Raw genomic sequence first — 144,179 nt, forward strand, 5'->3', positions numbered from 1 at the left:
ATTCATTTCGTAGGACCTCATCCCTTTTTTTACCAATGTTGTTGGTACCAATATGCACCACGACAACTGGATTTTCTCCCTCCCATTTCAGAATGTCCTGCACCATTGAATAGTGGGATGTCACATTTGTAGCATGGGACTAATAATTTATAAGTGATAATTTTGGGAGTCAGTGCTCTCTGCCTGGAGTCTCACTATGTGGGAGCAGGTTTGGAGATGGGACTGAATGTCCAACCTGCATTCATGCCCAGTGAGACTACACACCAGGAGCAGAGCCTGGTCATGTGACCCTGTAGTACCTAGAGTGGGAGGGGCTTGGGTTCCTTTGTGATATCACCTGGAGACAGGTTTCCGCCCCTGGTTACATAGCATCAGTGGGAGTCACTGTGGGAGGAGCTTTACTTGGCAGCTGACACTGCGAGTGAGTTTCGTCCATACAAATAGGGGAAAGGAAACAACAATTTAGTATTAAGGTAAGGTCAATTAAATGTTATTCATTATCAATATATTCACGTTAAATATAATCATAGTCACTAAAATAGTCTGACTGTATTCCAATTACAGATTCTATAATTAATATTAATTTTTATATTAAAATGTTCATGGAGTGAGCAGTTCTCAGGAAGGTGGAGAGAGAGGATTCAAATCATCATCACACTAACTGGGACTGGAGAAATGTCGCTGGATTCACAGAGCAGATCTGGTGGGACCAAGACCCTCAATGTCAAAGATGGGATGAAACAAGAAGCCTCAACAATGATTGTAAAGGTGAGGAACTTTACTGAGGATCCCATCAGTCCAGGATATTGCTGAGGTGAGAGTCTAACCATCTACTGGGAGTTTCTTCGATAGATGCCATAAAGCTCGGCCTTTGATGTGACAACTTGACCCGAGCTTAACCTGTGTGTGAAGCCAGCCAATACCTCACCTGGGAATACTTGTCACTTGTATGTAGAGGGTGTTTTATTTTGTATTCTTACAATGCAGTACCTGAGCTGGTGGGCCCGAAATTCACCGTCCCCAAAGGGGAGTTTGGGCAGTCAATCGAGAAAATCGATGGGCCGCTGCAGTCGGGTAATTTTCCCTCCCCGAGCCATATTCAGCTCGGGGAGGATTTCAGCGGTGTTCACCTCCGCCGGGAAGGGCGCGGTGAAGCCGCTGTAAAGGGAAGTTTCCAGCGGAGAGGGAAGCAGCGTGTAGGCTGCTGAAAAGCCACCAGGACAGCAAACTTCACCGAGGAAACGGTCGGACTTTTCCCGGCAGTGCCCCCGCGAGGTTTTCGATGCGGTGTTCGAACGCGACATCGCTGGGGCCCTTTGGAAGGTAAATAGTTTTATTATTTACTATTGATTTTATTTCATTTTTCAGCATGCATCCGCAGTATTTATCTTTTGAAAACTTTTTTATTATTATTATTGTTTTTACTTCATTTTCCATGGTCCGCAGTATTTATCTCTTGATATAGTTTTATTAATTGTTTTGGTTCCATTAAACCTGCTGAGTGCTGCTCAGAGGTTTTCACATAACTCTGTACTTTTGTATAACTTTCAGGTCTGACTCTTTAGTGGGCTGCAGAGAGCTGCTTGGCAGGGTTCACCCTGAGGATGGGAGGAGTGTTGGGAGGGCGACACCTGGTACACCTGCTCAGAAGTAGGGTGGCACGCAGGAGAAGGCATCGCCGTCAGCACCATGCAGACAGGCAGCGGGCAAGGGAGGGAGCAGCCATGATTCGTTCATTCTGTGCCACACCAGTGTGCCCGCTGTCTTCACCGGCCCGAATCAGGATTGTGGTTGGCTGCTTGGGGACAAGGGATATCCCCTGTGGCTGCTTACTCCTCTGCGGTACCCCAGGACAGTGCCAGAGCCTGCATACAATGACGCTCATTGTGCCACCAGGTGTATCGTCGAGCAGTGCAGAGACATCCTTAAGCAGAGATTCCGGATCCTCTGGTGGCACCGTGCAGTACTCTCAACGAGTCTCCATAATCGTCATCGTCTGCCGCATGCTGCACAAAATGGCCATCATGAGGGGACAGTCGCTGGAGGTCGAGCCAGCAGTACCACCTGAGGAGGAGGAGGATCCCTGTCGCCCCAGAGCTAGGAGGTGAGGACCTATCGCCACCCTGGAAGGGCTGGGTGCAGACTGGCCAGCACCCTCCTAGGAGGGTGCGTCCTCACATATATGGAGGTGCCTGACACCTCCCCTGCAATCTCCCTCCATGCATTATGTACTGGCGGTCTGCCAGGTCTCCCCACATCTGGAAACAGTATTCTTCTTCTGTCCTCCACACCATCCATCAGTGTCTCCAGCTTCATATTAGTGAACCTGTTGGCTCTGTTACAACTCTTGCACCTCTTCCAACCTCCTTCCAACCTCCTTCCCCCCTCAGGGCTTTGCTGCAAACCCTGGCCTTTAAAAAGACCAGGGAGCAGCTGGCATTAGAAACCCTTACCTGCATGCTGAATTTCTCAGTGGTGATAACACTCAGATTAAGACAGCCACACCGCTGAAAAATTCACTTTGGAAGGGTTCATTGGCATTGGAACCATTTGTTCATTTTTGGTGCTGAATATGGGGTGGCCCAGCCACGGAAAAATGTTGGTGCTCATGGCCACAAAAAGGTGGGGGGAGCACCAGCTTTCCAGTGGTACTGAATTTCAGGCCCGGTGTGCTTTAATACACAGTATCAGAGGAGCTGTATGCTGCATTTAATACAGGCTTGATCTGAGTTGGTATATTATGTGAACCAATTTAGACAGAGATTCATTCAGCATCTAACCCGTGTTGTACATGCCCTGGGTGTGTTTGATGGGACACTGTAGAGGGAGCGTTACTCTATCGAACCCGTGCTGTACCTGCCCTGGGAGTGTTTGATGGGGCAGTGTACAGGGAGCGTTACTCTATCAAACCCGTGCTGTACCTGCCCTGGGCGTGTTTGATGGGACAGGGGAAATGGAGCTTTACAATGTATCTAACCCGTGCTGTAAATGCGCTGGGACTATTTGATTGGATAGGGTAGATGTAACTTTATCCTGTGTCTAACCCATGCTGTATCTGGCCTGGGAGTATTTGATGGGATAGTACAGAGGGAGCTTTACTCCATTATTGCCCAGGATGCACCTTCCAATTAATGCTCCGATGATTCCACTCCTTGACACCCCTGAAGATTCCTCCACATATTGCCTCTAATGCCTTTCCTGTTTCAGTGATAGACTTCTTTCAGAGCATAAAGGATGTTGTAATAACCTTGCCTCATCCCAAACACAATTTCCACAAATTGTCTCTCCATGCCATTGCAGGAGAGAGACACAATTTAAAGAGAGTGGAGACATTGGTGCATAAGCAAGAGGTAGACATGGCGGACATTGAATAATAGGACGTCACATTTGGAGGATGCAAGGCTTAATTTAGAAGTGGTAATTTGGGGAATCTCAGTATATGGCAGCAGGTTTGGAGACGGGACTGAATGTACAACCTGCGTTCATGCTCAGTGAGACTGCACACCAGGAGCAGAGCCTGGTCATGTGACCCTGGAGTACCTTGAGTGGGAGGGGCTTGGGCTCCTTTGTGATGTCACCTGGAGACAGGTTTCCGCCCCTGGTTACACAGCATCAGTGGGAGTCACTGTGGGAGGAGCTGCACTTGGCAGCTGACACTGCGAGTGATTTTAGTCCATATAAATAGGGGAAAGGAAAGAACAATTTAATATTGAGGTAAGTGCAACCAAATGTCATTAATTACCAATATATTCACGTTAAAAATAATCATAGTCACTAAAATAGTCCGACTGTATTCCAATTACAGATTCTAGAATGAATATTAATTTTATATTAAAATGTTCTTGGAGTGAACAGTATCTCAGGAATGTGGAGAGAGAGGATTCGAATCATCATCACACGAACTGGGACTGGAGAAATGTCACTGGATTCACAGAGCAGATCTGCTGGGACCAAGACCCTCAATGTCAATGATGGGATAAAACATGAAGCCTCAATAATGATTGTAAAGGTGAGGAACTTTACTGAGGATCCCATCAGTCCAGGATATTGCCAAGGTGAGAGTCTAACCATCCACTGGGAGCTTCTTCGATCGATGCCCTAAGGGTCCGCCTTTGATGCAGCAAATCCAACAGAGCTTAACTCATATGTAAAGCTGGCCCATACCTGGGACTGCATGACATTTACATGTAGCTGGATTTTTATTTTCTATTGATCCCATGCTGTACCTGAGCTGGTGTGCTTCATTGGATAGTGTCAAGGGAGCTGTACGCTGAATTTAATAATTGCTGTGTATCTCAGTTGGCTGTGTTTGATGAACCAATTTAGGGAGAGCTTAACTCGTGCTGTACCTGGCCTGGGATTGTTAGATGGTCATGTGCAGTGGAAGGCTATACTCTGTATCTAACACACGCTATACCAGGTCTGGGAGTGTTTGATTGGACAGTGTAGAGGGAGCTTTACTCTGTTTCTAACCCATGCTCTACTTGGCCTGGGAGTGTTTGATAGGACAGTGTACAGGGAGCTTTACTCTGTACTTAACCTGTGCTCTATCTGTCCTGGGAGTGTTTGATAGGACAGTTAGAGGGAGCTTTACTCTGTATCTAACCTGTGCTGTACCTGTCCTGTGAGTGTTTGATGGGACAGTTTAGAGGGAGTTTTACTCTGCATTTAACTGAGACTGGCTGATACCTTCATTGACTATTTCTGTCATATACCCAGTACTGGCCTGAACTCAGATACATTCCATATACACACAGAGATCAGCATGAGAGCAGAAAAGATCCCAGTCACAGGAGCTGACCCTGGGATGGTGCGACACTACCTCTACAGGTAAATCAGCAACCTCTAGAGAGGAACCCCTGTCCGCGCCCAGCCTGATTTATAATTTTCTTGTGGGTACAGTTGGAATATTGCAGGTGTGTGACATCAAGCCGAAGGAAATTACCATCTTTGACCTCTTCAATTATTTTATTTCAGCTATTCTTTGAAGACCAGGACTGTCCTTCAGATGTCACACATTACCTGACAGTACATTCCCAGTACTGGTCAAGTGACAGGAGAGTGACACCAAAGAGGTAGGACTTGTACAGTGACACTCAGCAACATCCACCTTACCCAGACCTGGTGCTGGGCTGTAGCAGATCGAGAAATGCTGGAGATCCCCTGTGGAGGGAGGCAACGGCAGTTCTGGTGCAAAAGACTTTCAGTCACTCGACGCAAGAGATGGTGACGGAAAGAATCAGGAAATGTAAAGCTTTGAGCAACTGGATTCTGAGCAAATGAGGTTCACCAGAACATGGTGGAATTTTCATTCCAGATACATGTGTCAGAAATATTTGTTGTCCACAATTCATCCTGAATGCTGCAGCTCAAGAGGAGTAACAGTCAATTCCAGACTAACACATATGAGGCCTGTTACACAGAAACATGGAAACATAGAAACATAGAAAATAGGTGCAGGAGCAGGCCATTCTGCCCTTCGAGCCTGCACCACCACTCAATAAGATCATGGCTGATCATTCACCTCAGTATCCCTTTCCTGCTTTCTCTCCATACCTCTTGATCCCTTCAGCCATAAGGGCAATATCCAACTCCCTCCTGAATATATGTCAAGAACTGGCATCAAAAACTCTCTGTGGAAGAGAATTCCACAGGTTAATAACTCCCTGAGTGAAGATGTTTCTCCTCATCTCGGTCCTAAATGGATTACCCCTTATCCTTAGACTGTGTCCCCTGGTTCTGGACTCCCCCAACATCGGGAACATTCTTCCTGCATCTAACCTTTCCAGTACCGTCAGAATTTTATATGCTTCTATGAGATCCCCTCTCATTCTTCTAAACTTCAATGAATACAGGCCCAGTCGATCCAGTCTCTCCTCATATGTCAGTCCTGCCATTCCGGGAATCAGTCTGGTGAACCTTCGCTGCACTCCCTCAATAGCAAGAACAACCTTCCTCAGATTAGGAGACCAAAACTGAACACAATATTCCAGGTGTGGCCTCACCAAGACTGCAGCAAGACCTCCCTACTCTGATACTCAAATCCTCCAGCTATGAAGGCCAACATGCCACTTGCCTTCTTCACCGCCTGCTGCACCTGCATGCCAACCTTCAATGACTGATGTCCCATGACACCCAGGTCTTGTTGCACCTCCCCTTTTCCTAATCTGATGCCATTCAGATAATATTCTGCCTTCATGTTTTTGCCACCAAAGTGGATAATCTCACATTTATCCACATCTGCCATGCATTTGCCCACTCAACTAACCTGTCCAAGTCACCCTGCAGCCTCTTAGCATCCTCCTCACTGCTCACATCATCACCCAGCTTAGTGTCTTCTGCAAACTTGGAGATATTATATCCAATTCCTTCATCTAAATCATTGATGTATAATGTAAATAGCTGGTGTTCCAGCACTGAGCCCTGCGGCACCGCACTAGTCACTGCCTGCCATTCTGAAAAGGACCCGTTCATCCAGACTCTCTGCTTCCTGTCTGCCGGCTAGTTCTCTATCCATGTCAATACATTACCCCCAATACCATGTGCTTTAATTTTGCACACTAATCTTTTGTATGGGATCTTGTCAAATGCCTTTTGAAAGTCCAAATACACCACATCCACTGGTTCTCCCTTGTCCACTCTACCAGTTACATCCTCAAAAAATTCTAGAAGATTGGTCAAGCATGATTTCCCTTTCATAAATCCATGCTGACTAGGACCGATCCTGTCACTGTTTTCCAAATGCGCTGCTATTTCATCTTTAATAATTGATTCCAACATTTTCCCCACTACTGATGTCAGGCTAACCGATCTATAATTTCCTGTTTTCTCTCCCTCCTTTTTTGAAAAGTGGTGTCACATTTGCTACCCTCCAGTCCATAGGAACTGATCCAGAGTTGATAGACTGTTGGAAAATGATCAGCAATGCATCCACTATTTCTAGGGCCACTTCCTTAAGAACATTGGGATGCAATCTATTAGGCCCTGGGGATTTATCGGCCTTCAGTCCCATCAATTTCGCGTACACAATTTCCTGACTAATAAGGATTTCCTTTCGTTCTTCCTTCTCGCTAGACGCTCAGTTTTTCCGGAACATTATTTTTGTCTTCCTTCGTGAAGACAGAACCAAAGTATTTGTTCAATTGGTCTGCCAATTTTTTGTTCCCCATTGTAAATTCCCTTGATTCTGACTGCAAGGAACCTACGTTTGTCTTCACTAATCTTTTTCTCTTCATATATCTATAGAAGCTTTTGCAGTCAGTTTTTATGTTCCCGGCAAGCTTTCTCTCATATTCTATTTTCCCCCTCTGCTGAATTCTATATTTCTCCCAGTCCTCAGGTTTGCTGCTTGTTCTGGCCAATTTATATGCCTCTTCCTTGGATTTAGCACTATCCTTAATTTCCCTTGTTAGCCACGGTTGAGCCACCTTCCCCGTTTTATTTTTACTCCAGACAGGGATGTACAATTGTTGAAGTTCATCGATGTGATCTTTAAATGTTTGCCTATCCACCGGCAACTCTTTAAGTATCATTCGCCAGTCTATTTGAGCCCGAGCCAATTCACGTCTCATACTGTCGAAGTACCCTTTCTTTATGTTCAGGACTCTAGTCTCTGATTTAAATGTTTCACTCTCCATCTTAATAAAGAATTCGACCATATTATGGTCACTCTTCTCCAAGGGGCCTCGTACAACAAGATTGCTAATTAGGGCTTTCTCGTTAGATATCACCCAGTCTAGGATCCCAGCCCTCTAGTTGGTTCCTCGAAATATTCGTCTAGAAAACCATCCATAATACACTCCAGGAAATCCTCCGCCACCGTACTACTATCAGTTTGGTCATCCCAATCTATATGTAGATTAAAGTTGCCCATGATAACTGCTGTACCTTTATTGCATGCATCCCTAATTTGTGGTTGATATTGTCCCCCACCTCACTACTACTGTTTGGTGGTCTGTACACAACTCCCACTCATGTTTTCTGCCCTTTGGTATTCCGCAGCACTACCCATACAGATTCCACATCATCCAAGCTAATGTCCTTCCTTACTATTGCGTTAATTTCCTCTTTAACCAGCAACACTACCCCATCTCCTTTTCTTTTTTGTCTATCCTTCCTGAATGTTGAATACCGCTGGATATTGAGTTCCCAGCCTTGGTCACCCTGGAGCCATGTCTCCGTAATCCAATTATATCATATTCGTTACTAGCTGCCTGTGCAGTTAATTCATCCACCTTATTACGAATACTCCTCGCATTGAGGCACAGAGCCTTCAGGCTTGTCTTTTTCACACACTTTGTCCCTTTAGACTTTTGCTGTAACATGGCCCTTTTTGATTTTTGCCTTGGGTTTCGCTGCCCTCCACTTTTACTTTTCTTCATTCTATCTTTTGCTTCTGCCCCATTTTACTTCCCTCTGTCTACCTGCATAGGTTCACATTCCCCTGCCATATTAACTTAACCCCTCCCCAACAGCACTAGCAAGCACTCCCCCGAGGACATTGGTTCCGGTCCTGCCCAGGTGCAGACCGTCCGGTTTGTACTGGTCCCATCTCCTCCAGAACCGGTTCCAGTGTCCCAGGAATTTGAATCCCTCCCTCCTGCACCACTCCTCAAGCCACGAATTGATCTGAGCTATCCTGCAATTCCTACTCTGACTAGCACGTGGCACTGGTAGCAATCCTGAGATTACTACCTTTGAGGTCCTGCTTTTAAATTTAACTCCTAGCTTCCTAAATTCAGCTTTTCGGACCTCATCCTGTTTTTTTACCTATATCATTGTTACCTATATGCACCACGACAACTGGCTGTTCACCTTCCCCTTCTAAAATGTCCTGCAGCCGCTCCGAGAAATCCTTGACCCTTGCACCAGGGAGGCAACATACCATCCTGGAGTCTCAATTGCGGCCACAGAAACATCTATCTATTCCCCTTACGATAGAATCCCCTACCACTTTAGCTGTCCCACTCATCTTCCTGCCCTCCTGTGTGCAGAGCCACCCATGGTGCCATGAACTTGGCTACTGCTGCCTTCCCCGGATGAGTCATTCCCCGCAACAGTACCCAAAACAGTGTATCTGTTTTGGAGGGAGATGAACGCAGGGGACCCCTGCACTACCTTCCTTCCATTGCTCTGCCTGATGGTCACCCATTCCCTATCTGCCTGAGTAACCTTTGCCTGTAGTGTGACCAACTCACTAAACGTGCTATTCACGACAACCTCAGCATTGCGGATGCCCCAGAGTGAATCCATGCACTGCTCCAGTGCCGCAATGTGGTCTGTCAGGACCTGCAGCAGGATACACTTCCTGCACATGTAGTCATCAGGGACACTGGAAGCGTCCCTGGCTTCCCACGTAGCACAGGAGGAGCATGACATGGGTCTGGGCTCTCCTGCCATGATTTAACCCTGAGATTAACTTAATTTGGCAACAATGTCAAAGGTTACCTACTGATAAGGAAATAAAGAGAAGAAAAAAAAGATTATATACTCACCAATCCACCAGCCAATCACTTACCAGCCTGGCTGTGACGTCACCCTTCGATTTCTTTCTACTTCTTTGTTTACCTTCTGCCCCTGCGTCTGCACCAGCTGGCCTCCTCAAACTCCCACTGCTCCCGAACTCCCAGGTATTGGAAACCAAACAGGACAAAGATAAATAGCACTGACGTATTGATCAATGGTAAGATCTGAATTATAGACAGATTAAATTTGACCCTGCAGGAAGGAAGGAAAAACAGAAGGAAGGAAAGTGCTAATTTGTGATAACGAGGACATTGCCTTCCAACAACCACAACAATCTTCCTTTGTGCTAGATATGACACCATCCAGTAGAGAGGTTTCCCCCTGAGCCCCATTGACTTCAGTTTTACTCGAGCCCCTTGATGCCGCACAAATGTGACTTGATATTGAGGGCAGCCTCTCTCATCGCACTTCTGGAATTCAGCTCGTTTGACCATGTTTGAACCACGGCTGTAATGAGGTCAGGAGCAGAGTTCCTGGCGGAAACCAAAGTGAGCATCAGTGAGCAGGTTAATTGTACGTAAGTGCTGCTTGATGATAGCATTGTCGATGACAGCCCCCATCACTTCACTACGGATTGAGGAATGGCTGATGGGGCGGTAACTGACTGTTGGATTAGCTTGGCTAGAGGTGCGGCTAGTTCTGGAGCAAAGACCTTCAACTGTAAAGCCAAGATGTTGTCATAGCCCATAGCCTTTGCTGTATCCGCTGCGCTCTGCCGTTTCTTGATATCACGTTGAGTGAATCGAATTGGCTGAAGACTGGCATCTGTGATGATGGTGGGACCTCAGGAGGAAGCCAAGATTGGTCATGCACACGGCATTTCTGGCTGTAGATGATTGCGAAGGCTTCAGCCTTGTCTTTTGCACTCACATGCTGTGCCACAGTTGAGAATAGGGATGTTCATGGAGCCTCGTCCTCCCATTAGTTGTTTTATTGTCCTTCATCATTCATGACTGAATGTGGCAGGACTGCAGAGCTTTGATCTGATCCATTGAGTGTGGGATTGCTTAGCTCTGTCTGTAGCCTACTGCCTCCGCTGGTTAGCATGCCTAGAGTCCTGTGTTGTGGCTTCACCAAGTTGGTATCTGATTTTCAGGTACAGCTAGTGCAGCTCCTGGCATGCTCTTCAACACTCCTCATTGAACCAGGATTGGTTTGATGGTAATGGTAGCGTGAAGGTTATGCCAGCCCATGAGGTTATAGATTGTGGTGAAATACAATTCTGTTGCTTCTGATGTCAGCAGCAGAATTGTATTCCACCACAATCCATAACCTCATTGGCTGGCATATCCTTCAGTCTCATGGATACCCAGTTCTGTGCTGCTGAAGTGTTCTTAATCTATCCCTTTTAGCACAATGATAGTGCCAACAATACGATGAATGAGTGTTCTCTCTGTGAAGATGGGACTTCTTCTCCACACGGATTGTGCAGTGGTCACTGCTACCAATACTGTCATGCACAGATGCATCTGCGACGGAAGAAGTGAGGCCGAGATCAAGTAGGATTTTTCCTTGTGTTTGTTCTCTCACCACCCATCGTGAGCCCAGTCTGGCAGCGATGTCCTTCAGGACTCAGCCAGCTCTGTCAACGTTGGTACTACTGAGCCAGTCTTGGTGATGAATATTGAAGATGCCACCCAGAGTACATTCCGTGCCCTAGCAGCCACTGTGAGCTGTAGGATTTGGCCAGTGCCAACATCACTGTGTGTATGGGCCGGAAGGATTTTTGGACTTTTAAAATGGATCTGTACCCTTTTAAAATGGAGATGCACATGGGCTGTGTTTCAAAATTGAGTTTGAACATTTGGACTTTAAAAAGGACTGATAGCAGGAGCTTTCATTTTGAACTTTGTGTGATTTGTGGAAAGACACCTTTTGTCCGGGATGTCTGGATGGACAATGAGGTTTGCAGGCCAATTGTAACACCTCTGGACTCTTTCAGTGAAGGAGCAGTCAAGAACTCAACAAACAGTTTGCACTTCGAGAACTGCTCATCTACAGAAATGGCCTACCATTGTTTTCATCAAGTTGACCAATCCAGGACAGAGACGTCACCAGGAAGACCAACTAGCATCTCTGCGACCATGGTAACCAGGAACTGCCCAGTCAGTTTTGTGTATTATACGGCGTATAAAGATACTGAACTTTGGGGGATTCAGTGCTTACTTTTCTCCACCATCTGGAACGGTGTTCCCCACGTGGCTACGCGTCCGTCAACTCTCCAGGAACGCCCAAAGTGAGTGCTTCGCTGTAACATCTGAATGTAACACTCTAGGCCTCATCGCACGCCTCTATTTGCACGGTTTTGTCTTTAGAGTCGAACGGACCCGGGACCGCATGAATCAACGACAAGGGCTGGTAATTATATCCAGCATACACCTCTGGAAATCCCCAAGACCACCAGTGTGTTTGGCTGCTGAGGAACTGCAGGTGTCCAAGATGCAGGCTCACATGTGTGTGTGTGAGGAGGCTTCCAAGTGTGGGTTCTGACCAAACCAGGAGAGGGGTTTAGTTAGAAGGCTTTCTATTATCTAGACTTAGATTCTAGGAAGGGGGTTGGTTTGGCGTAACTGACAGGCTGGGTATTTGGTCTGAGGTTTTAAGCTAGTGTCCACAGTCACCTACTCTTTAAGCCATAAGCGAGAGGAGTAGGGGTTGTCGTTTTGTGAGTGTAATAAAAGGAATCGATCTTTGACCAACCTGAACCATTGCGTTTTGCCAGAGTCAATTATAATCTATCCATAGTAACTCCTTGTGTCCGAACTTGGGGGTTGTGGGGCTTGTGGTTCGCGGTATAATTCGGAAGACCAACCGGGTGGCATCCGCTCACGGCCGGGTTACACAGTAATCCCGCTGGGGATGCTGCGTATCGGACATAGGAGAAGACCTATCTGACCTTGGTCTCTCTCTGTGTGGGATTACCCGCTAATCAACGGGCTAGGCAGGAACTATTGGCAAAAGCTCCTGCCGTCCAAAGGGAAACAACTCAAACCGGGGAGTTTTAAAGCATGGGTCGACTCAAGGGAGAGTCATAGAGACACGGAGCACACAAAACACCCTGCAGCATTACAAGAAGGACGTGGTTGCACTGGAGAGGGTACAGAGGAGATTTATGAGGATGTTGCCGGGAGTGGAGAACCTTAGCTATGAGGACAGTTTGGATAGGCTGGGTTTGTTTTCCTTGGAACAGAGGAGGCTGAGGGGCGACCACATTGAGGTGTATAAAATTATGAGGGGCCTGGATATAGTAGATAGAAAGGGCCTGTTTCTTTTAGCGGGGCTGTCAACAGCCAGGGGACATTAAATTTAAAGTAATTGGTAGAAGGATTAGAGGGAACTGAGTGGAAATTTCTTCACACAGACGATTTTGGTCGTCTGGAGCTCACTGCTTGAAAGGGTGGTAGAGGCAGAAACCCTCACCACATTGAAAAATACTTGGATGTGCACTTGAAGTGCCGTAACCTGCAGGTGGGCCGAAATGTGCTGTAAACTTCTAGAATCTATGAATCTTTGAGAACCGCCCCCTTTATTATTGGCCTTGCTATGCACTGGCGAAAAAGGTTCTGCTCCCTCTATACCTTTTGCACCAATTCTATCCCAGGTAATATGAGGGTAGTTGAAATTCCCCACTATTACTGCTCCATTGTTTTTGCACTTCTTGTTTGGGGGTCTATAGTACACTTCCAGCAATGTCACTGCCCCTTTTTTGTTCTTCAATTCGATCCATATTGTCTCATTTGATGATCCTTCGTGCATATCATCCCTCATCACAACTGTAATTGTTTCTTTAATCAATATTTTAACCCCCTAGTCTGAATACCCTGTAATCAGGAATGTTGAGCTGCCATTCCTGCCCTTCTTTGAGCCGTTTCTCAGTAATAGCTATAATATAATACTCCCACGTGTCTATCTGTGTCCTCAGCTCATCTGCTTGTTCCCTCGACTCCTTGCATTGAAGTATATACCATTTAGCATGGCCAAACTCCCTTGTTGTCTATTTTCGAGCCTTCATTTTCTCTGACTTCCAAACTCGTTTACTAATTTTCTACCTTCCATTTCCAGCTTTTCTTCTTTTCCTTCTGAATCTACTCTCAGGTTCCCACCCCGCTCTGGGAACAATTCACTGCACAAATGTAGTCGAGGGGACTGCCCTCTCTGGTGGATGTAGTGTCCCTGCACCTTAATACAAACTCACACGAGGCATAGATATCTCAGACACCGTCACTCTGTGACCTTCACCTTTATTGCCAGGACCAAGGAGTGCTGACCCTGGGTGGGATGTCCCCTTTTATACCTGGAAACCCAGGTGAGGAGTGTCTCCCGCAAGTTCATCCCCCTGTGGTCAGGGTGTGCATTTCTAGGGTACAGGTACCGTGTACATGAGTTACAGTTACATGACTATGTCATTGCAAGATGGTTAAATACATGCCATCACCTCCCCCCTTCAGTCTTTTTGTTACAGAGGTTAAGTCTGTCAGGTGGTCATCGCTCTCTCGTGGAGCGACACAGTTGTGGCTCTGGTGGCTGAGCCTTGGCACGCGTCTCTGTCACGTGAGGTGATTCCGGCCTGTCCGGGCTGGTCGCAGGGACTGTGCATGCTGATGGCTGTCTTTGTTGCTCATTGCTAGCAGTGGTGTGGGTGCCATCTCATGCTCTTCTTCAGGTTCCTCCGTGTCTATGCTGAACCTTTTCTTTACTTGCTCCAAGTGTTTGCGGCATATCTGCCCATTGTTTAGTCGGACCACCATGACTCTATTTCCTTCTTTGCCCAATTACGGTGCCCTCAAGTCACTTGGGTCCCAAAGCATGGTTAAGAACAAATACTGGGTCATCTATTTCTATACACCTCCCCCTTGAGTTTCGATTATGGCGCTAGGTTTGGGACTGGTGCTTGCCCTCAACAATGTCTGCCAGGGCTGGGTGAATGAGGGACAGCGCGTCTTTAGCATGCATTTCATGAGGAGTTCCGCTGGCGGGACTCCCATGAGCGAGTGCGTGTGGGACCTGTAGGCCAGCAGGAGGCGCAATAGGCGGTACTGAAGGGAGGGTCCTTGAATGCGTAGCATGCCTGTTTTATGACTTGGACCGCTCGTTCCGCTTGACCATTGGAAGCCGGCTTGAACGGCGCTGTCCGGACGTGTTTGATACCATTGCCCGACATAAACTCCTGGAATTCATGGCTGGTGAAACACGGGCCATTGTTACTGACCAGGCTGTTCAGCAAGCCATGGGTCGCGAAAACCGTAAGCAGACTCTCCACAGTGATGGATGTCATGCACTAGTTCAATATGATGCCCTCGATCCACTTCGAGTATGCATCGACAACGATCAGGAACATTTTCCCCATGAACGGGCCCGCATAGTCTACGTGAATACATGACCATGGTCTGGTGCGCCAGGGCCACGGGCATGTCGTGCACCTGCGAACCCAATGTTCCAGGTCTGAGTCAATCCCTGGCCACCATACATGTGACCGGGCAATGGCCTTCATTAACACGATGCCAGGGTGCTCACTGTGGAGTTCCCTGATGAACGCTTCCCTTCCTTTCTGGGGCATGACTACCTGGCTGCCCCATTGCAGGCAGTCGGCTTGGATGGAGAGCTCATCCATCCGTCTCTGAAATGGTTTGACTTCCTCGGGGCACGCCCTGTGTGCGGGCGCCCAATCCCCAGTCAGGACACATTTCTTTATCATGGATAGGAGGGGGTCCCTGTTAGTCCAGAGTTTGATCTGGCAGGCTGTGATGGGGGTGCCCGCAGTGTCAAAAGCCTCAACGGCCATGAGCATCTCGGTGCTCTGCTCCAACGCCCCCTCGGTGGTGGCCAGTGGGAGCCTGCTGAGCGCGTCAGTGCAATTTTCGGTGCCTGGCCGGTGCTGTATGGTGTCGGCATACGCAGCCAGCGTGAGGGCCCAGCACTGTATGCGAGCTGACGCATTGGCGTTGACAGCCTTGCTGTCGGACAATAAGGATGTTAACGGCTTGTGGTCTGTCTCTAGCTCGAACTTTCTACCAAAAAGGAACTGGTGCATCTTTTTCACACTGTAAACACACGCGAGTGTTTCCTTCTCGACCATGCCGTATCTACGCTCTGCCTGGGAGAGCTACCTGGAGGCGTAAGCCACCGGTTGGAGTCGACTGTCATCGTTACCCTGCTGCAACACACACCCAACCCTGTAGGTTGATGCATCGCATGTTAAGACCAGTTTTTTACAGAGGTCATACAAAGTCAACAGTTTGTTGGAACACAGCAGGTTCCTCGCCTTATTGAAAGCCCATTCTTGACAGTCCCCCGCAAAACCATTCACAACCTTTACGCAGGAGCATGTGTAATGGCTCCAACAATGTGCTTAAGTTCGGCAGAAAGTTCCCAAAATGGTTCAAAAGTCCCATGAATGTTTGCAACTCCTACGTGTTGCCGGGCCTGGGTGCCCAGTGGATCGCCTCCGTTTTTGATTCAGTGGGCCGGATCCTGTCTGAGCCAACCCTCCTGCCCTAAAACTCGACCTCTGGGGCCAAAAACACACACTTGACCTTTTTCAGCCGCAAGCCTACCCGATCCAATCGGCGTAGCACCTCCTCCAGGCTGTGGAGATGTTCTTCGGTGTCTCTACCCATTGTGAGAATGTCGTCTCGGAATACGATTGTTCCAGGAATGGATTTGAGCAAACTTTCCATGTTTCTCTGAAAGATAGCTGCTGCCGAACGAATGCCAAACAGACACCTGTTGTAGACAAATAATCCCTTGTGTGTCGTGATGGTGGTCAGAAGCTTGGATTCTTTAGCCAGTTCCTGAGTCATGTAGGCCGAAGTGAGGTCCAACTTCGTGAACAGCTTGCCACCTGCCAGTGTGGCAAAAAGGTCCTTCACTCTCGGAAGCGGGTATTGGTCTTGCAGCAATACTCGGTTAATGGTGGCTTTGTAGTCGCCACAAATCCTGACCGAGCCATCTGCTTTGAGGATGGGAAGGATGGAACTTGCCTAGTTGCTGAATTCAACGGCTGAAATTAGCCCTCTCTGAGCAGCCTGTCCTGTTCACATTCAAATTTTTCACGCATCGCTCTGGCTTTGTGGTGCACTGGTCTGGCGTCCGGAGTGATGCGTATCACGACTTTAGTGCCCTTGAACGTTCCGACACCGGGTTGAAACAGTGACCCGAATTTTTGCAGGACCTGTGAGCATGAACTTCGCTCCACGGATGAAATGGCGAGCACATCCCCCCATTTCCAATTCATCTCGGCTAGTCAACTCCTCCCCACAAGCGCGGGGCCATTTCCCGGAACGATCCAGAGTGGCAGCCGGTTCTGTAATCCATTATGTGTTACCACCAAATTTGCACTGCCCAGCGCTGGGATGATCTCTTTGGTGTACGTTCATAGCTGCATCTTAATGTGTTCCAGTTTGGGTCTGCTAGCTCTGCGTGGCCATAGACTCTCAATTTATTGGGCGCTCATGAATGACTGGCTTGCTCCTGTATCCAGCTCCATGTGCACCAGGATGCCATTCAGTAAGACATTCATCGTCATGGGTGGCGTTTTGGTGCATGAGCTGTGGACATCAGCCACCTGAACCCGCTGAACTTCAGCATCTATGGCTTTACCCCAGGCCTCATCCTGCATTGCAGACCCCTCGTCGGGTTCCTCTGTCTCAGAGATTAGCCTCACTACTGCCTTTTTGTACATCCTGGCCAAGTGTCCACTGACATTACAAATCCTACAGATATATTGCTGGAACCTGCAGCTTTTCACAGTGTGTCTACCCCTGCACCTCCAGCATGAGCTGAGATTGAGATTGCTGTTAACAAAAGGACTATTACCAGGCATTCCTCTCTGATTGCCCATTTGGCTGTTTCTCAGCACTCTGATGGTGGGTGTTAATGGTCCCATCGTGGGACGCATTATTCCTCGAGATGGCGTGTATTGCCGATCCCCTTTCCATTGTCCTTGTTGCGAGCCCACCCTAGAGCCTGTTGCTGCCTGGGCGGTTTCAAAATGCCCTTGCCTGCCTGCGGGGTCCCGAGCCGCGTTCACCATGTTAACTCCCTGGTCCGTCGCCACTATTTGGACCAGGGCTGCGCGCGTAAATTAGCTTGGTCTCCTCTTCCCCTGCCATAAAGGTATGAGCTATCAGCACCGCCCCTTCTAAAGTCAAGTCCTTAGTCTTTATGAGCTTCCTGAAAATGTCGGCATGATTAATGCCCTTGATGAAAAAGTCCCTTAACATCTCCCACCTGCAGGTATCGGAGAACTTACAGAGACTGGCCAAGCGCCACAGTTCCGCCACGAAGTCCGAGATGTTTTGACCCTCCTGACGCCGGTGAGAGTAGAACCGGTGTCGGGCCATGTGTACACTACTCGCTGGCTTGAGATGCACACTGATCAGCTGGCTGAGCTCTTCAAAGGACTTGTCCGCCGGCTTTTGGGGTGCGAGCAGGTCTTCCATCAACGCATAGGTCTGTGGTCCGCAGCTGGTCAGTAGATGCGCCCTCCGCTTGTCAGCCGCTGTCTCTTCCAGCCAGTCCTTTGTGACAAAGCTCTGCTGGAGTCTTTCCATGAAGTCGTCCCAGTCCTCATCCACACAGTAACATTCCTCTGTGCCACCGGTGGCCATCCACGTGGTTCGGTGAATCCCGTTTTACATCACCAAATGTAGTGTCCTTGCACCTTAATACAAACTCACACGAGGCATAGATATATCAGACACAGTCACTCTGTGACCTTCACCTTTATTGCCAGGACCAAGAAGTGCTGACCCTGGGTGGGACCTCCCCTTTTATTCCTGGAAACCCAGGTGAGGAGTGTCTCCCGTAAGTTCACCCCCTGTGGTCAGGGTGTGCATTTCTAGGGTACAGGTACAGTGTACATGAGTTACAGTTACATGACTATATCATTGCAAGATGGTTAAATACATGACAGTGGACGTAAAAGATCCCGTGGAAGAGTGGAGTTCTCCCTGGTGTCCTGGGCCCAATATTTATTCCTCAATCAACATCATAAAAACACACAGATTATCTGGTCAGTGATCATATTACTGTTTGTGGGAGCTTGCTGTGCACAATTTGGCTGCAGTTTTTCCCTACATTACAATTGTTGGATAATTCCTTCCTTATCCTTCAAACACATTTGCACAGGTAGCGACAGTAATATGATTGATAATTCACTTCACTTATTACCAACCAACACTGCTCTTAAACACTCAAACCAACCAAACATTAATCTTAAGCACACTAGCCATTATTTTGACTTGTTGTGAGTTGCTTGTCCTCTACAGGGAGCCGTACACTCTGCACATTGCGTTCAGGTATTCTTCATAAAGAACACTGTTGCTTCTGTGGGCCTCACGCTGCCATCCTTAAAAAGGAAATGCATTTCACAGATAACTGGTGTGACACTTCTTCCTTCAGCAGTGCCCTTTCTGGCATCTTTAAAAGGGAAATGTACTCCTGCAAAACACTGTGGTGTCATTGCAGGCACCACTTCCGGCACCCTTAAAAGGGAAATTCTTTAATGGGAACAGTACAAAACCTCTAACAATTGTGGAGACCTTGATCATGCAGCGTAAAAGATATAATGAAGCTGGCAAGTAAGTAAGGAGGCGAAGGGAAGGAGAGAGGGGGAGGGGAGAATGAGAGGGGGATGGTGGAGAAAAGATAGGTGGGGAAAAGGAGAGCAGAGGGAGAGAGGGAAAGGGAGAAGGAGAGGGGAAAGGGTAGAAGGATAGAAGGGGAGAAGGAGAGAGAGGAAAGAACAAGCAGAGCAGAAGGAGAGATGGGGAAGGAGAATTAGAGAGGATATTGAAGGAGAGTGAGGAGGGAGGAGAGAGGGAAGGGGAGAGAGGCAAAGGAAGGAGAGAGGAGGGCAGAAGTAGAAGAGGGGAAGGAGAGGGGAACAGAGAAGTAGAGAGATGAGGGAAGATGGAGGGGAGAAGAAAAGAAGAGGGGGAAGGGGAGTAGGAGAGAGAGAGAGAGAGGAGATAAGAACATAAGAAATAAGAGCAGGAATAGGCCATACAGCCCCTCGAGCATGCTCCACCATTCAATAAAATCATGGCTGATCTCATGGACTCAGGTCCACTTTCCTGAGCGCTCCCCATAATCTCTTATTCCCTTATCGGTTAAGAACTGTCTATCTTTGTCTTAAATTTATTCAATGACCCAGCTTCCACAGCTCTCTGAGGCAGCGAATTCCATAGATTTACAACCCTCTGAGAGAAGAAATTCCTCCTCATCTCAGTTTTAAATGGGCGGTCCCTTATTCTAAGATTATGCCCCCTAGCTCTAGTCTCCTTTAACAGTGGAAACATCCTCTTTGCATCCACCTTGTCAAGCCCCCTCATAATCTTATACATTTCGATAAGATCACCTCTCATTCTTCTGAATTCCAATGAGTAGAAGCCCAAACTACTCAACCTTTACTCATAAGTCATCCTCATCCCCAGAATCAATCGAGTGAACCTTCTCTGAACTGCCTCCAAAGCAAGTATATCCTTTCTTAAATATAGAAACCAAAACTGCACGCAGTATTCCAGGTGTGACCTCACCAATACCCTGTATAACTGTAGCAAGACTTCCCTGCTTTTATACTCCATCTCCTTTGCAATAAAAGCCAAGATTCCATTGGCCTTCCTGATCACTTGCTGTACCGGCATACCAACCTTATGTGTTTCATGCACAAGTACCTCCAGGTCCTGCTGTACTGCAGCACTTTGCAATTTTTCTCCATTCAAATAATAACTTGCTCTTCGTTTTTTTTCTGCCAAAGTGCATAACCTCACACTTTCCAACATTATACTCCATCTGACAAATTTTTGCCCACTCACTTAGCCTGTCTATGTCCTTTTGCAGGTTTTTTGTATCCTCCTCACACATTGCTTTTCCTCTCATCTTTGTCTCATCAGCAAACTTGGCTACGTTACACTCAGTCCCTTGGAAGGAGAGAGAGAGAGAGAGAGAGAGAGGGAAGGAATGGGAAAGAAAAAGAGGAGGGATGAAGGGGAGAGGGGAGGGAATGAGAGCAGGAGAGAGGGAAGGGGAAAAGGGGAGAGGAGGGGAGAAGGAGAGAGGAGGGGAGAAGGAGAGAGGAGGGGAGAAGGAGAGAGGAGAGGGGAGGGGAGAAGGAGAGAGGGAAGGGGAGAAGGAGAGGGGAGGGGAGAAGGAGGAAGGAGAGAGGAGGGGAGAAGGAGAGAGGAGAGAGGAGAGAGGGAAGGAGAGAGGAGGGGAGAAGGAGAGGGGAGGGGAGAAGGAGAGGGGAGGGAAGAAGGAGAGAGGGGAGGGGAGAAGGAGAGAGGAGGGGAGAAGGAGAAAGGAGGGGAGAAGGAGAGAGGGGAGGGGAGGAGGAGAGGGGAGGGGAGAAGGAGAGAGGAGGGGAGAAGGAGAGAGGAGGGGAGAAGGAGAGAGGAGGGAGGGGAGGGGAGAAGGAGAGAGGAGGGGAGAAGGAGACAGGCGGGGAGAAGGAGAGAGGGGAGGGGAGAAGGAGAGAGGGGAGGGGAGAAGGAGAGAGGGGAGGGGAGGAGGGGAGAAGAGGATTATTTGCATTGGATAATCTCTGATAAAAACAAAATATTTGCTTATACAGAATTAACATTGTCCATAATCTGTCTCTGATCCGGTCTTCTGAAGAAAAGATCTCATTCTCCGGGATCCCGGGAAACAGCACTGTTTCCAATTGATCTTTTTTGTAAATGATTTGTTTGGGAATTGCTTGAAACCAAACTTCACCCCTGCTCACCCTCACCCCTCTCAACCTACACCCTCCCAACCCACACCTCAAAACCTCAACATCCCCCAACCCCACCCCCTATCCTACACCCCCAAACCACACTCCAACACCCCCAAACCATACTCCAACATCCCCACCCCCCATCCTAAACCCCCCCAAACCACACTCCAACACCCCCCAAACCACACTCCAACACCCCCACCCCCCATCCTACACCCCAACACCTCCCAACCTCAACTCCCCCATCTTACACCCTCAAAACCCATACCCCAACACCCCCCAACTCCCCCATCCTAACCCCCCCAAACCCACACCCCAACATCCCACACACCAACATCCCACACACCTCCACCCCCCACCCTACACCCCCCAAACCCACAACTCAACACCCCACACACCCCCCGCCCCCAACCTACACCACCTCAAACCCACACCTCAACACCCCACATCCTCCTAACACTGACCCCCCCCAACCTGCACCCTTCCAAACCCACTCCAACTCCTCACACCCTCCCAACTTGACCCCCCCATTCCCCAACCTACACCCCCGCAAACTCACACCCCAAACCCCACATCCCCTCCAACACCAACCCCCACTTGACACCATCCCCGACACCTCCCACCCCAAGCAGATGTCCAGCTCAGATATCGTTTCCCGACACAGGTTGATCGTCCGTCTCTCCCAAGCCTGGCACTTTGACTCGGTAGTGCTTCACTGTGCCTCTCTGCTGGGTTTCCCGTCGGCAGTGCAGGTAAACATTGATGGGATGGACATATGTCAAGGTTACCAGGATGATTAATCCGATGTTCAACTGCGTCAAGAGGGACAAAAAAAGGCAAACAGAGAGTTTGTGTTCAGGCAACAACAATCTCAAACCCTTATCATAGAATCATAGAATAGTACAGCACATAAGGTGGCCATTCGGCCCATCGAGTCTGTGCCAGCTCTTTCGAAGAGCAATCCAGTTAGTCCCACTCCCAGCTCTTACCCCATATCCCTGCAATTTTTTCTCATTTTAAGTATTTATCCAATTCCCTTTTGAAAGTTACTTTTGAATCTGTATCCACCACCCTACCAGGCAGTGCATTCCAAATCCTAACCACTTGTGGAAAAAAATGTTTGCTCAGACGCCTCTGGTTCTTTTAGCAATCTGTCCCTCCGGTCCCTTCAGCCACTGGAAACAGTTCCTCTTTATTTACTCTATGTAAACCCTTCAGGTTTTTCAACACTTCTTCAAATCTCCTCTTAGCCTTCTCTGCTCTCAGGAGAAAAACCCCAGCTTTTCCAGATTCTCCAAAATCTCTTCTGCATTCCCCAAGGCCTTCAGGTCTTTCCTAACGTGTGGTGCCCAGAATTGGACGCAGTACTTCAGCTGGGGCCGAACTAGTGTTTTATAAAGGTTTAGCATAACTTCCTGACTTTTGTACTCTATGCCTGTATTTATAAAGACTACTGTCTCTCTCTATCTCACTGTACCCGTGACTGTCTGGCACAGATCACAGGGAGACCCGGACCTCCCAATACTCACATACAAGGGGTCACCGTGCAAGGGTCCCTTGACCAGAATGAAGCAAGGGTACTGGAGCAGATTTACAATTCCCGCAAGAGCCAGTAGCAGTCCATAGACCTTCCCAAAGTGGCGGGGAGGGAACCTGCAGGGAACAAGCAGAGAGAGAGAGGAGGAGGTTCAGAGAATTACATCGGGTCGACAGCACAGAAATAGACCATTTGACCGAACTGGTCCATGCCGGCGTTTATACTCCATTCGAGTCTCCTCCCATCCCTCTTCATCTCACCCCGTCAACATATCCCTCTATTCCTTTCTCCTTCATGTGTTTATCTAGCTTCCCCTTAAATGCATCTCTGCTATTTGGTAGCGAGTTCCACACAGCTTGCTTGTGTGTAAATTGGTTGCCGCGTTTCCTACATTGCACCAGTGACTGCACTCCATAGAAACATAGAAACATAGAAATTAGGTGCAGGAGCAGGCCATTCGGCCCTTCGAGCCTGCTCCGCCATTCAATAAGATCATGGCTGATCATTCAACCTCAGTTTCCTTTTCCTGCTTTCTCTCCAGATCCCTTGATCCCTTTGGCTGTAAGGGCCATATCTAACTCCCTTTTGAATATATCTAATGAACTGGCCTCAACAACTTTCTGTGGTAGATAATTGCACAGGTTAACCACTCTCTGAAGGTCCCAGATTTACCTGTGTGTGTGTGTGTGTGGGGAGTCTGAATGGACTCCTGGTCTCAGGGTTCCAGATTTACCTGTGTGTGTATGTGTGGGGAGTCTGAATGGACTCCTGGTCTCAGGGTTCCAGATTTACCTGTGTGTGTGTGTGTGTGGGGAGTCTGAATGGACTCCTGGTCTCAGGGTTCCAGATTTACCTGTGTGTGTATGTGTGGGGAGTCTGAATGAACTCCTGGTCTCAGGGTCCCAGATTTACCTGTGTGTGTGTGTGTGTGTGTGTGTGTGTGTGTGTGTGGGGGGAGTCTGAATGGACTCCTGGTCTCAGAATACCAGATCTAACAATGAGTATGGGAGTCTGAATGAACTCCTGGGCCCTGAAATTTGGCACCTTAGCGCCGGCAGTTAAGGCCGGTTTGGGTAAGTGGGAAAAAATGGCGGCCGCCTCGCTTCCATCCACTTCCGGCGCGACCCACACTGGTCGCCATCTTGGTGCGAGCGATAACACGGGCGGGACGAGCGTGTGTAGGCCGTGTGCAGAGTCGGCAGATCGTGACGTCAGTCAGCGTGCAATGCTGATTTGATGCATGACCTGCCATTTTTGACATCGCCATCTCAAACAACGACTTCTCCGAAACACGCACAGCTGGACATGTGATCAGCTGCACGATGGACCCCACCAGCGCTATTTAAAGGGAAACATTCAACTTGCATTTGTATAGCGCCTTTCACGACCACTGGACGTCTCAAAGCGCTTTACAGACAATGAAGTACTTTTGAAGTGTAGTCACTGTGGTCAGTTGATTATTTCTCTTGTACTGGCTCTTGCAGTGTTCATATCAATACTGGCTTGTTGGAAAACATTTATAACATTGTTAAAGTATGCAGGGAGTGCTGCTGGACATGGGAAGGCATTGGTTGGAACTGGAAGGCCTCTGAATACACCACTTGCTGCCAGTCAAGGGGGCTCTACCTGTAGTCCCCCTCACACTGCAGCATAACAGGGAGATGGAGCAGTGGCAGCAAAGACAAGCTGCCCACAGTGGGAGGTGGAGGAGGGGGAGAAGGGCTGTCAGCAGAGGCCTTACCCACCAAGGGTCTTCAGGTAAACACTTCTCATCCCTACACCTAAACCAGGAGCAGTGTGTTGGGAGGCTCCATGTCACCAAGGATGTAGTCACAGATTTCTGCCACCTCCTACACCCAGACCTGCAGCCTGAGATCGGGGCGACGACATTGCTGCCAGTGGCCCTCAAGGTGACTTGGCCCTGAATTTTGCCCCAACTGATTCTTCTGGGCTGGAACAGATGTCAGCGCTAACATCTCACAGTTTGCTATCCATTGCTACATCTACTAGGTCACAGAGGCTCTGAACTCCAGTAGAAGGGACTTCACTGTCTTCTCATATAGAAATATAGAAAATAGGTGCAGGAGTAGGTCATTCGGCCCTTCGAGCCTGCACCACTATTCAATAAGATCATGGCTGATCATGCAACTTCAATTCCCCATTCCTGCTTTCTCTCCATACCCATTCATCCCTTTAGCCGTAACAGCCACATCTAACTCCATTTTGAATATATCGAACGAACTGGACACAACAACTTCCTGTGGTAGAGAATTCCACAGGTTCACAACTCTCTGAGTGAAGAAGTTTCTCCTCATCTCAGTCCTAAATGGCTCATCCCTTATCCTTAGACTGTGACCCCTGGTTCTGGACTTCCCCAACATTGGGAACATTCTTCCTGCATCTAACCTGTCCAATCCCATCAGAATTTTATATATTTCGATGAGATCCTCTCTCATTCTTCTACATTCCAGTGAATATAAGCCTAGTCGATCCAGTCTATCTTTATAGGTCAGTCCTGCCATCCCGGGAATCAATCTGGTGAACCTTTGCTGCACTCCCTCAATAGCAAGAATGTCCTTCCTCAGATTAGGGGACCAAAACTGCACACAATACTCAAGGTGTGGTCTCACCAAGGCCCTGTACAATTGCAGTAAGACCTCCCTGCTCCTATACTAAAATCCTCTCGTTATGAAGGTCAGCATGCCATTTGCCTTCTTTACTGCCTGCTGTACCTGTATTGCCTACTTTCAATGACTGATGTATCATGACACCCAGGTCTCGTTGCACCGCCCCTTTTATTAATCTGTCACCATTCCGATAATAATCTGCCTTCCTGTTTTTGCAACCAAAGTGGATAACCTCACACTTATCTACATTATACTGCATCTGCCATGCATTTGCCCATTCACCTAACCTGTCCAAGTCCCCCTGCAGGCTCCTAGCATCCTCCTCGTACCTCACACTGCCACCCAGCTTAGTGTCATCTGCAAACTTGGAGATATTACATTCAATTCCTTTGTCTAAATCATGAATGTATATTGTAACTAGCTGGAGTCCCAGCACTGAATCCTGTGACACCCCAGTAGACACTGCCTGCCATTCTGAAAAGGACCCGTTTATTCCCACTCTTTGCTTCCTGTCTGCCAACCAGTTCTCTATCCACGTCAATACGTTGACCCCAATATCATGTGCCTTAATTTTGTACACTAATCTCTTGTGTGGGACCTTGTCAAAATCTTTTTGAAAGTCCAAATACACCACATCAACTGCGTGAGGCATGTCAATGCTGAGATGTCCCATCACTGCAAAGGCTACCACTCTCTCAATGTACAGTTGGTGTGCGACCATGCCAAACACATCGAGATGGTGAATGCCCGCTATCCTGGCAGCACTGATGATGTCTTCATCCAGTGCCAGTCCGCTGTACCAGGAATCTTCCAGCCACCATGTCGAACCCGAGGATGGCTGTTAGGCAACAAGGGCTATCCGCTCGAACCCCGGTTGATGAATCCCTTCCTCAATCCCACTACTCGTGGCCAGCAATCATATAATGACAGCCATGCTGCCACGAGGAACTTAATCGAGCAGACCTTTGGGGAGCTCAAGCAATGGTTCCGCTTCCTTGACTGCTCCAGTACTCATCGGAGCGGGTGTCCCAACTCGTGGTGGTCTGCTGCATCCTCCAAAACTTGGCCATCATGAGGGCACAGCCCTTTCCACCACGGGTTCTGTGACAACCTCAGGAGGAAGAGGAAGATAAAAAGGGAAATGGGAGGAGTCAGCCTGCAAATCTCTCTTCTGGCTGGGCTGACCGTGAGCACATAATCAGATTCCATTTCCCTGGATTGAAACCCCAGATCCCCGTTGAGCAACACTTCCCCACCTTACCATCCCTCTGTCACGGAACATCACAGCGTCCTCTTGGGCTAAATACCAAAATGAAAATCACCAGAAAAAAAATTCCTGTCATATTTTATGATTAATTCCAATTTACATTAAATGTCAACTAATGACCCTTGTGCATTCCCTTAGTTTCTGTATTTTGTCCTTTGCCTGTCCTAGTGCTCCTACACAGTGCTGCCCCAGTGGCTGCAGCATGGCTGCTGGAAGGATGCTGACTTTCCATGGGGGACACGGCAGATTGCCTTGGAGGATGGCGCTAACAATTAGTGCCTCGGCACTTTTCCCCATGCAGATCGTGACATCAATGAGTGTGCAACGCTCGCTGAGCGCCCGATCTGCAAACTTCAGTAGCACCCCCCGCCATACCGCCTCGCACCGACAGCGACAGCGAGCGGAGGCGTAAACCAGTCAGCTGGTGGCTGGCGGGGCGCTACTTAAAGGGATGTGCTTCCGTTCTAAAGGTCAGTTATGCGGCAAGTGAGCGCGTGATGTATCTGCAGACAGATAAATGCTGCTTAGTCCCCAGAATGTTGTGGGCCATCAAAGGACTTTGTACTTCAGCATATCGCCATTCTGTTGGCATTGGACAGGTTAGATGCAGGAAGAATGTTCCTGATGTTGGCGAAGTCCAGAACCAGGGGTCACAGTCTAAGGATAAGGGGTAAGTCATTTCGAACCAAGATGAGGAGAAACTTCTTCACTCAGTGAATTGTGAACCTGTGGAATTCTCTACCACAGAAAGTTGTTGAGGCCAGTTCATAAATATATTGAAAAGGGAGTTAGATGTGGCACTTACGTCTAAAGGGATCAAGGGGTATGGAGAGAAAGCAGGAATGAAGTCGCATGATCAGCCATGATCATATTGAATGATGGTGTAGGCTCGAAGGGCCGAATGGCCTATTCCTGCGCCAATTTTCTATGTTTCTATGCTTCTGCACTCCCTGATTCATTGAGGGCTGGTGTGCAGACTCTAGTCGCCCTCTCTTCTAATGGCTGGAAGGTGCCTTCACCAATGCTCACTCCCAATTACACCACACCTCATTTTCGTTATCGCTTGAAGCCTAACGCCACTAACCTATGAAATTAGCGCCTGATTTAGCGCTCCCCTGCATTCTTTCAGTGCAGAGACTCAATTTCGCGGGTGTGGAGATTGATTAGCGCCTGGCGCTAAACTTACAACTTTTCTAAAGTTGACGCTCCAGCCGGGGCGCTAATGAATTTCTAGCTCCCTGTCTCACAATCCCAGATGTAACGGTACGCACTTTGGCCCCCGAATGGGGTCTCCCTTCCCTGGATATCATGGGCTGACTTACGTGATGGCGGTGAATGCGGTGTGACTTCCGTACAGGAATGAACTGTTGACCACCTGCAGGATGAAGGTCAGGTACTGGACCTTCAGCACAGGGATAGCGGCACTGATAGAGAACAGGATGCTTTGCGTGACTGTGATAGTGAGCGAGAGCACCGCTGACTTCATGTCAGCCAATCTCTGCGAGACGGTGGAATCTGAGGGGGGACGAGAAAGAGAAAATAAAACACTTAATCTGGGCTCAGCACATCCCAGAATCCCCCTCATACCCCAACCATCCCAGAGAGAGGGAGGGGCTCCCTCATATCACCCGCTGTACCCCAACTGTCCCAGAGAGAGGGGCTCCCCCATACCACCCGCTGTACCCCAACTGACCCAGAGAGAGGGGCTCCCCCCAAATACCCTGTACCCCAACTGTCCCAGATAGAGCGACTCCCCAATATCATCCACTGTACGTTAACTGTCCCAGAGAGAGGGGCTCCCCCAAATCCCCAGTACCCAAACTGTCCCAGAGAGAGAGACTCCTCCAAATCACCCGTACCCAAATTGTCCCAGACAGAGGCTCCTCCCAAATTCCCCATACCCCAACTGTCCCAGAGAGAGAGGCTCCCCGCAAATCCCCCGTACCCCAACTGTCACAGAGAGAGAGAGGCTCCTCCAAATCCGCCATACCCCAACTGTCCCAGAGAGAGGCTCCCCCCAAATCCCCCGTATCCCAACTGTCACAGAGAGAGAGAGGCTCCTCCAAATCCGCCATACCCCAACTGTCCCAGAGAGAGGCTCCCACCAAATCCCCCGTACCCCAACTGTCCCAGAGATAGAGACAGGCTCCCCCAAATCCCCCGTACCCCAACTGTCCCAGAGAGAGGGGCTCCCCCAAATCCCCTGTATCCAAATTATCCCAGAGATAGAGAGGCTCCCTCAAATCCCCTGTACCACAACTGTCCCAGAGAGAGAGGCTCCCCCCAAATACCCCGTACCCCAACTGTCCCAGATAGAGCGACTCCCCAATATCATCCACTGTACGTTAACTATCCCAGAGAGAGGGGCTCCCCCAAATCCCCAGTATCTAAACTGTCCCAGAGAGAGAGAAGCCCCCGCAAATCTCCTGTACCCCAACAGTCCCAGAGAGAGAGACTCCTCCAAATCCCCCATACCCAAATTGTCCCAGACAGAGGCTCCTCCCAAATTCCCCATACCCCAACTGTCACAGAGAGAGGCTCCCCCCAAATCCCCCGTACCCCAACTGTCCCAGAGATAGAGACAGGCTCCCCCAAATCCCCCATATCCCAACTGTCCCAGCGAGAGAGGGGCTCCCCCAAATCCCCCATAGCCCAACCATCCGAGAGATAGTTCGGCAGAGGGATGGGAACCTGAGAACAAATTCAATAGCGAAGGATGTAAAGCTGAAATTTGAAAGCAAGAATGCAGAAAGCGAATCTGTAAGACAGAGGAAACACGGGTTAGTAAGTAGCAATCAAGCAGGTCTTTCCATGTTAGCTGGTCTAAACTTTAATGCAAGGAGTATAGCGAATAGGGCAGATAAGCTGAGAGCACAGGTAGACACTTGTGAGTATGACATTATAGCCATTACAGAGACATGGCTGAAGGAGGGGCAGGTTTGGCAGCTCAATATTCCTGGTTACAGGATTTTTAGAGAGGTCAGAGAGGGGGGTAAAATAGGGGTGGGGTCACAGTATTGATTAAAGAAACTATTCCAGCTGTGAGGAGGGATGATGTGTTCGAGGGATCATCAAATGAGGCCATATGGGTTGAACTGAAAAATATAAACGGGGCAATCACACTGGGCATGTATTTTAGACTACCAAACAGTGGGAGGGAGATAGAAGAGCAAATATGTAGGCAGATTTCTGTAAAGTCTAAAAACCATAGGGCAGAAATAATAGGATATTTCAACTATCCAAAATTGATTGGGACAAATATAGTGTGATGTGTATAGAGGGTGTGGAATTACTAAAATGCATTCAAAAGAACTTTTTTAGTCAGTATGTAACAAGCCCAACACGGGAGGGGGCGGTTCTGGATTTAGTTTTGGGGAATGAAGCTGGGCAGGTGGAAGGGGTATTAATGGGAGAGCACTTGGGTGCCAGTAGCCATAATTCAGTCAGATTCATGGTAGTTATGGATAATGACAAGGATAGACCAGGAATAAAAGTCCACATTTGAGAAAAAGCTAACTTTGCTAAGTTGATAGATGAATTGGCCACAGTGGCCTGGAAACAGCTACTTGAAGGTAAATCCATGTCAGAAAAGTGGGAGGCATTCAAGGAGGAGATCCGGAAAGCTCAGGCCAAACATGTGCCATTAAAGAAAAAGGGTGCGTGTAACAATTCTAGAGCCCTCAGGATGTCTAGGGACTTACAGGGGAGGATAAGGAAAAAAAGGGAAGATTAAATACTATAGAATCTCAGGAGGAATGTAGAAAGTTCAGAGGTAAATTGAAAAATGATATTATGAATTCTAAGAGAGAGCATGAAAAATTCTTGGCAAGTAAAATCAAGGAAAAGCCAAAGATGTTCTATAAATATATTGAGCAAGAGGATAACTAAAGAAAGGGTCGGGCCTATTAGAGACAATGGGCCCAAATTTCCCCAGCTGCCTAGAGCGGTGTAGTTAGCCATGGTACGCCGACTTTGTGGGACAAAAAACGCGGCGAAAATTTACATTTTAATTTGGCCGCTCCTTCATCGTTCTGGTCCAGTGGCGTGGCGCTGCAGAGCCTGCGGCAGGGGCGGGGGGGGGGGCGGAGCTTCTACCATGCATGCTCAGCGCAGCCGGCATGGGAGCGGGGCTTGGGCCAGCGTCTCCTCATGTGCCAACAGGGAGACGCATGTCCGTTTCAGCGTGCGCGCATGCGCAATGGAGCAGGAAGCTGGGCAATCGGCCAATTAAAGGGACAGCGTGCTCAGTGCCTCAGCATCATTGGCAATGGACCATATATAAAGGTAAGGTGTGAATAGTGATTTTTGGGTGGCTGAGGGAGTGGAAAGGACTGCTGCATAGGTGGAAGAAAGGTGAGAACTGTGATTTTTCAAGTGTAAGTCCAATACACCAATGACGTAAGAGTGTGCAACAAGAACAAAGAATTTCCTCCATGAGGAAGTGGAGAAACTAGTCACTGTCATTGAGGACAAATGGCTGGAGCTGGATATCAGTAAGAGTGGTCTCACAAAAGTTCCACCCAAAGAAATGAGAAGACGATGGAACCTAGTTGCAGAAGAATACTCCGCAGGAGTGAATACCGCAAGATCTGAAAGCCAGTGCAAAAAGAAATGGCAGGACGTTGGTCAAGTAGTGAGTATAAGTAATATCTTCACCTTTAAATGTAATTGCAATTGTAAACGTGACCATCTGTAAATGTCCCACCATCAAAAGTGCACCATGTGTGAAATGTTGTATTTTCATCTTTGCAGAAGAAATTGGCCCACAACAAAAGGAAAAGACTTAGAACAGGAGGAGGACCGTCAAATCTGCACCAACTATCACCCCTGGAACAAAGGGTAGCTGCCCTGCTGAGTCGCACCTGCAGAAAAAGAATCAGCTGTGCACAAGCTGGACCCACACGCGAGGGTGAGGGTGAGTCATTAAAATCATTGTCACCCTTCAAATCAACCTGCTGACTGGCCTGATACGCATAAGACTATTCATGCCACCCATCCTGCCCCCTCCTGTGTTGCTCAGCATTTGACTGTTCTGTTGTATTTTACAGAAGAAGAAGACAATCCTGAACATCCTGAAGATCCACCAGAAGATCCAGATGTGTGCTCTCCAGACCAAGGCAGGTGGGGGGAGGAGCGGTCCATGGAAATGTGTTCACGGGAGAATGCTGATCGTGATATGGATCAGTCCATAGTACAGGGCAGCACACTGCCAGAAACCTCCATGAGCTCCACGGCGACATTCCATGGTTTCACACCTTCCGAGGTTGCGGGTCCCAGTGGCGGTGGTGAAATGCATGTTGGAACACCCAGTGCTCCACCGTCCCAGCCTGCGCCTCACACTGGAGTGGTGTCACTAGGCAGACCCATGGCGAGGGGAAGGAGAAGCCGACCAGTCTCTCCTGAGATCTAGCCTTCATCAGAAGTTAATCAGGTTATGTCATTGGGTAAGTAGACCAATGATCTTACAAGATCACTCGTGGCGACCGTCAGTGGGGTGTGTGATGAGGTAGCGATACTGTCAGGAGAAATATCAGCACTGAGACGGAAACTGAGGGCAGGCATTTCAGAGGGTGTGCAAACGATGGCAGATGTCATGAGGGAACTAGCTGCTACAATAAGGGCACAAAGGCCAGATACTCAAATGCCACTCCCATTTCAATTCACGCACCAGCCACCGGTGAGACACAAGTCGGGCCTCCAATCCCCCCCACCACCATCACCGACCCTATGAGGAAATGCACTTTCCCCGAGATGTGGGTGAGGGATGGATGCCACCTTTCTTTGCTGTTATTGCTATTGTTGCTGTTGTTGTTGAAGTGCATTGTAAACTTTCCAATAAAATATATTTTGCATTAAGACTGAATCATGTTCCATTATCACCACACAACATTTAGGAACAACTGTAAAAGAAAAACAAACCCTCACCTCTACAGTCTGCCTGCTGCCCCTCGCCCCAGCTGAAGGGCTAGCCGAAGCGTTCTGCAGTCAGCAAGGCAGGACTGCTCTATTTTCAGTAACTGATTTGTCTTTCCTTTATTTTTGATGATGTTGTGAAGAGGTTGTGCTGAAGATATCATGATGTTGTGCTGATGCTGTGAAGGTATTTGGTGCTTTAGAATCCTCTAACTCACCTGCCCCCACCCCCCCCCCACGCCCTCACCCCCATCTCGAGCTACCTGTGCTGATTTCTTATATGGACGTAAGGTTTTCTGTGCCTACAAAAGTGGCCACATACACTGGCCTAAGTTAGTTTGGAGTAACTCTTAGCTGGCCAAATTTGCTTCTATGGCCAAAAGAGGTGGAAGTGGCTGATAACGCCCCCTTTTGGAGAAAAAAAACTAAACTAATAAAAAACCTAACTAACTGACTTACACTGGAGCAGGTTAAATGGGGAAATTTGCGATTTTTATGTTACTTCAAAAAAAACTACTTGCACCAAAAAAAGCGGGGCATCTCCTGGGGAAATTTGAGCCTCATGAAGGTAATCTGTGTGTGGAGGTGAAAGATGTTGGTATGGTTCTTAATAAATACTTTGTGTCTGTTTTCACAAAGGAAAGGGGCAATGCCGATACTGCTATCGAGGAGGAGTGTGAAATTCTGGCTGAATTAAACATTGTGAGAGAGAAGGTATTAAGGGGTTTAGCAGCTTTGAAAGTGGATAAATCCCCAGGCCTGGATGAAACGCATCCCAGGCTGTTGAGCGAAGCAAAAGAGGAAATAGCAGAGTCCTTGACCATCATTTTCCAATCCTCTTTGGATTCAGGCATGGTGCCGGAGGACTGCTAATATGGTACCCTTGTTTAAGAAGGGAGAAAGGGATAGGCCGGATAATTACAGGCCTGTTAGCCTAACCTCAGTGGTGGGAAAATTATTGGAAAGAATCCTGAAGGACAGATTAAATCTACATTTAGAAAGGCAAGGATTACTCAGGGACAGTCAGCATGGATTTGTTAAGGGAAGATCGTGTTTGACTAATCTGTTTGAATTTTTTGAGGAGGTAACCAGGAAGGTCGATGAGGGTAGTGCGTATGACATAGTGTATAAGGACTTTCGTAAAGCTTTTGATAAGGTTCCACACGGCAGACTGGTCACAAAGGTAAAATCACATGGGATCCAGGGCAAAGTGGCAAGTTGGATCCAAAATTGGCTTAAAGGTTGGAAGCAAATGGTTGATGGATCTTTTTGTGATTGGAAGGATGTTTCCAGTGGAGTTCCGCAGGGCTCAGTACTGGGTCTCTTGCTTTTTGTGGTACACATTAATGATCTAGATTTGAATATACGATTAAGAAGTTTGCAGATGACAAAAAAATTGGCTGTGTGGTTGATACTAAAGAGGAAAGTCATGGACTGCAGGAGGATATCAATCTATTGGTCGGATGAGCAGAACAGTGGAAAATGGAATTTAATTTAGAAAAGTGTGAGATAATGCACTTGGGGAGGGCTAATAATGAAAGGGCATACACATTAATCGGAAGGCCATTTAGAAATGTAAATGAACATAGGCACTTAGAGTGCTTGTCCACAGATCCCTGAAAGTAGCAGGCCAGGTGGATAAGGTCGTTAAAAAGGCATACGGAATGCTTGTCTTTCGCTGCCGAGGCATAGAATACAGGAGCAGGGAGGTTATGCTTAAATTGTATAATACCCTGGTTAGGCTACAGCTGGAGTACTGTGTGCAGTTCTGGTCGCTGTATTATAGGAAGGACCTGATTGTAACGGGAGATGGTGCAGAAGAGATTTACAAGGATGCTGCGTGAAATGGATAAACTTAGCTATGAGGACAGATTGGATAGGTTGGGTTTCTTCTCATTGGAACAGAGGAGGCTGAGAGAAGACCTCATTGAGGTGTATGACACTTTGAGGGGCCTGGATATAGTGGATAGCAAGGGCCTCTTTCCCTTGGTGGAAGTGTTAATTACAAGGAGCATAGGTTTAAGGTGGTTGGTGAAAGGTTGAGAGGGGATTTGAGGGGAAGCTTCTTCACGGAGTGGATTGTGGAGGTCTGGAACTCACTGCCTGGAAAGATTGTAGAGGCAGAAACCCTCACCAGATTTAAAAGGTGTTTGGATGGGCACTTGAGGTGGAGGTTATGGACCTAGATCTGGTAAGTGGGATTAGACTGGATAACCTCTGTTGGCTGGCGCAGATACGATGGTAAGTACTTCAGGGAATTGAATACGGCCAGAATGATCTCCTGGACTAGTTTCGATCACGTGGATGGGTCGGAGAGGAATTTTCCCAGATTTTCTTTCCCCAATTGGCCTGGGTTTTTAATCTGTTTTTTTACCTCTCCCAGGAGATCGCATGCCTCCAGGTGGGGTGGAGTGAAAAATGTTATGACGCATGGAATATTGCAGTTTTGTGGGGCGGGCTGGTTGGGCCGGATGCTATTTACCTTTCGCCATTGATTATTGTTCATAGGTTTATATATAACCTTCAGGGCTGCTGACCGAGGGCCGTGTGGCTCTTTGTCGGCCGGCGCGGACACGGTGAGCCGAGATGGCTTCCTTCTGCGCTGCAAATTACTATGTTTCTATGTTTCTACATCATTGAATGATGAGATTAATAATGAATTAAGTACATTTAAAATTAAAAAAGAGGCTATATTTGTGATATATTCAGAGAGCACAGCACACACAGCTCCTAACATGGAGGCAGCTCTCTCGGAAGTCCCCGGAAACTGCCGAGTTCTGTTTAATGATTAACTATGCACTTGCAGTACACAATACGTCCACATCCACAGTGTGGAGCTACAAACATTACAAGCTTACAGATATTATACTTCTCCCTCCTAAATGAAGAAGCCATCACAACAACCATCATACATAACTTTCATGTTTATACATAACACAGGATATAAACTTATTTTTTTTCCATATTTACAAATTTAACTTCACCACTTGTTTTCTGTTTCGAAGAGGATACCTTCACTTTCAAACAAAACATTCCAAACATGGTGTCGAATCTAAACTCATTCGAGGCACATCCTGAGGAACATTTTCCCCCACAGAATGTCCTTGATTTTCATTTGAACTCACTCTAACTTCAGGCTCTTTGTTTTCCTGACTCGGACTCAGATTTTCATTCTGATTCTCTTCTGGATTTGTTTCCAGTACATTGAATTTAGGATTTGCTACTGGTGTATCAAAACTGTCTGATGAGTCAGAAATAATTGAATCATTCCCACCTTCAACTCCTTCCATGTCTGTAGGTAAATATGATCAATATGAACAAACCAAACCTGTCCATTATCAAACATCTTTATCAAATATGTGCGAGGACCACATATCTTCACCACTCTTCCTGGTAACCTCTTTAACCATTTATGGTGATGGTTCTTCACTCTCCCCTTCTGCCTTAATTTCACAATTCTCTCTTTTACTCTACCTTTATCATGATTCTCTTTCTGTCTTAATTGTGTCTCTTCTACGGACTGTGCCAAATTTGGCTTTAACAACGAGAATCTGGTTCGTGGCTGTCATTTGAGAAACAACTCTGCTGGTGTTCTACCAGTAGTTGTATGAGGAGTATTTCGATATGTAATCAAACCATTAGCCAATTTATGATCCAATGTTGTTTCCTTGGATTAGGATCTAACATTTGTTTTATGAGGGCACGTGTTATAATTTGTACATTGCGTGCTGTTGCACCATTCAAAGCAGGATGGTATGGTGGAACCTTGGTATGTTTCACACCATTTTTGTTCGTGAATTGTGCAAATTCTTCTGAACGAAATTGTGGTCCATTATCCGAAACAATTTCTTCAGGGAGGCCAAATGCAGAAAATAATTTTCGCAAAATATACTAGGTTTTACTTGTTGTTATTTTCCACATTGGAAACACCTCAACCCACTTCGAATGGCTATAATTCACAATGAACAATTGTCCTTCTAACTCAGCAAAATCAATATGTAGCGTTTGCCACACCCTGGGAGGCCATTTCCATGGCTGTAATGGTACTGGTGGTGGTTGCTTGCTTACCGATTGACATGTTGTACACTGCCTCACGATGTACTCTATACCTTTATCAAGACCTGGCCACCATAAATAACTGCGTGCAAAAATCTTGGTCAAGCACATTCCGAGGTGCTGGTCATGGAGGTCTCCTAATAATTTGGAACTGAATTTATTTGGTATAACCACTCTTGCACCCCACATGATACAATCTTTATCGACTGATAATTCATTCCTACGAATGGAGAATGGATGTGTATCTTTGGCTGTTACCTGGTTTGGCCATCCATTTGCAATATACTCATACACCTTTGACATCACTGGGTCACGTTTGGTTGCTCTAGCAATCTCTTCAGCTGTGACTGGCAGTTCATCAATGTATGAAAAATAAAAAACTTCTTCCCTATCGGGTGTAACTTGTGATGGGGAAGACAATCTAGACATTGCATCAGCATTACTGTGATCAACTGATCGTCTGTATTCAATATCATATGTATATGCTGACAAAGTCAAAGCCCATCTCTGCATTCGGGCTGCAGCTAAGGTTGGAACTGGGGACTTTGGATGGAGGATTGCTGTTAGGGATTATGGTCCGTAACGATGGTAAGCTTACGACCATTCAAGTATTTGTGAAACTTCTTGACCCCAAAAATTAATGCCAAAGCTTCACCTTCAATTTGCGCATAATTACTCTCATTGGCACTGAGAGTGCGTGAAGCAAAAGCAATTGGTCTCTCCTCCCCACTACTTAATACATGAGAGATTATTGCCCCAAATCCATACGGAGAGGCATCACATGCTAGCTTAATCTCCTCAGATATGTCATAGTGAACTAACATGGTGCTCTCTACCAATTTGCTTTTACACTTCTTGAATGCTGTATTGCATTCTTTTGGCCACTTCCAATGGGCCTGTTTTTTCAAAAGTAGCCAAATTTGGTATGAACTTCCCATAATAGTTCCAAAGACACAAGAATGAACGAAGTTCAGTGACATTCCTGAGAGTGTATTCATTTCTAATTGCATCCAATTTTTCCATGGTTGGATGTAAACCATCTTTGTCTACTCTGTACCCTAAGTACTCCACTGAGTTTTTAAATAACTCACACTTACGAGCAGACACTCGTACTCTGTGCTTCTCTAGCCATTTGAGGACTTCATTCAATATGTTATTATGAATTTGCCTATTTGGTGCTGAAATTAGTATGTCATCCAAATAACATACTACCCCTTCAATACCTTGAAAAATCTGGTTCATCACACCTTGGAATATGGCAGGGCCGGAAGACACTCCAAACCGTAGCCTATTGAATTGATATAGGCCTAGATGAGTATTTATAGTCAAACATGAATTGGACTCCTCATCTAGTTCAAGCTGTAAGTAGGCATTCGTAAGATCCAGTTTTGAGAAGATTTAACCACCTGTCAGTGTTGTGAACAAATCTTCTATATTCGGCAATGTATTGGGGACATTACCCTCTAGAACCTGGTTTATGGTTTCTTTATAATCACCACACAATCTTACCTTGCCATCGGACTTAGGTACAACAACAATGGGTGTAGCCGAATTACATCGATCTATCTTACAAATAATGTTCTCAGTCTCTAGTTTTTTGATTTCTTGCTCAACTTTCTCCTTGAGTGCTTATGTTATGGAACGTGGCTTGTAGTAAACCGATCTAGCGTCCTTCTGTACCCTGACACGCGACTTGAAACTTTGGATCGGACTGCTCATTTCGCAGAACACCTTCGGATACTGCTTGATAACCTCTTCCGTTGATGAAAATCTCGCTTCCACACAGAAAATCTTCCCCCAATCCAGCTTCAGTGAGCTCAACCAATTTCTTCCTCGTAAGGCAGACTTGTCTCCTTTCACTACTATTAGAGGCAAGTTCTGAAATTAATCTTTATATTTCACCGGTATGGTGATACGACCTACCACAGGAATTTTCTCTCCCGAGTAACCTTGCAGCTCTATCTTGGATTTCTCCAGTTGGAAATCACGCAATTTGTCGCGGTACAGTGACTCCGGTACAACACTCACGGATGCACCCGTGTCAATTTCCATTGGTATCTTGAATCCCGCAACAGCTATGTGGATTTTGATGCTTTCTGAATCGCTGTCCATTAACCTCGTGCTCCTGATGACGTGTAACTCTAACATCTCCTCATCCTGTTGCTGTTCTTCCATGCTGTGTAGTCTCTTTGGATTTCTACTCATAGCTTTGAACGCTGGACTCATAGCTTTAAAAGCTGGTTTACCCTTCAGTCGGCGTGCCTTCGCAAGATGCCCAGTCTTCCTGCAGAAGAAACACTCTGCCTTCACGTATGGGCAACTTTGAGCAATGTGTTATCCCAAGCACCTATCGCATGACTTCGACGCTCTGGTAGAATTTCCAGTTTCTGAGACTTTCGGCCATGCCCGTCTTTTACTTTGAACCTGCAGGTGATTTACCTCAGTTGACTGACAACCGTAATCATTATTTAATTCTCAGGAATATTGTTCGGCCATGCTCTCAAAAGTCAAGTCATCTGTTGTCAATAACTTCCTTCTGATCGCATCATTTTTCACCCCACAAACAAAACGGTCCCATAATGCTCGGTTTTGAAAGTGTCCAAAATTACAGTGCATCGATAGCTTTTTTAATGCTATGATGTAATCACTGATACTTTCATCAGCCTTTTGACTCCGAATCCCAAAACGATAGCTTTCAGCAATTTCTAACGGTTTGGGGTTATAGTGCTGCTCCAGCTTCGTTAAAATCTCTTTAAGCATTGTGTCTTTTGGCTCGTTAAGCACAAGCAGATTTACAAGGGTTTCGTATAATGCTGGACCTGCCTTGGATAAGAAGATCGCCCTCTTACGTTCCAACACAGCCTGGTTCTGGACTGCATTGTCTGGAACTTCGATTATGTTATTTGCAGTGAAATACATTTCTAGCTGATCCACGTACGCTTTAAAATGTTTCCGGTCGTGTCTATACTCACACAAAGATCCCAATACACCTGCCATTTTAATCTTTAGCTGTTCACACCATGTGCTGTATTTTACCTCGGATTTTGTAGCTTTTTTCCAAAGACAGAAACTTCCAAAGTCTCTCTGTCGGCTGGCTGAATCCTTCATTAAGGAAAATTAAGCATTAAATCATCCGAAAAATCCCATCTCAGTTGCCAAATGTGATATATTCACAGAGCACAACACACACAGCTCCTAACATGGAGGCAGCTCTCTCGGAAGACCCCGGAAACTGCTTAATGATTAACTATGCACTTGCAGTACACAATACGTCCACATCCACAGTGTGGAGCTACAAACATTACAAGCTTACAGACATTACAATATTAAAAAATAAAAAGTAAAAAAACATATCCAAGACAGTTTTAAAGCTAATCGGCGTTTTACAATTAAAAAAAACGAAAGAATCTTTAACTCACCTTTCTTTGCAGAGTACTCACCGACCGGGCTGAAAAAGCAGCTTTCTGTGGTCAGTTCCCTCAGCGATCTGGATGGGCTTCCATTGAGGCCAAACTTAGGCCCGGGCACTTCGCTCGGCGGTGCACACAGGTTTTGATCCCAGCGGTCATGTCGCGATCTGGGCGGTCCCATTCAAAAGGTAAGTGGCAAACTTTCGCCGGGCGGTTTCTCTCATAAAAAACGCCCCAAAAATACGGCGAAAGTCTCCCCCTTAAAGTTTCTATAGAGAGGCTCCCCAAATCCCCCGTACCCCTACTATCCCAGAGAGAGAGGCTCCCCAAATCCCCCGTACCCCAACTGTCCCAGAGATAGAGACTCCCCCAAATCCCCCGTACCCCAACTGTCCCAGAGATAGAGACTCCCCCAAATCCCCCGTACCCCAACCATCCTAGAGATAGAGAGGCTCCCTCCAAATCCCCCATACCCCAACCATCCCAGAGAGAGAGAGAGGCTCCCCCAAATCCCCCTACCCCAACTGTCCCAGAGAGAGAGGCTCCCCCAAATCCCCCGTACCCCAACTGTTCCAGAGGTAGAGTGGCTGCCCCCAAATCGCCCGTACCCCAACTGTCCCAGAGATAGAGAGACTCCCCCACATCCCCCGTACCCAAACTGTCCCAGAGAGCGAGAGACTCCCCCAAATCCCCCGTACCCCAACTGTTCCAGTAATAGAGAGGCTCTCCCAAATCGCCCGTACCCAAACTGTCCCAGAGAGCGAGAGACTCCCCCAAATCCCCATACCCCAACTGTCCGAAAGACAGAGTCACAGGAGCCCTTCATCTCCAATTGTCTGGGGCTGAATTTGATCCCTGGCCCCAGAGATCAGAGGTCTGTGTACCTGGGACAGGTGTGTGTTCACAGCTGGATTACCTGAGACTGGGATCGACTGTGTGTTCACAGCTGGATTACCTGAGACTGGGATCGACTGTGTGTTCACAGCTGGATTACCTGAGACTGGGATCGACTGTGTGTTCACAGCTGAGACATTATCAGAAGGTTGGGCTCTGCCTTTGTGCCGGTCCATGATTAGCCCATTCCAGGGGGCGCAGAAAATACCACACAATCGTGTGAAGGCAAACGCATTTGTAAACCTGCTGACTGAAGAGAGAGAGAGAGGGACAGAGAGAGAGAGACATAGAGAAAGAGATAGAGATAGAGAGAGAGAGGCACATGGAAAAAGAGAGAGAAAGAGACAGAGAGAGAGAGAGAAATACAGAGAACAGAATCAGAAAGAGAGAGATAGTGTGACAGAGACAAGGACAGAGAGTGAAACATAGAGACAGAGAAAGAGAGAGAGCGATAGGCAGAGAGTGGCAGAGACAGAAAAAGATATAGCGAGAGACAGAGTTACAGAGACTAAGGCAGAGAGAGAAACATAGAGAGAACAGAGACAGAACGAGACAGAGAGTGTAACAGAGACAAGGACAGAGAGAGAGGCAGAGAGAGACAGAGAGAGATACAGAGGGAGACAGAGACAGACAGAGAGACACAGAGAGACAGAGACAAAGACGGAGACCAGAGACAGACAAAGACATAGAGAGAGACAGAGAGAGAGAGAGGCAGGGAGTCAGTGAGAGAGAGGCAGGGAGAGAGTGAGAGAGGTAAAGAGGGAGAAACAGACAGAGGCAGATAGTTAGAATCAAACAACATTTTGCTGCTTTTTGGCTCAATATTTTGTGATTTTTTTCCTGAGGTGTAGTTTGGGATGAGTCCCACACATGAGGGAGTGGGATTTAGAATGGTGAAGCCCAATCCTGCTCTCCCACAGATAGACACACAACTTGGGATGTGAGTTTTAGTGTTGATTGGGATACAAGTCTCGGTGCGGATTGGGATACAAGGTGCGGATTGGGATTCGAGTCTCAATGCGGAGTGGACTACGAGGTGCGGATTGGGATACAAGTCACGGTATGCATTGGGATTCGAGTCTCAGTGTGCATTGGGATTCGAGTCTCGATGCGGATTGGGATACGAGGTGTGGATTGGAATACAAGGTGTGGATTGGGATACGAGGTGCGGATTGGAATACAAGGTGTGGATTGGGATATGACATGCAGATTGGGATACGAGAGGAAAATCGACAGACAAGGAGACACCCAATGACATCACAGAGGTTGGAGCCCACGTGATGACATCAAAGAGGTTGGCGCCCACGCGATGACATCACAGAGATTGGCGCCCACACGATGACATCACAGGGGTTGGTGCCCATGCGATGACATCACAGGGGTTTTTGCCCACGCGATGACAGTTGGCGCCCACGTGATGACATCATGGGTTGGAGCCCACGCGATGACATCACAAAGGTTGACGCCCATGCAATGACATCACAGGGATTGGCGCACACACGATGATATCACAGGGGTTGTGTAGGCCTCTCCAGCTCTGTGTGTGTGGGGCTCAGTACCACACAGGCTGTGAGATTAGCTAACTGAGCACAGGTCGGGGATGGAGCCTGGGCCTTTACTGCTCTGTGCCTCAGAGAGGGAGAGAGAGAAGAGAGAGCGAGAGACAGGTGACCCTGCTCCTCACACCCCATCTGCTCCCTGGACACCTCACCTCACTGAGATGTGATCGGGCTGGGAGTGAACAAAGGCTCATTCATCAACTTCTCTCCCCTTTCCCTCTCTCTCTCCCGACTCGTTCTCCCCACCTCTCCCCAATCTCCACTCCCTCATTCTCTCTTCCCCCATTTAACTCTCCCTCCGCTCTCCCTCTTCCCCTCCCTCGCCACTCACCCTCTGTCTCTCCCTCGTCCCTTTCTCTCTCTCCTCTCTCCTTTCCCTCTCCCTTCCTCTCTCTCCCCCTCTCATTGCTCTCTCATCCATCTCCTCTCTCCCTCCTTCTCTCTCCCTCCCTTCCATCTCCCGCTCGACCTCCAGATTTCTCTCCTCCTCCATCTCTCTCTCTCTCTGCCCTCCCTCCATCTCCCCTCTCTCTCCCCTACCTCTCTCTCCCCTCTCTCTCTCCCATTCCCTTACTCCCTCTCTCTGTCCCTCCCCCTCTCCCCTCTCTCCACCCTCCCTGTCTCCACCTCTCTCTCTCTCTCCCACTCTGTCCCTCCCTCACTCTTCCCCCTCTCTCTCTCTCTCTCCTCCTCTGTCTCCCCTCTCTTTCTATCCTCCTCTCCCCTCTCTCCCTGTCTCTCCCCGCACTCTCCCCCATGACTATCCCCCTCACCCCTCCCCCTCTCTCCCTCTATCACTCTTCACCTTGTTCCCCTTCTTTACTCTCCCCCCCCTCACTCCCCCTCACTCTCTCTCTCCCCCTCTCTCTCTCTCCCCCTTTCTCCCTCACCATCTCTCTCCCTCTCCCCTTCTACCCCTCTCCCCTCTCTATAATCAGCGAGTGACCTCTGCCCCTTACCTTGTCTGGAGTCACCGCTGGCGAGCAGGCTGAGCATGGGGTTCAGGGTGCCGATGAACAGGTTGAGTCGGAGCTGCATGATGGAGAGCCAAAGCATGTGAGTGAGGAAGAGCTTGGAGAAGATGCAGCTCCTGAAGGAGGGAATCTCCTCCTCATTCCCTTCTGCCTCCGAGTTTGTAGTGGGAGGGGAGGAGAAACAAAGAGTTAAACGGAGCAAGAATTAGCCAAGGAAAAATGTATCGCAGTCTTCAGACATTTCCAGAACAATTTCGACCAGGGCGGCCTACTGGAAATCCTCGCCCTTTCCCACCCTAACTTACAGCACAGAAGGAGGCCAATCGGCCCATCCTACCTGTGCTGGCACTTTGAAAGATTCCATTCAATTAGTTCCACTTCCCCTCTGCTCTGTCCCCATAGCCCTGCAAATGGAGTTCCCCTTCAAGTATTTATCTCATTCCCCTTTTGAACGTTATTATTGAATCTACTTCCACCGTCCTTTCACGCAATGCATTCCGGATCACAACGACTCGCAGTGTAAAAATAAATTATCCTCATCTTCCCTCTGGTTCTTTTGCCGATTATCTTAAACCTGTGCCCTCTGGTTACCCATCTCCTGCCTGTGGAAACAGTTTCTCTCTATTTACTCGATCAAAACCCTTCAGGACTTTGAATATCTCCATCAAATCTCCCCTTAACCTTCTCTGCTGTAAGGAGAACAATCCCAGCTTTTCCAGTCTCCACATAACTGAAGTCCCTCATCCCGGGAACCCTTCTGGTAAATCTCTCCTTAACCTTCTCTCAGGCCTTGTCATCCTTCCTAAAGTGTGGGGCCCAGGATTGGCCACAATACTCCAGCTGAGCCCTAACCAGTGGTTCATGAAGGTTTAGCAATAACTTCCTTGCTTTTGAACTCTCTGGCCGAGAAATTCCTCTCGGGCTGAAATGGACCTGAATTCCAGGGTCTGCGTGTAACGGGGGGCCGGTCCGATACCGCCATTGTGCAACACCAGCAGAGATGGATTTCTCGGCCTATGCCTCCACAAATAAAACAAAGGAGCCTACATGGAAAAGAGGGGGAGAGAGAAGGGGAAATGGAGAGACAAGGGGAAAGGGAAAAATGGGAAGGGGAAGGGGAAAGGGTGATCGGGGAAAAGGAAAGAGGGAAGGGGAGAATGGGAAGGGGTGAGGGGAAAAGGAAAGGGTGTAATCAAAAAGGGGAAGGGAGAAATGCAGAAGGGGAAAAGGGAGTGGGAAAGAGGGAAAATGTGTGAGGGGAAAGAAAGAGCGGAAGGGGAAAGGGAGAGGAAAGGAGAGGGTAAAGTGGGAAGGTGTAAGGGAGAAGGGTGAAGAGGGGAGAGGAATGGAGTAGAGAGGGAGAGGAGTGGGTGAGGGAGGAGCTGGAGTGGGGGAGAGGGGTACAGGAAGGTTGGAAGGGAGAGTGAGAAGAGAGGGGGAGAGAGGGGGAGGGAGGGGATTGGGAGAGGGAAGAGATAATGTGACAGGGAGGGAAGATGGAGAGAGAAGGGGAATGGGGAAGGTGAGGAGGAGGGGTAGAGGGATAGGGGAGGTGGGCGCGGAGGGGGAAGATGTTCTCACCTCTTGGTCCAAGCAACCGGGGATTCAAACCATCAATTATCTCCATCTCTTCGTGACTCTCGCCCCTGTCTCCCTCTGTTACTTTCCTTCTCTTCCCCGTGTCTCCTTTTATCTCTTCCCTTGTCTCGCTCCTATCTCCATCCATCCCTCCGTAAGGCTTCCGCTGGCTCTCAGTCCCTTCCTCGCAGGAGAAGGTTTTCAATTCAAACTTCGCACAAATCATCCTGTCCGAAAAAGCAAGAAATTCCTTGTTAAATACAGCATCTAATTCTTTCAATTAACACCCACCCCGGGGTATCTGTTATTCTAAATATAAACCATCTGAACCCATTGATTAGATTCCAGCCTGCAACACTCTGGAGTATCTGTTGTGCGATATATAAACACCCGCAAACCCCGCAATTAGATTCCAGCCTTTAACTTACTCCTGGTTATCTGTTATTTTATTTACAAACTTTTCAAACCCCTCGATTAGATTCCAGCTTGTAATTCACTCCCAGAATTTCTGTTATTCTACATATAAATGAACATCGATTAGATTCTAGCCTGTTAAACTCCGGGGTATCTGTTATGCTCTATATAAACAACCTCAAATTCCTCAATTAGATTCCAGTTTGTAATTCACATCCTCACCACCACCATTGATGCTCTCGTCCCTGTTGAAACAACGGAGTAGCTATTTGTACTAAGTCTCCCTTCTGCACATGTGTCTCCCAATGCAAGAGTTAGGAAAATATCACCGGCTCCGCCCCTCCCCCAGTGCAATTCCTACTCCACGATGGTATGTTGCCTCCCTGGTGCAAGGGTCAAGGATGTCTCGGAGCGGGTGCAGGACATTTTGACGAGGGAGTGTGAACATACAGTTGTCATGGTGCATATAGGTACCAATGATATAGGTAAAAACAGGATGAGGTCCTGCAAGACGAATTTAGGGAGCTAGGAGCTAAATTAAAAAGTAGGACCTCAAAAGTAGTAATTTCAGGATTGCTACCAGTGCCACATGCTAGTCAGAGTAGGAATTGCAGGATAGTTCTGGTGAATACGTAGCTTGAGGAGTGGTGCAGAAGGGAGGGATTCAAATTCCTGGTACATTGGAACTGGTTCTGGGGGATGTGGGACCAGTACAAACTGGACGGTCTGCACCGAGGCAGGACTGGAACCAATGTCCGAGGGGGAGTGTTTGCTAGTGCTGTTGTGGAGGGGTTAAACTAATATTGCAGGTGAATGGGAACCTATATAGGGAGACAGAGGGAAGTAGAATGGGGGCAGAAGCAAAAGATAGAAAGAAGAAAAGTAAAAGTGGAGCACAGAGAAACCCAAGGCAAAAAGCAAAAAGGACCACATTACAGCAAAATCCTAAAGGGGCAAAGGGTGTTAAAAAGACAAGCCTGAAGGGTCTGTGCCTCAATGCGAGGATTATTCGGAATAAGGTGGATGAATTAAATGCGCAGATTGCAGTTAACGGAGATGATGTAATTGGCATCACGGAGACATGGCTCCAGGTGACCAAGGCTGGGAACTCAACATCCAGGGGTATTCAACATTTAGGAAGGATAGACAGAAAGGAAAAGTAGGTGAGGTGACGTTGCTGGTTAAAGAGGAAATTAATGCAATAGTAAGGAAGGACATTAGCTTGGATGATATGGAATCTGTATGGGTGGAGCTATGGAATACCAAAGGGCAGAAACCGCTAGTGGGAGTTGTGTACAGATCACCAAATAGTAGTAATGATGATGCGGACAGCATCAAACAAGAAATTAGGGATGTGTGCAATAAAGATACAGCAGTTATCATGGGCGACTTTAATCTACATATTGACTGGACTAATCAAACTGGTAGCAATACGTTGGAGGAGGATTTCCTGGAGTGTATTAGGGATGGTTTTCTGGACCAATATATCAAGGAACCAACTAGAGGGCCGGCCATCCGAGGCTGGGTGATGTGTAATGAGAAAGGACTAATTAATTGTTGTGTGAGGCCCCTTGAGGAAGAGTGACCATAATATGGTAGAATTCTTTATTAAGATGGAGAGTGACACAGTTAATTCAGAGACAAGGGTCCTGAACTTGGGGAAAGATAACTTCAATGGTATGAGATGTGAATTGGCTAGAATAGACTGGCCAGTGATACTTAAAAGGTTGACGGTGGACAGGCAATGGCAAACATTTAAAGATCACATGGATGAACTGCAAAAATTGTACATCCCTGTCTGGAGTAAAAATAAAACGGGGAAGGTAGCTCAACCGTGGCTAACAAGGGAAATTCAGGATAGTGTTAAATCCAAGGAAGAGGAATATAAATTGTCCAGAAAAAACAGCATACCTGAGGACTGGGAGAATTTTGGAATACAGCAGAGGAGGACAAAGGGTTTAATTAGGAAGGGAAAATAGAGTATGAGGGGAAGCTTGCTGGGAACATAAAAACTTACTGCAAAAGCTTCTATAGACATGTGAAGAGAAAAAAATTAATGAAAACAAACATAGGTCCCTTGTAGCCAGGTTCAGCTGAATTTTTATTGGCGAACAAAGAAATGTCAGACCAGTTAAACAAATACTTTGGTTCTGTTTTCATGAAGGAAGACACAACTAACCTTCCGGAAATACTAGAGGACCGAGGGTCTCGTGAGGAGGAGGAACTGAAGGATATCCTTATAAAGCGGGAAATTGTGTAAGGGAAATTGATGGGATTCAAGGCTCATAAATCCCCGGGGCCAGATAGTCTGCATCCATGAGTATTTAAGGAAGTGGCCATAGAAATAGTGGATGCATTGGTGATCATTTTCCAACTGTCTATCGACTCTGGATCAGTACCTTTGGACTTGAGGGTAACTATTGTAACGTCTTTGTTTAAAAACGGAGGGAGAGAGAAAACGGGTAATTATAGACCAGTTAGCCTGACATCAGTAGTGGGGAAAATGTTGGAACGAATTATTAAAGATAAAATAGCAGCACATTTGGAAAGCAGTGACAGGATCGGTCCAAGTCAGCATGGATTTATGAAAGGGAAAACATGCTTGACAAATCTTCTGGAATTTTTTGAGGTTGCAACTCGCAGAGTGGACAAAGGGGAACCAGTGGATGTGGTGTATTTGGACTTTCAAAAGGCTTTTGACAAGGTCTCACACGAGAGATTGGTGTGCAAAATCAAAGCTCATGGTATTGGGGGTAATGTACTGACGTGGATAGAGAAGTGGTTGGCAGACAGGAAGCAGAGAGTCGGAATGGCAGGCAGTGACTAGTGGAGTGCCGCAGGGCTCAGTGCTGGGATACCAGCTCTTTACAACATACATTAATGATTTAGATGAATGAATTGAGTGTAGTATCTCCAAGTTTGCAGATGACACTAAACTGGGTGGCGGTGTGAGCTGTGAGGAGAATGCTAAAAGGCTGCAGGGTGATTGGACAGGTTAGGGGAGTGGGCAAAGGCATGGCAGAAGCAGTACAATGTGGATAAATGTGATCTTATCCAATTTGCAGGCAAAAACACGAAGGCAGAATATTATCTGAATGGCGGCAAATTAGGAAAGGCGGAGGTGCAACGAGGCCTTGGTGTCATGGTTCATCAGTCATTGAAAGTTGGCATGCAGGTACAGCAGGCCGTGAAGAAGGCAAATGGTATGTTGGCCTTTAGAGCTTGGGAATTTGAGTATAGGAGCAGGGAGGTCTTACTGCATTTGTACAGGACCTTGGTGAGGTCTCACCTGGAATATTGTTTTCAGCTTTGGTCTCCTAATCTGTGGAAGGACGTTCTTGCTATTGAGGGAGTGCAGCAAATATTCACCAGACTGATTCCCAGGATGGCGGAACTGACACATGAGGAGAGATTGCATCAACTGGGTGTTTATACACTGGAGTTTAGAAGGAAGAGAGGGGATCTCATAGAAACTTATAAGATTCTGATGGGACTGGACAGGTTAGATGCGGGAAGAATGTTCCCGATGATGGGGAAGTCCAGAACCAGGGTACACAGTCTTAGGATAAGGGGTAGGCCATTTAGAACTGAGATGAGGAGAAACTTCTTCACTCAGACAGTTGTTAACCTGTGGAATTCCCTACCGCAGAGAGTTGTTGATACCAGTTCATTGGATATATTCAAAAGGGAGTTAAATATGACCCTTTCGGCTAAAGCGATCAAGAGGTATGGAGAGAAAGCAGGAAAGGGATACTAAGGGAATGATCAGCCATGATCTTATTAAATGGCGGCGCAGGCTCGAAGGGCCGACTGACCTACTCCTGCACCTATTTTCTCTGTTTCTAAGTCTCTTAGCCTTTTCTGCGCATGTGTCCAACACCACGTTACAGCCGAACGCATCCGCCGAGCCTCCGAACCCCCTGCTCACTGAGCCCTGGTTCTTCCAAGCCCCTGGTGCCTGCAAGCTCGGTGCGAGTGTTACAAGGGATATCGTTCGGTGGTTGAAATCAATAAGTCACGACACTGTCACTATTGACTTCATACCCAATAAATCCCTTAACAATCTGCTCACAATGCCCCACCTATGGGGGCAGTGGGGGGGGGGGGGCGTTGGACAATGTGGGGGTATGGTCTTGCGCTGGGGTAAGCAACTTCGGCTGGAACTTGGCAGTGGGAGGTAGCACATGTGCTGGGGCAAGAGTCTTCAGCTGGCGGAGGGATGCACTTGCGCTGGGTCAGGGCTTCAGCTGTGGGAGGAAGCACATGTGCTGGGGTAAGGGTCTTCAGTTGGCAGAGGCAGCACTTACGCTGGGGCAAGGGACTTCGGTTGGAACTTGGAGACTTTTGGGGAGATCAATCCTCAGTGGCTTCTGAACTCAAAATGGATCGAATTACAAATTGGAAAGTCACTCAGAACTTGGGCTAGATGGTTCCAATTACACATTCCAAAGAAACTTCAGGCTGTGGCTTATCCTCCAAGGGGACCAATCAGCAATAGATCATGTGAAAATGGAGAGCCAATTAGAGAAACGGCTGATTTTCAGTTAGGACAAATAGACACAGCTATAAAACAATTATTCTCACCCTGGCCGTTCCCCGTGGTACAGACTTGATCTTCGCTCCCTTAAGTCCAAGGGACGTAGACTTGAACAGACGTGGCAGACAACTGGTTTAACCATTCACCGCCAGATCTGGCTGGACCAGATAAAGCATAATCGTGTCCTGCTCTCATCTGCTAAAATTGCTCACGATTCCAGAATCTTCTGAAATGTAAAGCTAAACCCCGGCTTCTATTCTCCACTGCTAACTGTCTTTTTAAAGCCTTCTTCCCAGTCTCCACCTCCACCTCTGACAATAAGTGTGAGGAGCTCATGGACTTCTTTGTCTCTAAGATTGAGACCATCCATTCAGCCGCCTCTGCCTTTCCTTCCCCTAGCCCAGTGGGCCAAACTTCCTCTAAGGATCCCTCCTGTCCTCACATCTTTCTCCAGTTTCTCTCCAATCTCTCCTCATGACCACTCTGAGCTCATCCTGTCCATGAGACCCACTTCCTGCTCCCTTGACCCTATTCCCACCAAACTGCTGACCACCCAACTTCCTTTTCTGTCTCCCATGTTAGCTGACATTGTTAACGGTTCTCTCTCCTCAGGTACTGTCCCCCTCTCCCTCAAATCTGCCGTCACCACCCCTCTCCTCAAAAAAACAATCCTTGACCCCACTGTGCTTCCAAGCTACCACCCCATCGCCAACCTCCCTTTCCTCGCCAAAGTTCTTGAACATGTTGTCGCCTCCCAACTCCGTGCCCATCTTTCCCTCAATTCCATGTTTAAATCCCTCCAATCCAGTATCCACGACTACCACATTACCGAAACGTCTCTCATCAAAGTCACAAATTACATCCCTGCTCCTCCTTCCTGACTTGTCTTCAGCCTTTGACACATTTGACCAATCTATCCTTCTCCAACGCCTCTCCATCGTCGTCCAGCTGGGTGGGCCTGCACTTGCTTGGTTCCATTCTTATCTATCTAATGGTAGCCAAAGAATCACCTGCAATGGCTTCTCTTCCCGCCCTTGCATAGTTACCTCTGGTGTCCTCTAAGGATCTATCCTTGGCCCCCTCCTATTTCTCATCTACATGTTACCCTTTGGCGACATCATCTGAAAACACAGCCACAGTTTCACATGTACACTGATGAAACCCAGCTCTACCTCACTAACCTTCTCTCGACCCCTCCACAGTCTCTAAATTGTCAGACTGCTTGTCCAACATCCAGTTCTGGATGAGCAGAAATTATCTCCAATTAAATATTGGGAAGACCAAAGCCATTGTTTTTAGTACCTGCCACAAACTCCGTTCCCTAGCCATTAACTCCATTCCTCTCCCCTTCCTCTGTCTGAGGCTGAATCACACTGTTTACAACCTTGGTGTCATATTTGACCCTGAAATGAGCTTTCGACCACATATCCACAGCATAACTAAAATTAACAATTTCCACCTCCGTAACATCGCCTGTCTCCGGCTTTGCCGCAGCTCATCCATGCCTTTGTTACCTCTAGGCTTGATTATTCCAATGCACTCCTGGCTGGTCTCCTACATTCTATCCTACGTATACTAGAGGTGACCCAAATCTCGGCTGCCAGTGTCCTAACTCGCACCAAGTCCCGCTCACCCATCACCGCTGTGCTCGCTGACCAACATTGGCTCCCAGTTAAGCAATGCCTTGATTTTAAAATTCTCATCCTTGTTTCAAATCCTTCCATGGCACTCGCCCCTCCCTATCTCTTTAATCTCCTTCAGCCCCACAACCCCCCGAGATATCTGCGCTCCACTAATTCTCTTCTCTTTGAGCATCCCTGATTATAATCGCTCAGCCATGCCTTCTGTTGTCTAGATCCTAAGCTCTGGAACTCCCTGCCTAAACCTCTCCGCTTCTCTACCTCTCTTTACTCCTTCAAGTTTCTCTTTAAAACCTACCTTGTTGCCTGCCCTAATTTCAATAAGTTCATGGCTGATCTGATCATGGGCTCAGCTCCACTTCGCTGCCTGCTCCACATAACCCTTTAGTCCCTTATTAATCAAAAATCTGTCTATCTCCACCTGAAATAAATTCAATGACCCAGCCTCCACAGCTCTCTGGGGCAGAGAATTCCATAGATTTACAATCCTCTGAGAGTAGAAATGCCTCCACATCTCAGTTTTAAATGGGCGGCCCCTTATTCTGAGACTATGTCCCCTAGTTTTAGTTTCTCCTATGAGTGGAAATATCCTCTCTGCATCCACCTTGTCGAGCCCCCTCATTACCTTATATGTTTCGATAAGATCACCTCTTATTCTTCTGAACTCCAACATGTATAGGCCCGACCCCTATCTTAATAAGTCAACCCCCTCATTTCCGGAATCAAGCTAGTGAACCTTCTCTGAACAGCCTCCAATGCAAGTATATCCTTCCTTAAATAAGGAGACCAAAACTATACGCAATACTTCAAGTGTGGCCTCACCAATATCCTGTACAGTTATCGCAGGACTTCTCTGCTTTTATACTTCATCCCCCTTGCAATAAAGGCCAACATTCCATATGCCTTCCTGATTACCATTGCGAGCTGCTCCAAGGATTTTGAAATGTGCACCTAGGTGACGTCATCAAACCCTGGTTGCCGTTTTGGAGCATTGGCAGGAACATCGGCAGAGCCCAGGTACAGAGGAGTGGGAAGGTCGGGGCAGATGAGTGGCGAGTGTTTGTGGCGAGATGCGGTGAATGTTTATGGCGGAGGAGCAGTGAGAGATTATGGCGGAGGTGCGACAGATGAGGGTACGGGGCCCAGAAGAGCCGAGGCGATATGTGTGCGCTCGGTCCGTGCAGCGGAGCAGGTCTCCAGTCGTCTTGGTTACTCCTTGCAACTGGACCAAGACCTAGCTCTGTCAAACCCGTGTGGTGGCTGGTGTGCAACGGTCACCACATATTAAAAAAATTCATGCACAGGCATCTTCCACCCCCTCAATTGGAGTTCAGGACTGGAACATCGGGTCCTTCATCGAAACACCTGTGGACTCATGGAAGCAAGTCATTCTCGTTCGAGGGACTGCCTATGATGATGGTGACTTGGTGTACCTGCATACTAACTTTTTGTGTTTCATGCACAAGGACCCCAGGTCCATCTGAACTGCAGCACTTTATAATTTTTCTCCAATTAAATTATAATTGGCTTTTCTATTTTTTCTGCCAAAATAGATAACCTCACATTTTCCCACGTTATATTACATCTGCCAAATTTTTGCTCACTCACTTAGCCTGTCTGTATTCCTTTGCAGATTTTTTGTGTACTCCTCACCATTTGCTTTCCCACCCATCTTTGTATAATCAGCAAATTGGCTACATTACATTTGGTCCATTCATCCAAGTCATTAATATAGATTGTAAATAGTTGAGGACCCAGCACTGATCCCTGCGGCACCCCATTAGTCATTGTTTACCAATCAGAAAATGACCCATTTATCCTGACTCTCTGCTTTCTGTTAGTTAGCCAATCCTCCATCCATGCTAATATATTACCCCCAACCCCGTGAACTTTTGTCTTGCGCAGTAACCTTTTATGTGGCACCTTATCGAATGCCTTCTGGAAATCCAAATGCATCACATCCAGTGGTTCCTCCTTATCCACCCTGCTCGTTACATCCTCACAAAGAATTCCAGCATGATTTATCTTTAATAAAACCATGCTGACTCTGCTTGATTGAATCATGCTTCTCCAAATGTCCTGCTACTGCTTCCTTAATAATGGATTCTAGCATTTTCCCAATGACAGATGTTAGACTAACTCTTCTATAGTTTCCTGCTTTTTGTCTGCCTCCTTTTTTAAATAGGGGCGTTACATTCGCATTTTTACAATCCGCTGGGACCGCCCCAGAAGGCAGGGAATTTTGGTAGATTACAACCAATGCATCCACTATCTCTGCAGCCACTTCTTTTAATACCCTAGGATGTAAGCCATCAGGTCCAGGGGACTTGTCAGCCTTTAGTCCCATTATTTTACCGAGTACTACTTCATTAGTGATTGTGATTGTATTAAGTTCCTCCATCGCTATAGCCCCTTAATTATCCACGATTGGGATGTTTTTAATGTCTTCTACCATGAAGACTGAAGCAAAATATTTGTTCAATGTCTCTGGCATTTTCCTGTTCTCCATTATTAATTCCCCAGTCTCACCTCTAGGGGACCAACATTTACTTTAGCCACTCTTCCTTTTTATGTACCTGTAGAAACTCTTACTGTCTGTTTTTATATTTTGTGCGAGTTAATTTTCATAATCTATCATCCCTCGCTTTATCAATGTTTTAGTCGTTCTTTGCTGGCTTTTAAAAGTGGACTGACATATGAGGAGAGACTGGATCAACTGGGCCTTTATTCACTGGAGTTTAGAAAGATGAGAGGGGATCTCATAGAAATGTATAAGATTCTGACGGGACTGGAAAGGTTAGATGCGGGAAGAATGTTCTCGGTGTTGGCGAAATCCAGAACAAGGGGACATAGTCTTAGGATAAGGGGTAGGCCATTTAGGACTGAGATGAGGAGGAACTTCTTCACTCAGTGAGTTGTTAACCTGTGGAATTTCCTGCCGCAGAGAGTTGTTGATGCGGCTAAAGAGATCAAGGGGTATGGAGAGAAAGCAGGAAAGGGGTACTGAAGTTGCATGATCAGACATGATCTTATTGAATGGCAGTGCAGGCTCGAAGGGCCGAATGGCCAACTCCTGCACCTATTTTCTATGTTTCTATGTTTCCAATCCTCTGGCCTCCCACTAGTCTTGGCCACATTGTATGCCCTTGTTTTCAATTTGATGCCACTGCTCATCAACCGTCCTACACTTTAATCTATGTTCCCAGTCCACTTGAGCCAACTCTGCCCTCATACCTTTGTAGTCTCCTTGATTTAAGATCAAAACCCTAGTTTGAGAACTAACTTTCTCACCCTCCAACTGAATTTGAAATTCAACCATGTTATGGTCACTCATTCCTAAAGGATCATTTATTAATCCTGTCTTGTTACACAGTACCAGATCGAAGATAGCCTGCTCCTTGGTTGGTTCTGCACTGTACTGTTGAGGGAAACTATCCCGGATACACTCTATGAACTCTTCCTCAAGGCTACCCTCAACAATTTGCCTTGTCCAATCAATATGAACGTTAAAATTGTCCATGATTATTGCCGTTCCTTTATTACAAGCCTCCATTATTTCTTGATTTATACTCCATCCAACAGTGTAGCTACTGTTAGGGGGCCAATAGACTACACCCACCAGCGACTTTTTCCCCTTATTATTCTTTATCTCCGCCCAAACTGATTTAGCATCTTGATCATCTGAACCAATATCGTTTCTCACTAACACACTGTTCTCATCTTTTATTAACAGTGCTACCCCACCTCCTTTTCCTTTCTGTCTGTCCTTCCCAATTGTCAAATATCCCTGAATATTCAGTTCCCAGTCCTGGTCACCTTACAACTGTAATATAGTTGCAGCAATTTTCTGTATTATATTTCTGGATTCGGGACGTCGGATTGTCTCCGAAATCCAGAAATACCTGAAACTCGGCCAAGGGGTGTCTGGATTTGGAACGTCGGATTTTCTTCTCCGAAATCCGGAAAAACCCGAAAACCAGAATGGCCTCGGTGACGAGGTTTCCGGATTCGGGACGTTGTACCTGTATTCTATATATAAACCACACCGAGCACCTTGATTAGATCCCAGCCTATAACTCACTCCCAGGTATTTGTTATTCTATATAATCCCCCAAACCCCTGGATTAGATTCCATGCTGTAACTCACTCTGCCTGCCCTCCTTACCCATAGCTGTACTCCTCAGGCAGGGGATAGGGAATGTGTGTGCGGGGGAGCAGGAGGCAGGTACGCACGATGTGCAAGCAGCTCAGGCAGCTGATGAACAGGAACATGGGCCTCAGGGAGAAGCCAGCCTCGTACAACACCTACAGGGAGAAAGGGTGGGACGCAATAAAACAAGAGGTGACCATTAACAGCAGATCTCGCCTGACACCACTCCGCACTCTCCCCTTTATCTCAACCCCCTCACCCCACTTTATCTCTCCCCCCACACCCCCCTTTATCTCTCGCCCCTCATTCCCCCTTTATCTCTCCCCTATCCCACCCCACACCCTCCCTGATCTCACTCCGCACCTCCCCTTTCTCTCTCCCACACCCCTCACTCCGCACCCTCCCCTCTCTCTCTCCTACACCACTAACCCAGCACCCTTTCCGATCTCACACTGCCCCCTTCCCTCTCTTTCTCCGTGTGCCCCCTCTCTCTCTCTCTCTCTCTCCACCTCTCTCTCCCTCTTTGCCCCCTTTCTTTCTCTTCTCCTCTCTCTCTCTACAGCCAGAACTCTCTCCTCTGCCTCTCCCCTCTCCCCCAGACAGAGGGAGTGAAGGGCTCCTCTCTCTGATGGATAACACTGGGTGGGGTCAGTAGGTCAGGCCCTGACCTTTCACCCTCTGGTCCTCTGAGCTGGATGTTAAGCCAGGCAGTGAGTACAGTTTGAATCCATCTGTTTTTATAAGCTAGTTTGCGACCTGCACCTCTCACCTTGACCAGCAGAAACACGCCAGATGAGGTACTGAAGGCTCCGTTGTACAGTGTGATAACTGTGGATCGTTTGTTCCCAAATAAGTTTCCAACCTGGGGATCAGACACAACAAAAACAGTCACTGGAGCTCTATGTGCCCTTGAAGCCGCTCCCAAACAGATCCATCGTTAGCTGGGCCACACACAGCAGCAAGGGCCCAGGCTTCATGCCCGGCCTGTGCTGAGTCAGCTGATCACAGTCGGTGTGGTACAGAGCCCCACACACACACACACACACACACACAGCAGGAAAAGGCCCAGGCTCCATCCTGTGATCTTTATGTGTCATACCCTATTACGCCAGCAGATGGCACCACACAGCCTCCATTCAGATTGGAATGTGAGTTTTATTTATACAAAAGATGCCGAGGTCTAGAAATTGGATATGGCCTGAAAACGGGCGGTGTCATGGGCCAGTGCAATTTGGCTGCAGCAATTCAAAGTGGTGCAGGTAGCAGGCAAAATTTGTGCTGCCTGCTCATTTACATGATTGGAGAGGTGATCTCAGCAGTAAACGCACTGCTGGTTGGCTTAGTGCTCAACAAGTGGGTCAATATCGGGCGCAGTCTCATGGCCAGTAATGTTTGGCCTGGTCTCTCTCCATTACTTAAAGGGGAGGTGCGATGATGCAGCAGCACCTCATTGTAAGTGAAGTTGGAGACATGGCTCAGCAACAACACGGAGAATGAGCCCGAGGGTCTTGCGGCATTGGTAGTGGCACAGGAGAGAAGGTGGGTTCCTGTTCCCGCAGGGTGGCAGGAAGCCATTAAAACCCACTGGCAAGAGGTAGCTGCGTACGTCACGGCCAACAGTGCCATGCCACGGAACTGGATCCAGTGCCGATAAAAGTTTAATGACCTCACACGGAAGGTCAAGGGGAGTGAAGGCTTCAGCAAATGTCACATCCCACCATCTGCACCACAAGCCTCACAGTGCTCAATACACCACACCCCATCACTCACCTACCAACAATCTCGACCGTTCACCACTCATACCTCACATTCAGAGCTTCACTTCACACTCACAACCGTACCATGGCTGCAAAACTCACATCCACATATCACACCTTGCAGGCACTGACAGCTATTCAACTATGGCAGGCACATCACCCAAACACATTGCACCACACTCAATCACTCACACATTCCACCCAAAGACACTGCACCACACTCACTCACTCACACACTCCACCCAAACACACTGCACCACACTCACTCACTCACACACTCCACCCAAACACATTGCACCACACTCACTCACTCACACATTCCACCCAAAGACACTGCACCACACTCACTCACTCACACACTCCACCCAAACACACTGCACCACACTGACTCACTCACACACTCCACCCAAACACATTGCACCACACTCACTCACTCACACTCCACCCAAACACACTGCACCACACTCACTCACTCACACTCCACCCAAACACACTGCACCACACTCACTCACTCACACTCCACCCAAACACACTGCACCACACTCACTCACTCACACTCCACCTAAACACACTGCACCACACTCACTCACTCACACACTCCACCTAAACACACTGCACCACACTGACTCACTCACACACTCCACCCAAACACACTGCACCACACTCACTCACTCACACACTCCACCTAAACACACTGCACCACACTCACTCACACACTCCACCTAAACACACTGCACCACACTCACTCACTCACACTCCACCCAAACACACTGCACCACACTGACTCACTCACACACTCCACCCAAACACACTGCACCACACTCACTCACACACACGCCACCTAAACACACTGCACCACAATCACTCACTCACTCACACTCCACTGAAACACACTGCACCACACTCACTCACTCACACACTCCACCTAAACATACTGCACCACACTCACTCACTCACACACTCCACCCAAACACACTGCACCACACTCACTCACTCACACTCCACTGAAACACACTGCACCACACTCACTCACTCACACACTCCACCTAAAAACACTGCACCACACTCACTCACTCACACACTCCACCCAAACACACTGCACCACACTCACTCACTCACACACACTCCACTGAAACACACTGCACCACACTCACTCACTCACACACTCCATCCAAACACACTGCACCACACTCACTCACTCACACTCCATCCAAACACACTGCACCACACTCACTCACTCACACACTCCACTGAAACACACTGCACCACACTCACTCACTCACACACTCCATCCAAACACACTGCACCACACTCACTCACTCACACACACTCCACTGAAACACACTGCACCACACTCACTCACTCACACACTCCATCCAAACACACTGCACCACACTCACTCACTCACACACTCCACTGAAACACACTGCACCACAATCACTCACTCACACACTCCACCCAAACACACTGCACCACACTCACTCACTCACACACACTCCACTGAAACACACTGCACCACACTCACTCACTCACACACTCCACCTAAACACACTGCACCACACTGACTCACTCACACACTCCACCTAAACACACTGCACCACACTCACTCACTCACACACTCCACCCAAACACACTGCACCACACTCACTCACTCACACACTCCACCTAAACACACTGCACCACACTCACTTACTCACACACCCCACCCAAACACACTGCACCACACTCACTCACTCACACACTCCACTGAAACACACTGCACCACAATCACTCACTCACACACTCCACCTAAACACACTGCACCACACTGACTCACTCACACACTCCACCCAAACACACTGCACCACACTCACTCACTCACACACGCCACCCAAACACACTGCACCACACTGACTCACTCACACACTCCACTGAAACACACTGCACCACACTCACTCACTCACACTCCACCCAAACACACTGCACCACACTCACTCACTCACACACTCCACCCAAACACACTGCACCACACTCACTCACTCACACACTCCACCTAAACACACTGCACCACACTCACTCACTCACACACTCCACCCAAACACACTGCACCACACTCACTCACTCACACACTCCACCCAAACACACTGCACCACACTCGCTCACTCACACACTCAACTGAAACACACTGCACCACACTCACTCACTCACACACTCCACTGAAACACACTGCACCACAATCACTCACTCACACACTCCACCCAAACACACTGCACCACACTCACTCACTCACACACTCCACCCAAACACACTGCACCACACTCACTCACTCACACACTCCACCCAAACACACTGCACCACACTCACTCTTCCACACACTCACCCAAACACACTGCACCACACTCACTCACTCACACACTCCACTGAAACACACTGCACCACACTCACTCTTCCACACACTCCACCCAAACACACTGCACCACACTCACTCACTCACACACTCCACTGAAACACACTGCACCATACTCACTCACTCACACACTCCATCCAAACACACTGCACCACACTCACTCACTCACACACTCCACCCAAACACACTGCACAACACTCACTCACTCACACACTCCACCCAAACACACTGCACCACAATCACTCACTCACACACTCCACCCAAACACACTGCACCACACTCACTCACTCACACACTCCATCCAAACACACTGCACCACACTGACCCACTCACACACTCCACCCAAACACACTGCACCACACTCACTCACTCACACACTCCATCCAAACACACTGCACCACAGGTAAGAATCGGAGGAAACATCGACAGCATCAGCGTAAACATTTTGGACTTAAGTTTTGGACATTGCTTTTCCATATTTTCTGTTACTGCAGAAGAGCAGATAGAGGATTGGGATAAGTCCAGACATGTTCCACAGGAATCCACATCAGGTGGGCGGGGATGGGTCAATGGCTGAAATCGTAGGAAGGTGAATGATGCAGGACCCTTTGTCATGTAATGGGAACCCATCAGTGAGAGATCAGGTAAACTGGTCAGTGCTCAAGCCATCGAAATGACTGAGAGCCCCGGAGCGCGGGAACCTTACGTCAAAGTAAGCCATTTGGCCACCCAGACGATGGAGCCTTTATCCCCAGGAAGAGCCCAGTAACAAAGGTACAGGTCGAAGAGCTGATTCATTGCTGTTGGTTGGACTGCCTCAGGCAAAGGACTGGTTTTTGGTGCGAGAATTCAGAAGTATTTTTCGGGTATAAGAGACAGCAGTTTGCAGCCATCTCTCTCTCTCTCCTAAGAAACATAGAAAATAGAAACATAGAAAATAGGTGCAGGAGTAGGCCATTCAGCCCTTCTAGCCTACACCGCCATTCAATGAGTTCATGGCTGAACATGAAACTTTAGTACCCCCTTCCTGCTTTCTCGCCATACCCCTTGATCCCCCGAGTAGTAAGGACTTCATCTAACTCCCTTTTGAATATATTTAGTGAATTGGCCTCAAATACTTTTTGTGGTAGAGAATTCCACAGGTTCACCACTCTCTGGGTGAAGAAGTTTCTCCTCATCTCGGTCCTAAATGGCTTACCCCTTATCCTTAGACTGTGAGCCCTGGTTCTGGACTTCCCCAACATTGGGAACATTCTTCCTGCATCCAACCTGTCCAAACCCGTCAGAATTTTAAACGTTTCTATGAGATCCCCTCTCATTCTTCTGAGCTCCAGTGAATACAAGCCCAGTTGATCCAGTCTTTCTTGATAGGTCAGTCCCACCATCCCGGTAAACAGTCTGGTGAATCTTCGTTGCACTCCCTCAATAGCAAGAATGTCCTTCCTCAAGTTAGGAGACCAAAACTGCACACAATACTCCAGGTGTGGCCTCACCAAGGCCCTGTACAACTGGAGCAACACCTCCCTGCCCCTATACTCAAATCCCCTCGCGATGAAGGCCAACATGCCATTTGCTTTCTTAACCGCCTGCTGTACCTGCATGCCATGTACCATGACACCCAGGTCTCGTTGCTTTCCTTTTCTAATCTGTCACGATTCAGATAATAGTCTGTCTCTCTGTTTTTACCACCAAAGTGGATAACCTCACATTTATCCACATTATACATCATCTGCCATGCATTTGCCGACTCACCTAACCTATCCAAGTCACTCTGCAGCCTCATAGCATCCTCCTCGCAGCTCACACTGCCACCCAACTTAGTGTCATTCGTAAATTTGGAGATACTACATTTAATCCCTTCATCTAAATCATTAATGTACAGTGTAAACAGCTGGGGCCCCAGCACAGAACCTTGCGTTACCCCACTAGTCACTGCCTGCCATTCTGAAAAGTACCCATTTACTCCGACTCTTTGCTTCCTGTCTGACAACCAGTTCTCAATTCACGTCAGCACACTACCCCCAATCCCATGTGCTTAAATGTTGCACATTAATCTCCTGTGTGGGACCTTGTCGAAAGCCTTCTGAAAGTCCAAATACACCACATCAACTGGTTCTCCTTTGTCCACTTTACTGGAAACATCCTCAAAAAATTCCAGAAGATTTGTCAAGCATGATCTCCCTTTCACAAATCCATGCTGACTTGGACCTATTATTTCACCATTTTCCAAATGCGCTGCTATGACATCCTTAATAATTGATTCCATCATTTTACTCACTACTGAGGTCAGGCTGACCGGTCTATAATTCCTTGCTTTCTCTCTCCCTCCTTTTTTAAAAAGTGGGGTTACATTGGCTACCCTCCACTCGATAGAAACTGATCCAGAGTCAATGGAATGTTGGAAAATGACTGTCAATGCATCCGCTATTTCCAAGGCCACCTCCTTAAGTACTCTGGGATGCAGTCCATCAGGGCCTGGGGATTTATCGGCCTTCAATCTCATCAATTTCCCCAACACAATTTCCCGACTAATAAAGATTTCCCTCAGTTCCTCCTCCTTATGAGACCATCTGACCCTTTTTATATCCGGAAGGTTGTTTGTGTCCTCCTTCGTGAATACTGAACTAAAGTACTTGTTCAATTGGTCTGCCATTTCTTTGTTCCCCGATATGACTTCCCCTGATTCTGACTGCAGGGGACCTACGTTTGTTTTTACTAACCTTTTTCTCTTTACATACCTATAGAAACTTTTGCAATCCACCTTAATGTTCCCTGCAAGCTTCTTCTCGTACTCCATTTTCCCAGCCCAAATCAAACCCTTTGCCCTCCTCTGCTGAGTTCTAAATTTCTCCCAGTCCCCAGGTTCGCTGCTATTTCTGGACAATTTGTATGCCACTTCCTTGGCTTTAATACTATCCCTAATTTCCCTAGATAGCCACGGTTGAGCCACCTTCCCTTTTTTATTTTTACGCCAGACAGGAATGTACAATTGTTGTAATTCATCCATGCAGTCTCTAAATATCTGCCATTGCCCATCCACAGTCAACCCCTTAAGTATCATTCGCCAATCTATCTTAGCCAATTCACGCCTCATACCTTCAAAGTTACCCATCTTTAAGTTCTGGACCATGGTCTCTGAATTAACTGTTTCATTCTCCATCCTAATGTAGAATTCCACCATATTATGGTCACTCTTCCCCAAGGGGCCTCGCACAATGAGATTGCTAATTAATCCTCTCTCATTACACAACACCCAGTCTAAGATGGCCTCCCCGCCAGTTGGTTGCTCGACATATTGGTCTAGAAAACCATCCCTTATGCACTCCAGGAAATCCTCCTCCACCGTATTGCTTGCAGTTTGGCTAGCCCAATCTATGTGCATATTAAAGTCACCCATTATAACTGCTGCACCTTTATTGCATGCACTCCTAATTTCCTGTTTGATGCCCTCCCCAACATCACTACTACTGTTTGGAGGTCTGTACACAACTCCCACTAACGTTTTTTGCCCTTTAGTGTTCTGTAGCTCTACCCATATAGATTCCACATCATCCAAGCTAATGTCTTTCCTAACTATTGCATTAATCTCCTCTTTAACCAGCAATGCTACCCCACCTCCTTTTCCTTTTATTCTATCCTTCCTGAATGTTGAATAACCCTGGATGTTGAGTTCCCAGCCCTGGTCATCCTGGAGCCATGTCTCCGTAATCCCAATCACATCATATTTGTTAACATCTATTTGCACAGTTAATTCAACCACCTTATTGCGGATACTCCTTGCATTAAGACACAAAGCCTTCAGGCTTGCTTTCTTAACACCCTTTGTCCCTCAGTACTGCCCCTCTGACAGTGCAGCACTCCCTCAGTACTGCCCCTCTGACAGTGCAGCACTCTCTCAGTACTGCCCCTCTGGCAGTGCAGCACTCCCTCAGTACTGCCCCTCTGACAGTGCAGCACTCTCTCAGTACTGCCCCTCTGACAATGCAGCAATCTCTCAGTACTGCCCCTCTGACAGTGCAGCACTCTCTCAGTACTGCCCCCTGACAGTGCAGCACTCTCTCAGTACTGCCCCTCTGACAGTGCAGCACTCCCTCAGTACTGCCCCTCTGACAGTACAGCACTCTCTCCGTACTGCTCCTCTGACAGTACAGCACTCTCTCAGTACTGCCCCTCTGGCAGTGCAGCACTCCCTCAGTACTGCCCCTCTGACAGTGCAGCACTCCCTCAGTACTGCCCCTCTGACAGTGCAGCACTCTCTCAGTACACTTGATGCTCTATCACACACAATCCTACATTACCTGAATGTTTGTTATGAAAAAACACCTTCCTCCCACTGCCATCAGACAGAGTGCAGGGAACAACAGTGTTGCTGAAGCTGCAACAGAGGGAGAGAGGGAGTGTGAGAAAGAGAGAAAGAACTTTCATTTATACAGTGCCTTTCACCACCTTAGGATGTCCCAAAATCTTCACAGCCAATTAATTACTTTATCTTAACATTATTGTAATGTAGGAAATCCAGCAGTCAATTTATGCCCAGCAAGCTCCCACAAACAGCAACCTGATAAATGACCAGATCTGCTGGGTTTTTTAGTGTGATGTTGGTTGATGGATAAATATTGGGCGCCCTTCTTCTACTCAATGGAAAAAGAGGGAGGGGTTCCGTTAGCAGCTCTTGGGGCCACTGGCCAGCGACAGATCCCTCGCCTCGTATCAGAAGGGCATCAGTGCCGAGGCCCGTATCTACTATGGGGCTCTGTTCTCTGCGGATCCGTCCTATCGAGGTTGCTCGCATTATTTTGTGCGAGGACCTGCTGAAGGTCAGCCCGAAGGGTGGTGAGCAGCTCGATGCCCCGCTAAGCCTGGGGGAGCTGGCCGGTGCCCTCAGCCAGTTCGAGGGGCAAGTCCCCAGGGCTGGACGGTCAGACCGTGGAGTTCTGGGATGTTCTGGGGTGGGGGTGGGCGACTACCTGTGAGTCCTGGGGAAAGTCTGGAGGCCGGGGTGATATTCCTCTCTCAGTGCAGGGCAGTCATCATCCCGCTGCCCAAGAGTGAAAATCTGCCCCTACTGAAGATCTGGTGCCTGGTCTCCCTCCTTAGCACGAACGACAAGTCTTTGCTTGCCTTGGCACCATGCTGGCCCAAATGATCCACCCCGACCAGTCCTACACAGATCAGGGCCGGACCATCCACAACAGCATCCATCTGTTTCGGGACCTGGTCCACCATTCCCAGAGGACTGGTCTGTCGGTGGCATTCCTTTCCCTGGATCAACAGGATGGATCACGAGTGCCTCTTCAGGATACATTCAGCTCATGCGCACATTCAGATTCAGGACACATTTTTTTAACTCGAACTGACTTGCGTGGAGTGTCTGATTAAGGTCAACGGGTCTTTGACAGCGTCCCTTGGCTTCGGGATATGGGACCGTCAGGAATGCCCCTTGTCTGGCCAGTTCCATGCTTTCTGTCTGGAGACTTTCCTGCATCTTTTGCGGAAGATGTTTACGGGACGGTCTCTCCAAGGGCCGGGCGTGGAGGTCGTGCTCTCGGCTTACGTCGCTGACGTGCTCCTCATGGTCACGGATGCCGTTGTCTTGCGGAGGTTGCGCGAGTGCCAGCGGGTCTAATCTGCCGCGTTCTCTGTGAGGATCAACTGGGAGAAATGTTCCGCACTCCTGGTCAGTCAGTGGTGGGAGGAGCTCAGAAATTATACCTGGAGTACAACTCATCTCCTCAACCTGGGAGTTTACCTTCACCCTGCTGAGGAAGCCTGGCTGGCAAACTGGCAAGTGCTGGAGGCTAAAGTCACTGCTCACCGAGGGCGCTGGACAGGACTGCTCCAAGTGCTGTCCTACAGGGGTAGGGCGCTGGTCATAAACCAACTGATGGCCGCTATGTTGTGATACTGATTGGTCACTTTGATACATCCCCCGCCCCTCCCCCGAATCTGTTGCTGTCATGTATTCAACCAGCATTGTAACCCATGTATAAACTGACCTAAGTTGTACACCGTGAGAACACTGACCACTAGATGGGAGACATTCCTAACCTGGACCTTCAGGTATAAAAGGGGAAGCTCCACCCACCTTCAGCACTTGAGTGCTAAGGAATAAAGGACAGGTCACAGACTGACCTTCTCTCAAGCATGGGCCTCGTGTGCATTTATACTGTGTAGTAAGGACGTATCAATGGCGACAAGAAACTGGGATTTAAACCACGCGAGCATGGCCACTAGCAGAACAGACGTGAGATACTGTGTTAAGGAATGGTTGGGACAGAGATTCAACATTGTTAAAGCAGCACACAGTTCTCCAGGCAGACAAGGGCAGTCAGGCATGCCCCAACATGTAGTCGAACCCAGAGGGGGAGTTCGACAGAGACAATGGCAAGCTGAACAGCGATTCACGCCAATGCGGCCAGTAATGGGGCCATCAACACCTGTTAATGGTGCACTCAAGGACAATAACAGGGGCAGTCAGGGACGATCGACTGGCAAGGGACCTTTTGTTTCAAACCGCAACTCATGCTGGAGGCGTGGAGGCATACATTCAGCCGGATTTTGCAGAGATGAGTAAAATACCTGCAGAAATTGCAGAAATGGACACTGGGGGAAATCGCTGGAAGCTGAAGTTCAGCGAGTTCATGTGGAGCATGTATACAGTTCTTACACCAGGACGCCACCGATAATGATGAAAGTGCTCCTCAATGGCATCCCAATATCAATGGAGTTAGACACGGGTGCCAACCAGTCCCTGATGGGTATCAAACAGTTCAAAAAGTTGTGGGCATCCAAGGCCAGGAGGCCAAAATTATCACCGATTGACGCACAGCTACGGACTTACACAAAGCAGATCATTCCGGTGCTGGGCAGCGCCACGGTAGTCGTGAGCCACAAAGATTCGGAGAACAGGTTGCCACTCTGGATTGTCCCAGGGGACGGTCCCGCACTACTGGGGAGGAGTTGGCTTGCTGTCATGAACTGGAAATGGGCGATGTCAATGCAATTTCCTCTGTGGAGCGAGTATCATGCTCACAGGTCCTGGACAAATTTGACTCATTATTTCAACCCGGCATTGGCACTTTCATGGGGGCCAAGGTAGTGATTTACATAAACCCGGACGCCAGGCCAGTACACCACAAGGCCAGAGCGGTGCCGTACGTGATGCGGGAAAAGATAGAAGGCGAATTGGACCGCCTGTTGAGGGAAGGCATCATCTCACCAGTCAAATTCAGTGACTGGGCGAGCCCAATTGTGCCGGTGCTCAAGGCAGATGGGTCAGTCAGGATATGTGGCGATTACAAGGCCACCATCAATCGGGTGTCACTCCAAGACCAGTACCCGCTACCGAGAGCGGAGGACCTCTTTGCGACGCTATCCGGGGCAAACTTTTTTCAAAATTGGACCTGACCTCAACTTACATGACCCAGGAGCTGGCGAGTGAGTCGAAGAAGCTGACCACCATCACGACACACAAGAGGTTGTTTGAGTACAACAAATGTCCGTTCGGGATTCGCTCGGCCGTCGCGATCTTCCAACGAAATATGGAAAGCCTCCTCAAGTCGATTCCAGGGACGGTGGTTTTTCAGGACAACATACTCATTACGGGTTACAATACGGAAGAACACCATTTCACAGGCGCAAGAATGAACTCTCGATTCAGGCCGATTGCCTACTGTGGGGAAACCGCGTAGTCATGCCCCAGATGGGTAGAGAGGTGTTCATCAGAGAACTCCACAATGGGCACCCGGGCATTGTCACAATGAAGACAATTGCCAGGTCACACGTTTGGTGGCCAGGGATAGATGCAGATCTGGAACTTTGTGTTCGCAGGTGCAACACGTGTGCCCAGCTGGGCCATGCGCCCAGGGAAGCCCCCCTTAGCCCTTGGCCATGGCCCGCCAAGCCTTGGTCACGCATCCATGTGGACTACGCAGGTCCTTTCATGGGGAAAATGTTTTTGGTTGTAGCAGACGCCGACTCCAAATGGATTGAGTGTGACATTTTAAATTCAAGCACATCCTCTGCCACGGTAGAAAGTCTACGGGCAATGTTTGCCACCCACGGTCTACCGGACATCTTGGTCAGTGACAGTGGCCCGTGCTTCACAAGCACTGAATTCCAGGACTTCATGGTAGGCAATGGAATTAACCATGTTAGAACGGCACCGTTCAAGCCGGCCTCAAACGGCCAGGCAGAACGAGCAGTGCAGATAATCAAACAGGGGATGCTCAGATTCCAAGGGGATTCCCTACAAACCCACTTATCACGCCTCCTGTTGGCCTATAGAACCCGACCACACTCGCCCCCAGGGGTTCCACCCGCTGAGCTACTAATGAAAAGGATGCTCAAAAACCGATTATCCCTTATACACACCACCATGAAAGAAATTGTCGAGAGCAGGCGCCAGTCACAATATCACTACCATGACAAGAATGCGAGGGCGCGATGTATTGATGTAAATGATCCTGATTTTGTCCTCAACTACGCTGCAGGACCCAAATGGCTCGCAGGCACTGTGGTTGCCAAAGAGGGAAATAGGATTCTGGTAGTTAAACTTACCAATGGACAAATCTGCCGCAAACCTGTGATCCCAATAAGACTTTGGGGGGTGGCGGAGGTGATGTCATGTATTCAACCAGCATTGTAACCCATGTATAAACTGACCTAAGTTGCACACCGTGAGAACACTGACCACTAGGTGGGAGACACTCCTAACCTGGACTTTCAGGTATAAAAGGGGAAGCTCCACCCACCTTTATCACTTGAGTGCTAAGGAATAAAGGACAGGTCACAGACTGACTTTCTCTCAAGCATGGGCCTCGTGTGCATTTATACTGTGTAGTAAGGACGTATCAGTCGCCAAGATTCAGAAGATGCTTGTTGACTTCAGGATCAAAGGGAAGCATTGGGTCTGTGCCATGTTATCAGTCTCCTGCTTAGAGAGGGCAGTCAGGCGTTGGTGTGGGTGTGTACCCAGGCTGCGACCTTCCGTCTTCAGACCCTGTAGAGATATCTGTACGTCAGGGATCTTCCCAAATGGTGTGCGCTGGCGACGTATTTCTTCCGCTAGCTGCACGGACTCAATTATAGCACTCAGCTATTGCCAATAAATCTGGGGTGTGGCTGGGCCTCCTTGCAGGAGCTGCCTGTCTTTTACCATGTAATGATCAGGATCTGCAATGCTGTCACCTCCAGCCGGAGTTCTCCCCCGTCAGGAGTGACAGCTATACTCCGGGAGCTGCTGCTCAGGAATCCGTGCCTCCACGTCCGCGTGTCACGTGGCTGGCAGAGGGAAAGACACTGGCTGGCAAGATGACCAGAGTCAGGAGCCTATTGGATAAAGGAGGAGCGGGCTGGATGTTCCATGAAGATTTGGCACAGCGCATGTCGTGGCACAGTATCTGGTCCATGGCCAAAGCCATCGAGACGCTAAAAGAGGCACTTTGCCCTGACTCCACGAGGTGTGTCGAGGAGGCTCAAGTGTGTGGACTGATCCCGTCCATGTTTTCTCATCGGCACCAGGGCTCGAATCCTCCCTCGGGATCCGGCGCCTCACAGCTTGAACCGTCTCTTGGAGATCCCTGCCGTCCTTTTCCACTCTGCACGGAGGGGTTTCCTGTACGGGCTACTCTTGCACACTCTCCACTTTGTCTTCCTCGTCTGCCGTCCGGACACGCCTTGGCGGGCCATCTTGCTATCGGGAGGAGGCGGGGCTCCCCAGTGGAGGTCACTCCACGTGGGACTCCTCCCCTTTTCTATTGGGGAGATGGAACCAGCCATCAAACACTGAACTCAACATGGAAAAAGTGTCAGTAACTAAGGACTGGTGCTCTATCCTTCCCTCTATCCAACTTTTATAATGCTGATAGAGTTAGATGAGGAAGGATGGGAGGAGGCTGGAGTGGAGCACAAAAGCCGGCATGGACTGATTGGGCTGAATGGCCTGTATCTGTGCTGTATATTCTACGTAATTCTATGCAGTATTGAAGGACCATGTGTGGGACCTCACTGGGTTCTGACAGGGGGAGGGGCTAGACTTACCAGCAGTGGAGAAGGCGATGATCAGAGTAGCGGTGGTGTGGAGGAATCTGTGGAGATAAAAATCAGAGCTTAGTTTAAACTCCTTTGTCCCCACATTCACCTCCCCTTCCCCTGAAAGGAATGAGCTCCCAGTTATCCAACGTCTCTCACCACCTCAGGATGACCCAAAGCGCTTCACAGCCAATGAAGTACTTGATAAACAGACCCAGAGTACAAAAGCAAGAAGTTATTGCTAAATCCTTCATAAACCACTGGTTAGGCCTCAGCTGGAGCCTTGTGTTCAATTCTGGGCACCGCACTTTAGGAAGGATGTCAAGGCACTAGAGGGCGCAGGGGGGATTTACCAGAATGGTACCAGGGATGAGAGACTTCTGTTATTTGGAGAGACTGGAGAAGCTGGGGTTGTTCTCCTTAGAGCAGAGAAGGTTAAAAGGATAATTGATAGAGATGTTCAAAATGATGACCGGTTTTGATCGAATAAATAAGGAGGAACTGTTTCCAATGGAAGGAGGGTCAGGAACCAGAGGACACAGATTTAAGGTCATTAGGCAAAGGAGAGGTGCAACAAGACCTGGGTGTCATGGTACATCAGTCATTGAAGGTTGGCATGCAGGTACAGCAGGATGGTTAAGAAAGCAAATGGCATGTTGGCCTTCATAGCGAGGGGATTTGAGTACAGGGGCAGGGAGGTGTTACTACAGTTGTACAGGGCCTTGGTGAGGCCACACCTGGAGTATTGTATACAGTTTTGGTCTCCTAACTTGAGGAAGGACATTCTTGCTATTGAGGGAGTGCAGCGAAGGTTCACCAGACTGATTCCCGGGATGGCGGGACTGACATATCAAGAACGACTGGATCAACTGGGCTTGTATTCACTGGAGTTCAGAAGAATGAGAGGGGATCTCATAGAAACGTTTAAAATTCTGATGGGTTTCGACAGATTAGATGCAGGAAGAATGTTCCCAATGTTAGGGAAGACCAAAACCAGGGCTCACAGTCTCAGGATAAGGGGTAAGCCATTTAGGACCGAGATGAGGAGAAACTTCTTCACCCATAGAGTGGTGAACCTGTGGAATTCTCTACCACAGAAAGTTGTTGAGGCCAATTCACTAAATATATTCAAAAAGGAGTTCGATGTCGTCCTTACTATTCAGGGGATCAAGGGGTATGGCAAGAAAGCAGGAATAGGGTACTGAAGTTGCCTTTTCAGCCATGAACTCATTGAATGGCGGTGCAGGCTTGAAGGGCCGAAGGGCCTACTCCTGCACCTATTTTCTATGTTTCTATGTTTCTGAGAGGGGCAGTACTGAGGGAGTGCTGCACTGTGGGAGAGGCAGTACTGAGGGAGTGCTGCACTGTGGGAGAGGCAGTACTGAGGGTTCGCTGCACTGTGGGAGGGGCAGTATTGAGGGAGTGCTGCACTGAGGGAGTGCTGCACAGTAGGAGGGGCAGTATTGAGGGAGTGCTGCACTGAGGGAGTGCTGCACAGTAGGAGGGGCAGTACTGAAGGAGTGCTGTACTGTGGGAGGAGCAGTACTGAGGGAGCGCTGCACTATGGGAGTGGCAGTACTGAGGAAGAGCTGCACTGTTAAAGATGCCCTCTTTCAAATAAAAAGCTAAACCAATGTCCCTTCCGCCCTCCGAAGTGGACATAGCTGGTACTGGAAGAACAGGGCAATTCTCCCCGGAATCCTGTGGCCAATATTTATCCCTCACGCACATCACTAAAAATACAGTTGGTGTCTGGTCATATTGCATTTCTCTCTGTGGGATCTTGCTGTGCATAAATTGACTGCCACGTTTCCTACATTAGAACAGTGACTACACTTCAAAAGAACTTCATTGGTTTTAAAGTGTTTTGGGACATGCTGAGGTGGTGAAAGTATATAGTTCAGTCATAAATTGCTCCAATAAATGCACACAGTGTTTTTTGGATTTATTCGGGGAACTATTCTCAGAGTTTACACTGACAACAAATCAAAACAGCAATCAAACTGTATCTCGATTTGGTCTCTCTTCAATCTTCTCTGCTCGAAAGAGAACAACCCCAGTTTCTTCAATCTCTCCACATGACTGAAGTTCCTCATTCCCGGTAAACCTCCTCTGTACCTCTGATATCTTCTTTGTGACATCACAAACACACGGACGACAAGAACATGATGCTTTTATAATATACATCAGCAGTTGTATTTACACAGTAGTCCACTAGGGGGAGCTACATTATACTTCTCCCCCCTTAATGAGTAATTAATCATAACAAAATAATCATCATACATAACTTGCATGGTTATACACATCAAAGATATTCGGGCCAAAATTTACCCCCGCCCGAAACATGGCATACACAGCACGTTTCTATGGTTTTTACCGCCATGGTGAGTGAGGTCGCCTCTTGAGCAAAATTCTGCTCTTTGTTTTTTTCACTCGGATCCGGAAGTTGCACTTAATGGGGGCGGATATGCGGCGGTGACAAGACTAGAGGGGGGAAGTTGCGGGGGCCGGGGGCTGTGGAGTGGTCCCGGTGATGAGGTCAGCACAATGCCGCATCACCACGGCTCTCCCCTTCACTTAAAGGTGAGAGCCTGCGCGATGAGGATACCTTCGCTCTCCAAACTTGGTGTTGCAGTTAGACTCATTCTAGGCTGAGCCTGAGGAGAGTTTTTCTTCAAGAGATGCCCTTGATCTACATTTGAACTCTGTACAACTTCAGACTGTCTGCCTGCCTGACTCAGACTTAAATTCTGACTTTCTCTTGGACTTGTTTCCAGTACATCAGATGTAGGATTTGCTATTGGTACTCTACTTATAACAAGACTATCTGACTCATCAGAAATAATCGAATCATTTCAACTTTCAGCTCCTTCAATATGAACAAACCTAACATTTCCATCATCAAATATGTGCGAGGACCATATATCTTTAATATTCCTGGTAACCACTTTAACCATTTATGGTGATGGTTCTTCACTCTAACCTTCTGATTCAATATTACACATCACTCTCTTACTCTACCTCTTTCATGATTCTCTTTCTGTCTTAATTGTTTCTCTTCTACTGACTGTGTCAAGTCATATCAACCTCTAACAAACCTAAAGCCCAGAAGAGGGCAAGTACTTACATGGCCAGGACATGGGTTACCATGGTACCAAAGTGGTCAAACAGTAAACCACTGGGAAAGGCCACAAAGTTGATGGTGCAGGAGGCGAGGGTGAAGATGAGGGTGAAGCGCTCATCCTGCCAATCACAGTCCACTGAGAGAGAGAAAGAAAGGACGAGAAAGTGAGTGAGACAGACAGAGAAAGAGCATCGATTTCTACAGCGCCTTTCACCAACTCAAGCCGTCCCAACTGAAGTCCTTTTGAAGTGTAGTTACTGTTGCAATGTAGAAAACATGGCAGCCAATTTTCACACAGCAAGCCCACACAAACAGCAACGTGATTAATGACCAGATCATCTGTTTTTTTGTGATATTGGTTGTGGGATAAATATTGTCCCTATCCCTTGGGCAGAACTGCCCCTGCTCTTCTTCCAATAGTGGCTGTGGGAACTTTTCTTCAAATAAGAGGGCAGACTGGGGCCTTGGTTTAATGTCTCATATGAAAGACGGACCCTCCAACAGTCTGGTGTTCCCTCAGTAATGACTTTCCGACAGTGTGGCCTTCCCTCAGAACTGCCCCTCCAACAGTGTGGCTGTCCTGCAGTATTGTCCCTCTGACAGTGTCGCACTCCCTCAGTACTGCCCCTCTGACAGTGTGGCACTCCCTCAGTAATGCCCCTCCGACAATGTGGCACTCCCACAGTACTGGCCCTCCAACAGTGCGGTGCTCCCTCAATCCTACCCCTCCTATTGACCCTATGCCAATTTGCTTGTGGCTCAGGAAATAATGCAGTGATTACTACCTTTGTGGTTTTGCTTTTCAATTTAGTCCCTAGATGTTCAAACTCTCTCAGCAGAACCTCTTTCTTAGTCCTACCTATGTCATTGGTACCTACATGTACCACGGCAACTGGATGCTCCCCCTCCCACTCCAAGTTCTTCTCCGGCCTGGCGGAGGAGATGTCCTTTACCCTGGCACCGGGTAGGCACCATCGCCTTCGGGATGCACACTCTCGGCTGCAGAGAACCCGATCTATCTCCCTAACTATACTGTCCCCTTCTCCAACCACCTGCCTCTTTACTCCCCGCACTTGAATGGCTTTCTGCACCATGGTACCTTGGTCAATCTGCTTGTCCACCCCGCAGTCTGCACACTTATCCACAAGTGTTGCAAGAACCTAAAATCTATTGGACAAGTGCAGGGACTGAGGCTCCTGCAATACTACCTCCTGGATCCCCTTACCTGCTTCACTCGCAGTCACATGCTCCAGTCCCTGACCATGTGTCAATTCTAAAGTATTTAATCTAGAGGGTGTGGCTGCCTCCTGGAGCAACTGGTCCAAGTAACTTTCTCCCTCTCTCATGTCTCGCAATGTCTGCAGCTCGGACTCCAGCTCCTCAACCCGGAGCCGCAGACACTTACCGCAGATGTAGTCGCCCTCGACCAAAACTTCTAGAACCTCACACATATTGCAGCAGCAACACATCTTCTGTTTTCCCATTATTTTATTTAATTAATTAGTTTAGCGTTAATCAAGTATTTACCCTATATAGTTTATCAAATTAGTTAAACAAGTAAAGGTCAGTTTTTAGTATTTAGTTATATGCTATATATTAATTTAAAAGAAAAACTTAGCCCACAATCACAACCAATCACTTACCTGCATTACCTGTGATGTCACACACAGGGTTCTCCTCACCCGGAGCCATGCGATCTCCTGGGAGAGGCATTAACCAGAAAAAAACCCAGGCCAATTGCGGAAAAATCTGGGAAAATTCCTCTCCGATCCAACCAGGTGATCAAAACTAGTCCAGGAGATTACACTGGCTGTATGCTGATGGTATGTTGCCTCCCGAGTGCAAGGGTCAAGGATGTCTCAGAATGGCTGCAGGGCATTTTCGAGAGGGAGGGTGAACAGCCAGTTGTCGTACTGCATATAGGTACCAAAGATATGGGTAAAAAACTGGATGAGGGCCTACAAGCTGATTTTAAGGAGCTAGTTTAAAAAGTGGGACCTCAAAGGTAGTAATCTCAGGATTGCTACCAGTGCCACATGCTAGTCAGAGTAGGAATTGCAGGATAGCTGAGATAAATTGCAGGATAGCTCAGGAATGGTGCAGAAGGGAAGGATTTAAATTCCTGGGACATTGGAACCGGTTCTGCGGGTGGTGAGACCTGTACAAACTGGACGGTCTGCACCTGGGCAGAACCGGAACCAATGTCCTAGGAGGAGTGTTTTCTAGTGCTGTTGGGGAGGGGTTAAACTAATATGGCAGGGGGATGGGAAACTAGGCAGGGAGACAGAGGGAAATAGAATGGGGGCAGAAGCAAAAGATAGAAAGAAGAAAAGTAAAAGAAAAAGTGGAGGGCAGAGAAACCTAAGGCAAAAATCAAAAAGGGCCACATTGCAGCAAAATTTTAAAGGGGCAAAGTGTGTTAAAAGGACAAGCCTGAAGGCTCTGTGCCTCAATGCGAGACGTATTTGTAATAAGGTGGAGGAATTAACTGCGCAGGCAGTAAAGTGTGTTAAAAATGAATATGATATAATTGGTATCATGGAGACATGGCTCCAGGGTGACCAAGGCTGGGAGCTCAACATCCAGGGGTATTCAACATTCAGGAACGATATACAGAAAGGAAAAGGAGGTGGGGTAGCATTGCTGGTTAAAGAGGAAATTAACGCAATAGTAAGGAAGAGCATTAGCTTGGATGATGTGGAATCTGTATGGGTGGAGCTGACCAAACTGGTGGCAATACGGTGAGGAGGATTTCCTGGAGTGTATTAGGGATGGTTTTCTAGACCAATATGTCGACGAACCAACTGGAGGGCTGGCCATCCTAGATGGGTGATGTGTAATGAGAAAGGACTAATTAGTAATCTTCTTGTGCGAGGCCCCTTGGGGAAGAGTGACCATAATATGGCAGAATTATTTATTAAGATGGAGAGTGACACAGTTAATTCAGAGACTAGGGTTCTGAACTTAAGGAAAGGTAACTTCGATGGTATGAGACGTGAATTGGCTAGAATAGACTGGCGAATTATATTTAAAGGATTGACGGTGGATAGGCAATGTCAAACATTTAAAGATCACATGGATGAACTTCAACAATTGAACATCGTTGTCTGGAGTAAAATTAAAATGGGGAAGCTGGCTCAACCATGGCTAACAAGGGAAATGAAGGATCGTGTTAAATCCAAGAAAGAGGCATATAAATTGGCTATATAAAGCAGCAAACCTGAGGACCACAAGGAATTTAAAATTCAGCAGAGGAGGACAAAGGCTTTAATCAGGAGGGGGAAAAGAGAGTATGAGAGGAACCTTGCTGGGAACATAAAAACTAATTGCAAAGCTTCTATAGATATATGAAGAGATTAAGATTAGTGAAGACAACCGTAGGTCCCTTGCAGTCAGAATCAGCTGAATTTATAATGGGGAACAAAGAAATGGCAGACCAGTTGAACAAATACTTTGCTTCTGTCTTCACGAAGGAAGACACAAATAACCTTTCGGAAATACTAGGGGACCGAGGGTCTAGTCAGAAGGAGGAACTGAAGAAAATCCTTATTAGGCTGGAAATTGTGTTTGCAAAATTGATGGGATTGAAGGCTGAAAAATCCCCAGGGCCTGGTAATCTGCATCCCAGAGTACTTAAGGAAGTAGTCCTAGAAATAGTGGATGCACTTGTAATCATTTTCCAACAGTCTATCGACTCTGGATCAGTTCCCATGGACTGGAGGGTAGCTAATGTAACACCACTTTTTAAAAAAGGAGGGAGAGAGAAAACGGGGAATTATACACCAGTTAGACTGACATCAGTAGTGGGGAAAATGATGGAATCAATTATTAAAGAAGAAATAGCAGCGCATTTGGAAAGCAGTGACACGATCGGTCCAAGTCAGCATGGATTTGTAAAAGGGAAATCATGCTAGACAAATCTTCTGGAATTTTTTGAGGATGTAACTAGTAGAGTGGACAAGGGAGAACCAATGGATGCGGTGTATTTGGACTTTCAAAGGCTTTTGACAAGGTCCCACACAAGAGATTGATGTGCAAAATTAAAGCAGATGGTATTGGGAGTAATGTACAGACGTGGATAGAGAACTGGTTGGCAGACAGGAAGCAGAGAGTCTGGATAAATGGGTCCTTTTCAGAATGGCAGGCAGTGACTAATAGGGTGCTGCAGGGCTCAGTGCTGTGACCCCAGCTATTTACAATATACATTAATTATTTCGATGAAGGAATTGAGTATAATATCTCCACGTTTGCAGATGACTCTAAGCTGGGTGGTGGTGAGAGCTGTGAGGAGGATGCTCAGAGGCTGCAGGGTGACTTGGACAGGTTAGGTGATTAGGCAAATGCATGGCAGATGCAGTATAATGTGGATAAATGTGAGGTTATCCACTTTGGTGGCAAAAACACGAAGGCAGAATATTATCTGAATGGCGGTAGATTAGGAAAAGGGGAGGTGCAACGAGACCTGGGTGTCATGGTATATCAGTCATAGAAAGTTGGCATGCAGGTACAGCAGGCGGTGAAGAAGGCAAATGGTATGTTGGCCTTCATAGCTAGGGGATTTGAGTATAGGAGAAGAAAGGTCTTACTGTAGTTATACAGGGCCTTGGTTAGACCTCACCTAGAATATTGTGTTCAGTTTTGGTCTCCTAACCCCGAGGAAGGACATTCTTGCTATTGAAGGAGTGCAGCAAAGGTTCACCAGACTAATTCCCAGGATGGCAGGACTGACATATGAAGGGAGACTGGATCGTCGGGGCCTGTATTCACTGGAGTTTAGAAGAATGAGAGGGGATCTCATAGAAACATTTAAAATTGATGGGACTGGACAGATTTGATGCACTAAGAATGTTCCCAATGTTGGGGAAGTCCAGAACCAGGGGACACAGTCTAATGATAAGGGGTAGGCCATTTAGGACTGAGATGAGGAGAAGCTTCTTCACTCGGAGAGTTGTTAACCTGTGGAATTCCTAACGCAGAGAGTTGTTGATGTCAGTTCATTGGATATATTCAAGAGGGAGTTAGATTTGGCTCTTACAGCTAAGGGGACCAAGGGATAGGGAGAGAAAGCAGGAAAGGGGTACTGAGGTGAATGATCAGCCATGATCTCATTGAATGGTGGTGCAGGCTCGAAGGGCCGAATGGCCTCCTCCTGCACCTATTTTTCTATGTTTCTATGTCTGCTGTGGCTTTTATTCCCACCCTCGGGCCTCGGTCTGCTCCGGCTCAGGTACGTCGCCGCTCTGCGGAAAAAGTTAGGAAAAACAAGGCAAAGCAAAACCTCCCGCCCCCACTTCACCAGACTCTCCCACTTACCAAACCCTGTTTTCCCACTCTGAGCTGCTGCACTCCGAGCTAACAGCACGTGCCCTCGATTTTTAAATTGCTTGTGGCTCACCACTGGTCAGCTGCTCAAAAACCGGTTTTAACTAGTTTTAACTAACTGGCTATTTAGCAAACTACTGGAGAGCTAGCTAGCTAGTTTGTCTCTACCTCAGCCTGAAAGAATGCTAAATATTTAACTGTTAATCTTACTGAGAGGCGACTAGCAATTGCCACCAGCCTCCAAACCCTTGAGACTCTCCCACTCACCAAACTCGGTTTTCCCACTCTGAGCTGCTGCACAGATGCAAAGTATTCATTATATATCTTACCGACATCTTCTGCCTCTACACACAGATTTCATTGACGGTCTCTAAGAGGCCCCACTCTTTCTCTAGTTATTCTCTTGCTCTTAATATATCTATAAAACATCTTTGGCTTTTCCCTGATTTTACTGCCAACATTCTTTCATTCTCTCTCTCTGACTTCCTGATATCTTTTTTAATTCTTATACTCCGCTAGAGTTTCTGCAGTGTTGAGTTCTCCGTATCTGTCATAAGCTTCCCTTTTTTTTAATCTTACTCGATATGTCCCCCGACATCAGAGGGCTCTAGATTTGTTAGCCCCACCCTTTTATTAGTGGAACATACTTGCTCTGTACCCTCAGGATCTCCTCCTTGAATGACTCCCACTACTCTGACACTGATTTCCCATCAAGTAGCCAGTTCCAGTCCATTTTGGCCCAATCCCATCTCAGCTCAGCAAAATTGGCTTTTCCCCAGTTGAGAACTTTTTTCACTGGTCCCCCTTTTTCCTTTTCCATAACTACCCTAAATCTTACTGAATTATGGTCACTAGCACCAAAATGCTCTCCCACTGATACCCCTTCCACCTGCCCCTCTTCATTCCCCAAAACTAACCCTTCCTTGTTGGGTTTGTTAAGTACTGGCAAAATAATTTTTCCTGAATGCATTTTAGGAATTCCGCACCTTCTGTACCATTCACACTACCTTTTTCCAAGTTAATATGGGCATAGTTGAAATCCCCCACTATTACAGCTCGATAGATTTTGCACTTTGCAGCAATTTGCCCACATATTTGTTCTTCTATCTCACTCTGACTGCTTGGGGGTCTATAGTACACTCCCAATATTGTGATCGCCACTTTTTTATTCTTTAATTCAACCCATATGGCCTTGTTTGATGACTCCTCTAACATATCATCCCTTCTCACAGATGTGATTGTTTCTTTAATCAATACTGTGACACCCGCTCCTGTTTTACCCCCCTCTCTATCCCGTCTGAAAATCCTGTAACCAGGAAAGTTCAGCTGCCATACCTATCCTTCTGTCAGCCACGTCTCAGTAATAGCTATAATATCATACTGCCAAGTGTCAATCTGTGCTCTCAGCTCATCTGCCTTATTTCCTATACTCCTTACATTGAAGTATATCACATTTCATATTGCCAAACTACCCTTTTGTCTATTTTTCAGCCCTTGTTTCATCTATCTTCCAAATTCACTTTCTACTTCTACTACTCTGCTGCCCAATTCCAGCTTTACTTCTCTTCCCCACTGAATCTATTCTCCAGTTCCCATCCCCCTGCCAAGCTAATTTAAACCCTCCCCAATAAGAATAGCAAAACCTCCCATGAGGATATTGGTCGTGGGTATATTGAGGAGCAACCTGTCCGGCTTGGACAGGTCCCATCTCCCCCAGAAACAGTCCCAATGCCTCAGGAATCTAAAGCCCTCCCGCATGTACCATCTCTCCAGCCACGTATTCATCTTCTCTATCCCCCTATTTCTGTACTCACTAGCACGTGGCTCCGGGAGTAACACGGAGATTGCTACCTTTGAGATCTTGCTTTTTAATCTTTCTCCTAGCTCCCTAAACTCTGCCTGCAGGACCTCACCCCTTTTTCTACCTATGTCATTCTCTTTACTTATCTCTTCCTATTTACATACCTCTATAGAAATGGTTACAATCTGTTTTTATGTCTCTTCCTAATTTACTCCCATATTCTTTTTCTCTTTCCAGATCAATTTCTTGGTCCTTCTTTGCTGAATTCTAAAATCCTCCTAATCCTCAGGCTTATTAGTCTTTTTGGCACCATGAAAAGCCTCTTCATTCGATCTAATACTAGTTTTAACATCTCTTGTTAGCCACGTTTGACCAGTTTTCCTGTGAGGTTTTTGTGTCTTAAAGGAATGTATATTTGTTGTAAATGATGTATTAGATCTTTAAATGCTAGCCATTACTGGTCTACCATCATACCTGTTAATGTAGTTTCCCAATCTACCTTAGCCAAGTCACCCCTCATACCGACATAGTTTGCTCTGTCCCTCTCTCCCTGTCACTCTTTTTCACTGTCCCTCTCTCGATCTGTCATCCCTTTCTCTCTCTCAGTTTCTCTCTCTCTCTGTCTCTCTCTTTGTCCCTCTCCCTCGCTCTCTCTGTTCCTCTTTCTCTCTGTCCCTCTCTGTCACCCCTGTCTCTCTCTTTCCCTCTCTCTCTTTCTCTGTCTCTCTCTCTTTTTCTCTGTCTCTCTCTTTGTCCCTCTCCCTCACTCTCTCTCCCCCTCTCTCTCTGTTTCTCTCTCTCTCTGTCCCTCTCCCTCCATCACTCTCTTTCGCGCTCTCTCTCTGTCCCTCTCTCTCTGTCACTCCTTACTCTCTCTCTCTCTGTCCCTCTCTCATTCTCTGTCCCTCTCTCTCTCTTTCTCTGTCTATCTGTCTCTCTCTCTGTCCCGCTCGCTCTTTCTCTCTGTTCCTCTCGTTCTCTGTCCCTCTCTCTCTGTCACCACTTTCTCTCTCTCTCTGTCCCTCTCTCTCTCTCTCTCTTTCTCTCTCTCAGTGTCTCTCTCTCTCCCTCACTCTCTCTCTGTCCCTCTCTCTGTCACCCATTTCTCTCTCTCTCTCTCTCTCTGTTTCCCTCTCTCTCTCTCTCTGTGTCTCTCTCTCTCTCTCTGTCTCTCTGTTTGTCTCTCTCTGGCCCTCTCTCTCCCTCACTCTCTCTGTCCCTCTCTCAATCTCTGTCCCTCTCTCTCTCTCTTTCTCTGTATTTCTGTCTCTCTCTGTCCCTCTCGCTCACTCTCTCTCCTCCTCTCTCTCTGTCCCTCTCTCTCTGTCACCCCTTTCTCTCTCTCTCTGTCTCTCTCTCTCGTTCTCTGTCACTCTCTCTCTCTGTTGCCCTCTCTCTCTGTCCCTCTCTCTCTGTCCCTCTCTCTTTCTGTCCCTCTATCTCCCTCCCTTCGGACACTTACTGGTGCCATTCCAAACTCAGTCACTCTCTCTCCCTCTTTCTCTTCCCCCCCTCCCTTCTCTCATCCCGCAGATACTCACTGGTGCCATTCCTCGCGCCGGGGTCGCTGGAGTTATGCAGTGGGACACAGAGGTCGGAGAAATATTCCTCCTTCTTCAGTACGAAGACGAGGGAAGCCCAGCCGAAGATCACGCCCGTGAAGCTGATGCACTCGAAGAGCCCGGTGGCAAAGGTCAAATACCGCTTGGCCTTCTTGTTCAACGGTGCCATTGACCCCGAGTCTTGTAAATTGCCCTTTTATAACCTGGGAGGTTCCTGATCCAGTGCCTGAAAGAAAGAGCTCCCATTTCTACAGTGCCTTTCACCACCTCAGGACATCCCAATCGCTGTACAGTCAATGACCTACTTTTTGAAGTGTAGTCATTGTTGTAATGAAGGAAATGCCGCAGCCAATTTGCACACAGCAAGAACCCACAAACAGCAATGTGATCAATGACCAGATAATCTGTTTATATTGATGTTGGTTAAGGGATAAATATTGGGTCCCAGGACACGGGAGAAACCTCATTCCCTGATCTTCTTCCAATAATGGCCATAGGTTCTATTATGTCCTCCCCAGGGATAGATGGAACTTTGGTTTAAAATCACGAAAGACAGCGTATCCTACAGTGCAGTGCTCCCTCAGTACTGACCCTCTGACAGTGCAGTGCTCCCTCAGTACTGACCCTCTGACAGTGCAGTGCTCCCTCAGTACTGACCCTACAACAGTGCAGTGCTCCCTCAGTACTGACCCTACAACAGTGCAGTGTCCCTCAGTACTGACCCTACAACAGTGCAGTGCTCCCTCAGTACTCACCCTCCGACAGTGCAGTGCTCCCTCAGTACTGACCCTCTGACAGTGCAGTGCTCCCTCAGTACTGACCCTCTGATAGTGCAGTGCTCCCTCAGTACTGACCCTACAACAGTGCAGTGCTCCCTCAGTACTGACCCTACAACAGTGCAGCATCCCTCAGTACTGACCCTACAACAGTGCAATGTTCCCTCAGTACTCACCCTCCGACAGTGCAGTGCTCCCTCAGAACTGACCCTCCGACAGTGCAGCGTCCCTCAGTACTGACCCTCTGACAGTGCAGTGCTCCCTCAGTACTGACCCTACAACAGTGCAGCGTCCCTCAGTACTGACACTCTGACAGTGCAGTGCTCCCTCAGTACTGACCCTACAACAGTGCAGCGTCCCTCAGTACTGACCCTCTGACAGTGCAGCGTCCTTCAGTACTCATCCTCCGACAGTGCAGTGCTCCCTCAGTACTGACCCTACAACAGTGCAGCGTCCCTCAGTACTGACCCTCTGACAGTGCAGTGCTCCCTCAGTACTGACCCTACAACAGTGCAGTGCACCCTCAGTACTGACCTACAACAGTGCAGTGCTCCCTCAGCACTGACCCTACAACAGTGCAGTGCTCCCTCAGTACTGACCCTACAACAGTGCAGTGCTCCCTCAGTACTGACCCTACAACAGTGCAGCGTCCCTCAGTACTGACCCTACAACAGTGCAGTGCTCCCTCAGTACTGACCCTACAACAGTGCAGTGCTCCCTCAGTACTGACCCTGCAACAATGCAGTGTTCCCTCAGTACTGAACCTACAACAGTGCAGTGCTCCCTCAGTACTGACCCTACAACAGTGCAGTGCTCCCTCAGTAATGACCCTCCGATAGTGCAGCGTTCCCTCAGTACTGACCCTACAACAGTGCAGTGCTCCCTCAGTACCTACCCTCCGAAAGTGCAGCACTCCCTCAGTAATGACCCTCCGACAGGGAAGAGCTCCCTCAGTACTGACCCTCCGACACGGCAGCGCTCGATCAGTACTGACCTTCCGACAGGGCAATTCTCCTTCAGTACTGACCCTCCAAAGTGCAGCGTTCCCTCACTACTGAGCCTCCGACAGGACAGCGTTCACTCAGTACTGACTCTCCCAGTATTGTCTCACCTTCATGAGACGTCAGACGTTGGTTACACTCCGAAAGGAATGCGGAGAATCCTGTTCAGTGATTCTCAATTTTACCCAGGGAGGGGTGAGAATGAGGAACTCATGATTGAGGTGAGATACAAAAAGGGGAAGCTGGATAATCACAAGTGTGAGAAAGCAATTGAAGGATAAGTTGACAGGGTGAGATGAAGTGTGGTGGGAGAAGGCCCGTGTGGAGCATAAACACTGGCATGGACCTTTTGGGCCCAATGGCTATTTTCTGTGCTGTAAATATTTTGTTACACTTGCGGAAAACTCTTCCTCATTCATCTATAATTTGCTGACTACTTCCGTAAAATCTAAAATGCAAATTATACAGCCCTCAAAATCAAAACAAAAATAAATGTGGTGAGATAAGAAGAAATTATGGTAGATAATAATTGTTGTGTATTCAATAACTGTTAGACTGAGTGCTGTTTAACTCCAAGAGGTATGTCCTTGGCTCTGCTTTAGTAAGGCCCAAAATGAATAATATATAAAATGACTGGCCTTTTATACTTGGGCTGCACACATATGCGTGCAGCCCAATGGCCTCCAACAGTGACGCCATCTAGTGGCTAATGATCCTGAAAGTACATACATGACAATACCCACCTCTGAGATATTAACACAGTCTTTTATAAATTGAGATGGTCCGGTGTTTTACCCTCTCGGGTTGACCATCTCAGTTCAACTCCAGCCTTGGGTGAGTGTTCAGAGTCTGTTGTGACTGGTGGCTGGGTGGCTGACCTGATGGTAGTGGCAATGGCCATGTCAGGGATTGAAAGTCTATTTTCATTGAACATGTCAGTGATTGAAAGTCCTGATTCACTGATGACCACTGAGTGCTCTGATGACTGGGGGTAGGTTGGTTGGTCATTGATTGTCTCTTCCTCCGACTGTTCCAGTTCGTCTGTGTGCCGCAGCTTTGTCTGATCCATATGATTCCCGCATGTTTGGCAATTTTTGAGCTTGACAATAAATACTCTGTTGCCCTCCTTGGCCAGGACAGTACCAGCGATCCACTTGGGACCCTGACCATAATTCAGAACATATACAGGATCATTTACAGAAATATCGCGTGACACAGCAGTGCGATCGTGATACCTGTGCTGACTTTATCTTCTATATTCAACATAATCATTCAAGTCAGGGTGTACAAGAGATAGCTTGGTCTTAAGACCTCTCTTCACCATTAGTTCAGCCGGTGAGACCCCGGTAAGCGTGTGTGGTCTTGTCCTGTAACTAAGCAGTATGCATGATAGGTGGGTCTGCAGTGACCCTTGGGTTACTTGCTTCATACTCTGCTTTATGATTTGGACAGCACGTTCTGCTTGTCCATTGGATGCAGGTTTGAACGGTGCTGACTTTACATGTTTGATACCATTGAGTTTCATAAACTCTTGAAAATCCTGACTGGTGAAGCACGATCCGTTGTCGCTAACAACCATGTCAGGCAGACCATGTGTCGCAAGCATGACACTGACATTCTCAATGGCAGCTGTGGATGTACTGGATGGCATGATTATACACTCTATCCACTTCGAATATGCATCCACCACAATTAAAAACATCTTCTCCAGGAATGGACCTGCAAAGTCGATGTGGATCCTGGACCATGGTTTGGACGGTCACGACCACAGACTCAGCGGTGGTTCTGCTGGTGCTTTGCTGAGCTGCATGCAAGTGTTGCACTGATGCACACATGATTCCAGCTCAGAGTCAATTCCTAGCCACCATTCATGAGACCTGGCGATGGCTTTCATCATTACAATGCCGGGATGTGTGCTATGTAGCTCACGCACAAATTTCTCTCTCCCTTTCTTGGGCATAACAACACGACTGAATAGACAGTTCATCTTTACGACCAATGTAAGGTTTGGTCTCCTCGCACATTTGCTTGGGTATGGCAGACCAATCAACTTTGAGGATGCAACTCTTCACCACCGATAAAATCAGGTCATGGATGGTCCAGATCTTAGCTTGTTGAGCCGTGACAGGGAATCCTTCACTCTCAAAAGCATCCATAACTAACAATAGGTCCGCCAGTTGTGGTGTTTCCACCTCCGGTGTGGGCAACGGCAGATGGCTCAAAATATCGGCACAATTCTCGGTGCCAGGTCTATGGCGAATGACATAATCGTAAGCGGATAATGTCAGCGTCCACCTCTGGATGCACGATGGAGCATTGGTATTGATACCTTTGTTTTCAGAGAACAGTGAAATGAGCAGCTTGTGATCTGTCTCCAGTACAAGCCAAAGACCAAACAGGTACTGATGTATCTTTTTAACCCCATACACACAGGCTAGTGCTTCTTTCTCTACTATACTGTAGGCTCTTTCCACTTTAGACAAACTTTTTGAAGCATACACGACTGGTTGAAGTTTACCCAACTCATTAGCTTGTTGGAGTACGCAACCAATTCCATATGACGAAACATCGCAGGCCAATACTAAATGTTTACATGGGTCATAATGTACCAACAGCTTGTTAGAGCAAAGCAGATTAGTGGCTTTCTCAAAAGCTCTGTCTTGAGACACATCCCACAACCAGTTGTCGCCTTTTTTTAGCAGCATGTGCAGTGGTTCTAATACGGTGCTCAATTTAGGTAGGAAGTTATCGAAGTAGTTGAGTCGATCCAGGGAAGAACGCAGCTCCGTCACATTCTGCGGCCTGGGTGCATTCTTGATGGCTTTGGTTTTTGCGTCCGTGGGCCTGATGCCGTCAGCAGCAATTTTCCTCCCCAGGAATTCAACCTCTGGTGCCATGAAGACGCACTTCGAGCGTTTCAGTCTGAGTCCCACTTTGTCCAGACGATGTAGAACCTCTTCCAGGTTGTTCAGAAGCTCCTCGGAGTCACGACCTGTGATCAGGATGTCATCTTGGAACACGACGGTTCTGGGAACAGACTTCAGTAGACTCTCCATGTTCCTCTGAAATATGGCTGCAGCCGAGCGAATTCCACCTGTGATAAATAAACTGTCCTTTATGCGTGTTAATGCATGGAAGTCTCTTTGACTTCTCGACCAGCTCCTGTGTCAAGTAGGCCAACATCAAGTCCAGTTTGGTAAACGACTTCCCCCCCGGCTAGCATTGCAAACAAGTCATCAGCCTTCGGTAATGGGTACTGATCCTGTTTCGAAACCCTGTTGATCGTAGCCTTGTAGTCTCCACAGATTCTGACTGTGCCATCACTTTTCAGCACAGGAACAATGGAGCTGGCCTATTCATTAAATTCAACCAGTGATATGATCCCTTCATGCTGGAGTCTGTCCAGTTCGATTTCGACCTGCTCCCTCATCATATATGGAATTGCCGAGCTTTATGATGGATGGGTCTTGCATCCAAGTCCACGTGGATCTGTACCTTGGCTCCCGTGAAGTTGCCGATGCCTGGTTCGAACAGTGAGGGGAACTTTTTCAATATTTGGGCACATGTATCTTCCTCCGACGACAATGCCTTGACGTCATTCCAGTCACATCATATTTTTTCAAGCCAGTTCCTGCCGAACAGCATTGGGCCGTTGCTTGGGATAATCCACAGCAGTAACTCATGAACCGCACTGTCATACGACACTTTAAATGTGGCACTGCCAATCATCGTTATGAGTTCTTTGGTGTACGTGCGCAACTTGGTAGTGACTGGAATCAGCCTGGGCCTCACAGCCTTAATGTCCCACAGCTTGTTGAATGCCCTCTGGCTCATTATCGATCGACTCGCACTCATGTCCAGTTCCATCGATACCAGTACCCCATTAAATTTCATGTTGATCATTATTGGTTTGCTCTTCGTTAGAAATGAGTACAGTCCATACACTTCCTCCTCTGGTATCATGGATTGCATATCTGGATCCGCACTTCTGACCATCATCCTCCACATGGTGTGTTGCAGCACGCTTGCTCATCTGCAGACACTTGCCCCACTCTCAGACAACCTTTGCAACTATATTGCTTAAATCAGCACTGCTGGTGCCGGTGATTTCCCCCACAATGCCAACACGGAGAAATCAGATTCATTCCCGCTGGCGGACTTTGGGCAGCCACAGGTTTCACATACGCAGTCAGGTAGGCCCTGCCATGTGTCGTTCTGCCGAACGCCGAATCAATCATATTTACAGTACTTCCTGAGTTTCGATTTTTCACTGATATCTGCTTTAGACTTCTATCCGTCGTCATGCATGACTGAGCGAACATGATGGCCCTATTCAAGTCCAACGTCTCCACCGCCAGTAGCTAACGCAGGATCACCTCGTGGTTCATGCCGACTACAAAGAAGTCCCACAGCATGTCTGCCAACACAGCCCCGAACTTACACGGTCTCGCTAGATGTCACAGGTCAGCAACAAATTCTGCCGCATTCTGGCCCTCTGAGCGAACGTGTGTTTAAATCTGTATCTCGAGATGATGATGCCTTTGTCTGGCTTAAGGTGGTCCTGTACCAGTGTACACAATTCTTCATATGTCTTCTCTGTTGGACTCACAAACAGGAGTAGATTCTTTATCAGACCATAAATTGTTGAACCGCAAACCACGAGGAACACCACCTGGCGCCAATCTGCGTCGCCGACCTCCTCCATTTTGTTGGCCATGAAGAACTGGCTCAAACAGCTCACAAAGTCTGCTCAATCTTCTCCTTCCACAAATCACTCCAACAATCCAATTGTGCTCATTTTTGCATACAAAGGTTCTTGTTGCCTCATCGCCAAATGTTGTGTATGCAGTAACTGTTAGACTGAGTACTGTTTAACTCCAAGAGGTATAACCTTGGCTCTGCTTTATTAAGGCCCAAAGTGACTAATATACAACAGTGCCACCATCTAGTGCTACTGATCCCAAAGTACAGCCATGACAATAATCTATGCAGAAGAATGTAATATCAGTGATGTGCCAAGAAAGTCCATCTGAAAACGTTGCCAAGTCTCCTGCAACATTGTTGGAAAGAATTCCATGGGCTCGATTGTACTTTCTGAAAATGATTATTCGCCCATGGGAGGAAAATCATAAGAACATAAGAATTAGGAGCAGGAGTAGGCCATTCGGCCCCTCGAGCCTGCTCCGCCATTCAATAAGATCATGGCTGATCTTCTAGATCAACTCCACTTTCTTACACTATCCATATATCCCTTGATTCCTTAATATTCAAATATCTATCAATCTCCGTCTTGAATACACTCAACTACTGAGCCTCCATCGCCCTCAGGGGTAGAGAATTCCAAAGATTTACCACCGTCGGAGTGAAGAGATTTCTCCTCATCTCAGTCCGAAATGGCCAACCCCTTACTCTGAGACAGTGACCCCTGTTTCTAGACTCCCCAGCCAGGGGAAACATCCTCCCTGCATCTACCCTGTCAAGTCCTGCAATCATTTTTTATGTTTCAATGAGATCCCCTCTCATTCTTCTAATCTCTAGAGAATATACACCTAGTCTATTCAATCTCTCCCCACAGGACAATCCCCCCATCCCTGGAATCAGTCTGGTAAACCACTGTTACACTCCCTCTCTGGCAAGTATATACTTCCTTAGGTAAGGAGATCAAGGGGCAAAATTGTTCTCCGACTGAAAGGGTTCGCACTCACCAATCTTAAAGTAGAGCGAAATTCAGTTCTTTGATTTTTTTTCTGGTCGGGGCGATGTTTGGGGCAGCTGCGGGGCGGAAGTACACTTGGAGCAGAGCGGACATCACTCAAAGTCATCAGTGTTGTGTTGATGCGTCATAACATCCCTCCCCTCAGTTAAAGGGGAAGACCGCTGTGAGCTCTGTACTTAGTTTAATTTGGTCCACTGGGACACCAGGGAGGGTTTGGCCGGGCCAGCCGCCCGGTACCCAAGAGGGTTGCCGGGCTGTCTGCTGGAGGCGCGGCCAAACCCGTGGCCGCCATTGTCGGGCCGAACTTGTAATCGGCCGACAATTGAAATAAAATGGCGGCAGCGGCAGAGCGACCTCCCCTTTAAGGACGGACGCACTGCCCAGCCACACTCAGCTTCCTGCAGGAGAACGCTGTCGGGGGCATCGAGCAACGGCCGATCCGCTCCTGCGGGCAATTTCCCGCCGGGCAATTTCCCACGCGGGGTGGAAAAGGGTTGCCGCCGGTGGGTGGGGTTTGGAGCGGACCAACACCGCTGGTAAACAAATGGAGGGCAATTTCATAAATGTTGGTGAGTCCTCGCTCACGAGGCAATGAGTCCTGACTGTCCCCCTGCTGCCTCTTTAATGTGGTCACGTCTCTTAAAGAAAAAGGGGCAATTTCAGCCCCAAAACTGTACACAATGCTCCAGGTACCATCTCACCAGGGCCCTATATAATTGTAGTAAGATGTCTGGCCAACATACCATTTGCTTTCTTAATTGCTTCCTGTATCTGCAAGTGAACTTTCAGTGATCCGTGTCCAAGGACACCCAGCTCCCTCTGAACACCAATCTCTCACCAGTTAAAAAATACTCTACTTTTCTATTTTTCCAACCGAAGTGGATAATTTTGTGTTTTACCACAATCGTGACAAATGTACTGCCCTTCAACACTTGATTTCTTTCTCTCCTCTCTTTCTCTCTCCCTCGCTCCCTCCCTTTGTCTCTCCCTCACTTTCTTTTTCTCTCTCTCTCACTACCCATATCACTTTTGTTGAAATACAGAACATTTGATGGAGCTATAGAAAACATGAACGAGACGGTAAAAATAAAAGACAGCTCATTGATGCTGAAAGATACAGGGACCCGCAGATAAAAATATTTGTCATATTACCTTTGCAAAACTTCCTTAAAGTTCAAATAAATTCCCTTCCCAAAATAGTGATATTCCAAACTCCAACCACCCATATCAGTGCGTGATTCAGCACCGCCCGTTCATTGCTGCACTGACGCAGAGACAGTACTGAGGGAGTGCTGCACTGTCAGAGGGGCAGTACTGAGGGAGTGCTGCACTGTCAGAGGGGCAGTACTGAGGGAGTGCTGCACTGTCAGAGGGGCAGTACTGAGGGAGTGCTGCACTGTCAGAGCGACAGTACTGAGGGAGTGCTGCACTGTCAGAGGGGCAGTACTGAGGGAGTGCTGCACTGTCGGAGGGGCAGTACTGAGGGAGTGCTGCACTGTCGGAGGGGCAATACTGAGGGAGTGCTGCACTGTCGGAGGGGCAATACTGAGGGAGCACTGCACTGTCGGAAGGGAAGTACTGAGGGAGCGCTGCACTGTTGGAGTGACAGTACTGAGGGAGCACTGCATTGTTGGAGGAGGCAGGACTGAGGGTGTGCTGCACTGTCAGAGGGGCAGTACTGAGGGAGTGCTGCACTGTCGGAGGGGCAGTACTGAGGGAGTGCTGCACTGTCGGAGGGGCAGTACTGAGGGAGTGCTGCACTGTCGGAGGGGCAGTACTGAGGGAGTGCTGCACTGTCGGAGGGGCCGTACTGAGGGAGTGCTGCACTGTCAGAGGGGCAGTACTGAGGGAGTGCTGCACTGTCGGAGGGGCAGTACTGAGGGAGTGCTGCACTGTCGGAGGGGCAATACTGAGGGAGCACTGCACTGTCGGAAGGGAAGTACTGAGGGAGCGCTGCACTGTTGGAGTGACAGTACTGAGGGAGCACTGCATTGTTGGAGGAGGCAGGACTGAGGGTGTGCTGCACTGTCGGAGGGGCAGTACTGAGGGAGTGCTGCACTGTCGGAGGGGCAGTACTGAGGGAGTGCTGCACTGTCGGAGGGGCCGTACTGAGGGAGTGCTGCACTGTCAGAGGGGCAGTACTGAGGGAGTGCTGCACTGTCGGAAGGGAAGTACTGAGGGAGCGCTGCACTGTTGGAGTGACAGTACTGAGGGAGCACTGCATTGTTGGAGGAGGCAGGACTGAGGGTATGCTGCACTGTCTCCCTCTCCCTCTCGCTTCTTCCTTCTCTCTCTCCCTTCCTCTCCCTTAAGACAAGATAGAGGCAGAGAGGTTGTTTCCACTGGTCGGGGAGACTAGAACTAGGGGGCACAGCCTCAAAATACGGGGGAGCCAATTTAAAACTGAGTTGAGAAGGTATTTCTTCTCCCAGAGGGTTTTGAATCTGTGGAATTCTCTGCCCAAGGAAGCAGTTGAGGCTAGCTCAGTGAATGTAATCAAATCACAGATAGAAAGATTTTTAACCAATAAGGGAATTAAGGGTTATGGGGAACGGGCGGGTAAGTGGAGCTGAGTCCACGGCCAGATCAGTCATGATCTTGTTGAATGGCGGAGCAGGCTCGAGGGGCTAGATGGTCTACTCCTGTTCCTAATTCTTACGTTCTTATGTTCTATATGTCCTCATGCGTGATTTCTCTCTCCCTCCCTCCCTCCTTTGATCGCTCCCACTCTCACTCTTGCACTTTTTCCTTGCGTTCGTTCTCGCTCTCCCTCACCGCCTCCCGACACCGCCGCCCCCCGCCCCACCCCGGACACTCTCTGGTGCCATTATTCGCTTTGAGGTTGCTGGAGTTGTGCAGTGGGATACAGAGGTTGGAGAAATATTCATCCTTCTTCAGTATGAAGACAAGCCCAGCCAAAGATCACGCCCGTGAAGCTGATACACTCGAAGAGCACAGTGGTGGCAAAGATCAAATGCCGCTTAACCCTCTCATTCAGCGGTCTCATTCACCCTGAGTCCACAGTGATTCACGCCTGTGTGCTTTCCTTCTCCTTCCAATATTAGGCTTAAGCTAATCCATTCTCCTGTCGGAAACCAGCCACTCTATTAACACTGTCATCTCCACACCTTTAACTGGTGCTCACCCAGGGACACCAATGTTAGCGGGTCGAGGAGGAGGCGCGGTGAGTCTGGAGGCCTATAAAAGGCCCAACACTCGGAGAGCGGCAGCGTGGATGAGGATCCAGTTGGAGCAGGGAGAGAACTGCAAAAAATATTAGAAAGAAATCGAAGGGTGACGTAATAGCCAAGGGGGTAAGTGACTGGCTGGTGAGCAGTTTTTCTTCTTTTTCTTTTCTTTTATCAATAGGTAACCTTTATCATTGTTGCCAAATTATGTTAATTTAAGGGTTAAGTTATGGCAGGAGAGCCCAGACACATGTCATGCTCCTCCTGTGCTATATGGGAACTCAGGGACGCTTCCAGCGTCCATGACAACAACATGTGCAGGAAGTGTATCCAGCTGCAGCTCCTGACAGACAGTATTGCGGCACTGGAGCTGCGCATGGATTCACTCTGAAGCAGCCGCGATGCTGAGGATATCGTGAATAGCATGTTTAGTGAGTTGGTTACACCGTAGACAAAGGTTACAAAGACAGAGAGAGAATGGGTGACCACAGGAAGGGCAGTGGAAGGAAGGTAGTGAAGGGGTCCCCTGTGCTCATCAACCTGCAAAACAGATACACCATTTTGTGTACTGTTGTAGAGCATAACTCATCAGGGGAGGGCAGCATCAGCCAAGTTCATGGCACCATGGGTGACTCTGCTGCACAGGAGGGCAGCAAATAGAGTGGGAGAGCTATAGTGGTAGGGGATTCTATTGTAAGGCGTATAGATAGGCGTTTCTGTGGCCACAATCGAGACTCCAGGATGGTATGTTGCCTCCCTGGTGCAAGGGTCAAGGATGTCTCAGAGCGGTTGCAGGACATTTTGGAGGGGGAGGGTGAACAGCCAGTTGTCATGGTGCATATAGGTACCGACGATATAGGTAAAAAAATGGGATGAGGTCCTGCAAGCTGAATTTAGGCAGCTAGGAATTAAATTAAAAAGCAGGACCTCAAAGGTAGTAATCTCTGGATTGCTACCAGTGCCACGTGCTAGTCAGATTAGGAATTGCAGGATAGCTAAGATGAATATGTGGCTTGAGCAGTGGTGCAGGAGGGTGGGATTCAAATTCCTGGGACATTGGAACCGGTTCTAGGGGAGATGGGACCAGTACAAACTGGACGGTCTGCACCTGGGCAGGACCGGAACATATGTCCTTGGGGGAGTGTTTACTAGTGCTGTTGGGGAGGGGTTAAACTAATATGGCAGGGGGGTGGGAACCTAGGCAGGGAGACAGAGGGAAATAAAATGGAGTCAGAAGCAAAAGATAGAAAGAAGAAAAGTAAAAGTGAAGGGCAGAATTACAGCAAAATTCTAAAGGGACAAAGTGTGTTAAAAAAAACAAGCCTGAAGGCTCTGTGCCTCAATGCGAGGAGTATTCTTAACAAGGTGGATGAATTACCTGCACAGGCAGCTATTAACGAATATCATATAATTGGCATCACGGAGACATGGCTCCAGGGTGACCAAGGCTGGGAACTCAACATCCAGGGGTATTCAACATTCAGGAAGGATAGACAGAAAGGAAAAGGAGATGGGGTAGCATTGCTGGTTAAAGAGGAAATTAGCGCAATAGTAAGAAAGGATATTAGCTTGGATGATATGGAATCTGTATGGGTAGAGCTGCAGAATACCAAAGGGCAGAAAACGCTAGTGGGAGTTGTGTACAGACTACCAAACAGTAGTAGGGAGGTTGGGGGCAACATCAAACAAGAAAGTAGTGATGCGTGCAATAAAGGTACAGTAGTTATCATGGGCGATTTTAATCTACATGTAGATTGGACTAACCAAACTGATAACAATACGGTGGAGGAGGATTTACTGGAGTGTATTAGGAATGATTTTCTCGACCAATATGTCGAGGAACTAACTAGCAAGGACTAATTAGCAATCTTGTTGTGCGAGATCCCTTGGGGAAGAGTGACTATAATATGGTAGAATTCTTTATTAAGATGGAGAGTGACACAGTTAATTCAGAGACTAGCGTCCAGAACTTCAGGAAAGGTAATGTTCATGGTATGAGACAGGAATTGGCGAGATTAGACTTAGGAATGATACTTAAAGGGTTGATGGTGGATAGGCAATGGCAGGCATTTAAATATCATATGGATGCATTTCAATAATTGTACATCTCTCTCTGGAGTAAAAATAAAACTGGGAAGGTGGCTCAACTGTGGATAACAAGGGAAATTAGGGATAGTGTGAAATGCAAGGAAGAGGCATATAAATTGGCAAGAAAAAGCAGCAAACCTGAGGACTGGGAGAAATTTAGAATCCAGCAGAGGAGGACAATTGTTTAATTAGGAGGGGAAAAATAGAGTATGAGAGGAAGCTTGCAGGGAACATAAAAACTGACTGCAAAACCTTCTATAGATATGTGAAGAGAAAGAGATTAGTGAAGATAAACATAGATCCCTTACAGTCAGAATCAGGTGAATTTATAATGGGGAACAGAAAAATGGCAGACCAATTGAACAAATACTTTGGCTCTGTCTTCACGAAGGAAGACACAATTAACCTTCTGGAAATACTAGGGGACAGAGGATCTAGCGAGAAGAACTGAAGGAAATCCTTATTAGTCAGGATATTGTCTTCGGGAAATTGATGGGATTGAACGCCGATAATTCGCCAGGGCCTGATAGTCTGCATCCCAGAGTACTTAAAGAAGGGGCCCTAGAAATAGTGGATGCATTGATGGTCATTTTCCGACAGGCTATCGAATCTGGATCAGTACCTATGGACTGCTGGGTAGCTAATGTAACACCTCTTTTTAAAAAAGGAGGGAGAGAGAAAACGGGGAATTATACACTGGTTAGCGTTACATCGGTACTGAGGAAAATGTTGGAATCAATTATTAAAGATGAAATAGCAGTGCATTTGGAAAGCAGTGATATGATCAGTCCAAGTCAGCATGGATTTATGAAAGGTAAATCATGCGTGACAAATCTTTTAGAATTTTTTGAGGATGTAACTAGTAGATTGGACAAGGGAGAACCAGTGGATGTGGTGTACTTGGAATTTCAAAAGGCTTTTAACAAGGTCCCACACAAGAGATTGTTGTGCAAAATTAAATCACATGGCATTGGGGGTAATGTACAGACGCGGATAGAGAACTGGTTGGCAGACAGGAAGCAGAGAGTCGGGATAAATGGTTACATTTCAGAATGGCAGGCAGTGACTAGTGGAGTGTTGCAGGGTTCAGTGCTGGGACCCCAGCTATTTACAATATGCATCAATGATTTGGATGAAGGAATTGAGTGTATTATCTTCAAGTTTGCAGATGACACTAAGCTGGATGGTGGTGTGAGCTGTGAGGGGGATGCTAAGGGGCTGCAAGGTGACTTGGTCAGGTTACGTGAGTGGGCAAATGTATGGCAGATGCAGTATAATGTGGATAAATGTGAGGTTATCCACTTTGTTGGCAAAAACGTGAAGGCAGAATATTATCTAAATGGCGGCAGATTAGGAAAAGGAGAGGTGCAACGAGACACGGGTGTCATGGTAAATCAGTCATTGAAAGTTGGCAAGCAGGTACAGCAGGCGGTGAAGAAGGCAAATGGCATGTTGGCCTTCATAGCTAGGGGATTTGTGTATAGGGGCAGGGAGGTGTTGCTACAGTTGTACAGGGCCTTGGTGAGGCCACACCTGGAGTACTGTGTACAGTGTTGGTCTCCTAACCTGAGGAAGGACATTCTTGCTATTGAGGGTGTGCAGCGAAGGTTCTTCAGACTGATTCCCGGGATGGCGGGACTGACCTATCAAAAAAGACTGGATCAACTGGGCTTGTATTCACTGGAGTTCAGAAGAATGAGAGGGGACCTCATAGAAACGTTTAAAATTCTGACGGGGTTAGACAGGTTAGATGCAGGAAGAATGTTCCCAATGTTGGGGAAGTCCAGAACCAGGGGACACAGTCTAAGAATAAGGGGAAAGCCATTTAGGACCGAGATGAGGAGGAATTTCTTCACCCAGAGAGTGGTGAACCTGTGGAATTCTCTACCACAGAAAGTTGTTGAGGCCAATTCACTAAATATATTCAAAAAGGAGTTCGATGAAGTCCTTACTACTAGGGGAATCAAGAGGTATGGTGAGAAAGCAGGAATGGGGTACTAAAGTTGCATGTTCAGCCAAGAACTCATTGAATGGCGGTGCAGGCTAGAAGGGCCGAATGGCCTACTCCTGCACCTATTTTCTATGTTTCTATGTTTCTATAATTAGAGAAAGAGTGGGGCCTATTAGAGACCATAAAGGAAATCTATGTGTAGAGGCAGAAGATGTGGGGATGGTTCTTAATGAATACTTTGCATCTGTTTTCACAAAGGAGAGGGGTGATGCAGACTTTCCAATGAGGGAGGAGGAGTGTGAAATATTAGATAAGATAAACATAGTGAGAGAGGAAGTATTGCAGGGCTTAGCAGCTTTGAAAGTGTATAAATCCCTAGGCCCAGATGAAATGTAGCCCAGGCTGTTGAGAAGCAAAAGAGGAAATAGCAGACGTTCTGACCATCATTTTCCAGTCCTCTTTGGCTACACGTGTGGAGCCAGAGGACTGGAGGACTTCTAATGTTGTACCTTTGTTTAAAAAGGGAGAAAGGGATAGACCGAGTAATTACAGGCCAGTCAGTGGTGGGAAATGTATTGGAAAATATCCTGAGGGACAGGATAAATCTTCATTTGGAAAGATATGGATTAATCAAGGATATTCAGCATAGATTTGTTAAGAGAAGGTCCTGTCTGACGAACTTGATTGAATTTTTCGAGGAGATAACAAGGAGGGTTGATGAGCGCAGTGCATATGATGTAGTGTATATGGATTGTAGCAAAGCTTTTGATAAGGTCCCACATGGCAGACTCGTCATGAAAGTAAAAGCCCATGGGATCCAGGGCAAAGTGGCAAGTTCAATCCAAAATTGGCTTAGAGGCAGGAAGCAAAGGGTAATGGTTGATGGGTGCTTTTTTGACTGGAAGGCTGTATCCAGTAGCATTCCACAGGGCTCAATGCTGGGTTCCTTGCTTTTTGTGATATATATCAACGACTTGGAATAGAATGTTGGGGGTATGATTAAGAAGTTGACAGATGACACTAAAATAAGCTGTGTGGTTGATAATGAAGAAGAAAGCTGCAGACTGCAGGAAGATAAGAATATACTGGTCAGGTGGGCAGAACAGTGGCTTTGGGTACTGTTGAGGGGTTGACTCATCAGGGGAGGGCAGCAGCAGCCAAGTTCATGGCACTGTGGCTGGCTCTGCTGCACAGGAGGGCAGGAAAAAGAGTGGGAGAGCGATAGTGATAGGGGATTCAATTGTAAGGGGAATAGATAGGTGATTCTGCGGCCGCAACCGAGACTCCAGGATGGTATGTTGCCTCCCTGGTGCAAGGGTCATGGATGTCTCGTAGCGGGTGCAGGACATTCTGAAAAGGAAGGGTGGACAGCCAGTTGTCGTGGTGCACATTGGTACCAACGATATAGGTAAAAAATGGGATGAGGTCCTACAAGATGAATTTAAGGAACTAGGAGCTAAATTAAAAAGTAGGACATCAAAAGTAGTAATCTCGGGATTGCTACCAGTGCCACGCGCTAGTCAGAGTAGGAATCGCAGGATAGCTTGAGCAGTAGTGCAGCAGGGAGGGATTCAAATTCTTGGGGCATTGGAACCGGTTCTGGGGGAGGTGGGACCAGTACAAACCGGATGGTCTGCACCTCGGCAGGACCGGCACCAATGTCCAAGCAGGAATGTTTGCTAGTGCTGTTGGGGAGGATTTAAACTGATATGGCAGGGGGATGGGAACCAATGCAGGGAGACAGAGGGAAACAAATTGGAGACAGAAGCAAAAGACAGAAAGGAGATGAGTAAAAGTGGAGGGCAGAGAAACCCAAGGCAAAAAACAAGAAGGGCCACTTTGCAGTAAAATTCTAAAGAGTCTAAGTGTGTTAAAAAGGCAAGCCTGAAGGCTCTGTGCCTCAATGCGAGGAGTATTCGGAATAAGTTGGACGAATTAACTGTGCAGATAGCAGTTAACGGATACGATGTGGTTGGCATCACGGAGACATGGCTCCAGGGTGACCAAGGCTGGGAACTAAACATCCAAGGGTACTCAACATTTAGGAAGGATAGACAGAAAGGAAAAGGAGGCGGGGTGGCATTGCTGGTTAAAGAGGAAATTAAGGCAATTGTAAGGAAAGACATTAGCTTGGATGATGTGGAATCGGTATGGGTGGAGCAACGGAATACCAAGGGGCAGAAAACGCTAGTGGGAGTTGTGTACAGACCTCCAAACAGTAGTAGTGATGTTGGGGAGGGCATCAAACAGGAAATTAGGGGTGCATGCAAAAAAGTGCAGCAGTTATCATGGTTGACTTTAACTCAGCAGAGGAGGACGAAGGGTTTGATTAGGGCAGGGAAAATAGAGTACGAGAGGAAGCTTGCAGGGAACATTAAAATGGACTGCAAAAGCTTCTATAGATATGTAAAGAGAAAAAGGTTAGTAAAGACAAATGTAGGTCCCCTGCAGTCAGAATCAGGGGATGTCATAACTGGGAACAAAGAAATGGCAGACCAATTGAACAAGTACTTTGGTTCGTTATTCACTAAAGAGGACATAAAAGGGGTCAAAGGGTCTAGTCAGAAGGAGGAACTGAGGGTTATCCTTATTAGTTGGGAAATTATGTTGGGGAAATTGATGGGACTGAAGACCCATAAATTCCCAGGGCCTGATGGTCTGCATCCCAGAGTACTTAAAGAGATGGCGTTGGAAATAGCGCTTTCATTGACAATCATTTTCCAACAATCCACAGACTCTGGATCAGTTCCTATCAAGTGGAGGGTAGCCAATGTAAGCCCACTTTTTGAAAAAGGAGGGAGAGAGAAACCAGGGAATTATAGACCGGTCAGCCTGACATCGGTAGTGGGTAAAACGATGGAATCAATTATTAAGGATGTCATAGCAGCTCATTTGGAAAGAGGTGACATGATAGGTGCAAGTCAGCATGGATTTGTGAAAGGGAAATCATGCTTGACAAATCTTCTGGAATTTTTTGAGGATGTTTCCAGTAGAGTGGACAAGGGAGAACCAGTTGATGTGGTGTATTTGGACTTTCAGAAGGCTTTCGACAAGGTCCCACACAAGAGATTAATGTGCAAAGTTAAAGCACATGGGATTGGGGTTAGTGTACTGACGTGGATTGAGAACTGGTTGGCAGACAGGAAGCAAAGAGTAGGAGTAAATGGGTACTTTTCAGAATGGCAGTCAGTGACTAGTGGGGTAACGCAAGGTTCTGTGCTGGGGCCCCAACTGTTTACATTGTACATTAATAATTTAGACGAGGGGATTAAATGTAGTATCTCCAATTTGTGGATGACTCTAAGTTGTGTGGCAGTGTGAGCTGCGAGGACGATGCTATGAGGCTGCAGAGTGACTTGGATAGGTTAGGTGAGTGGGAAAATGCATGGCAGATGAAGTATAATGTAGATAATGTGAGGTTATCAACTTTGGTGGTAAAAACAAAGAGCCAGACTATTATCTGAATTGTGACAGATTAGGAAAAGGGGAGGTGCAACGAGACCTGGGTGTCATGGTACATCTGTCATTGAAGGTTGGCATGCAGGTACAGCAGGCGCTTAAGAAAGCAAATGGCATGTTGGCCTTCATAGCAAGGGGATTTGTGTACAGGGGCAGGGAGGTGTTACTACAGTTGTACAGGGCCTTGGTGAGGCCACACCTGGAGTATTGGTCTCTTATCTTGAGGAAGGACGTTGTTGCTTTTGAGGGAGTGCATCGAAGGTTCACCAGACTGATTCCCGGGATGGCGGAACTAACATATCAAGAAAGACTGGATCAAGGTACCTGTGGTGTGTTATGATGACAGCATGAATATGGTTGTTAAGCTCATATTAATGTCAGAATGGTGTCCCCGGCTCATCACGGGATCTGGTCCGGTGAAAAAATTAAAAAACCGGGAAGGGAGCGGGCTGGTGAGAAAAAGCCAGGAAGGGAAGGGAAGGGGCTGGTGAGAAAAGGCCAGGACTGGATGCTAGAAATTTAAATAAAGACAGAATGCTGGAAATACTCAGCAGGTCAGGCAACATCTCGACCTGAAACACTAACTCTGTTTCTCTCTCCATCGATGCTGCCTGACCTGTTGAATATTTGGAGCATTTATTTTCTTATCCGAGGTATTCATTTACCATCCAAAGCCTTGCGAGCATCTAGTCGCACTCCCTTCACACTTTAACAACATTTGAAATGTATTGCACCAAACAGCAACTTCAATAAAATACAAAGAAACACTGCAATAACTGAAATCGCACTTACCTGAAAGCCATGTGTGTCCCTTTAAGAAGTGCTCACAGCAGCAGTGCAGTTCTTCAATACGTGGTTAATACAGGGTGTTGTGGCATGCCTCGAGTTCAAAATTACAGTCTTGCATCAATCAGGTGTTGCACTCCGATCTGCCCATTTGAATTTGAGAGATGAATGCCCGCCCCTGCAGATGGAGAATTAGTTAAACTATGTTTATGATCCTTGGTCGTATGACTTGTGAACTCATAAGCATTACAGGGAATTCATTCTTTAAGGTGGATAAGAGCAAAAAAGGATTGAATGATTGAATGTGATTCAGGTACCTGTGGTGTGTTATGATGACAGCGTGAATATGGTTGTTAAGCTCATAATAATGTCAGAATGGTGTCCCCAGTAATAAGAGATTTAAGGAAAACTTTTGTGCTTTAATGAAAAGAGTTTGGACATTTTAAATTAAAGAGACTGGTATGGATTTATCTTGATGGACATTTACATTCTACCACTGTTGAAATACACAATTTTTAAAAAAGTGGATAAAAAGCAGCTTTGGAGAATTGCAAAGTTACAATTTGAACAGTTAATACACGTTTTTAATTTGACTTGTTCTTGTTCACTCCTGCCCAGCTTCAGGGATATTCACAGCCATGGCAGCAAGAGGCTCACGAAACAATCACCGAGATATTACCAGCAACCAAATTGGTAATATTGAGCTACCACGACCAACGATTTCAAAACCAAAGTTAACTCGATGAAAACCCGAAGACTCGCAAGCTGTTTCCACTCGACAAGCTATCCCTGAGCTACCAACGGATAAAACATTATCGAAAAGAACTTTAAAACCTACTGCTGAAGGAAGAAAGTGGGTAATTAACTCCTTACTTCTATTTGCCACATTGGATTGCTGAATGTAAAGACAGGCTGTATTTGGTTTTTAAGTATCAGCTCGAAGCGACACCGTGATGCTCACTACTGCAAAAGTTCTTGTTGAACAAGTTCTTTCGAGGTGGGGAGTTCAAGGTGATCGATAGTGATAATGGAACGTGACTTGTGGGCTTGGTCATGAACGGAATAAATAGGCAGACAGGAGACATTATGTCAGAACAACAAAGACTACAAAGAACAATTGATCTCAAAGGCAATTACATGTTGTATGATTGGAGATTTTTAATTAATCAGATCATAAAGGGGTTCAATGATTGGTTCCCAAATTTTATATTCAGCCAACAAATGAAAATCTGGAAATCAACTGGGAATATGGTTTGTTGTAAGGGGCGAAGATTCCAATTGGTGTATGATGCCACTGCAAGATTCCAAAATTTGTGGAACCGCCCCCCAGTGTTTGGACTCATTGAAAAGGAAATTCGATTTGGGTCTATTAAGCAGAAAGTTTGGGATCCTAAAATGCTTATGGAAGAAATCTACGAGTTTTAACCAAGTTTGGGATTTTTAAGGTGAATGTTGGGTCTGTGAGAAAAGGGCTGCAAGAAAAGGGGTGGGTTCAACCTCTAAAAGGCCAGTTTGGATATTGGAGCTAATCAAGCTGTCTGGGGACATTTGAGTGAATTAAATTGTCTGGGGAACTGTTTTACCCTCAAAACCTGCCCCTAGAAGACATTTACATTTCAACAATCGACCCAAGGAAGTACATTTTCAAATCCAAGCACAAAACCCATCCAACACATCATAATGCTTATCACTTGTCCGGTCTGCATAGAAAGCTGGGACCCAGGCAGGAAGCTCAACACCAGAAACTAACTTTAACAATTGTGACTCGAAACCCACAGATAATTCCAGCAATTGACACATTTTCAATCCAGTTACCAGTAACGAGCCCACCAAAACTTAAACAAAGAACCAAGGTTGATTTGGCGCGCAGATAAGGAAGCCTCTATGGGTATAATTGAGGCCTGTTTTACAGTCAGGACTATACTTTGCTTCTACACCAGCTTTGTATGCTTCAGACCTGGCAGACTTCAAGATCAGCACATCAGCTTCATTAACCCGATTCCTCAGAACATCAAGCAAGACAGTATCGCCAGTGACCAGGACACCAAGCACGCCATGGCAGCAAGAGGCTCACGAAGCAATCACAGAGATATTACCAGCAACCAAATTGGTAATATTGAGCCACCGTGACCAACGATTTCAAAACCAAAGTTAACTCGATGAAAACCCGAAGACTCGCAAGCTGTTTCCACTCTACAAGCTATCCCTGAGCTACCAACGGGTAAAACATTACCTAAAAGAACTTTAAAACCTACTGCTGAAGGAAGAAAGTGGGTACTTACCCCATAGAGGTAATACGCGCCGTACCACCCAACTGAGGAACATGCAGCAAGAAGTCCCCTCCTACGTTCGGGGTACGGCTAGCAGAATCGACCAAATCCAACGAACCCTGAAACCGCGTCCCTTTACCAACTGTCAAGAAAGGATTGGTGAGCATTGTCCCTGAAGCCCCAGAGCCTAACTTAGTTAGATAGGGGAATTGGGAGGTGGGAGGTGTTGTACTGCTGTGTATTCTCTTGTGTTTTAGTAAAGGATTCCCCATTACAGTGATAAGTTTTCTCTCATTTAACGTGATAAGTTTTCTCAGTTTTAATAAAAGGTGTATTCATTCTTCTTGAATAAAAACCATACATTTCTTTGTACAAAATGATTGTCTGCTGCACTTTATCACATCCTGATTAATAAATCCAAGCTCGAGAACCAGGGAGTGGGAGCGACTCGCAATCGCTGTGGGTCAGGAAGGCAAGCTGACAGACCCACCACCCCCCACAATGGCGAGCCAGGTAGGAGCATGGTCAAAAGGGTGCGATGCAGTAGACACTGTTTTTGAGGAAAGAAGCAAAATGGAAGAGACAATTTCCTCTTACATATTCAAGTAAGTCAGTATAACAAGGAAATGGGTTCTGAACCTATTGTGCGCTGAGCGTCCTCTGGACGCTGCAGCCAAATGGACTGAGAGTAAGGACCGTAAGCGCTCTGTGGAGAAAGCAATATGGTTAGTCTGCTTACACCGATAGATCCAGCAATTGGACAAGAAAGTCCGAGTTGAGAAGGAATTTCTTCTCCCAGAGGGTTGTGAATCTGTGGAATTCTCTGCCCAAAGAAGCAGTTGAGGCTAGCTCATTGAATGTATTCAAATCACAGATAGATAGATTTTTAACCAATAAGGGAATTAAGGGTTACGGGGAGAGGGCGGGTAAGTGGAGCTGAGTCCACGGCCAGATCAGCCATGATCTTATTGAATGGCGGAGCAGGCTCGACGGACTAGATGGCCTACTCCTGTTCCTAATTCTTATGTTCTTATGTTCTTATGTAAGTCGAGTCACTGGAGGCAGACCTCAGGGAGTCCGAGGAACACTCGAGTGCCAGAGCTATCATGGGGATGAGTCTGGGTCACAGAGGTGACATCGATCCCAGAGGGTACACTATGCAGTAGCTTCGTGTCATCTTAAACCTTACAGAAGTACACTTACCTACATGGTACCCGAAGGAAATGGAGCAGCTATACCAGGCCCCACTCAGAGAAATGTTGAAGAAATTTTACGAGTTAGATTTCGGCAACGTAGACAAAGCAGATCTATACACCCTATGCGCTGGGAACACTATGGGCATGGGGAGACAAAGGAGGGGAACCTGGAACAACATTTTTACTGCATATAATACAGGATCATCTGTGATAAATAGCATGAACAATATAGAACTGCAAACGCAAATAAATGATCGAAAAAAAACAACTACAGAAGGTCCTAAGGGAAGAGATAGTGGTAGGCTCAGAACTACATGAGCATCAGGTTATGACGGTCCATTTAAAGGAGATTATTGCTGAGCTGGAAAGACAGTAAATGCACTTATACGGGAGGATAGGAATGCCTCAGATCAGGCTACGAGGAATGAGGTGTGTGTGCTGTACGGGGCATGGTTATTGGGCAAGGGCCGTAACAAGCTGGAGGATTTAAAGCAAGATTTGGTCCCCTCCTGCAACAAGCAACTAGCAGCTCTCCACCCCCTTAATTCTCTAAACCCGTGTCAGCTCCATCTAGCTTCTGAAACCTACCCTGTCCCAGTGGATTGTAGGCGTTCCAATCACACTATCATGGGAATAGTAGTGAGGATGCCAGTCATGGGTGGGACAGCCCGACCCGCACCATTATACAGGGTGGAGAACATTGGGGTCATTCAAGGGAGTGCACATGTTTATTTCACAGCGGTCCCACTCTATGTCATAAAGTGGGAGCACGCTATGACAGGTACTGACATCTCCGGGTGCCGGAGCCGGGGTGCACACATAATACTGTGCCCCCAGCACTTGAATGCCTATTCCAAGCCACAGTGCGGGTTTAAAGCTGCTGGTGCACAGCCTATCAACTGTACCATGGAGGTAATGACACAAGACCAGGTCCCTCCACAGGTAGCATACATAGGGGGTGGGACATATTGTGTCACCACAAGTGCGCCTCACTACCAACATGGACAACACTTCTGGTGTCCGGTAAGTAACAGCAGTTTCTGCTTTAAACCTGAGGCAGAAGTTCAAGTGGCCCAGGAACGGATTGTCCCCATTCCTGAACCCTCCACTGTTCACCTCACTGTGAGTGAAAACATCACAAACCTGCAGGATTGTGTTACACATTTTGATTACGAAATCCCCCCTCTACCCAAACATCTTCCCGCCCTACTGAAAGCTGTAGAAGTATCACGGAAACATTTCTATACTCAAGAACAAAAAACAGTTGAGATAGGGGGCAAGATTTTGGAGATCACAGTTCCACCCTGGTGGGATATTTTCAGAATGTAGAGGGCCCTGCCGGAATTAGAATAGCTTCCCACATTTTAGTTATCTGCCAGCTCGCGATTACTCTTTATCTATGGTGTACTACCTGCAGGGTGAGAGGCAGAGGTCGCCGGTCCCGGCACCAGAGGGTGCTGGACGAGCCCAAGCTGAACTTGAGGATTGTATCATGGAGGGAAACACAAAATATGATAGGACACTGCAGAAAAATCACAATCACCCAGTGAGGTCCGGTTTAGATTCCACCTGCTGTAAAACACAGAGGTCAAGTGTTAAAAAGTTTGAACTTGGTGTGTTTTACTGTGTATTTTTATAAATTGGAGTCATGGAGGGGCGTTGGACCCCCTCTATGCTGTAATGTAACTTATGACTGAATTTACCTATAAACAGCAATACATTTCAGAGGGGAATATACGTTTGGGTTTAGCTAGGTATGTTACAGGGGAATGTTGGCTCTCAGGAATCAGGAATTTTGCTCACTCAGCATGACACTCGAGCATGTAGAGTGTCACAGGGGGGACTGTAAGTTTTCTCAAAATTCAAAGATTCCCCCATGCTTGAAGAAACCCTCAGGAAGGATCATTTTTGGACTCTTTTAAAATAAACTTTGGGATTTTAAAAGGTGCATGTTGGGTCTGTGAGGAAACGGCTGCAAGACCAGGGGTGTGTTCAAACTCTGTAATGCCAGTTTGGATATTGGAGCTAATCAAGCTGTCTGGGGATATTGGAGCTAATCAAATTGGCTGGGGAACTGTTTACCCTCAAACCTGCCCCCTAGAAGACATTAACATTTCAACAATCGACCCAAGGAAGTACAGTTTCAGTACAAGCACAGAACCCAAACAACTCATGCATAATGCTAATCACCTTTCCGGCCTGCATAGAAAGCTCGGACCCAGGCAGACAACTCGACACCAAAAACTAACTTTAACAATTGTGACTCGAAACCAAAAGATAATTTCAACAATTAACACATTTTTAATTGAGTTACCATTAACGGGTCCACCAAAATTAACGAGCCCGCCAAAACTTAAACAGAGAACCGGGCTTGATTTGGCGCACAGATTAGGAGGCCTCTCAAAGTATAATTGAGGTCCGGTTTTACGGTCAGTAGGTTACCACAGATCTTCACAGCCAAGGCAGAAGAAGTCAGTCTTCAGTGACCCCAGACATCATCGGACACATCACAGCAACAAGAGCCTCACGAAACTATCAACAAACCATTACCAACAACCAACTTGGTAATATTGAGCCACCGCAACCGACAGATTTCGACCAGAACCAACTCGGAAGAAAACCGGAGATTCAAAAGTTTTCCAATCTACAATCTGTTCCTGACCTACAAACAGGCAAAACTTTACCTAAAGTAACCCGAAACCCTACCTCTGCAAGAGAAAAGTGGGTACTTACCCCATAGATCCAAAATGTGCCCTACCGCATCGGCGGACACACCCCAACTGATGAAAACACAGCCAGATGTCCTCTACTAAGTTCGGGGTACAGCAAGCAGAACCAACAAAACCCAGTGAACCCCGAAACCGTGAAACAGCCCTAATTATCAAAGGAAGGATTAGTGAGCATTATCCCTGTTGCCCTAGAGTCTAATTTAGCTAGATATAAGGAGTGGGAGGTGGGAGGTGTTCTTCTGCTCTATCTCTTCTTGTGTGTGTATTAAAGTGTTCCCTATTTTGAGATTGTAAGATTTTGACAATACATTAAATATTGTATTTTTCTTTCTTGAATAAAATCAAAGTTTCTTGCACCAAAACCAGTTGTCTTCTGCACTTTGTCACATCCCTAAATAAATCCAAAGTCTAGAATCGAGGGAGTGGGAGCAATTTGAACCGCTCAGAAGATCAGAAGTGAACCTGACCCCCACACCACCCCCGACAAAATTGGTTCCAGCATTTCATAATTTCTTTGGGTGGAACCTTTATGTGACTTGTGCTGGTGTCCAGCTTCAGCCATCTGTTCTCAATCACAGTAACTAGTGTCTCTGCTTCTTCCTGCAAGAAATTCTTGGTCCTTGTACTGCGTTGCATCTTGTACTGCTCCAGCTGTGATTTTCCCAATGCTCTTATACAGCAGTCCTTCTCACACACACAACTGGCTCTTTAAAAATGGCCAATTGCCAAATCCGAGCTGTACTGAGCATGTGCGTCCATTGGAACGAACGTCAAAAATGTAACTTTTTTTTCTGTGCATGCGCAGAAGATGCAGCTTTGTTTTTTGGCACAGACGGCAGGCTCCACACCCCAAGGTAACTGGACACGCTGCATGGTGCCAAATTCCAATTATACATCGTGCAAACTTTGGCAAAATATTTCTGCCGCATTTCCGGCCGAGAAAAACAGGAGTAACTCTGGCAATATGCCAGAAAACGGTGCCTCAATGCGAGGGGTATTCGTAATAAGGTGGACGAATTAACTGTGCAGATATCAGTTAACGGATATGATGTAATTGGCATCACGGAGACATGGCTCCAGGGTGTCCAAGGCTGGGAACTCAACATCCAGGGGTATTCAACATTCAGGAAGGATAGACAGAAAGGAAAAGGAGATGGGATGGCGTTGCTGGTTAAAGAGGAAATTAATGCAATAGTAAGGAAGGACATTAGCTTGGCTGATGTGGAATCGGTATGGGTGGAGCTGCAGAATACCAAAGGGCAGAAAACGCTAGTGGGAGTTGTGTACAGACCACCAAAGTAGTAGTGAGGTTGGGGACAGCATCAAACAAGAAATTAGGGATGCGTGCAATAAAGGTACAGCAGTTATCATGGGCAACTTTAATATACATATTGATTGGGCTAAACAAACGGGTAGCAATACGATGGGGGAGGATTTCCTGCAGTGTATTAGGGATAGGTTCCGAGACCAATATGTCGAGAAACCAACTAGAGGGCTGGCCATCCTAGACTGGGTGATGTGTAATGAGAAAGGACTAATTAACAATCTTGTTGTGCGAGGCCCCTTGGGGAAGAGCAACCATAATATGGTAGAATTCTTTATTGAGATGAAGAGTGACACAGTTAATTCAGAGACTAGGGTCCTGAACTTAAGGAAAGATAACTTTGATGGTATGAGGCATGAATTGGCTAGACCAGTTAAACAAATACTTTGGTTCTGTCTTCAAGAAGGAAGACACAAATAATCTTCCGGAAATACTAGGGGACCGAGGGTCTAGTGAGAAGGAGGAACTGAAAGAAATCCTTATTAGGCAGGAAATTGTGTTCGGGAAATTGATGGGATTGAAGGCCGATAAATCCCTGGGGCCTGATAGTCTGCATCCCAGAGTACTTAAGGAAGTAGCCCTAGAAATAGTGGATGCATTGGTGATCATTTTCCAACAGTCTATCGACTCTGGATTGGTTCCATTGGACTGGAGGGTAGCTAATGTAACACCACTTTTTAAGAAAGGAGGGAGAGAGAAAACAAGTAATTATAGACCGGTTAGCCTGACATCAGTAGTGGGGAATAGGTTGGAATCAATTATTAAGATGAAATAGCAGCACATTTGGAAAGCAGTGATGGGATTGGTCCAAGTCAGCATGGATTTATGAAAGGGAAATCATGCTTGACAAATCTTCTAGAATTTTTTGAGGATGTAACTGGTAGAGGGGACAAGGCAGTACCAGTGGATGTGGTGTATTTGGACTTTCAAAAGGCCTTTGACAAGGTCCCACACAAGAGATTGGTGTGCAAAATCAAATCGCATGATATTGGGGGTAATGTACTGACATGGAGAGAGAACTGGTTGGCAGACAGGAAGCAGAGATTCGGGATAAATGGGTCCTTTTCAGAACGGCAGGCAGTGACTAGTGGGGTGCTGCAGGGCTCAGTGCTGGGACCCCAACTATTTATAATATACATTAATGATTTGGATGAAGGAATTGAGTGTAATATCTCCAAGTTTGCAGATGACATTAAGCTGGGAGGTGGTGTGAGCTGTGAGTAGGACGCAAAAAGGCTGCAGGGTGATTTGGACAGGTGAGATGAGTGGGCAACGCATGGCAGATGCAGTATAATGTGGATAAATGTGAGGTTATCCACTTTTGGTGGGAAAATCACGAAGGCAGAATATTATCTGAATGTTGGCAGATTAGGAAAAGGGGAGGTGCAACGAGACCTGGGTGTCATGGTACATCAATCATTGAAAGTTGGCATGCAGGTACAGCAGGCAGTAAAGAAGGCAAATGGTATGTTGGCCTTCATAGCTAACGTTTTGAATATAGGAGCAGGGAAGTCTTACTGCAGTTGTACAGGGCCTTGGTGAGGCCACACCTGGAATATTGTGTTCAGTTTTGGTCTCCTAATCTGAGGAAGGACATTCTTGCTATTGAGGGAGTGCAGCAAACATTCACCAGACTGATTGCCAGGATGGCAGGACTGACATATGAGGAGAGACTGGATCGACTGGGCCTGTATTCACTGGAGTTTAGCAGGATGAGAGGGGATCTCATAGAAACATATAAAATTCTGACGGGACTGGACAGGATAGATGCAGGAAGAATGTTCCTGATGTTGGGGAAGTCCAGGACTAGGGGACACAGTCTAAGGATAAGGGGTAAGCCATTTAGGACTGAGATGAGGAGAAACTTCTTCACTCAGAGAGTTGTTAACCTGTGGAATTCCCTACCGCAGAGAGTTGTTGATGCCAGTTGACTGGATATATTCAAGAGGGAGTTAGATATGGCCTTTATGATTAAAGTGATCAAGAGGTATGGAGAGAAAGCAGGAAAGGGGTACTGAGGTGAATGATCAGCCATAGTAAAAGGGAGGGAGAGAGAAAGAAAGGGGGGAAGAGCAAAAGTGGGTAATTATATACCGGTGAGCCTGACAATAGTGGTGGGGAAAATGTTGGAATCAATTATTAAGGATGAAATAGCAGTGCATTTGGAAAGCAGTGACAGGATCTGTCCAAGTCAGCATGGATTTATGAAAGGGAAATCATGCTTGACAAATCTTCTCAAATTTTTTGAGGATGTAACTAGTAGAGTGGTCAAGGGAAAACCAGTGGATGTGGTGTATTTGGACTTTCAAAAGGCTTTTGACAAGGTCCCACACAAGAAAATGGTGTGCAAAATCAAAGCACATGGTAATGGGGGTAATATACTGATGTGGATAGAGAACTGGTTGGCAGACAGGAAGCAGAGAGTTAGGATAAACGGGTCCTTTTCAGAATAGCAGGCAGTGACTAGTGGAGAGCTGCAGGCTCAGTGCTGGGACCCCAGCTATTTACAATGTACATTATGACTTAGATGAAGGAATTGAGTATAATATCTCCAAGTTTGCAGATGACACTAAACTGGGTGGTGGTGTGAGCTGTGAGGAGGACGCTAAGAGGCTGTGGAGTGACTTATTCAAGAGGGAGTTAGATATGGCCCATACGGCTAAGGGGATCAAAGGGTATGGAGAGAAAGCAGGAAAGGGTACTGAGGGAATGATCAGCCATGATCATATTGAATGATGGTGCAGTCTCGAAGGGCCGAATGGCCTACTCCTGCACCTATTTTCTATGTTTCTATGTTTCTATAATCTTAGTGAATGGTGGTGCAGGCTCTAAGGGCCAAATGGCCTACTCCTGCAACTATTTTCTATGTTTCTATGTTTCTAAAACGTGTCTTGTAAAGATGACTCAAGCTGCTCAAGTTAATGAAATAGTTTCCTGAACTTTACCCAGGGTGGTTATAACACAGAAGGAGTCCATGTGTCCTGTGAAATCAGTGACAAAATCAAGAAAGATTTTCTGGTGTTGTATTCAAAAAATAATGTATAGGATTTGGTTAAATGTAAAAAACAAATAATTTATTAAACGTTTGTACAGTACAGCTGTACTTAACTTAACTTTTAACTTTAATAACTTTAATACCTTTTCAATGAAGAAACAACAAACCAACAAACAAGCCATCTCTCCTCCCCCTTAGCGCTGTGCACCACTCCTGCCCTTGTTGTTGCCTCTACCCTGTCCCATGCCCGTTTTTTCAGGCTTCCTCTCCCCCCCCGACACCCCACTCGCACCCCCCACCCCCACCATTCCCGACCCCGAGGTTTTTTCTGTTTACTTTCCGACAGCGTGATTGTTGTTGGTGGGCTCTGACAGGGACAGAGCTGGCTGACGTCATTGTGGAAGGGCCGGGTTCCTCTTCGCACTCTTCTTCAGCCTGTGGACCAACCCCTAACTTTGGTCTGGGAGTTAGAATGTTAGTGGTCGCAATGACAGTCTGGGTGTGCCCCCTTATTGCTGCTACTACCTCTGACATCCCCTCCCTCATCTGTCCCAACAGTGTTGCTACCTCTAATGACAGTCCCACAATTTCTCCCCTCACCCGACCCATTCCTCCAGCCAGTGTTGCTACTTCAAATGCTAGTCCCGCTAATTCTCCCCTCACCCGACCCATTCCTCCAGCCAGTGTTGCTACTTCAATTGCTAGTCCCGCTAATTCTCCCCTCACCCGACCCATTCCTCCAGCCAGTGTTGCTACTTCAAGTGCTAGTCCTGCTAATTCTACCCTCACCCCATCCATGATGTGCAGAAGCAATCTCGTTCGCTCTCCCCACTCATCCCCACAAGCTGTCCTATGGTCCCTGCATCCTCTATTTCAGGTTCAGCTCTCCCTCCCGCCCTCCTCTGCCGTCTCTCAGGTGTGGTTTGCTTCGACACACTGTGACCCGCAGCCTCAAACAGTATACTTTGAAATGTCGTGTCGGTTGATTCGCTCAGGAAAGAACTTGGAATCCTCGAGGGGTTCACCAGCTCCAGTTCCAGTGTAACCATCTCAGTATCGGGGTCTTCCTGCCGCCCTTCATTCTCCTGATGTATATAAGAACATAAGAAATAGGAGCAGGAGAAGGTCATATGGCCCATCGAGCCTGCTCCACCATTTAATACGATCATGGCTGATCCGATCATGGAATCAGGTCCATTTCCCTGCCTGCTCTCCATAACCCCTTATTCCCTTATTGTTTAAGAAACTGTCTATTTCTGTCTTAAATTTATTCAATGTCCCAGCTTCCACCGCTCTCTGAGGCAGTGAATTCCACAGATCCACAAACCTCTGAGAGAAGAAATTTTTCCTCATCTCAGTTTTAAATGGGCAACCCCTTATTCTAAGATTATGCCCTCTAGTTCTTGTCTCCCCTGTCAGTGGAAACATCCTCTCTGCATCCACCTTGTCAAGCTCCCTCATAATCTTATACTTTTCGATAAGATCACCTCTCATTCTCCTGAATTCCAATGAATAGAGGCCCAATCTACTCAACCTTTCCTCATAAGTCAACCTCCTCATCCCCGGGATGAACCTAGTGAACCTTCTCTGAAATGCCTCCACAGCAAGTATACCCTTTCTTAAATATGGAGACCAAAACTGCACGCAGTATTCCAGGTGTGGCCTCACCAATACCCTGTACAACTGCAGCAAGACTTCCCTGATTTTATACTCCATCCCCTTTGCAATAAAGGCCAAGATTCCATTGGCCTTCCTGATCACTTGCTGTACCGGCATACTATCGTTTTATGTTTCATGCACAAGTACCCTCAGGTCCCACTGTACTGCAGCACTTTGCAATCTTTCTCCATTTAAATAATAACTTGCTCTTTGATTTTTTCTTCTGCGAAAGTGCATGACCTCACACTTTCCAACATTATACTCAATCTGCCAACGTTTTGCCCACTCACTAGGATGAACGATATCTGGACTGACAGCTTCCTGATCATGCTCTTCTACTTCAGGTGCATCTTCTGTCTCTTCCTGATGCTCAACATCTGCAAAACATAACAGAGCAGATGTTTGGTTAGCAGCAGGGGAGGAAGCGGAAGTGTAGCCAGCCCAGTCAGTACTTAACATTTAGCCAACCCAGACTGTGCAATTTGCAGGGCTTACCCTCTCTTGGTAACCTGGACCCAGCTTCCACGTTGGTTGCTGATCGTCTCCTGTGGGGTTTAATCAGATCAGCGATCCTCTGTCGCACGGCTTTAGTTGCAGCATACTTGCCGGACCTCCTCCAGTTTTTGACCGTTCTCGGATGATCTGTGACACCATCTTTTGCAAAGATGAAAATAGAACATTTTAAGAGAGGGTCTTGCTGCACATACATACACACATTAGTCACATTTACAAATGTTATTGCAGTGCATAAATATAAATTTAAATCAATTTAAATAAAAATATTAATTATTGCCACTCCAAGGTTCAAGGACATGCCACTTCCTTTTGAGCTGTGCGCGGCTTCTCGGGGTAATGGGCAATGCATTAACTCGACTGCAACTTGGTTCAATCTGCAAATCCACCTCTGCCAGCAGTGGGTTCCCACTGGTGATCCAGACCAGGTAGACCCGTCTCATGCAGAAAGTGATTTTTTTCCCCAGCGCATGCACAGTGATTTTTCAGCGCACACCACAAGCTCCGCCCCCAGAATTGTCATAGGGTAGCATGGTGCTAAAAATAACGTCTGCTTTGTGGAAAGTGCGAGTTTTTACACAAACGGGGGGAAAAAAATGTACGGTGTCGTATGTGGGCGCCAGAAATTGTGAATGTGGAAAATCGAGGCCAAAGTGCCTTTACAGCACTGCTTGTGGGCCAGGAGGAGCAGGAATGCTTCACCCCATCTCCACAAGCCCCCCCTCATCAGACCCAGCTCCAATACAAAGACCCTCGAGTTGGAGATCTGACCGCCCTGGATCGACCCACCAGGATTGGATCACCCGCTCCTCGGGGTCAGGGATCAGACCGCCCTGGATCAGATACTTCCCACTCCCCGGGGTCAGGGGTCAGACCGCCCCGGATCAGATACTTCCCACTCCCCGGGGATAGGGAGCGGACCGCCCCGGATCAGATACTTCCCACTCCCCGGGGTCAGGGAGCGGACCGCCCTGGATCGACCTCCGAGGATCGGATCACTTTAACATACCACATTCATTTACTTTCCAGTATACCTTCCTAGAACAGATTCATATACTTCCCTGAAACAGTGAAGTATTTCCCAGAGCATTTTCTGTACTCAGAACCCATTCAACATAATTCAAATGTGGCACTCGCTACCACAAGGACTGGTTTTGGGGAATAGCATTGATGCATTTCAGGGGAAGCTATACAAACACATGAGGGAGAAAGGAGTTGATGGTTATGCTGACAGGGGTAGGTGAATCATCATCATCATCATAGGCAGTCCCTCGGAGTAGATGACTCTAAAAGCGAGGTCTCAGGTGACTGAGGAGTCCAATGCAGGACCTACAGTCTCTGTCACAGGTGGGGCAGATAGTGGTTGAAGGAAAGAATGGGTGGGGAGCCTGGATTGATGCATGCTCCTTCCGCTGTTTACGCTTGTTTTCTGCTTGTTCTCAGCAGTGGGACTCGAGGTGCACAGTATCCTCCCGGATGCTCTTCCTCCACTTTGGGTGGTCTTGGGTCAGGGATTCCTGGGAGTCAGTGGGGATGTTGCACTTTGTCAAGAAGGCTTTGAGGATGTCCTTGAAATGTTTTCTCCGCCCACCTCTGGGCTTGCCTGCTGTGTCAAAGATCCACGTAGAGCACTTGCTTTGGGAGTCTCCTGTCAGGCTTGTGGACGATGTGGCCCACCCAACAGAGCTGATTGTGCGTGGTCAGTGCTTCGATGCTGGGGATGTTGGCCTGAACGAGAAATTTGACGTTGGTGCATTTGTTGAGTAGGGCTGAGAGGAGGATAAACACTGGCATAGACCTATTGGACTGAATGGCATGATCCTGTGCTGTCCATGTTATGTAATTCTATGTCATGAATACAAACCTGTACTACTGGGGAATTTATCAGCCTTACAGTGTGAGAGCTGGAATCATTAAACAATATAGCTGCCCCGGGTGTTCAGACTTCCCTGGAGCCGACACTCAGAGAGTTCATGATTTCTAAATCCATCACAATGCTGGAACGAAGAAACAATTCCAGGATCAATTAGTTGCTGTTTTTTTTTAAGTTTTGTGTTCCTGTCTAATGTATTAAAAACATTTTCAGAAAACATTATAAAATGATCTGAACTCGCTGCTTCGACTACAGATCCACCTGAAGATGCTGAGAGTCATTCAGTCCGTTCAACAGTGATCGGAGTGGGCACCTAGATTACAGGTCATTGCTTAACTCTGTCTGTCCTAATCCAGCTTCTAAATGGGGAACAGGAGCAGATCATGAAATGGCTGATTTCGGTCATGAAGTTTAGTGCCTTGAGCCCTCAGGCACCATTGAATTCAAAGTAAATATAGCCACTGTTTGCTGCCTTGTTTGTGCCAGCTCATTTTACTTTTGTCACGAAGAGACAGAAAGATATTTTGTCAGAGCTCATTTGATAATCACGATTGGTTTTGTATCTTGTCGAAACATTTGAGTTGTGTTTTACAGAGGGCATAAAAACATGCTTTAAGAAATATTAAAATCTATCTTCTGTTCCAAAAATTAACTTCAAAATTATTGATAAATACATTCCTGCTTGTCCATTAAAGTAGAGGCTAGATACAGTCCCATCAGTAAATTATCTCAGCAATAATTCCCGTAATTAGTGATGTGTATCAGGAAACGGAATTTTACTCTCTCCGAAATAATGTCCCGTTGTTTGCAAGGCTTTCTGGCATCATACACCAATCGGAATCGTTGACCCTTACACCAAACCATATTCCCAGTTGATTTCCAGATTTTCATTTGTTGGCCTAATATAAAATTTGGGAACCAATCATTGAACCCCGTTTTGATCTGATTAATTAAAAACCTCTAATCATAAAACATGTAATTGCCTTTGAGATCAGTTGTTCCTTATTATGTTTTTTGTTCTGATACAACATTTCTTGACCGCCTATTTATTCTGTTCAAGACCGAGCCCACAAGTCACGCTCCATTATCACTGTCTATCACCTTGAACTCCCCACCGCGAAAGAACTTGCTGAACAAGAACTTTTGCAGGAGTGAGCATCACGGTATCGCTTCGAGCTGATACTTAAAAACCAAATACAGCCTGTCTTTACTTTCAGCAATCCAATGTAGCAAATAGAAGTAAGAAATTGATTACTTGTTCACTGTGAAAACCCCTGAAGCTGGGCAGGAGTGAAATTAAAAACGTGTATTAACTGTTCAAATTGTAACTTTGTAATTCTCCAAAGCTGCTTTTTATCCAATTTTTTAAAAATTGTGTATTTCAACAGTGGTAGAATGTAAATGTCCGTCAAGATAAATCCACACCAGTCTCTTTAATTTAAAATGTCCAAACTCTTTTCATTAAAGCACAAAAGCTTTCCTTAAATCTCTTATTACTGGGGACACCATTCTGTCATTAATATGAGCTTAACAACCATATTCACGCTGTCATCATAACACACCACAGGTACCTTAATCACACTCAATTATTCAATCCTTATTTGCTCTTATCCACCTTAAAGTATGAATTCCCTATAATGGTTATGAGTTTACAAGTCATACATGTCATACAGTTTACAGCCCAAGGAACATCAACATAGTTTAAGTAACTCTTGATCTGTAGTGGCGGGCATCGCCAGCATTCATCTCTCAAATTCAAAAGGGTAGATCGGAGTGCAACACCTGATTGATGCAAGACTGTGATTTTGAACTCGAGGCATGCCACAACACCCTGTATTAACCACGTATTGAAGAACTGCAGTGCTACTGTGAGCACTTCTTAAAGGGACACACATGGCTTTCTAGTAAGTGCGATTTCAGATTATGGAGTGTTTCTTTGAATTTTATTCAAGTTGCTGTTTGGTGCAATACATTTAAAATGTTGTTAAAGTGTGAAGGGAGTGTGACTTAATGCTCGCAAAGCTTTGAATGGTAAATGAAGGGCTCGGATAAGAAAATAAATGCTCCAAATACTCAACAGGTCAGGCAGCATCTGTGGAGAGAGAAACAGAGTTAGTGTTTAGAAACATAGAAACATCGAAAATAGATGCAGGAGTAGGCCATTCAGCCCTTCGAGCCTGCACCGCCATTCAATGAGTTCATGGCTGAACATGCAACCTCAGTACCCCATTCCTGCTTTCTCGTCATACCCCTTGATCCCCCTAGTAGTAAGGACTATATCTAACTCCTTTTTGAATATATTTAGTGAATTGGCCTCAACAACTTTCTGTGGTAGAGAATTCCACAGTTTTCACCACTCTCTGGGTGAAGAAGTTTCTCCTCATCTCAGTCCTAAATGGCTCGAGATGTTGCCTGACCTGCTGAGTATTTCCAGCATTCTGTCTTTATTTCAATTTCCAGCTTCCCTTACTGGCTTTTTCTCACCAGTCCCTTCCCTTCCATTCCTGGCCTATTCTCACCAGCCCCTTCCCTTTCTGGCCTATTCTCACCAGCCCCTTCTCTTCCTGGCCTATTCTCACCAGCCCCTTCCCTTCCTGGCCTATTCTCATCAGCCCCTTCCATTCCCTTTCTGGCCTTTTCTCACCAGCCCCTTCCCTTCCTGGCTTTTTAATTTTTTCACCGAACCAGATCCCGTGATGAGCCGGCAGTGTGCAAGCGCAGAATGCTTCCGGTTCGTTGCGCTGTTCTTGCAAAATAGATTAAAACTCAAAACAAGAGCGAATTAATCAGGAATCGCTCGACTTACCCCATTAACCAATCCATATGTGCTGCACCTCCTGTGGCCTCCAATATATGTGTGTTTATATATTTATACATATTTTAAAAACTCTCCTTCAAAGATAAGCAGATATTTAAATCTCGTTCCGTTTGCAAAAGCGAAAGCTGCACAGTTGTACTTGGTATTTTAAAAAAACAATTCTGAGGTGAATTAACAACCTGGAGGGATCGGCGGCTCCGATCCGTCATTTAATCGGGGAGGGTGAGAAAGCAAGGGATACATGCTTACACCATGCGCAGCTTGTACATCAGAAGATATTGTGGGATGAGTGGGAAGTGGAACATGAGAAAGAGGATATCAGGATGCAAGCATCTTGTATTTATTCAGGCCCATTGCTGGCCAAGGGCTCAGCCATTCCCCTGCCAAAAATGGCCACGTTGTCTCCTCCAAGGGGTAAGGTGAAGCTAAGAATGTGAGGGGTCCCTCATGTTTGGTGGAGATTACTGGTCAGTGAGAGATGGGGAGCTGAGTTGGAGTGAGGGGTGGGGGAGTCGTGCATTGAGCAGTGCGTGAGGCAAGTGGTGCAGTTGGCAGGAGACGGTTTTTGAAAATGCATTCACTAACCTTGATCACTGGTCTGACGTCATAGAATCATAGAATGATCACAGCACAGAAATAGGCCATTCAGCCCATCGAGCCGGTGCTGGCTCCCTGCAGGAGCACTTCAGCTAGTCCCACTCCCACACCCTTTCTCCGTAGTCCTGCAATTTCTTTTCCTTCGGGTTCTTATCCAATTCCCTTTTGAAAGCCATGATTGAGTCTGTCTCCACCACCATTTCAGGCAGTGCATTCCAGATCCTAACTACTCGCTGCAAAAAAAGGTTTTTCCTCAAATCGCCTTTGGTTCTTTTGCCAATCACCTTAAATCTGTGTCCTCTGGTTCTCAACTCTTTCACCAATGGGAACAGTATGTACTATGTCTAGACCCATCATGATTTTGAATACCTCTATCAGATCTCCTCTCAACTTTCTCTGCTGTAAAGAGAACAACCTTAGCTTTTCCAGTCTATCCACGGAACTAAGTTCCTCATCCCTGGAACCATTCTCGTAAATCTGTTCTGCAGCCTCTCTAAGGCATTCACATCCTTCCAAAAATGTGCTGCCCAAAATTAGACACAGTACTCCAGTTGAAGTCGAACCAGTGTTTTATAATGTTCATCATAACTTCCTTGAGTCATAGAAACATAGAAACTTACAGCAGGAAGTAGGCCATTTTGGCCAATCGTGTCCGCGCCGGCTGATGAAGAGCTATCCAGACTAATCCCACTTTCCAGCTCTTTGTCCGTAGCCCTGTAGGTCACGGCACTTTAAGTGCACCTCGAAGTATTTTTTTAATGTGTTGAGACTTTCTGCCTCTACCACTCTTTCAGGCAGTGCGTTCCAGACCCCTACCACCCTCTGGGTGAAGAGATTATCCCTCTTATTTCCGAGAACATAAGAACATAAGAACATAAAAACATAAGAAATAGGACCATTAGTCAGCCATTTAGCCCATCGAGCCTGCTCCGCCATTCAATAAGATCATGGCTGATCTGATCATGGACTCAGCTCCACTTCCCTGCCTGCTTCCCATAATCCTTTACTCCCTTATCGCTGAAAAATCTGTCTATCTCCGCCTTAAATATATTCAATGACACAGCCTCCACAGCTCTCTGGGGCAGAAAATTCCATAGATTTACAACTCTCAGAGAAGAAATTTCTCCTCATCTCAGTTTTAAATGGGCAGCCCCTTATTCTGAGATTATGTCCCCTAGTTTTAGTTTCCCCTATGTGTGAAAATATCCTCTCTGCATCCAACTTGTCGAGCCCCCTCATTATCGTGTATGTTTCAATAAGATCACCTCATTCTGCTGAACTCCAATGTGTGTAGGCCCAACCTACTCAACTTATCATCATAAGCCAACCCCCTTATCTCCGGAATGAACCTACTGAACCTTCTCTCAACAGCCTCCAATGCAAGTATATCCTTCCTTAAATACGGAGACCAAAACTGTACGCATTACTCCAGGTGTGGCCTCACCAATACCATGTACAGTTGTAGGAGGACTTCTCTGCTTTTATACTCTATCCTCCTTGCAATAAAGGCCAACATTCCATTTGCCTTCCTGATTATTTGCTGTACCTGCATACTAACTTTTTGTGTTTCATGCACAAGGAACCCCAAGTCTCTCTGTACTGCAGCACTTTGCAATTTTTCTCCATTTATTTACATTTGCTTTTCTATTATTTCTGCCAAAGTGGATAATCTCACATTTTCCCACATTATACTCCATCTGCCAAATTGTTGCCCACTCACTTAGCCTGTCTATATCCCTTTGCAGATTTTTTGTGTCCTCCCTACAAATTGCTTTCCCACCCGTCTTTGTATCATCAGCAAACTTGGTTACATTACAGTCGGCCCCTTCATCCAAGTCATTAATATAGATTGTAAATTATAGAGGCCCCAGCACCGATCCCTGCGGCACCCCACTAGTTATTGTTTGTCAACTGGAAAATGATCCATTTATCCCGACTCTCTGCTTTCCGTTAGTTAGCCAATCCTCTATCCATGCTGATATATTACCCCAACCCCATGAGCTTTTATCTTATGCAGTAACCTCTTATGTGGCACCTTATCGAATGCCTTCTGGAAATCCAAATACACCACATCCACTGGTTCGCCCTTATCCACCCTGCTCATTTCATCCTCACAGAACTCCAACAAATTTGTCAAATATGATTTGCCTTTCATACAATCATGCTTTTCCAAATGTCCTGATACTGCTTCCTTAATAATGGAGTCCAGCATTTTCCCAACGACTGATTTTAGGCTAACTGGTCTATAGTTTCCTGCTTTCCTCCTCTGAACCTCCACACAATTACTTTAAACCTATGCCCTCTGGTTGTTGACCCCTCTGCCAAGGGAATCAGGTCCTTCCTATCCACTCTATCCAGGCCCCTCATAATTTTATACACATCAATCAGGTCTCTGCTCAGCCTACCCTGTTCCAAAGAAAACAGATCCAGCATCTCCAATCTTTCCTCACAGCCAAAATTCTCCAGTACTGACAACATTCTGGTTAATCTTCTCTGCACCCTTTCCAGTGAAATCACATCTTTCCTGTAATGTGGTGGCCAGAACTGCACACGGTACTCCAGCTGTGGCCTAACCAGTTATTGCAACCCCTCCTTGCTCTTATATTCCATGCCTCAACTTATAAAGGCAAGTATTCCATATGCCTTCTTAACCACCTTATCTACCTGGTCTGCTACCTTCAGGGATCTGTGGACCTGCACTCCATGTTCCCTATGTTCTTCTACATTTCTCAATGTTGTACCATTTAATATATTTCCCCTTTCCTTAATTAGCCCTCCTCAAATGCATTGCCTCACACTTATCTGGATTGAATTCCATTTGCCACTGTTCTGCCCACCTGACCAGTGTATTGATATCTTCCTGCCGTCGTCAGCTTTCTTCTTCATTATCAACCATACAGCTTATTTTAGTTTCATCTGCAAACTTCTTAATCATACCCCCAACATTCCATTCCAAACCATTGATATATACCACAAAAAGCAAGGGACCCAGACATGAGCCCTGCGGAACGCTGCTGAATACAGCCTTCTAGTCAAAAAAGCACCCATCAACCATTACCCTTTGCTTCCTGCCTCAAAGCCAATTTTGGATCGAACTTGCCACTTTGCCCTGGATCCCATGAGCTTTTAGTTTCATGACCAGTCTGCCATGCGGGACCTTATCAAAAGCTTTGCTAAAATCCATATACACTACATCATATGCACTGCCCTCATCGACCCGACTGGTTATCTCCTCCAAAAATTCAATCAAGTTTGTCAGACACGACCTTCTCTTCACAAATCCATGCTGAATGTCCTTGATTAATCCATATCTTTCCAAATGAAGATTTATCCTGTCCCTCAGGATTTTTTCCAATAATTTTCCCACCACTGACTGGCATGTAATTACTCAGTCTATCTCTTTCTCCCTTTTTAAACAAAGGTACAACATTAGCAGTCCTCCAGTCCTCTGGCTCCACAGCTGTTGCCAGAGAGGACTGGAAAATGATGGTCAGAGTCTCTGCTATTTCCTCTTTTGCTTCTCAACAGCCTGGGATACATTTAATCCGGGTTGGGGATGTATACACTTTCAAAGCTGCTAAGCCCTGCAACACTTCCTCTCCCACTAGGTTTAACTCAGCTAATATTTCACACCCCTCCTCCCTCATTGGAAAGTCTGCATCGCCCCTCTCCTTTGTGAAAACAGATGCACAGTGTTCATTAAGAACCATCCCCACATCTTCTGCATCGACACACAGATTTCCTTTATGTTCTCTAATAGGCCCCACTCTTTCTTTAGTTATCCTCTTGCTCTTAATGTATTTATAAACCATCTTTGGATTTTCCCTGATTTTACTTGCCAACATTCTTTCATGCTCTCTCTTTACTTTCCTGATATATTTTTGAATTTCACCCCTGCACTTCTTATACTCCGCTAGAGTTTCTGCAGTATTGATTTCTCGCTATCTGTCATAAGTTTCCTTGCTTTTCTTTATCTTACCATACATGTCCCTTGACATCAAGAGGACTCTAGATTTGTTAGCCCCACCCTCTTTTTGTTTAGGAGAACATACTTGCTCTCTACCCTCAGGATATCCTCCTTGAATGCCTCCCATTGCTCTGACACTGATTTACCATCAAGTAGCCATTTCCAGTCCACTTTGGCCAAATCCCATCTCAGCTCAGCAAAATTGGCTTTAACCCAATTGAGAACTTTTATTTCTGGACCACCTTTGTCCTTTTCCATAACTGCCCTAAATCTTACTGAATTATGATCACTGGCACTAAAATGCTCTCCCGCTGATAGCCCTTCCACCTGCCTCTCTTCATTCCCCAAAACTAAGTCCAGAACTGCCCTTCCCTTGTTGGGCTTGTTACATACTGGCTAAAGAATTTCTCCTGAATGCATTTTAGGAATTCTGCACCTTCTGTACCATTCACACTACTTTTTTCCCGGTTAATATTCGGGTAGTTGAAATCCCCCACTATTACAGCTCTATAGTTTTTGCACTTTGCAGCCATTTGCCCACATATTTGTTCTTTTATCTCCCTCTGACTGTTTGGGGGTCCATAGTATACTCCCAGTAGTGTGATCACCCCTTTTTTGTTCGTCAATTCTACACATATGGTCTCATTTGATGACCCCTCTAACATATCATTCCTTCTCACAGATGTAATTGTTTCTTTAATTAATATTGCCTTTTTTTATCCCCCTCTCTATCCCAGCTGAAAACCCTGTAACAGGAATGTTGAGCTGCCATACCTGCCATTCTTTCAGCCATGTCTCAGTAATAGCTATAATATCGTACTCCCAAGTGTCAATCTTTGCTCTCAGGACATCTGCTTTATTCCCTATACTCCTTGCACTGAAGTATATAACATTTACTGGTGCCTAACTCACTTGTTGTCTATTTTCCAGCCCTTGTTTCCTCTGTCTTTCAAATTTACTTTCTGCTTTTCTGTGATTTTATCATAACAACTTTATTACAATGACTCATTTGTCCTTCCGTTTATAATAAATGATATGCAAATAATAAAACCTGGTTCCCAGGCTCCGACTATCTCCGACAACACTCTCTGATCTCAGAGAAAAACACAAGTCCTGGGTTGATCAGCTCCCATCCTCCTGGTTCTATTCTTATACTGTAATACAACCTTGGCCTGTGCTTACGCAATATGTAGGTTGTACGCTTGGTCGAGGCTGCAGCTTCTAATCTTTTCACACTTTGCCCCTATGCTACAAGCTTTGTTTATAGTACAGTAAGTGGTTAGGCCAAACCTTCCTCCTGTTCCCTCGTCCTGTTGTTCATGTCTGGAGTCAAGATTAAGTTCCATTCTCTCACATTTGCTCCATGATGAAAAATGCTAAAAGAAAGAGATGCTGGAATAGATTGACTTTTTAAATGAAGGACTGCAGCTCAGCACCACCTTCTCAAGGGCAATTAGAGATGGGCAACACCCACATTCCAGGAATTAATTAAAAAATATACATTTCATAAAATTAGAAGATCAAATCTGTCACTGTAATAAAGCTTGTTATTCTGAAAACCACAGGTGTGTGAAGCATTAACAGAGTTACTGTGGTCAGACTAACAACCGTTTGTTGTGAAGGTAACCACGGAGAAACTCACTAACATTGGTGTCCCTGGTTGGGCACCAGTTAAAGGTATGGAGATAACAGTGTTGATAGATTGGCTGGTTTCCCACAGGAGAAGGGATTAGCTTAAGCCTAATATAGGAAGGGGAAGGAAAGCACACGGGCGTGAATCACTCGTGGACTTTGGGTGAATGGGCCCACTGAATGAGAGGATTAAGCGGTATTTGACCTTAGCCACCACTGTGCTCTTCGAGTGTATCAACTTCACGGTCGTGATCTTTGGCTGGGCTTGTCTTCATACTGAAGAAGGATGAATATTTCTCCAATGTCTGTATCCCACTGCACAACTCCAGCAACCCAAAGCGAGGGATGGCACCAGAGAGTGTCCAGGGAGGGGGTGCGGTGGGGGAGTGAGGGAGAGCGAGAACGAACGCAAGGAAAAAGTGCAAGAGTGAGAGTGGGAGCGATCAACAGATGGAGGGAGGGAGAGAGAGAGAGAGAGAGAGAAATCAAGCATGAGGACAAGCGAGATGAAGAGAGAGAGAGAAGGAAGAAGCGAGAGGGAGAGGGACAGAGAGGAAGGGAGAGGGATAAAGGGAGAGAGTGCAGCACTCCCTCAGTACTGTCCCACCAACAGTGAAGCGCTCCCTCAGTACTGTCCCACCAACAGTGCAGCACTCCCTCAGTTCTGTCCCACCAACAGTGCAGCGCTTCCTCAGTACTGCCCCTCTGACAGTGCAGCACTCCTTCAGTACTGCCCATCTGACAGTGCAGCGCTCCCTCAGTACTGCCCCTCTGACTGTGCAGCGCTCCCTCAGTACAGCACCGCCGACAGTGGAACTCTCCCTCAGTACTGCCCCTCCGACTGTGCAGTTCTCCCTCAGTGCTGCCCCTCTGACAGTGCAGCACTCCCTCAGTACTGCCCCTCCGACAGTGCAGCACTCCCTCAGTACTGCCTCTGCATCAGTGCAGCAATGAACGGGCGGTTATATGGACGGTTGGGGTTGGAATATCACTATTTTGGGAAGGGAATTTATTTGAACCTTAAGGAAGTTTTGCAAAAGTAATATGACAAATATTTTCATCTGTGGGGCCCAGTAGCTTTCAGCATTAATGAGCTGTGTTATATTTTTATCGTCTCTCGTTCATGTTTTCGATAGCTCCACCGAATGTTCTGTATTTCAGCAAAAGTGATATGGGTAGTGAGAGAGAGAGAGAAAAAGAAAGTGAGGGAGAGACAAAGGGAGGGAGAGAGTGAGAGAGAAAGAAAGGAGAGAGAAAGTAAGACAGTATTGAATGGCAGTACATTTGCCACAATTGTGGTGATATGCAAAATTATCCACTTTGGTAGGAAAAATAGAAAAGCAGAGTATTTTTTAAATGGTGAGAGATTGAGAAATGTTGGTGTTCAGAGGGACCTGGGTCTCCTTGTACACGGATCACAGAGAGTTCACCTGCAGGTACAGGAAGCAATTAAAAAAGCAAATGGTATGTTGGCTAGACATCTTACTACAATTATATAGGGCCCTGGTGAGACGGCACCTGGAGCATTGTGTACAGTTTTAATTGTCAACAATTGGACATCCCTGTCTGGAGTAAAAGTAAAATGGGGAAGGTGGCTCAACCGTGGCAACAAGGGAAATTAAGGATTGTATTAAATCCAAGGAAGAGGCATATAAATTGGCCAGGTAAAGCAGCAAACCTGATGACTGGGAGAAATTTAGAATTCAGAAGAGGAGGACAAAGGGTTTAATTAGGAGGGGGAAAATAGAGTATGAGAGGAAGCTTGCTGGCAACATAGAAAATGACTGCAAAAGATTCTATAGATATGTGAAGAGAAAAAGATTAGTGAAGACAAACGTTGGTCCCTTGCAGTCAGATTCAGGTGAATTTATAATGGGGAACAAAGAAATGGCAGACCAGTTGAACAAATACTTTGGTTCTGTCTTCACAAAGTAAGACACAAATAACCTTCCAGAAATACTAGGGGACCGAGGGTCTAGAGAGAAGAAGGAACTGAAGGGAATCCTTATTCGGTGGGGAATTGTGTTGGGGAAATTGATGGGATTGAACACCGATAAATCACCGGGGCCTAATAGTCTGCATCCGAGAGTACTTAAGGAAGTGGCCCGAGAAATAGTGGATGCATTGTTGATCATTTTCCAACAATCTATCGACTCTGGATCAGTTCCTATGGATTGGAGGGTAGCTAACATAACATCACTTTTTTAAAAAGTAGTGAGAGAAAACGGGGAATTATAGATCGGTTAGCCTGACATCAGTAGTGGGGAAAATGTTGGAAACAATTATTAAAGATGAAATAGAAGCGCATTTAGAAAGCAGCGACAGGATCGGTCCAAGTTGGCATGGATTTATGAAAGGGAAATCATGCTTGACAAATGTTCTAGAATTTTTTGAGGATGTAACTAGTAGAGTGGACAAAGGAGAACCAGTGGATGTAGTGTATTTGGACTTTCAAAAGGCTTTTGACAAGGTCCTGACAAGAAATTGGTGTGCAAAATTAAAGCACATGGTATTGGGGGTAATGTACTGACGTGGATAGAGAACTCGTTGGCAGACAGGAAGCAGACAGTCGGGATAAACGGGTTCTTTTCAGAATGGCAGGCAATAACTAGTGGGGTGCTGCAGGGCTCAGTACTGGGACCCCAGCTATTTACAATATACATCAATGATTTTAGATGGAGGAATTGAGTGTAATATCTCCAAGTTTGGAGATGACACTAAGATGGGTGGCGGTGTGAGCTGTGAGGAGGATGCTAAGAGGCTGCAGGGTGACTTGGACAGGTTAGGTGAGTGGGCAAATGCATAGCAGATGTAGTATAATGTGGATAAATGTGAGGTTATCCAATTTGGTGGCAAAAACACGAAGGCAGAATATTATCTGTATGGCAGCAGATTCGGAAAAGGGGAGGTGCAACGAGACCTGGGTGTCATGGTACATCAATCATTGAAAGTGGGCATGCAGGTACAGCAGGCGGTGAAGAAGGCAAATGGTATGTTGGCCTTCATAGATAGGGGATTTGAGTATAGGAGCAGGGAGGTCTTACTGTAGTTGTGCAGGGCCTTGGTGAGGCCTCACCTGGAATATTTTGTTCAGTTTTGGTCTCCTAATCTGAGGAAGGACCTTCTTGCTATTGAGGGAGTGCAGCGAAGGCTCCCAGACTGATTCCCTGGATGGCAGGACTGACATATGAGGAGAGATTGGATAAACTGGGTCTGTATTCACTGGAGTTTAGAAGGATGAGAGGGGATCTCATAGAAATATATAAAATTCTGACGGGACTGGACAGGTTAGATGCAGGAAGAATGTTCCCGATGTTGGGGATGTCCAGAACCAGGGGACACAGTCGAAGGATAAGGGGTCGGCCATTTAGGACTAAGATAAGGAGAAACTTCTGCACTCAGAGAGTTGTTAACCTGTGGAATTCCCTACCGCAGAGAATTGTTGATGCCAGTTCATTGGATATTTTCAAGAGGGAGTTAGATATGGCTCTTCGGTCTGAAGAGAATAAGGGGTATGGAGAGAAAGCAAGAAAGGGCTACTGAGGTGAATGATCAGCCATGATCTTATTGAATGGTGGTGTAGGCTCGAAGGTCCGAATGGCCTACTCCTGCATCTACTTTCCATGTTTCTATGTTTTGGGGCTGAAATTGTCCCTTTTCTTTGAGACATGATCACATTGAAGAGGCGGCCGTGGGTCAGTAAGGACTCACCGCCTCGTGGGCAAGGATTCAACTACATTTATGAAATTGCCCTCCATTTGTTTACCAGCGGTGTTGGTCCACTCCAAACCCCACCCACCGGCAGCAACCCTTTTCCACCCCACGTGGGTAATTGCCCGGCGGGAAATTGTCCGCAGGAGCGGATCGGTCATCGCTCGATGCCCCCGACAGCGTTCTACTCCAGGAAGCTGAGTGTGGCTGGGCAGTGCGTCCACCCTTAAAGGGGAGGGCGTTCTGCCACTGCCGCCATTTTATTTCAATTGTCGGCCGATTACAAGTTCGGCCCGACAATGGCAGCCACGGGTTTGGCCGGGCCTCCAGCAGGCATCCCGGCAACCCTCTTGGGTACCGGGCGGCTGGCCCGGCCAGAACCCTCCCTGGTGGCCCAATGGGCCAAATTAAACTTAGTGCAGAGCTCACAGCGGCCTTCCCCTTTAACTGAAGGGGAGGGACGTTGTGACGCATCAACACAACACTGATGACTTTGAGTGATGTCCGCTCTGCTCCAAGTGTACTTCCGCCCCGCAGCTGCCCCAAAAACCACCCCAACCAGAAAAAAAATCAAAGAACTGAATTTCGTTCGACTTCAAGATCAGTGAGTGCGAACCCTTTCGGTCGGAGGACAATTTTGCCCCCTGGATCTCCTTACTGAAGGAAGTATATATTTCCCTTAGAGGGAGTGCAACAATGGTTTACCAGACTGACTCCTGGGATGGGGGGATTGTCCTATGCAGAGAGATTGAGTACGCTCGACCTATATTCTCGAGAAGAATGAAAGGGGATTTCATTGAAACATAAAAAATTATTGCAGGACTTGACAGGGTAGATGCAGGGAGCATGTTTCCCCTGGTTGGGGAGTCTAGAAACAGGGGTCACCGTCTCAGAGTAACGGGTTGGCCATTTTGGACTGAGATGAGGAGAAATCTCTTCACTCCGAGGGTGGTAAATCTTTGGAATTCTCTACCCCAGAGGGCTATGGAGGCTCAGTAGTTGAGTATATTCAAGACCGAGGTTGATAGATATTTGAATATTCAGGGAATCAAGGGATATGTGGATAGTGTAGGAAGGTAGAATATCAGCCATGATCTTAGACATAGACATAGACATAGAAAATAGGTGCAGGAGTAGGCCACTCGGCCCTTCTAGCCTGCACCGCCATTCAATGAGTTCATGGCTGAACATGCAACTTCAGTACCCCATTCCTGCTTTCTCGCCATACCCCTTGATCCCCCGAGTAGTAAGGACTTCATCTAACTCCTTTTTGAATATATTTAGTGAATTGGCCTCAACAACTTTCTGTGGTAGAGAATTCCACAGGTTCACCACTCTCTGGGTGAAGAAGTTTCTCCTCATCTCGGTCCTAAATGGCTTACCCCTTATCCTTAGACTGTGACCCCTGGTTCTGGACTTCCCCAACATTGGGAACATTCTTCCTGCATCGAACCTGTCAAAACCCATCAGAATTTTAAACGTTTCTATGAGATCCCCTCTCATTCTTCTGAACTCCAGTGAATACAAGCCCAGTTGATCCAATCTTTCTTGATAGGTCAGTCACGCCATCCCAGGAATCAGTCTGGTGAACCTTCGCTGCACTCCCTCAATAGCAAGAATGTCCTTCCTCAAGTTAGGAGACCATAACTGTACACAATACTCTAGGTGTGGCCTCACCAAGGCCCTGTACAACTGTAGTAACACCTCCCTGCCCCTCTACTCAAATCCCCTCGCTATGAAGGCCAACATGCCATTTGGTTTCTTAACCGCCTGCTGTACCTGCATGCCAACCTTCAATGACTGATGTACCATGACACCCAGGTCTCGTTACATCTCTCCTTTTCCTAATCTGTCACCATTCAGACAATTGTCTGTCTCTCTGTTTTTACCATCAAAGTGGATAACCTCACATTTATCCACATTATACTTCATCTGCCATGCATTTGCCCACTCACCTAACCTATCCAAGTCACTCTGCAGCCTCATAGCATCCTCCTCGCAGCTCACACTGCCACCCAACTTAGTGTCATCCGCAAATTTGGAGATACTACATTTAATCCCCTCGTCTAAATCATTAATGTACAGTGTAAACAGCTGGGGCCCCAGCACAGAACCTTGCGTTACCCCACTAGTCACTGACTGCCATTCTGAAAAGTACCCATTTACTCCTACTCTTTGCTTCCTGTCTGCCAACCAGTTCTCAATCCATGTCAGCACACTACCCCCAATCCCATGTGCTTTAACTTTGCACATTAATCTCTTGTGTGGAACCTTGTCAAAAGCCTTCTCAAAGTCCAAATATACCACATCAACTGGTTCTCCCTTGTCCACTCTACTGGAAACATCCTCAAAAAATTCCAGAAGATTTGTCAAGCATGATTTCCCTTTCACAAATCCATGCTGACTTGGACCTATCATGTCACCATTTTCCAAATGCGCTTCTATGACATCCTTAATAATTAATTCCATCATTTTATCCACTACTCAGGTCAGGCTGACCAGTCCATAATTCCCTGTTGTCTCTCTCCCTCCTTTTTAAAAAAATGGGTTTACATTGGCTACCCTCCACTCGATAGGAACTGATCCAGAGTCAATGGAATGTTGGAAAATGACTGTCAATGCATCCGCCATTTCCAAGGCCACCTCCTTAAGTACTCTGGGATGCAGTCCATCAGGCCCTGGGGATTTATCGGCCTTCAATCCCATCAATTTCCCCAACACAATTTCCCGACTAATAAGGATTTTCCTCAGTTGCTCCTCCTTACTAGACCCTCTGACCCCTTTTATATCCGGAAGGTTGTTTGTGTCCTCCTTAGTGAATACCGAACCAAAGTACTTGTTCAATTGGTCTGCCATTTCTTTGTTCCCCGATATGACTTTCCCTGATTCTGACTGCAGGGGACCTATGTTTGTCTTTACTAACCTTTTTCTCTTTACATATCGATAGAAACTTTTGCAATCCGTCTTAATGTTCCCTGCAAGCTTCTTCTCGTACTCCATTTTCCCTGCCCTAATCAAACCCTTTGTCCTCCTCTGCTGAGTTCTAAATTTCTCCCAGTCCCTGGGTTCGCTGCTATTTCTGGCCAAATTGTATGCCACTTCCTTGGCTTTAATACTCTCCCTGATTTCACTTGATAGCCATGGTTGAGCCACCTTCCCTTTTTTATTTTTACGCCAGACAGGAATGTACAATTGTTGTAGTTCATCCATGCGGTCTCTAAATGTCTGCCATTGCCCATCCACAGTCAACCCCTTAAGTATCATTCGCCAATCTATCCTAGCCAATTCACGTCTCATACCTTCAAAGTTACCCTTCTTTAAGTTCTGGACCTTGGTCTCTGAATCAACTGTTTCATTCTCCATCCTAATGCAGAATTCCACCATATTATGGTCACTCTTCCCCAAGGGGCCTCGCACAATAAGATTGCTAATAAATCCTCTCTCATTACACAACACCCAGTTGAAGATGGCGTCCCCCCTAGTTGGTTCCTCGACATATTGGTCTAGAAAACCATCCCTTATGCACTCCAGGAAATCCTCCTCCACCGTATTGCTTCCAGTTTGGTTCGTCCAATCTATGTGCATATTAAAGTCACCCATTATAACTGCTGCACCTTTATTGCATGCACTCCTAATTTCATGTTTGATGCCCTCCCCAACATCACTACTACTGTTTGGAGGTCTGTACACAACTCCCACTAATGTATTTTGCCCTTTGGTGTTCTGCAGCTCTACCTATATAGATTCCACATCATCCAAGCTAATGTCCTTACTAACTATTGCATTAATCTCCTCCTTAACCAGCAATGCTATCCCACCTCCTTTTCCTTTTATTCTATCCTTCCTGAATGTTGAATACCCCTGGATGTTGAGTTCCCAGCCCTGATCATCCTGTAGCCACGTCTCTGCAATCCCAATCACATCATATTTGTTAACATCTATTTGCATAGTTAATTCATCCACCTTATTACGGATACTCCTTGCATTAAGACACAAAGCCTTCAGGCTTGTTTTTTTAACACCCTTTGTCTTTTTAGAATTTTGCTGAACAGTGGCCCTTTTTGATCTTTGCCTTGGGTTTCTCTGTCCTCCACTTTTCCTCATCTCCTTTCTGTCTTTTGCTTTTGTCTCCTTTTTGTTTCCCTCTGTCTCCCTGCATTGGTTCCCATCCCCCTGCCATATTAGTTTAACTCCTCCCCAACAGCACGAGCAAACACTCCTCCTTGGACATTGGTTCCGGTCCTGCCCAGGTGCAAACCGTCCGGTTTGTACTGGTCCCACCTCCCCCAAAATCGGTTCCAATGCCCCAGGAATTTGAATCCCTCCCTGCTGCACCACTGCTCAAGTCACGTATTCATCTGCGCTTTCCTGTGATTCCTACTCTGACTAGCACGTGGCACTGGTAGCAATCTTGAGATTACTACTTTTGAGGTCCTACTTTTTAATTTAGCTCCTAGCTCCTTAAATTCATTTTGTAGGACCTCATCCCTTTTTTTTAACCTATGTCGTTGGTACCAATGTGCACCACGGCAACTGGCTGTTCTCCCTCCCTTTTTAGAATGTCCTGCACCCACTCTGAGACATCCTTGACCCTTGCACCAGGGAGGCAACATACCATCCTGGAGTCTCGGTTACGGCCGCAGAAACGCCTATCTATTCCCCTTACAATTGAATGCCCTATCACTATCGCTCTCCCACTCTTTTTCCTGCCCTCCTGTGCAACAGAGCCAGCCACGGTGCCATGAACTTGGCTGCTGCTGCCCTCCCCTGAGGAGTCATCCTCCTCAACAGTACTCAAAGCTGTGTATCTGTTTTGCAGGGGGATGACCACAGGGGACCCCTGCACTACCTTCCTTGCACTACTCTTCCTGCTGGTCTTCCATTCCCTAGCTGGCTGTGGACCCTTCTCCTGCGGTAAGACCAACTCGCTACACATGCTACTCACATCATTCTCAGCATCATGGATGCTCCAGAGTGAATCTTATTCAATGGCGGAGCAGGCTCGAGGGGCCGAATGGCCTACTCCTGCTCCTAATTCTTATTTCTTATGTTCTTACGATTTTTTTCCCATGGGCGAATGATCATTTTCAGAAAGTACAATCGAGCCCATGGAATTCTTTCCAGCAATGTTGCAGGAGACTTGGCAAACATTTTCAGATGGACTTTCTTGGCACATCACTGATATTACATTCTTCTGCATAGATTATTGTCATGGATGTACTTTGGGTCATTAGCACGAGATGGTGGCACTGGGAGGCCATTGGGCTGCACCAAGTGTGTGCAGCCCAAGTATAAAAGGCCAACCATTTTGCATATTAGTCACTTTGGGCCTTAATAAAGCAGAACTCTTGGAGTTAAACAGTACTCAGTCTAACAGTTACTGCATACACAACATTTGGCGATGAGGCAACAAGAACCTTTGCATGCAAAAATAAGCACAATTGGATTGTTGGAGTGATTTTTGGAAGGAGAAAATTAGGCAGACTTTGTGAGCCATTTGAGCCAGTTCTTCATGGCCAACAAAATGGAGGAGGTTAGCGACGCAGATCAGCACCGGGCGGTGTTCCTCACGGTTTGCGGTTCAACAATTTATGGTCTGATAAAGAATATACTCCTGTTTGTGAGTCCAACAGAGAAGACATATGAAGAATTGTGTACACTGGTACAGGACCACCTTAAGCCAGTCAAAGGCATCATCATCTCGAGATACAGATTTTACACGCACTTTCGCTCAGAGGACCAGAATGCGGCGGAATTTGTTGCTGACCTGTGACATCTAGTGGGACCGTGTAAGTTCAGGGTTGTGTTAACAGACATGCTGCAGGACTACTTTGTAATTGGCATCAACCACAAGGTGATCCTGCGTTAGCTACTGGCGGTGGAGATGTTGGACTTGAAAAGGGCCATCACGATCGCTCAGTCATGCATGACGACGATAGAAGTCTAAAGCAGACATCAGTGAAAAATTGAAACTCAGCAAGTTCTGTAAATATGATTCAGCGTTCGGCAGAGTGGCACATGGCAGGGCCTACCTGACTCCGTACGCGAAACCAGAGGCTGCCCAAAGTCCGCCAGCGGGAATGAATCTGATTTCTCCGTGTTGGCATTGTGGGGGAAATCACCGGCACCAGCAGTGCTGATTTAAGCAATATAGTTGCAAAGGCTGTCTGAGAGTGGGGCAGCTCTAGCGCAAGTGTCCGCAACACTTGAGCAAGCGTGCTGCAACACACCACGTGGAGGATGATGGTCAGAAGCGCGGATCCGGATATGCAATCCGAGATACCAGAGGAGGAAGTCAATGGACTGTACTCATTCCTAACTAAGAGCAAACCGATAATGATCAATGTGAAATTTAATGGTACACGGGGGCGAGCCAATCGATAATGAGCCAGAGGGCATTTGACAAACTGTGGGTCACTAAGGCTGTGAGGCCCAGGCTGATTCCAGTCAATGCCAAATTGCACATGTACACCAAAGAACTCATAATGGTGATTGGCAGTGCCACAATTAAAGTGTCATATGATGGTGCAGTTCATGAGTTACCGCTATGGATTGTCCCAGGCAATGGCCCAACGCTGTTCGGCAGGAACTGGCTTGCAAAAATGTGATGTGACTGGAATGACATCAAGGCGTTTTCATCGGAGGAAGATACATGTGCCCAAATACTGAACAAGTTTCCCTCACTGTTCGAACCAGGCATCGGCAACTTCACGGGAACCAAGATGCAGATCCACACGGACTTGGATGCAAAACCCATCCATCATAAATCTCAGGCAGTGCCTTATATAATGAGGGAGAAGGTTGAAATCGAACTGGACAGACTCCAGCGTGAAGGGATCATATCACTGGTTGAATTTAATGAATGGGTCAGCCCCATTGTTCCTGTGCTGAAAAGTGATGGCACAGTCAGATTCTGTGGGGACTACAAGGCTACGTTCAACTGGGTTTCGCAACAGGATCAGTACCCATTACCGAAGGCTGATGACTTGTTTGCAACACTAGCCATGGGGGAAGTCGTTTACCAAACTGGACTTGACGTCGGCCTACATGACACAGGAGCTGGTCGAGAAGTCAAAGAGCCTTACGTGCATTAACACTCATAAAGTTCTGTTTATTTATCACAGGTGCCCTTTTGGAATTCGATCGGCTGCAGCAATATTTCAGAGGAACATGGAGAGTCTACTGAAGTCTGTTCCCAGAACCCGTCGTATTCCAAGATGATATCCTTATCACAGGTCGTGGCTCTGAGGAACATCTGAACAACCTGGAAGAGGTTCTACATCGTCTGGACAAAGTGGGACTCAGACTGAAAGGCTCAAAATGCGTCTTCATGGCACCAGAGGTTGAATTCCTGGGGAGGAAAATTGCTGCTGACGGCATCAGGCCCACGGACACAAAAACCAAGGCCATCAAGAATGCACCCAGGCCGCAGAATTTGACGGAGCTGCATTCTTCCCTGGATCGACTCAACTACTTCGATAACTTCCTACCTAAATTGAGCACCTTATTAGAACCACTGCACATGCTGCTAAGGAAAGGTGACAACTGGGTGTGGGATGCGTCTCACGACAGAGCTTTTGAGAAAGCCACTAATCTGCTTTGCTCTAACAAGCTGTTCGTACATTATGACCCGTGTAAACGTTTAGTATTGTCCTGTGATGCTTCATCATATGGAATTAGTTGCGTACTCCAACAAGCTAATGAGTTGGGTAAACTCAACCAGTCGTGTAAGCTTCAAAAAGTTTGTCGAAAGTGGAAAGAGCCGACAGCATGGTAGAGAAAGAAGCACTAGCCTGTGTGTATGGGGTTAAAAAGATGAATCAACACCTGTTTGATCTTTGGTTTGAACTGGAGACAGATCACAAGCTGCTTATTTCACTGTTTTCTGAAACCAAAGAGATCAATACCAATGCTCCATCGCGCATCCAGAGGTGGGCATTGACATTATCCACTTATGATTATATCATTCGCCATAGACCTGGCACCAAGAATTGTGCCGATGCTTTGAGTCGGGATGCGGAGCAGCGTTGGTGAGGCCTACAAGAGGCCAGCGTCGAGCCGGGAGGCCCAGCAGGGAGTCGGAAGGCGGAGCGGCATTGGTGAGGCCTACAAGAGGCCAGCGTCGAGTCGGGAGGCGGAGCAGGGAGTCGGGAGGCGGAGCGGCATTGGTGAGGCCTACAAGAGGCCAGCGTCGAGTCGGGAGGCGGAGCAGGGAGTCGGGAGGCGGAGCGGCAGCATCGGAGAGGCCAGCCAGTACAGCTGCAACAGGGAGGCAAAAAAGAAGTCAAAAGCAATCGAAAGGTGACATCACAGCCAAGGGGGTAAGTGATTGGCTGGTGATTGGTAAGTAGTTTTTCTTTTTCTTTTCTATGTCAGTATGTAACATTTAGCATTGTTGCCAATTTAAGTTTATCCATGGGTTAAGTCATGGCAGGAGAGCTCGGACACATGTTATGCTCCTCTTGTACTATGTGGGAAGTCAGGGACGCTTCCTGTGTCCCTAACGACTATGTGTGCAGGAAGTGCATCCACCTGTAGCTCCTGACGGACCTCATTGCGGCACTGGAGCTGCGGGTAGATTCACTCTGGAGCATCTACGATGCTGAAAATGACGTGAATAGCACGTTTAGTGAGTTGGTATTACTGCAGGTAAAGGGTACACAGCCAGTTATGGAATGGGTGACCAATAGGAAGAGCAGTGCAAGGAAGGAAGTGCAGGGGTCCCCTGCGGTCATCCCCCTGCAAAACAGACACAGCTTTGGGTACGGTTGTGGGGGATGACTCATCAGGGGAGGGCAGCAGCAGCCAAGTTCATGGCACCGTGGCTGGCTCTGCTGCACAGGAAGGCTGTAAAAAGAGCGAGAGAGCTATAGTGATAGGGAATTCAATTGTAAGGGGAATAAATAGACGTTTCTGCGGCTGCAACCGAGACTCCAGGATGGTATGTTGCCTCCCTATTGCAAGGGTCAAGGATGTCTCAGAGCGGGTGCAGGCATTCTAAAAAGCGAGGGTGAACAGCCAGTTGTCGTGCTGCATATAGGTACCAACGATATAGGTAAAAAATGTGATGAGGTCCTACAAGACGAATTTAGGGAGCTAGGAGCTAAATTAAAAAGTAGGACCTCAAAAATAGTAATATCACGATTGCTACCACTGCCATGTGCTAGTCAGAGTAGGAATCGCAGGACAGCTCAGATGAATACGTGGCTTGAGGAGTGGTGCACAAGGGAGGGATTCAAATTCCTGGGACATTGGAAGCGGTTCTGGGGGAGGTGGGAAGTGTACAAACCGGACAGTTTGCACCTGGGCAGGACCGGAACCAATGTTGTAGGGGGAGTCTTTGCTAGTGCAGTTGGGAGGAGTTAAACTAATATGGCAGGGGGTGGGAACCTATACAGGGAGACAGAAGGAAGTAGAATGGGGGCAGAAGCAAATGATAGAAAGAAGAAAAGGAAAAGTGGAGGGCAGAGAAACCTAAGGCAAAAGGCAAAAAGCAAAAAGGGCCACATTACAGCAAAATTCTAAAGGGGAAAAGTGTGTTAGAAAGACAAGCCTGAAGGCTCTGTGCCTCAATGCGAGGAGTATTCCGAATAAGGTGGACAAATTAACTGCGCAGATAGCAGTTAACGGGTATGATGTAATTGGCATCATGGACTCATGGCTCCAGGGTGACCAAGGCTGGAAACACAACATCCAGGGCTATTCAACATTTAGGAAGGATAGACAGAGAGGAAAAGGAGTTGGGGTAGCATTGCTGGTTAAAGAGGAAATTAATGCAATAGTAAGAAAAGACATTAGCTTGGATGATGTGGAATCAGTATGGGTGGAGCTATGGAATACCAAGGGGCAGAAAACGCTAGTGGGAGTTGTGTACAGACCACCAAACAGTGGTAGCAAGGTTGCGGACAGCGTCAAACAAGAAATTAGGGATGCATGCAATAAAGGTACAGCAGTTATCATGGGCAACTTTAATCTACATATTGATTGGGCTCAGCAAACTGGTAGCAATACGGTGGAGGAGGATTTCCTAGAGTGTATTAGGGATGGTTTTCTGGACCAATATTTCGAGGAACCAACTAGGGAGCTGGCTATCCTGGACTGGGTGATGTGTAATGAGAAAGAACTAATTAGCAATCTTGTTGTGCAAGACCCCTTGGGGAAAAGTGATCATAACATGGTAGAATTCTTTATGAAGATGGAAAGTGACACAGTTAATTCAGAAACTATGGTCCTGAACTTAAGGAACGGTAACTTCGATGGTTTGAGGCATGAATTGACTAGAATAGACTGGTAAATGATACTTAAAGGGTTGACGGTGGATAGGCAATGGCAAACATTTAAAGATCACATGGATGAACTTCAGCAATTGTACATCACTGCCTGGAGTAAAAATAAAATGGGGAAGGGGGCTTAACCGTGGCTAACCAGGGAAATTACGGATAGTGTTAAATCCAAGGAAGAGGCATATAAATTGGCCAGAAAAAGCAACAAGCCTGAGGATGGGGAGAAATTTAAAATTCAGCAGAGGAGGACAAAGGGTTTCATTAAGAGGGCGAGAAAAGACTACGAGTAGAAGCTTGCCGCGAACATAAAAACTAACTGCAAAAGCTTCTCTAGATATGTGAAGTGAAAAAGATAAGTGAATACAAACGTAGGTCCCTTGCAGTCGGATTCAGGTGAATTTATAATGGGGAACAAAGAAAAGGCAGACCAATTGAACAAATACTTTGGTTCTGTCTTCACGAAGGAAGGCACAAATAACCTTCCGGAAGAACTAAGGGACCGAGAGTCCAGTGAGAAGGAGGAACTGAAGGAAATCCTTATTCGGTGGGAAATTGTGTTTGGGAAATTGATGGGATTGAGGCCGATACATCCCCGGGGCCTGATAGTCTGCATCCCAGAGTACTTAAGGTAGTGGCCCTAGAAATAGTGGATGCATTGGTGATCTTTTTTCAACAGTCTATCAACTCTGGATCAGTTCCTATGGACTGGAGGGTAGCTAATGTAACACCACTTTTTAAAAAGGGAGAGAGAGAGAAAGCGGGTAATTATAGACCAGTTAGCCTGACATGAGTAGTTGCGAAAATGTTGGAATCAATTATTAAGGATGATATAGCAGTGCATTTGGAAAGCAGTGACAGAATGGATTTATCAAGAGGAAATCATGCTTGACAAATCTTCTAGAATTTTTTAAGGATGTAACTCGTAGAGTGGAAAGGGAGAACCAGTGGATGTGGTGTATTTGGACTTTCAAAAGGCTTTTGACAAGGTCCCACACAAGAGATTGGTGTGCAAAATCAATGCACATGGTATTGGGAGTAATATACTGATGTGGATAGAGAACTCGTTGGCAGACAGGAAGCAGAGAGTCGGGATAAACGGGTTCTTTTCAGAATGGCAGGCAGTGACTAGTGGAGTGCTGCAGGGCACACTGCTGGGACCCCAGCTCTTTACAATATACATCAATGATTTGGATGAAGGAATTGAGTGTAATATCTCCAAGTTTGCAGATGACACTAAACTGGGTGGCGGTGTGAGCTGTAAGGGGGACGCTAGGAGGTTGCAGGGTGATTTGGACAGTTTAGGTGAGTGGGCAAATGCATGCAGATGCAGTATAATGTGGATAAATGTGAGGTTATCCACTTTGGGGGCAAAAACACGAAGACAGAATATTTTCTGAATGGCGGCAGTTTAGGAAAAGGGGAGGTGCAACGAGACCTGGAAGTCATGGTTCATCAGTCATTGAAAGTTGGCATACAGGTACAGCAGGCGATGAAGAAGGCAAATAGTATGTTGGCCTTCATAGCTAGGGAATATGAGTATAGGCGCAGGGAGGTCTTACTGCAGTTGTACAGGGCCTTGGTGAGGCCTCACCTGGAATATTGTGTTCAGTTTTGGTCTCCTAATCTGAGGAAGGATGTTCTTGCTATTGAGGGAGTCCAGCGAACGTTCACCAGACTGATTCCCAGGATGGCAGGATTGACATATGAGGAGACACTGGATCGACTGGGCCTTTATATATTGGAGTTTAGAAGGATGAGAGGGGATCTCATAGAAACTGATATGTCCTTACTCTACAGTATAAATGCACACGAGGCCCATACTTGAGAGAATGTCACTCTGTGACCAGTTACCTTTATTACCAAGACGTCAAGTGATGAAGGTGGGTGGAGCTTCCCCTTTTATACCTGAAAATCCAGGTTAGAGTGTCTCCCACAAGTTCACCCTCTTGTGGTCAATGTTCTCAAGGTGTACAACTTAGGTCAGCTTATACATGGGTTACACTGATAGTTGAATCCATGACATCGCCTCCCACCCCCCAAAGTCTTATTGGGATCACAGGTTATGTCTCTCTGGTGGTTTACGCTCCCTTGTGGAACGCCTGTGTTGGGGCTCCAGTTGTTGGGCGCTGGCCTGAATGTCTGCTGTTTGCAGTGCCTCAGGTCTGACTGGACTGCCCACAGTGACTGGGCTCTCCTCCACTTGGTTCCAGTGGTGGAGTGAAGTCTACGTCGTGTTCTTCCTCTGCTTCTTCTATGGGGTTGCTGAATCTCCTTTTGGTTTGATCCACGTGTTTACGGCAGATTTGTCCATTGTTAAGTTTAACTACCAAAACCCTATTCCACACTTTGGCAATCACAGTGCCTGCAAGCTATTTGGTCCCTGCAGTGTAATTAAGGAAAAAACAGGGTCATTGACATCAATACATCACACCCTCGCATTCCTGTCATGGTAGTCACATTGTGACTGATGCCTGCTCTCAACAATTTCTTTCATGGGGTGTATAAGGGATAACCTGGTTTTGAGCATCCTTTTCATTAGCAGCTCTGCGGGTGGAACCCCTGTGAGTGAGTGTGGTCGGGATCTATTGGCCAACAGGAGGCGTGATAAGCAGCTTTATAGGGAACCCACTTGGATTCTGAGCATCCCCTGTTTGATTATCTGCACTGCTCGTTCCGCCTGGCCATTTGAGGCTGGCTTGAACGGTGCCGTTCCGCCATGGTTGATACCATTTCCTGCCATGAAGTCCTGGAATTCAGTGCTTGTGAAGCACGGGCCATTGTCGCTGAATAAGACATCTGGTAGACCATGGGTGGCGAACATTGCCCGTAGACTTTCTACCATGGCAGAGGATGTGCTTGAATTTAAAATGGCGCATTCAATCCATTTGGATCTGGCGTCTACTACAACCAAAACCATTTTTCCCATGAAAGGACCTGCATAATCAACATGGATGCGTGACCATGGCTTGGCGGGCCAGGACCAGGGGCTAAGGGGGGCTTCCCTGGGTGCGTTGCCCAGCTGAGCACATGTGTTGCACCTGCGAACACAAAGTTTCAGGTCTGCATCTATCCCTGGCCACCAAACGTGTGACCTGGCAATTGCCTTCACCATGACAATGCCCGGGTGCTCATTGTGAAGTTCTCTGATAAACACCTCTCTGCCCATCTGGGGCATGACTACTCGGTTTTCCCATAGTAGGCAATCGGCCTGAATCGAGAGTTCATCCTTGCGCCTATGAAACGGTTTAAATTCCTCAGGGCATGCCCCGTACGTGGCTGCCTCATCCCCATTCAGGACACATTTCTTAACTAAAGACTTTTCTTTATGTGACGAGTCTTTATTTGTCCAGACTTTGATCTGACGGGCTGTCACAGGTGAGCCTTCGCTTTCAAAAGCTTCAACAGCCATGACCATCTCAGCATCATGCTCAGTTGCCCCCTCAGTGGTGGCTAGTGGGAGCCTGCTGAGTGCCCGGTCTGTGCCAAATTGTGTAGTCATAGGCGGTTGATGTGAATGCACACCTCTGTATGCGGGCCGATGCATTTGCATTTATGGCCTTGTTGTTGGTCAAAAGGGACGTTAGTGGTTTGTGTTCTGTCTCCAGCTCAAATTTCCTGCCAAACAGATACTGGTGCATTTTTTTTTACTGCATATACACATGCTAGCGCTTCCTTTTCTACCATCCCGTAGTCCCTTTCTGCCTGGGATAGACTTCTGGAGGCATAAGCTACCAGCTGTAACTGACCATTGGCATTCACATGCTGCAACACACACCCGACCCCATAGGACGACGCATCGCACGTTAAAACAAGTTTCTTACATGGGTCATATAATGTTAACAGTTTTTTGGAGCATAACAAATTGCGTGCTCTATCAAAAGCCTTTTCCTGGCTGTCCCCCCAGACCCAATCGCAACCTTTGTGTAGGAGCAAGTGTAGCGGCTCTAGCAGCGTGCTCAATTTGGGAAGAAAGTTACCAAAATAGTTCAGGAGCCCCAGGAACGAATGCAGCTCCGTTGTGTTACGGGTCTGGGTGCTTTCTGGATCGCTTCCATTTTGGACGCAGTTGGTCTGATCCCGTCTGCTGCTACCCTCCTCCCCAGGAATTCTACCTCTGGAGCTAAGAAGATGCACTCCGCCTTTTTCAGTCGCAGCCCTACCCGGTCCAGTCTGCATAGCACCTCCTCCAGGTTGTGGAGGTGTTCTTCAGTATCACAACCCGTGATGAGGATGTCATCTTGAAAAACCACCGTCCTTGGAATTGACCTGAGGAAGCTCTAGTGCTAGAAGGTCCTTCATCAGGGAGTACGTTCTGGATCCACAAACCGTCAGGAGATGAGCCCTGCGTTTGTCGGCCGAATCCTGTCCCAACCATTCCTTAGTGACAAACCTTTGCTGTAGTCTCTCAATAACGTCGTCTCAACCATCACCAACACAGTACCTCTCTTCTGTGCTGCTAGTGGCCATGCTCGCGTGGTTTAAATCCCAGTTTCTCGTCGCCAATGTTACGTCCTTACTATACAGTATAAATGCACACGAGCCCCATACTTGAGAGAAGATCACTCTGTGACCAGTTACCTTTATTACCAAGACCTCAAGTGATGAAGGTGGATAGAGCTTCCCCTTTTATACCTGAAAATCCAGGTTAGGTGTGTCTCCCACAAGTTCACCTCCTTGTGATCAATGTTCTCAAGGTGTACAACTTAGGTCAGCTTATACATGCAATACACTGATAGTTGAATACATGACAGAAACATATAAGATTCTGATGGGACTGGACAGGTTAGATGCTTGTAGAATGTTCCCGATGTTGTGAAAGTCCAGAACCAGGAGACACAGTCTTAGGATAAGGGGTAGGCCATTTAGGACTGAGATGAGGAGAAACTTCTTCACTCAGAGAGTTGTTAACCTGTGGAATTCCCCATCGCAGAGAGTTCTTGGTGCCAGTTCATTGGATATATTCAAGAGAGAGTTAGATATGGGGATCAAGGGATATGGAGAGAGAGCAGGAAAGGGTTACTGAGGGAATGATCAGCCATGATCTTATTGAATGGTGGTGCAGGCTCGAAGGGCCGAATGGCCTACTCCTGCACCTATTTTCTATGTTTCTACGAGCCGTCTGCCATTGTCCACACTGGAGGTGGAAACGCCACAACTGGCGGACCTATTGTTAGTTATGGATTCTTTTGAGAGTGAAGGAACCCCTCTCATGGCTCAACAAGTTAACACCTGGACCAGCCAGGACCTGAGTTGCATCCTCAAAGGTGATTGGTCTGCCATACCCAAGCAAATGTGCGAGGAGACCAAACCTTATATTCGTCGCAAAGACGATTTGTCTATTCAGTCGGATTGTATTCTGTATTGTTATGCCTAAGAAAGGGAGAGAGAAATTTGTACGTAAGCTACAAAGCACACATCCCGGCATCGTAATGATGAATGCCGTTGCCAGGTGTCATGTATGGTGGCTGGGAATTGACTCTGAGCTGGAATCATGTGTGCATCAGTGCAACACTTGCATGCAGCTCAGCAAAGCACCAGAGGAACCACCACTGAGTCTGTGGACGTGGCCGTCTAAATCATGGTCCAGGATCCACATAGACTTTGCAGGTCCCTTCCTGGGGAAGATGTTTTTAATTGTGGTGGATGCATATTCGAAGTGGATAGAGTGTATAAACATGTCATCCAGTACATCCACAGCTAACATTGAGAATGTCAGTGACACGTTTGCGACACATGGTCTGCCTGACATGGTTGTTAGCGACAACGGATCGTGCTTCATCAGTCAGGAGTTTCAAGAGTTAATGAAACTCAATGGTATCAAACATGTAAAAGTCAGCACCATTCAAACCTGCATCCAATGGGCAAG

At 46.9% G+C, this 144,179-nt stretch overlaps 1 protein-coding gene across 1 annotated transcript; it reads right to left on the bottom strand.

The window, feature by feature from the left end:
• Positions 1-21,882: 21,882 nt before the first annotated feature.
• LOC139266694 (equilibrative nucleobase transporter 1-like) lies at positions 21,883-81,950 on the bottom strand. The gene is made up of 12 exons (XM_070884284.1): positions 81,761-81,950; positions 73,100-73,232; positions 69,982-70,028; positions 64,239-64,315; positions 56,567-56,659; positions 55,813-55,952; positions 45,060-45,283; positions 43,464-43,625; positions 41,046-41,195; positions 27,995-28,187; positions 22,771-22,894; positions 21,883-22,053 (listed from the first exon to the last, which is right to left on the bottom strand). The coding sequence occupies exons 1-12, from the start codon at positions 81,948-81,950 to the stop codon at positions 21,883-21,885; spliced, it is 1,704 nt and encodes a 567-aa protein (XP_070740385.1).
• Positions 81,951-144,179: the final 62,229 nt, after the last annotated feature.

The sequence above is a fragment of the Pristiophorus japonicus genome, chromosome 7 (genome assembly GCF_044704955.1).
Source record: "Pristiophorus japonicus isolate sPriJap1 chromosome 7, sPriJap1.hap1, whole genome shotgun sequence".
Classification (NCBI taxonomy): domain Eukaryota; kingdom Metazoa; phylum Chordata; class Chondrichthyes; family Pristiophoridae; genus Pristiophorus; species Pristiophorus japonicus.

Excerpts from the sequence above, each read along its gene's own strand:
- LOC139266694 (XM_070884284.1), bottom strand. The coding sequence starts at position 81,950 with ATGGCACCGTTGAACAAGAAGGCCAAGCGGTATTTGACCTTTGCCACC. Across the intron at positions 73,233-81,760 it reads CGGCGCGAGGAATGGCACCA|TGGACTGTGATTGGCAGGAT; the intron begins GTGAGTATCTGC and ends TCTCTCTCTCAG. Across the intron at positions 55,953-56,566 it reads GCGTGTTTCTGCTGGTCAAG|GTGTTGTACGAGGCTGGCTT; the intron begins GTGAGAGGTGCA and ends TTCTCCCTGTAG.